The sequence below is a fragment of the Bufo bufo genome, chromosome 2 (assembly GCF_905171765.1).
Source record: "Bufo bufo chromosome 2, aBufBuf1.1, whole genome shotgun sequence".
Taxonomy (NCBI): domain Eukaryota; kingdom Metazoa; phylum Chordata; class Amphibia; order Anura; family Bufonidae; genus Bufo; species Bufo bufo.
Genome location: NC_053390.1, coordinates 438,930,052 through 439,067,526, shown reverse-complemented (window position 1 = coordinate 439,067,526; position 137,475 = coordinate 438,930,052). Strand labels below are relative to the sequence as shown.

At 47.3% G+C, this 137,475-nt stretch overlaps 1 protein-coding gene across 1 annotated transcript; it reads right to left on the bottom strand.

Moving 5' to 3' along the window:
* Positions 1-53,407: 53,407 nt before the first annotated feature.
* On the bottom strand, positions 53,408-117,300 carry LOC120990911 (sodium/iodide cotransporter-like). Its single transcript, XM_040419797.1, has 10 exons — positions 117,240-117,300; positions 116,643-117,010; positions 116,207-116,272; positions 116,078-116,129; positions 115,926-115,993; positions 112,150-112,304; positions 80,230-80,370; positions 57,071-57,200; positions 53,617-53,705; positions 53,408-53,531 (listed from the first exon to the last, which is right to left on the bottom strand). Exons 2-10 carry the CDS (start codon positions 117,003-117,005, stop codon positions 53,408-53,410), a joined length of 1,188 nt encoding a protein of 395 aa, XP_040275731.1. The 5' UTR covers positions 117,006-117,010; positions 117,240-117,300.
* Between the last annotated feature and the right edge of the window lie 20,175 nt (positions 117,301-137,475).

The window sequence follows — 137,475 nt, the reverse complement described above, 5'->3', positions numbered from 1 at the left end:
CTTTAAGTACCAGCACTCTCTTCAGATAGGGCAACATAAATCTGGTGACAAATTTCCATTATTCAATCAGAAAGCTGCGTAAAGGGGTTGTCTACCTTTTATTAAGTGATGGCCTATCCCCAGGATCGGGTATTTGGTAAGAGCACCAGTGCTGGAAGCAGACAGCTCTGTCTACTTCCTAGTGGCCTGAGCTCATCACTGTAGCGCTGCCCCCATTGACTTCAAATGTGCAGGTATATAACCATACCAATTTTGGATTTGCTCACCTAGTGGGCAAGATGTTTTTTTTGTGAATCTACCTAAGGGCTCTTTCACACTTGCGTTATTGTCTTCCGGCATAGAGTTCCGTCGTCGGGGCTCTATGCCGGAAGAATCCTGATCAGGATTATCCTAATGCATTCTGAATGGAGAGTAATCCGTTCAGGATGCATCAGGATGTCTTCAGTTCCGGTACGGAACGTTTGTTGGCCGGAGAAAATACCGCAGCATGCTGCGCTTTTTGCTCCGGCCAAAAATCCGGAACACTTGCCACAAGGCCGGATCCGGAATTAATGCCCATTGGAAGGCATTGATCCGGATCCGGCCTTAAGCTAAACGTCGTTTCGGCGCATTGCCGGAGCCTACATTTAGCTTTTTCTGAATGGTTACCATGGCTGCCGGGACGCTAAAGTCCTGGCAGCCATGGTAAAGTGTAGCGGGGAGCGGGGGAGCAGCATACTTACCGTCCGTGCGGCTCCCCGGGCGCTCCAGAGTGACGTCAGGGCGCCCCAATCGCATGGATCACGTCATCCATGCGCATGGGGCGCTCTGACGTCAGAGCGCCCCGGGAGCTGCACGGACTGTAAGTATACCGCTCCCCCGCTCCTACTATGGCAACCAGGACATTAATAGCGTCCTGGGTGCCATAGTAACACTGAAAGCATTTGGAAGACGGTTCCGTCTTCAAATGCTTTCAGTACACTTGCATTTTTCCGGATCCGGCAGGCACCTCCGGCAACGGAAGTGCATGCCGGATCCCAACAACGCAAGTGTGAAAGAGGCCTTATTTGTATGGCAAATATTTTTTGTTAAATACAGATAAAATGTTCACAATGTTAAGAGGATTGCATTTAGAAGCTCCTTATGTAGCAAAATAATACATAATTACGGTAGATTACTTAATAAGATTAGAACTTTCATTGATAAACATCCAAACTGAACAAAGATGGACTATAAACCCTTCTCCCCTATGCCTGATAACCAGCAATTACCCTAGGCACACACACGATTATACTGGACAACCAGAGATTAAAGCCTGCCACCACACATAATAGATTAAAGGGACACTGACAGGCCCTATAAACATATTTAGATATTCATATGCTGTCATAGGTCTTATAATGTGTATGCCAATCATATAAGTGTACCCCCTGTCCGCATTTGAAACACTGTAAAATCAACTTTATATTCATATGTGAATCACTTGCCTTTGTGGCCAAGGGGCGGTCTTTCTCCTGCATTTGTGCCCAGCCGCGCCCCAACTGCCGTTTCCTAGCGCCGCCCAGCTCATTATTATTCACTGCTCAGGAGACGCTAAAGCCGCCGCATTGAAGGTTATGGGATGCAGGCGCACTACGATTCCGGTGAGTGAGGGTGCCGGGTAAGGTATCTGGCGCACGCGCAGAAGCTCCAAGTGAGGCCGATGCCCATACGTTTTTATTCGGCATGTGTGGGATCTCGCAGCATCGGTGACTGGAAAAGCCGCCGAGCGCAGTGAATAATAATGACCTGGGCGGCGCTAGGAAACGGTAGTTGGGGCGCAGCTGGGCACAAATGCAGGAGTAAGACCGCCCCTTGGGCACAAAGGCAAGTGATTCACATATGAATATAAAGTTGATTTTACAGTGTTTGAAATGCGGACAGGGGGTACACTTATATGATTGGCATACACATTATAAGACCTTTGACAGCATATGAATATCTAAATATGTTTATAGGGCCTGTCAGTGTCCCTTTAAGCTAGGTACACTTTGATATTTAAATTGCATCTGTCAGCAGATTTGTACCTATAAAACTGGCTGACCTGTTACATGTGCGCTTGGAAGCTGAAGGCATCTGTGTTGGTCCTATGTTCATATGTGCCCGCATTGCTGGGGCGTTGCTGTTACTCCTAGATGCTCAGCTCTCTCTGCAATTGCTGCGCCCTCTCCACTTTAATTGACAATGCCAGGCAGTGTAAACATCATAGGTGTAACGGCAATGCCCCCATTTCATAGGTACAAATCTGCCGACACATGCCCTTGAAATTAAGGTATTATGTTCTGGGGTGGAAAGAGAATACCAGGATAGCTGGATCTGGAAAATTCCGGATACCTCCAGCATCCGATGCATCCCATTCACTGTTACAGGGTCCACCCTTAGGGTCCATTCACGTGTCCGTAAGTGCGGATTCGCAAAACACGGACACCTGCAATGTGTGATCCGCAATTTGCGGACCGCACATCACAGACACTATAATAGAAAATGCCTTTTCTGATCCGCAATTGCGGACAAGAATAGGACATGTTCTATTTTTTTCATTAATGGAATTGCGGATCCCAAAAAAACGGATCCCAAAAAAACGAATGTGGATCACGAAAATGCGGTTGCGGATCCCGAAAATGCAGATTCCCATCCGTTCCACACCCATTGAAAGTAAATGGGTCCGCAAATTGCGTAACGAATGTGGACCCAAATTACGAACGTGTGAATGGACCCATATAGTGAGTAGATTTCAGCCAGACAAAATACCTCTGCAGTGGCACCTCTACCACAGATGTGAACCACCTAGGCTTTGTAGGGATCAACTTGACAGTACGATGCAGACTATAAAAGTAACAGCTACGGGAAAGATATTAAATGTTCAATGTGCCCTTTTAGCACTGCAAGCTCTTTAAATTTTATATATGTGTATATACACTGAACAAAAATATAAACGCAACACTTTCGGTTTTGCTCCCATTTTGCACGAGCTGAACTCAAAGATCTGAAACATTTTTTACATACACAAAAGACCCATTACTCTCAAATATTGTTCACAAATCTGTGTTAGTTAGCACTTCTCCTTTGCTGAGATATGTCACACCTATAAGGTAGGATGGATTATCTAGGTGCTGATTAGACAGCATGAATATTGCACAGTTGTGCCTTAGACTTCCCACAATAAAATGCCACTCTGAAATGTGCAGTTTGATCACACAGCACATTGCCACAGATGTCACAAAATTTGAGGGAGCGTGCAATTGGCATGCTGACTGCAGAAATGTCTACCAGAGCTGTTGCCCGTGCAATAAAGGTTCATTTCTCTACCATAAGCCGTCTCCAAAGGTGTTTCAGAGAATTTGGCAGTACATCCAACCGGCCTCACAACCACAGATCATGTGTAACCACACCAGCCCAGGACCTCCACATCCAGCATGTTCACCTCCATTATAAAAGGAACTGCACAAACCAGGTAGAATTTGAGGAAGAGGCTATCAACATGAAAGAAAAAGGACTATCCAGAGACAGTGGTCGAAAATGCTCTAAAAAAAGTTAGAATGATGGATAGGAAAAAGTTCTTTGAAACCAACCATGAGAGGGCTGACAAGCCCAAGGAAGATAATAAATTCTGCATTATACTGCCTTATAATGCACAGCATAAGAAAATTGAGCAAAGCACTAAAAACCATTGGCACCTAATCCAAAAGGATAAAATTATAGGCCCCTTGATCCCACCAATACCGGAGATAGTCTATACGAAGGCCCCTAACCTGGGTCTGAAAATAGCACCATCTATTAAACAGCAGACAAGAAAAACCGGTTCCATTAACAAATGGTTAAATAGGAGTGGGTTCTATAGATGCGGGTGCTGCGTGAACTGTAGGAATACGTCTTTTGCAAAAAAGACTACACGAGTAAGCTCAACACAAAACACCTTTTCAGTTGAAATAAAGAATCTCCTTACATGCAACAGCCCAAATGTCATCTATATTATTGAATGCTCATGTGCTAAACAATACATAGGCAGGACTAAAAGACCTCTAAAAATCAGGATAGCGGAACATATAAATAATATTAAAAAGGGCTATGAAAAACATGTACTATCCAAACATTTTAAAACGACACATAATCAAGATCCGAAGACTCTAACATTCGCAGCTTTCGAACAGATAGAGCGCAATTGGAGGGGAGGTAACCACATTGCCCGAATGTCTAGGGCTGAGTCTAGAAGGATTTTCGAATTCGGCAGTTTGGCTCCAGCAGAGCTAAATGCCGAATTGGAAATATTTGGGTTCCTGTGACGGGCTGGACGCCTTCGGCCCACAAGGGGTACTAGTCGGGCTGTTTAGCAGCACTATGACCCCTCCTGAGCTGTAGGTCTCCACCCCTATTCCATCTATTCCATCCATCAACCTATACCCTCTACTTACCCGAACCATTTTAGGCAATGACCCCCACTGGTGCTAGGATACTGTCTATTAAGGGAGCCAGGTACTTGATTTCCAGTTCTCCCCTGTCCGAAACTATCTCTGCGCCATTCTCTAATTGTACTATATTTTATATGTAGGCATATATCCTGCACTAGACGTTACACTAAATTACAGAATATTTTATACTTTTAGATCTATAACAGATGCCCATTATATATAATCTATTTAATATATTTTTAAATAAACTATTAAATATTTTTTAATAAATAAAAAATTTTAACAAATAATTTTTTAATAAACTAATGTTCAACATACAAATTTTATATTCAATATCGCCACCTAACTGAAGGATATATATAGACTAATAATTATACAGGGAGTGCAGAATTATTAGGCAAGTTGTATTTTTGAGGATTCATTTTATTATTGAACAACAACCATGTTCTCAATGAACCCAAAAAACTCATTAATATCAAAGCTGAATATTTTTGGAAGTAGTTTTTAGTTTGTTTTTAGTTTTAGCTATTTTAGGGGGATATCTGTGTGTGCAGGTGACTATTACTGTGCATAATTATTAGGCAACTTAACAAAAAACAAATATATACCCATTTCAATTATTTATTTTTACCAGTGAAACCAATATAACATCTCAACATTCACAAATATACATTTCTGACATTCAAAAACAAAACAAAAACAAATCAGTGACCAATATAGCCACCTTTCTTTGCAAGGACACTCAAAAGCCTGCCATCCGTGGATTCTGTCAGTGTTTTGATCTGTTCACCATCAACATTGCGTGCAGCAGCAACCACAGCCTCCCAGACACTGTTCAGAGAGGTGTACTGTTTTCCCTCCTTGTAAATCTCACATTTGATGATGGACCACAGGTTCTCAATGGGGTTCAGATCAGGTGAACAAGGAGGCCATGTCATTAGATTTTCTTCTTTTATACCCTTTCTTGCCAGCCACGCTGTGGAGTACTTGGACGCGTGTGATGGAGCATTGTCCTGCATGAAAATCATGTTTTTCTTGAAGGATGCAGACTTCTTCCTGTACCACTGCTTGAAGAAGGTGTCTTCCAGAAACTGGCAGTAGGACTGGGAGTTGAGCTTGACTCCATCCTCAACCCGAAAAGGCCCCACAAGCTCATCTTTGATGATACCAGCCCAAACCAGTACTCCACCTCCACCTTGCTGGCGTCTGAGTCGGACTGGAGCTCTCTGCCCTTTACCAATCCAGCCACGGGCCCATCCATCTGGCCCATCAAGACTCACTCTCATTTCATCAGTCCATAAAACCTTAGAAAAATCAGTCTTGAGATATTTCTTGGCCCAGTCTTGACGTTTCAGCTTGTGTGTCTTGTTCACTGGTGGTCGTCTTTCAGCCTTTCTTACCTTGGCCATGTCTCTGAGTATTGCACACCTTGTGCTTTTGGGCACTCCAGTGATGTTGCAGCTCTGAAATATGGCCAAACTGGTGGCAAGTGGCATCTTGGCAGCTGCACGCTTGACTTTTCTCAGTTCATGGGCAGTTATTTTGCGCCTTGGTTTTTCCACACGCTTCTTGCGACCCTGTTGACTATTTTGAATGAAACGCTTGAATGTTCGATGATCACGCTTCAGAAGCTTTGCAATTTTAAGAGTGCTGCATCCCTCTGCAAGATATCTCACTATTTTTGACTTTTCTGAGCCTGTCAAGTCCTTCTTTTGACCCATTTTGCCAAAGGAAAGGAAGTTGCCTAATAATTATGCACACCTGATATAGGGCGTTGATGTCATTAGACCACACCCCTTCTCATTATAGAGATGCACATCACCTAATATGCTTAATTGGTAGTAGGCTTTCGAGCCTATACAGCTTGGAGTAAGACAACATGCATAAAGAGGATGATGTGGTCAAAATACTCATTTGCCTAATAATTCTGCACGCAGTGTATAATAATTATATAACACTTATGATAGTAGGAATAAGTTGCCATAGGACTTTATCTATATTTTACTTTTTATTGACTTTTTATATCTATCCTATAGACTGCAGTAGACCCTATATATCTTACCTTACATGCAGTTATGTGCTCTTGGAAATGTACAACATTGAAGGAGACATTATGCCATTTTATTCCTATAAGATGATAATGCAACAGTCTACAACAAAACTAAGTATGACCAACGTCTCTGATGAACTCAAGATTACATAAAACAAAAAAACGCATGGTTGCACAAAAAACCGCAGATAAATCGCAGGAATACCGCAACATATGGTAAATTGTATCTGTGAAATCCAGATCTTCCCGATCCATCTCGGGTTTACTATAGAACCCCTTTGGAAGCCAAAATGAATAAAAAGCCGGCAAACTAGTCAGATCCAACAGAGCCACTGAGTAAGAAGGTGGATAACCTTCGAAACGCGTCTGGCGTGGAGGAATTGGACCTGACAATAAACCGGCTAATCTTTAACTGCAACAGTTTGCCACTTTATGTTGGATTAAAGAAAGCGCTTTCTAGGACAAAGGAATTACGGCCTTCTGGCAGCCATCTACGGGTGAGATTGCACCAAAGACAGGTGGAATACCTATTCTAATTAAGGAAATCCAAGGTGAACCTGCAGTGGGATAGAGCAAGCATTTCAAAGCACCTCTACTCACAGCCGGACCTGAAAAATCATAAGACTACACCTCACAGGACTTTCACCTAGCAGCCAGGCAGCTTCTCCGCTTGCTGCCCAGGGGTAAAACCTACCCTGAACCTATACCACGTGGGACGCCACGGTGAGGATAGCAGAAAGTCTGTACGTGAGTAATAAATCAATTTTACTATATATGCATATACTGCTGCTTAACTGCTTCACTCCATATATATAACGAATAGAGTTGAGCGAACACCTGGATGTTCGGGTTCGAGAAGTTCGGCCGAACTTCCCGGAAATGTTCGGGTTCGGGATCCGAACCCGACCCGAACTTCGTCCCGAACCCGAACCCCATTGAAGTCAATGGGGACCCGAACTTTTCGGCACTAAAAAGGCTGTAAAACAGCCCAGGAAAGGGCTAGAGGGCTGCAAAAGGCAGAAAAATGTAGTTAAATCCCCTGCAAACAAATGTGGATAGGGAAATGAATAAAAATAAAAATAAAATAAATAAAAATTAACCAAATATCAATTGGAGAGAGGTCCCATAGAAGAGAATCTGGCTTCATGTCAGCAGAGAATCAGTCTTCATGTCATAGCAGAGAATCAGGCTTCACGTCACCCACCACTGGAACAGTCCATTGTCAGATATTTAGGCACCGGCACCCAGGCAGAGGAGAGAGGTCCCATAGCAGAGAATCTGGCTTCATGTCATAGCAGAGAATCATGCTTCACGTCACCCAACATTGGAACAGTCCATTGTCATATAATTTAGGCCCCGGCACCCAGACAGAGGAGAGAGGTCCCATAACAGAGATTCAGGCTTCATGTCAGCGACTCAGCAGAGAATCAGTCTTCATGTCATAGCACCCACCACTGGAACAGGCCACTGTCAGATATTTTTAGGCCCCGGCACCCAGACAGAGGAGAGGTTCATTCAACTTTGGGTTGCCCCGCAATATAATGGTAAAATGAAAATAAAAATAGGATTGAATGAGGAAGTGCCCTGGAGTACAATAATATATGGTTAAGGGGAGGTAGTTAATGTCTAATCTGCACAAGGGATGGACAGGTCCTGTGGGATCCATGCCTGGTTCATTTTTATGGACGTCAGCTTGTCCACATTGGCTGTAGACAGGCGGCTGCGTTTGTCTGTAATGACGCCCCCTGCCGTGCTGAATACACGTTCAGACAAAACGCTGGCCGCCGGGCAGGCCAGCACCTCCAAGGCATAAAAGGCTAGCTCTGGCCACGTGGACAATTTGGAGACCCAGAAGTTGAATGGGGCCGAACCATCAGTCAGTACATGGAGGGGTGTGCACAGGTACTGTTCCACCATGTTAGTGAAATGTTGCCTCCTGCTAACACGTTCCGTATCAGGTGGTGGTGCAGTTAGCTGTGGCGTGGTGACAAAACTTTTCCACATCTCTGCCATGCTAACCCTGCCCTCAGAGGAGCTGGCCGTGACACAGCTGCGTTGGCGACCTCTTGCTCCTCCTCTGCCTTCGCCTTGGGCTTCCACTTGTTCCCCTGTGACATTTGGGAATGCTCTCAGTAGCGCGTCTACCAACGTGCGCTTGTACTCGCGCATCTTCCTATCACGCTCCAGTGCAGAAAGTAAGGTGGGCACATTGTCTTTGTACCGTGGATCCAGCAGGGTGGCAACCCAGTAGTCCGCACACGTTAAAATGTGGGCAACTCTGCTGTCATTGCGCAGGCACTGCAGCATGTAGTCGCTCATGTGTGCCAGGCTGCCCAGAGGTAAGGACAAGCTGTCCTCTGTGGGAGGCGTATCGTCATCGTCCTGCGTTTCCCCCCAGCCACGCACCAGTGATGGGCCCGAGCTGCGTTGGGTGCCACCCCGCTGTGAACATGCTTCATCCTCATCCTCCTCCACCTCCTCCTCATCCTCGTCCTCCTAGTCCTCCAGTAGTGGGCCCTGTCTGGCCACATTTGTACCTGGCCTCTGCTGTTGCAAAAAACCTCCCTCTGAGTCACTTCGAAGAGACTGGCCTGAAAGTGCTGAAAATGACCCCTCTTCCTCCTCCTCCTCCTCCTCCTGGGCCACCTCCTCTTCCATCATCGCCCTAAGTGTTTTCTCAAGGAGACATAGAAGTGGTATTGTAACGCTGATAACGGCGTCATCGCCACTGGCCATGTTGGTGGAGTACTCGAAACAGCGCAACAGGGCACACAGGTCTCGCATGGAGGCCCAGTCATTGGTGGTGAAGTGGTGCTGTTCCGCAGTGCGACTGACCCGTGTGTGCTGCAGCTGAAACTCTACTATGGCCTGCTGCTGCTCGCACAGTCTGTCCAGCATGTGCAAGGTGGAGTTCCACCTGGTGGGCACTTCACATATGAGGCGGTGAGCGGCAAGGCCGAAGTTACGCTGTAGCGCAGACAGGCGAGCAGCGGCAGGATGTGAACGCCGGAAGCGCGAACAGACGGCCCGCACTTTATGCAGCAGCTCTGACATGTCGGGGTAGTTGCGAATGAACTTCTGCACCACCAAATTCAGCACATGCGCCAGGCAAGGGATGTGCGTCAAACCGGCTAGTCCCAGAGCTGCAACGAGATTTCGCCCATTATCGCACACCACCAGGCCGGGCTTGAGGCTCACCGGCAGCAACCACTCGTCGGTCTGTTGTTCTATACCCCGCCACAACTCCTGTGCGGTGTGGGGCCTGTCCCCCAAACATATGAGTTTCAGAATGGCCTGCTGACGTTGGTGGTGAAGGTGTGTGGCTGACTGGATGAGCAGGTGGAAGAAGAGGAGGAGGAAGCTGAGTAGGAGGAGGAGGAGACAGGAGGCAAAGAATGTTGCCCTGCGATCCTTGGCGGCAAAAGGACGTGCGCCAAACAGCTCTTCGCCTGGGGCCCAGCCGCCACTACATTTACTTAGTGTGCAGTTAGGGAGATATAGCGTCCCTGGCCGTGCTTACTGGTCCACGTATCTGTGGTTAGGTGGACCTTGCCACAGATGGCGTTGCGCAGTGCACACTTGATTTTATCGGATACTTGGTTGTGCAGGGAAGGCACGGCTCTCTTGGAGAAGTAGTGCCGGCTGGGAACAACATACTGTGGGACAGCAAGCGACATCAGCTGTTTGAAGCTGTCTGTGTCCACCAGCCTGAATGACAGCATTTCATTGGCCAGTAGTTTAGAAATGCTGGCATTCAGGTCCAGGGATCGAAGGTGGCTAGGTGGGAATTTACGCTTTCTCTCAAATGTTTGTGAGATGGAGAGCTGAACGCTGCCGTGTGACATGGTTGAGATGCTTGGTGACGCAGGTGGTGGTGTTGGTGGTACATCCCATGTTTGCTGGGCGGCAGGTGCCAACGTTCCTCCAGAGGCGGAGGAAGAGGCCGAGGCGGCAGCAGCAGAAGAGGCCGAGGCGGCAGCAGCAGAAGAGGTAGCAGGGGGAGCCTGAGTGACTTCCTTGTTTTTAAGGTGTTTACTCCACTGCAGTTCATGCTTTGCATGCAGGTGCCTGGTCATGCAGGTTGTGCTAAGGTTCAGAACGTTAATGCCTCGCTTCAGGCTCTGATGGCACAGCGTGCAAACCACTCGGGTCTTGTCGTCAGCACATTGTTTGAAGAAGTGCCATGCCAGGGAACTCCTTGAAGCTGCCTTTGGGGTGCTCGGTCCCAGATGGCGGCGGTCAGTAGCAGGCGGAGTCTCTTGGCGGCGGGTGTTCTGCTTTTGCCCACTGCTCCCTCTTTTGCTACGCTGTTGGCTCGGTCTCACCACTGCCTCTTCCTCCGAACTGTGAAAGTCAGTGGCACAACCTTCATTCCATGTGGGGTCTAGGACCTCATCGTCCCCTGCATCGTCTTCATCCCTGACCTCCTGTTCAGTCTGCACACTGCAGAAAGACGCAGCAGTTGGCACCTGTGTTTCGTCATCATCATCAGAGACGTGCTGAGGTGGTATTCCCATGTCCTCATCATCAGGAAACATAAGTGGTTGTGCGTTAGTGCATTCTATCTCTTCCACCGCTGGGGAAGGGCTAGGTGGATGCCCTTGGGAAACCCTGCCAGCAGAGTCTTCAAACAGCATAAGAGACTGCTGCTTAACTTGAGGCTCAGACAGTTTCCCTGATATGCATGGGGGTGATGTGACAGACTGATGGGCTTGCAGAAGACTGGGTGGGAGATAATGTGAACGTGCTGGATCCACTGTCGGCCACCCAATTGACTAATGCCTGTATCTGCTCAGGCCTTACCATCCTTAGAACGGCATTGGGCCCCACCAAATATGGCTGTAAATTCTGGCGGCTACTGGGACCTGAGGTAGTTGGTACACTAGTACGTGTGGCTGTGGCAGAACGGCCACGTCCTCTCCTAGCACCAGAGGGTCCACTAACACCACCACGACCGTGTCCACGTCCCTTACTAGATGTTTTCCTCATTGTTACCGTTCACCACAATAAGAAAAATATTATTTGGCCCAATGTATTGAATTCAAATTCAGGCCTTTTTTTACAGACACCTAACACTATCTGGCTATCTATTTAGGTACCGTATTACACTAATACAGGCACAGCAGTAATGACAGATTTAGCTGAATATAAATTTAAGGCCTATTATTTAGGCGCTGGGTGACAGGTATACGATTACGGACAGAATTAGACTTGGATATGCACAGTAGCGTGTGTGTGAGGTTATTGAGAATGACCCTATCAGCACCTTGAATCTAATATACCCTTTTAGGGATATATATAGAGTAGGCCTGATACAGCAGAAACCACTAATTTAGAAAATTGCTAGGTTGAGAATTGTATTTCAACCCAGAACAAAAACTGTGCTTTGACGGACACAAAATAACTTGAGCAGCTACAGCAATAGCCACAGATTTAGCTGAATATAAATTTGAGGCCTATTATTTAGGCGCTGGGTGACAGGTATACGTTTACGGACAGAATTAGACTTGGATATGCACAGTAGCGTGTGTGTGAAGTTATTGAGAATGACCCTATCAGCACCTTGAATCTAAAATACCCTTTTAGGGATAGATATAAAGTAGGCCTGATACAGCAGAAACCACTAATTTAGAAAATTGCTAGGTTGGGAATTGTATTTCAACCCAGAACAAAAACTGTGCTTTGACGGACACAAAATAACTTGAGCAGCTACAGCAATAGCCACAGATTTAGCTGAATATAAATTTTAGGCCTATTATTTAGGCGCTGTGTGACAGGTATACGTTTACGGACAGAATTAGACTTGGATATGCACAGTAGCGTGTTTGTGAAGTTATTGAGAATGACCCTATCAGCACCTTGAATCTAATATACCCTTTTAGGGATAGATTTAAATAACCACACTATTGATGGTTAAATGGACTTGGTGGCAGCTTGTGCTGGCGCACCACAAGCCACAAAATGGCCACTGATCACCCCAGAAAAAAAGTGACTGAAAAACGCTCTGGGCAGCCTAAAAACAGTGAGCAATTGAATAGCAGCAGTTCAATGATCCACAGCTGTAGATCGATCACTGTCTTAAGTGTTTTGGAGGAGTTAATCACTGCCTAATCTCGCCCTAACGTCGCAGCTGCAACCTCTCCCTACACTTGTAACAGCAGAGTGACGTGCAGCGCTACGTGACCCAAGCTTATATAGAGGCTGGGTCACATGCTGCACTGGCCAATCACAGCCATGCCAATAGTAGGCATGGCTGTGATGGCCTCTTGGGGCAAGTAGTGTGACGCTTGTTGATTGGCTGCTTTGCAGCCTTTCAAAAAGCGCCAAGAAAGCGCCGAACACCGAACCCGAACCCAGACTTTTTACGAAAATGTTCGGGTTCGGGTCCGTGTCACGGACACCCCAAAATTCGGTACGAACCCGAACTATACAGTTCGGGTTCGCTCATCCCTAGTCTTTACCCTTTCACGCTATTCTGGAGTGCTGCCTCGTTTTTTTGGGATATATATATATATATATATACAGTGGAGGAAAAGCCTGCCTTCCTAGAGGAATTGCACCCAGTGCACACCATCTGACTGTGCTGCTGCGGTATTTGCAAGTGTATATGTATAAAAAAAAAAATATATATATATATATATATATATATATGTGTAGTTAAGGCTGACATGTCGGCCTGTGTTTGTGGGAGGGGCGGAGGTGCCTTTAAAAGTCAAGGTGCGCTATCCTCCGTTGCCCGTGAGCTCTCTGTGTGGGGGGCGTGTACATCCTGCAGTCTCGCCAAGCTCACGTCGCCAAGCACACTCGCTGAATCGCACGTTCATTTGTAAGTATGCAGGGGCCGCTGCGCCCTACAACCTACTATAGCTCCGCTTATAACGCTGCCACAGCCCTGTCCCTGCTTCCAGCATTCCCTCCTCGTCTGCAACACCCATTTACCTCGGCCGTTGTCCGCTCCCTCACATGCGCTGCACGCCCGGGCTCATAGATGGAGATCCTGGTGCGTCTGGCCCCGATGCATGCGGACGCCTCCCCCATCACCGCGCTTCTTTTTCTCTATTGCCGTTGCCGCCAAATCTCGCAGTCTCATGGCATCACCTCCTCGCTTCTCCCCCATCCAGGTTCCGGCCTCCAACGTCCCCCACACAATCTTTTGCATAGCACCCTGATTCAGTCGCCATTCTTCCAGGTGTTTTTCAAAGAAAAAAAAAAAAGGGGACAAATAAAGTTATGAAAAAAAAGGGAACAAATAAAGTTATGAGAAAATAAAAAAATAAATAAAGGGATTTAAAAAAAAACAACACAGCCATTCGACCCACACTCATATTTCACGCACTCAGGTCTCCTAGTCCAATTCCAGCTGCATAACCTTCAGTTGGAGATCCGGGTGCGTCTGGCCCGTCTCAACCCAAACCAGTCAGGTCTGGATTTTCATTCCTCCCAACCCTTCATTGTCCATGGCCTGTCGCATCTCCCAGGCTCTCTTATATCTTATGGGGCCTGTGCCTATTTTATCTTTGCCTGTTCATGCTCTTCAGTCATCATTCAGGGGCCTCCACGTAGTTATACGCATTTTCAGTTTCAACTATGCCTGGTGCCTCCTTCATCATTCAGGCCTACGCATTATTCTTTAAGGTCTGCGGCCGGCTATGTCAATCAGGTTTACGCTTTAATCTTCAAATGTCAAAGCCGTAACGTTCTGGCTTACGTTTTTATTCTTCAATGTTTGTTGCCGGCCATGTTTAAGCAAGCTTACGTTCCAATTAATTTCATGTTTGTGGCCTGGTAGGTTATTATGGCTTACGTTTTTAAATAATTCATGTCCGTTGCCCGGTACGTTATCCAGGCTTACGTTTTTAACTCATAAATGCATAAATTCTGTTGCCTGGTACTTCATTCAGGCTTACGTTTTTAATTCATTAATTCTGTTGCCTGGTACGTTATTCAGGCTTACGTTTTTAAATAATTAATGTCCATTGCCCGGTACGTTATCCAGGCTTACATTTTAAACTCATAAATCCATAAATTCTGTTGCCTGGTACGTCATTCGAGCTTACGTTTTTAAATCTTAAATGTATGTTGCCTGTCACGTTTGTTCAGGCTTACGTTTTTAACTCACTGATTTATACATTTTGTTGCCTGGTATGTTATGCAGGCTTACGTTTTTAATTCATTAATTTCTGTTGCCTGGTACATTTTCAGGCTTACGTTTTTAATTTGTTATTTTCTATTGCCTATCACGTTTATTCTGGCTCACGTTTAAGTTCATTAATATCCATGGCCTGGTACAGTGCTCAGGATTACATCTATACAATGTTTCGTCACAACATCCAGGTCACGAAAAAAAAAAAAAAAAAAAAAAACATTTTTATCAAACATTAATTTTCATATATATACTCACCTTCCATGATCTCTCGGTCCGCCACTCTCAGGCTTATGAGAACTAACCTCATCGTCCTGTACAATTCAGGTCCGGGGCCAGTTATTTTTGCATCTTTGTTTGTTTCTGGTTCATTCTTCAGGTACCGTCCAGTCATTATGACTTTGGTGCGCACCTTTTTTCACAGTCCATCCCCTTCTTCGTTCAAGTCACGTCTTTGCCAGTTGTAACTTTCTTTCAGGTTCCGCACAGGTAAGCGCCCACACTCCGTTTTTCACTAGAGATGTCCCAAACTATTCGCCGGCGAACAGTTCCCGCCGAACATCGCTTGTTCGCGTTCACTGCGGCGGGCGAACATATGCGATGTTCGGTCCGCCCCCTATTTGTCATCATTGAGCAAACTTTGACCCTGTACCTCACAGTCAGCAGACACATTCCAGCCAATCAGCAGCATACCCTCTCTCCCAGACCCTCCCACCTCCTAGCAAAAAGCAAAGACAGCATCCATCTTAGATTCATTCGGAAGCTGCAATGTTAGTGAGAGGAGGGACAGTGCAGCTGCTGCTGATTTGATAGGGAAATCGATAGCTAGGCCAGTGTATTCAGCGTCCACTCCAGTCCTGAAAGACTCATCTGATCTGCTGTAAGGACAGCGTCCTGACAGCACCCCAAAAAGCCCTTTTTAGGGGTAGTACATCAGTCTGCTTTTTTTTTCTTTTCTTCTCTGTAATCTAAATGCAGTTGCCTGCCAGCGTGTGTATCAGGCCCACAGCGTATACTGTGCCCACTACTGCCAGTGCCACCACTCATATCTGGTGTCACAGTAGCTTGCATTTAAATTTTTTCTTTTTTTTTCTTCACTGTAATATAATTGCAGTTGCCTGCAAGGGTGTGTGTCAGACCTACAGCGTGTACTGTGCCCACTACTGCCAGTGCCCAGTGCCACCACTCATATCTGGTGTCACAGTAGCTTATATTTAATACAAAAAAAACCTTTTTTGACTGTAATATAATTGCAGTTGCCTGCAAGTGTGTGTGTCAGGCCTACAGCGTGTACTGTGCCCACTACTGCCAGTGTCCAGTGCCACCACTCATATCTGGTGTCACAGTAGCTTGCATTTAATAAAAAAATTAAAATTTCACTGTAATATAATTGCAGTTGCCTGCAAGCGTGTGTGTCAGGCCTACAGCGTGTACTGTGCCCACTACTGCCAGTGCCCAGTGCCACCACTCATATCTGGTGTCACAGTAGATTACATTTAAAAAATATATATATCATTTTGACTGTAATATAATTGCAGTTGCCTGCAAGCGTGTGTGTCAGGCCTACAGCGTGTACTGTGCCCACTACTGCCAGTGCCCAGTGCCACCACTCATATCTGGTGTCACAGTAGCTTGCACGCATAGTACAACTAATTGGAAAAAAAATGACAGGCAGAGGCAGGCCACCCCGCAGAGGCCGTCGTGGTCGTAGTGCTGTGATTTCCTTTGGCCCTAGAATAATGCCCAGTGTTCAGAGGCCACGTACCCTGAACTCGAAAAGTTCATTGGACATAGTTGACTGGCTAACACAGGACACCCAATCTTCTACAGCTTCCGCTCGGAACCTTGACGCACCATCCTCCTACAGCTCAGCTTCGGGCACCTCTCAAGTTACCACTCGCCCGCCTGCCGCCACCACCAACACTAGCACCACAGCTGCTTCACTTGATCTGTCAGAGGAGTTATTTACACATCAGTTGGAAGAAATGAGTGATGCGCAACCATTATTGCCAGAGGATGTAGATAATAGGGATATGTCTTAGTCAGGCAGCATTACACACATGGACGTACGATGTGATGATGATGATGTTGTACCCGCTGCTGCTTCCTTTGCTAAATTGTCAGATACAAGTGAAGCGGTTAATGATGACGGTGTCCGTGGATGTCACGTGGGTGCCCGCTCAAAGAGAAGAACAGGGGGAAAGTTCAGATGGGGAGACAGAGAGGAGGAGGAGACGAGTTGGAAGCAGGGAGAGGTCGTCGCAAGGAGCTAGTGGCACAGTCAGACAGCATGTATCGGCACCCGGGGTCAGCCAGACAGCACGCCAATCAACGCATGCTGTTGCCACCACCAGAATGCCGTCTTTGCTAAGCTCAGCGGTGTGGCATTTTCTTTGTGTGTCTGCCTCTGATAACAGCGATGCCATTTGCAACCTGTGCCAAAAGAAACTGAGTCGTGGGAAGTCCAACACCCACCTAGGTACAACTGCTTTGCGAAGGCACATGATCTCACATCACAAACGCCTATGGGATCAACACATGATGACGAGTACAAGAAGCACACAAACTCAAAACCACCATCCTCCTCCTGGTCCAGCATCTTCAGCCACGTCAACCACTGCTGTCCTCCTTGCCCCCTCTCAACCATCCGCCACTCCGCCTCTCGCCTTCAGCAGTTCCTGCTCATCTGCCCACAGTCAGGTGTCTGTCAAGGAAATGTTTGAGCATAAGAAGCCAATGTCACAGAGTCACCCCCTTGCCCGGAGTCTGACAGCTGGCTTGTCGGAACTCTTAGCCCGCCAGCTTTTACCATACAAGCTGGTGGAGTCTGAGGCCTTCAAAAAATTTGTAGCTATTGGGACACCGCAGTGGAAGGTTCCCGGACGAAATTTCTTTTCACAAAAGGCAATCCCCAACCTGTACTCTATTGTGGAAAAGGAAGTCATGGCATGTCTGGCACACAGTGTTGGGGCAAGGGTCCATCTGACCACTGATACCTGTTTTGCAAAGCATGGTCAGGGCAGGTATATCACGTACACTGCGCATTGGGTAAACCTGCTGACGGCTGCCAAGCATGGAATGCATGGCTCTGCAGAGGAGTTGGTGACACCGCCACGACTTGCAGGCAGGCCTGCTGCCACCTCCTCTACTCCTCCTACTCTATCCTCTTCGCTAACCTTCTCGGCTGAGTCCTCTTCTGCTGCTGCGTCTTGCTCCACATCAACTGCACCCCCCCCAGCTCTCCAGGGGCTATTCCACATCCCGGATACGACAGTGTCACGCCATCTTGGGGTTGACTTGCCTGAAAGCAGAGAGTCACACCGGACCAGCACTTCTGTCTGCCCTGAACGCACAGGTGGATCAGTGGCTGACTCCGCACCAACTGGAGATCGGCAAAGTGGTGTGTGACAACGGAAGCAATTTGTTGGCGGCATTGAATTTGGGCAAGTTGATACATGTGCCGTGTATGGCACATGTGTTGAATCTGATCGTACAATGCTTTGTGCATAAGTACCCAGGCTTACAGGACGTCCTCAAGCAGGCCAGGAAGGTGTGTGGCCATTTCAGGCGTTCCTACACGGCCATGGCGCACTTTTCCGATATTCAGCGGCGAAACAACATGCTAGTGAGGCGCTTGATTTGCGACAGCCCGACATGTTGAAATTCAACACTCCTAATGTTCCACCGCCTGCTCCAACAAGAAAAAGCCGTCAACGAGTATTTGTATGACCGGGGTGCTAGGACAGCCTCTGCGGAGCTGGGTATTTTTTTGCCACGTTACTGGACGCTCATGCACAATGCCTGTAGGCTCATGCGTCCTTTTGAAGAGGTGACAAACCTAGTCAGTCACACCGAAGGCACCATAAGCGACATCATCCCATTTGTTTTCTTCCTGGAGCGTGCCCTGCGAAGAGTGCTGGATCAGGCCGTAGATGAGCGTGAAGAGGAAGAGTTGTGGTCACCATCAGCACCAGAAACAGCCTTATCAGCATCGCTTGCTGGACCTGCGGCAACGCTGGAAGAGGAGTCTGAGGAAGAGGAGTCAGAGGAGGAATGTGGCTTTGAGGAGGAGGAAGACCAACCACAGCAGGCATCCCAGGGTGCTCGTTGTCACCTATCTGGTACCCGTGGTGTTGTACGTGGCTGGGGGGGAAGAACAGACCTTCAGTGAGATCAGTGAGGACGAGGAAGGGGACATGAGTAGCTCGGCATCCAACCTTGTGCAAATGGGGTCTTGCATGCTGTCATGCCTGTTGAGGGACCCTCGTATAAAAAGGCTGAAGGAGAACGACCTGTACTGGGTGGCCACGCTACTAGACCCCCGGTATACGCAGAAAGTGCCTGAATAATTATGGAATTACCGGAAGTCGGAAAGGATGCAGCAGTTCCAAAACAAGTTAAAAAGTATGCTTTACACAGCGTATAAGGGTGATGTCACAGCACAACGGGAATCTAACAGGGGAAGAGGAGAAAGTAATCCTCCTCCTACCACGACCACGCCGGCAAGGACAGGACGCTTTACAGACGTGTTGTTGACGGAGGACATGCAGAGCTTTTTAAGTCCTACGCATCGCCACAGCCCTTCGGGGTCCACCCTCAGAGAACGACTCGACCGACAGGTAGCAGACTACCTCGCCTTAACTGCAGATATCGACACTCTGAGGAGCGATGAACCCCTTGACTACTGGGTGTGCAGGCTTGACCTGTGGCCTGAGCTATCTAAATTTGCGATAGAACTTATGGCCTGCCCCGCTTCAAGTGTCCTGTCAGAGAGGACCTTCAGTGCAGCAGGAGGTATTGTCACTGAGAAGAGAAGTCGCCTATGTCAAAAAAGTCTAGATTACCTCACCTTTATTAAGATGAATGAGGCATGGATCCCGAAGGGACTGACAGTGGGCGATACATTTGACTAAAAAAGGCCTGATGAGATGAGCTGCCTTGGGCTAAAAATGGTCCACACGCTGCTGTATTTTATCTCTGCATGCCGGATGACTTGCGTGACTTCTCCGCCACCAACTAGGGTTCAAGCCGCAATGTTTTAGTGTACTTTCTGACTGCAAAACATCAATTTTTCCGGCCGCTGCAACAATACCTAATTTTTCAGGCATGTGTACATGCCTAATTTTTCTGGCCTCTGGTGCTGCACTGTGGCTGCAAAAACAAAACAAAAAAAAGGCACATACATGTGTCAATTCCCCTTCGTGATCGTTACCTTGTTGTGGTGAAGGGGCTTGCGTATCACAATGAAGCGATTACCTCTATGAGTGTGTTGGCAATGGCAATGTTGGCACACCCCAGATGATAAGGTCATTGTTTCATTGTGAACAGACCAAAAGCGATCGGCTGGATAATTTTGCATAGAAAAAACATTAATTTTCTTTGTGATCATCTAAGGTGATTATTAAAGCCTACTAGGCCAACAATGGGCCCACACTGCAGAATCATTGTTTTCTGGGTCACTTAACTGTCACTGAACTACCTCAGCATGACCATAGGCTTTGAAATACCCCCATCGCCTGCAATCTCCCAAACGTGCGCACGAGCACAGTCATCACTACACCAAGATTGACGCATAGAGGTATAAAATTTATGTCATGAGTGTGTCAACTATATTGACAACTCTTTGCGGTTGGCTAAAATCTATTCCATACATGTCCCCTGATAGGGGATGTAACAGGGATTAAACTGATAGGAATAGTACTACTTAACACACCACTCATATAGGGTGGCACAGTACATTGCACGGCGCTCGCGCAGTGCCCCAAATTGGAAGTAGGAGGACCAACCAAGCATCTTTTTCCATCTCCCGGTTCCTAAAATCTATTCCATAGACCGGCCACTGATAGGGGACGTAACAGGGATTAAACTGATAGGAATAGTACTACTTAACATACCACTCATATCTGGTAGCACAGTACATTGCAAGGCGTACGCGCAATTCCCCAAAATAAAAGTAAGAGGACCGACCAAGCATCTTTTTCCATCTCCCGGTTCCTAAAATCTATTCTATACACCGGCCCTTGATAGGGGACAAAACAAAGATTAAACTGGTAAGAACAGATTTTTTTTTATTTAAAAAAAAAAGAGGACAGCCTCTGCGGAGCTTGGTATTTTTTGGGCGCGTTACTGAACGCTCATGCACAATGGCTGTAGGCTCATGCGTCCTTTTGCGGAGGTGACAAACCTGGTCAGTCAAACCCAAGGCAACATCATCGACCTCATCCCATATGCGTTTTTTCTGGAGCGTGCACTGCGAAGAGTGCTGGATCAGGCCGTAGATGAGCATGAAGAGGAAGAGTTGTGGTCACCATCACCTCCAGAAGCAGCCTTGTCGTCGTCGATTGTTGGACCTGCAGCAACGCAGAGAGAGAAGTCTGAAGAAGAGGAGTCAGAGGAGGAAGGTGGCTTTGAGGAGGTGGAAGACCAACCACAGCAGGCGTCCCAGGGGGCTTGTTGTCACCTTTCAGGGACCCTTGGTGTTGTAAGTGGCTGGGTGGAGGAAGAGACCTTCAATGACGTCAGTGAGGACAAGGAACGGGACATGGATAGCTTGGTATCCAACCTTGTGCAAATGGGGAGTTTGCGGTTGTGCAAATGGACTGTTTGCGGTTGTTTGCGGTGCGTTAAACACAGAGTTTGGTCTGTCACTGTGAAGCGGGCATAACCCTTACACTACCTGATCGATACAACATCATACCTGATGTTTTAAAGCACGGTATTCCAAAAAATTTAGGAATGTTAGGTGATTTATGCCCTTTATGGATTAAAACCCGACTCTGTGTCAACTACGTAATTTTCCATGGGAGTTTTATCATGGATCCCCCTCCGGCATGCCACAGTCCAGGTGTTAGTCCCCTTGAAACAACTTTTCCATCACTATTGTGGCCAGAAAGAGTCCCTGTGGGTTTTAAAATTCGCCTGCCTATTGAAGTCAATGGCGATTCCCCCGGTTCGGCCGTTCCCGAACATTTGCGGAAATTTGCGTTCGTCGTTCGTGAACTGAAAATTTTATGTTCACGACATCTCTATTCTTCACCAGCACCACCACTTCTTAAGTTTTCACTTCACGGTCTCGGGTCTCACTCTTCACACCAGGGCCGTCCGACCGTTAATTCTGTCATTATTATCTCACACTCGCAGCATGTCTCCCTTGTAAGACGTTGAGGAATCCCTATCAATCCCAGAGTCTTCCGCTTCCGGCCATGGCAGCACCATGTCGCTCAGAAGTTGGACAGTACCCAAACTGATTAAGGAACTCAACAGGCGAGGGATTCGTTATCCAGCGTCGGCCCAGAAGGCAGAGCTATACAGACTCTTGATGTCTGAGCTAACGGCTCCACCGGCAGAATAAGTCCCCATGTCGACCATCCAATTGTCATTGGCACTGTTGCATTCTACGATCAACAACATCGCCACCTCTGTGTCAGACATGCAGGCTAGGTTGATCGCCGTAGAGTCCAGGGGACTGAGACCTAGTCCCTCTGCCCCTCCTGTTCCAGTGCCCTCTGCTTCCTGTTCTCATTCCCCAAGTAGGACCTCATACACGCCTGAGGTAGCTCCTGCACATTTTGTCCCGGACAACTTCAGGAAGGATATCCTAGAGGAAAAAGACATTAATCTAGTTTCCATCCTCATAGCTACCCATGACAACGTAGACAACAGGACCATCGCTTGCGGCGACGTTTCCATCATTCTAAAGGCCAGGGACGTCCGCCTCAACAAAAATTGTCCATCCCTGAATTTGTCCTGGCCTTCAGTTCTGCCCACCCTGGGAGACGAGAGGAACTGGACACCTATCTGTACAGGGTCACTGATCTAGGCCACAAGTATGGCGGCCACGCCTTTTACGACTACCACCGCTCGTTTTCCGCCAAGGCGGCTGCCACTCTTGCCCAATTTCAGCACACCACCAACTGGGCGTCCATGGATATGGAGCTCTTTTGTCGCCATTTTGCTGGCCTCAAGGCTCCAGCATGTGCTTCTTGCAACTCCATCCTCCACTCTTCAGATTGGTGCCCTAACGCAGTTCCTCCCGTCTCAGGTCAGATTCCTTCCCAGCACCTCTGGTTTCCCGCAGAGACCTTCCCCATCCACCGATAAATTAGGCTGCCCCATAGTTTTCCTGGGCAATAGTCAAGGAGGGGTTCCATACGGGTCTAGTCGCTGTTCCCCAGTCCACTTGGGAGGGTCCTAATCTCCTTTCAGCTGCCAGGGATCCCAACTCGTAGGAGTCTTAATACAGTCTGAGTTAGAGAAAGGGTTCCTTATTGGGCCATTTTCCACAGTCCCCTTTGATTCTTGGAGGGTCAGCCCTATTGGCATTGTGGCAAAAAAATTTGCCAATAAAAAACGTCTTATTTATGATCTCTCTGCGCCTCATGGTTCCGGCATTCCGAGCCTCAACTCTCTAATTCCCTCTGAGGAATTCTCCATGCGGTACTCCTCAGTCGATGATGCTATCCATCTCATCCTCCAGGTAGGCAGAGGGGCTTGGCTATCCAAAGCAGACATTGCGGATGCTTTCAAACTGCTCCCTATCCACCCGCAGCTCTGGAGGTTTTATGGCATCAAATGGCAAAATCTGTACTATTTTGCTTGCCGTTTGACCTTCGGGTCCAAGAGCAGTCCCTGGCTGTTCGATCAATTTGTGCAGGCCCTGCATTGGATTTTAGTCAACTGCTGCTGTCACGGCGGACAGGATACAAGATACACAGGATATAAACAAACAAGTGTCTAGGCAAGAAGCTGGGAATAGAGGTCACCTCCTGACAAATCCCTACCAGCTCTCCCTAGACTTCTATGCCCACGTTCAGACCCTGAAGGTGGGAATGAATGTGTCCCCGTGCCTGGGATGAAGATTCCCTAGAATCCCTAAGATGGTGAAAGGGGGAAAGAGGCAGCCTGCTCCCTCAGTACCTGGAGGGGGCAGGCGTCTCTCTAACAGCCTAGACAGACAACCACAAGAAAAACAAAACCAACTTATCTTTTACTGAGCAGGAACAGCAAATCCTTCCTTCCTCTAAGCCAGACAGAAGCTATAACCCGCACAGGACACTGGGAGTGGGCGTAATTTAAACTCAAACCAACGACCCCACCCAGTGCACCTGAAGGGAGGCGGATATAGCTCAACTCTAAAACAAAAAACAAAAGTCTACACACGTGCTGCTAACCTGGCAGACCTCCGCACATAGCCTGAGCAGGGCATGACAGTACCCCCCCTTCTACGGGTGACCTCCGGACACCCCGGACCAACTTTATCCGGGTGGGATCTGTAAAAAGCCCTCACCAGTCGGCTGGCACTAACATCCACAGCAGGAACCCACATCCTCTCCTCAGGGCCGTATCCCCTCCAGTGTACCAGATACTGAAGGGAACTCCGAAGAACTCTTGAGTCGAGAACCCTGGAGATCTCGAACTCTAAATTTCCATCAACCAGAACAGGGGGAGGAGGCAATGGCGATGGTTCCACCGGTTTCACATATTTCTTCAGTAAAGACTTGTGGAACACATCATGGATCCTCCAAGTATGCGGAAGATCCAGACGAAACGCTACTGGATTGACCACCGCAGATATTTTGTAAGGTACAATAAATCTTGGACCCAGTTTCCAAGATGGTACTCTCAGTTTAATATTTTTAGTAGATAACCACACCAGATCACCCACACACAGGATCGGACCAGTCATTATACCTCTCACCCATCTTCTCCAAATTCACCTGGATCCTCCGCCAGATAGAAAACAAGGCAGAAGAAAATCTCTCCTCCTCTGGCATCCCAGAGGAACTAGTGCCAGAAAAGGTACCAAACTGAGGATGAAAACCGTATGCGCCAAAAAATGGCGACTTACCCGTGGACTCCTGCCTACGGTTATTCAAAGCAAACTCTGCTAAGGACAAGAATGAGGACCAGTCCTCCTGATTCTCAGCCACAAAGCACCTCAAGTAGGTCTCCAGGTTTGGTTTAGTACGCCCTGTCTGCCCATTCGACTGCGGATGAAAAGCCAAACAGAACGAAAGTTGAATGCCAAGCCGAGAGCAGAACGCCCTCCAAAACCTGGAGACAATCTGCGTGCCCCTATCAGAGACCACATCCGAGGGAATACCATGCAATTTCACGATCTTATCAACAAAAATCTGAGCAAGAGTTTTGGCATTGGGCAGACTGGCTAACGATACAAAGTGAGCTATTTTACTAAAACGGTCAACAACCACCAAAATTACTGTTTTCCCGGAGGAACTCGGCAGATCCGTAATAAAGTCCATAGACAAGTGCGTCCAAGGACGAGACGGAATAGACAAAGGAAGAAGTGAACCAGCAGGTCGAGTATGAGCAACCTTTGACCGTGCACAGGTTTCACAAGCTGCTACGTAATCCTTAACACTCTTACGTAACCCGGGCCACCAGAACCTCCGGGACACAAGATCAAAGGTGGACTTGCCACCAGGATGTCCAGCAAGGACAGTATCGTGATGTTCATTGAATACCTTGTATCACAGTCCATCAGGAACAAACAACCTCCCTGGGGGACAAGAACCAGGAGCCCCCTCCTGGGCTCCCAACACCTCCATCTCCAATTCAGGATACAGAGCGGAGACCACCACCCCATCAGCCAAAATCGGAGCAGGATCCTCTGAATCACATCCCCCAGGAAAACTGCGAGACAACGCATCAGCCTTGTTTTTAACCCCTGGGCGAAAAGTAACCACAAAATTGAACCTGGTAAAGAACAGTGACCATCTGGCCTGTCTAGGATTCAGACGCTTGGCAGATTGCAAGTAAGCCAAATTCTTACGATCTGTATATACTGTAGCGGGATGAGACGCCCCCTCCAACCAGTGACGCCATTCCTCAAAGGCCAATTTGATGGCCAGCAATTCTCTATCTCCTACATCATAATTCCTCTCGGCAACCGAGAGCTTCTTGGAAAAAAAAGCACACGGAACCCATTTGCCAGGAGATGAACCCTGCGACAGCACTGCTCCAACCCCCACTTCTGATGCATCAACCTCCACCACGAATGGCTGAGACACATCGGGCTGCACCAGAATGGGAGCAGACGCAAAACATTCCTTAATAGCCGAAAAGGCCTGCAATGCCTCATCCGACCAGACAGAGACATCGGCGCCCTTCTTAGTCATATCGGTCAGAGGTTTCACAATGGTAGAATAGTTCAAGATAAATTTTCTATAATAATTAGTAAACCCCAAAAACCGCATCAAAGCTTTCTGATTCTCCGGTCGGTCCCATTTCAGAACTGCCCGGACCTTTTCGGGATCCATACGAAAACCAGAGTCAGAAAGCAGATATCCCAGAAACGGAAGCTCATGCACAGAAAACACACATTTCTCCAATTTGGCATATAATTTATTCTCCCGAAGGATCGTCAAACCCTGTCTCACGTGATCCTGATGGGTCTTCAGATCATGAGAGTAAATTAGAATGTCATCCAAGTAAACTACCACGAACCTCCCCACAAAATGATGGAAAATGTCATTGACGAATCGCTGAAATACCGCTGGCGCGTTAGTTAACCCAAAAGGCATAACCAGATTCTCAAAAAAAGACCCTCGTGCGTGTTGAAGGCCGTTTTCCACTCATCCCCTTCCTTGATTCAGATCAGATTGTAGGCCCCTCTTAAATCCAACTTGGAGAACACCTTGGCTCCAATAATCTGATCAAAAAGATCGGAGATCAAAGGAAGGGGATACGGATCACGGACCGTAATACGGTTCAATTCCCGGAAATCCAAACAAGGCCTCAGTGATCCATCCTTTTTCTTTACAAAGAATAAACCCACTGCCACCGGAGACTTAGATGGCCTAATATGACCTTTTGCCAAACTCTCGGCAATATACTTCCGCATGACCTCTCTTTCAGGTTGAGAAAGATTGTAAAGCCGAGACTTTGGCAACTTAGCCCCTGGGATGAGATTAACTGGACAATCATAGTCACGATGAGGGGCAATTCCTGAGCCCCACCCTCCGAAAAAACATCCGCAAAATCTGAGAGATGCAAACAAGGTATCTGTTGGATCACTACAGCTGGGTAATTTGGATCAGGTGCTCTTGGTCTTCGTGACCCACCCAGTCACAATAGAAGAAACAAGTAATAAAACAGTGAGACCAGGCACTCAAATATGTAGTCAAAATAAAGAAATATTTAATTAACCTCCTTAAAATTGCATTAATTCATGAGTATAGTAGCATAAAAACACATATGAGAAGGTCACATAAGTGGCAACATTAATTCATAAATGTGCAATGAGTGAATGTCACAAGTCTTAAAGAACCGGCATGCTGGAACAGAAGTTTTCCAGAATTTTAAAGTAAAGACGGCTGTCATAGACCAGCAACTACTGGAGAAGGCTCTAATGATACGAAGCTGCAACACGCGTACAATCAGCTGGTGATATGAAGCTCCAACAGCTGGTGATACGAAGCTCCAACTAAGCACGTAGTCAGTTGATATCCGGCCTATTGCGAACTTCCAAGTTCACACAAAGACAAGAGGACATCGACTAGATTGCGGTAACACTAACACAGTTCCGACAAGAGGTGGGACGCCACCTCGGTACGTTACCGCACTGTGCCTCTTGACCTCCTCTGTCTTCTTTAAGACTTGTGACATTCACTCATTGCGCTGCTGAAAGTCAGTAGCTACACCATACGGAACATGATTATCTGAGAATCCGTTCAGTTAAGAGTTTTATTCGGGCATACAAGAGGATTAACACATGGATTGCGGTTGTCCACAGTTGGACTTTGATTATCATTGTTGCTAATACATACACTCCTGCACTTTGATGAGCACCCTTGCTGCTATTGTTACTATATTTATGAATTAATGTTGCCACTTATGTGATCGATGCGATTTATTTTTATGTGATTTTTATGCTGCCACATTTATGAATTAATGTTGCCACTTATGTGACCTTCTCATATGTGTTTTTATGCTACTATACTCATGAATTAATGCCATTTTTAGGAGTTTAATTAAATATTTCTTTATTTTGACTACATATTTGAGTGCCTGGTCTAACTGTTTTATTAATAAAATCTGAGAGATACAGAGGTAAAGCCGTAGTAGACACACCAGAGATAGATGTGCCAAGACAATTGTCCGAACAAAATTCACTCCAACCAATGATCTGTCTTGCTTGCCAATCTATAATTGGGTTATGTTTTGTCAACCACGGTAACCCTAAGACAATAGGAGCGGGCAAGTCCTTCATGACAAAACAAGACATGATCTCAACATGTGAATCACCCATCCTTAACAGAATACCATGAGCAATATGAGTGAGACTCCTTTGAGAAAGAGGGGAAGAATCAATTGCGAAAACCGGAATCTCTCATTCTAAAGTGCAAGTACTTAGACCCAGATTTTGAAGAAAAAGAAAATCAATAAGGTTTACCCCAGCACCACAGTCAATGAATACTTCAACAAAAAAAAATCTTGAGTCTAGCGCCACCATAGCTGGAAGGAGAAAATGAGTATTACAGGGAGCTTGCATACCTGCTTGCTCCACCACCCCATTCACACTACCAAGAGTCAGGGATGTTTCTTTTTTCTCTTTAAGTAAACCTCTTTGTGATTCTTTCTCATCAACATGCGGTTTAACAAAAGGACAAGCAAAAATAAAATGACCACCTTTTCCACAGTAATAACATAGTTTATGCAACCTCCTAAAGTTCCTACTATCAGAACGGATAGACACCTGACTCAGCTGCATGGGTTCCTCCCCTACCCCAGAGTTACATGTCATATCACCCTGGAGAGCAGGTGTCGGGATTCGAACCCGTGACCAGCCACATCCCAGGCGGTAGCCCTGCTTACTAGGCTACCGTCCTCTCTGGACATTCCTCCCTGAAGCCTATTAGTTAACCTCAGTCTTGCCAAGCCTTGCTCATTACCCTTGATTCCCCACACCTGGTACTTCCCTATTTAAGTCCAGCCCCTTGCACTCCAGTTTGCTGATTATTGAGCTCCTGAGCCTTGATCAAGCTTCTCCTCATCCGCTGCTCCTGCTACAACTGGAAGTCCACTGCTGACCAGGAATTGCCTACCGACTACTCTTCTGCTTGACCCTACCTACTGAACTGCTACCACCGTTGCCATCCGGATTGTCTGACTACGCTTACTGCCGCCTGCCCTGACCCACCGCCTGCCTACCGACTACTCTTCTGCTTGACCCTACCTACTGAACTGCTACCACCGTTGCCATCCGGATTGTCTGACTACGCTTACTGCCGCCTGCCCTGACCCACTGCCTGCCTACCGACTACGCCTCTGCCAGACTTCCTGCACCTACTACCTGCCTGCGGTCCTTGCCACTGGGCTCCACTCCTACCTCCAGCCAACGGTCCTCTGACTCAGGTGAGCCTCAGTACAGGACTGTTACAGAATAATCAGCCGCACCATGGAGTCCGCAATGGCCACTCTGCGTAAGCAGGTCTCCGAACTTCAAGATTTTGGTACTACTTTTCAGGAGAAATTTGCCCAGCTCCAAGGCGTAGTCCAAAGCCAACAGAGGGAGATTATTGAACTACAGAGGCAACTCCTGGACGTTCGCGGCGCGCCCGCAGACACCCGCATGCCACTCCCATCAAGATTCAGCGGCGACAGACGCCAGTATCGGGGGTTTCTAAACCAATGCCGCATCTATTTTCAGATGTACCCGGCCCCCTTCACCACTGAGAAAAAGAAGGTGCTATTCGTGGTCAATCTCCTGACGGATGAAGCATTAGCATGGGCATCACCATACGTGGAGACTAACAGTCAGCTCCTGGACAACCTAAACAACTTTATCACCGCCATGAGCCAAGTCTTCGATGACCCCAACCGCTGTGCGACAGCCGAGGCGCGACTACATGGTCTGCGGCAAGGGAGACGCTCCGTCGCCGAATACACCGCCGAGTTTCGCCGTTGGGTCACGGACACCACCTGGAACCCAGCGGCACAGAGAAGCCAATTCCGGCGAGGCCTGTCAGAATTAATAAAGGACGAACTCGCCAGAGTTGAGGCCCCGGACGATCTGGATGACTTCATTCAGTTATGCATCTGGATAGATCAAAGACTCTCCGAGAGGAAGAAAGAAAGACTCTGGTCCTCGGACCACAGACCCACTTACTCCTTCTCTTCCACCGCCCAGCGCGACCCCCAGTCAGTAACTGAACCTATGCAGGTTGACGCTCTACGTAGGTCTCTATCCACAGCTGAGAAGGAGAGAAGGCTGGCCGAAAACCTCTGCCTCTACTGTGGGGAGCCGGGTCATTTTGCCATCAAATGTCCTCATAAGATCCGAAAGACTATTGCCGTCACGGAGCTAAAGGAGCAACCACAGACTCCAACCCCGCCAGCAGCCCCGGAAAATAACAACACGGCGGCTCATGGATCCCACTTCATCGTCCCCATCCTCATCGACATTGAGGGGCGACAACTCCCCTGTTCAGCGATGTTAGACTCCGGGGCGGGAGGCAACTTCATGGACCTAACCTTCGCCCGCGAAAAGAACATTCCACTGACAATCAAGGCAGCCCCCGTTGACCTGGAAACCGTCGACGGATCCCCACTCTCCTCGGGGCCGGCCCCTCACGAGACCACCGAACTACAACTCCTCATTGAACCTGATCACCGTGAAAAGATCCACTTCTCTCTGATCGCCTCCCCGAAGTTCCCAGTGATCTTGGGCATCCCATGGTTGACCACCCACAACCCCTCGGTGGACTGGGAAACCCGCTGCATACGATTCCCATCCGAGTTCTGCACGCTAAATTGCTCCCACAAACCCGTCCTTCCACCCGAAGACACCACCATCTCAAAACTATCCGTCAAGGATCTGCTACCCCCTCAATACCGTGAGTTCCAGGATGTCTGCGACAAGAAAAACGCAGACAAGCTGCCACCACACCGACCCTATGACTGCCCTATAGAACTGTTGCCCGGGGCCGAAATACCCTTTGGCAGTATCTACTCCCTCTCAGAGCCTGAACTCAAGGCCCTGAAAGAGTACCTGGACGAGGACCTGAGGAAGGGGTTCATCCGGCCCTCCACCTCCCCCGCGGGAGCCCCCTTTTTCTTCGTAGAGAAAAAAGACTCCTCCCTGCGTCCCTGCATAGACTACAGAAAGCTTAATGACATAACCGTAAAAAACCGGTACCCACTCCCACTGATTTCCGAACTCCTTGAGAGACTCCGGGAAGCGAAGATCTTCACCAAACTCGACCTTCGAGGGGCCTACAACCTCGTCCGAATCCGCCCTGGGGACGAATGGAAGACCGCCTTCCGGACACGTTATGGTCATTTCGAGTACCTGGTCATGCCTTTCGGACTCTGCAATGCTCCCGCCACCTTCCAGCACTTCATTAACGACGTCCTCAGGGACATGCTGGATCTGTTTGTAGTCGTTTACCTGGACGACATCTTGATCTTCTCTGAAGACCTCGAGCAGCACCGCGAACACGTCCGCAGGGTACTGCAGAGACTCAGACAGAACTCTCTCTATATCAAGCTAGAGAAATGCGAGTTTGAGCGAACCACCACTCAGTTCCTCGGATACATCATCTCCCCAGAGGGCCTAAGTATGGACCCGGGGAAGGTCCAAGCTGTGATGAACTGGCCCATTCCGAAAAACGAGAAGGAGATACAAAGATTCATTGGCTTCGCCAACTTCTATCGGAAGTTTATCCGGAACTTCTCCAAGGTCATATCACCAATCACCCAACTCACCAAGAAGGCAGTCCCCTTCTCCTGGACACCCGAGGCCCAGGAGGCCTTCACCAAGTTGAAACTCCTCTTCACTTCTGCCCCAATCCTAATCCACCCGAACCCCGAGCTCCCATTTACAGTTGAAGTGGATGCATCAGACTCTGCGGTGGGGGCAGTTTTGTCACAACGGACAGGGGAGAGGATGCTATTACACCCGTGCGCATATTTCTCCCGCCAGATGTCCCCCTCCGAGAAGAACTATGACATCGGGAACAAAGAACTGCTGGCGATCAAGGATGCCTTCTCCGAGTGGAGACACCTGCTGGAGGGAGCCACCAACCCCATAATTGTACTAACTGACCACAAGAACCTCGAGTTCATCCGCAGCGCTAAGAGACTCTCAGCCAGACAGGCCAGATGGAGCCTATTCTTTTCCCGCTTCAACTATCTCATCACCTATCGCCCTGGATCAAAAAACGGCAAGGCTGACGCCCTCTCCAGAATGTTTTCCGAGCCCTCACAGAGTAACAAGGGCCAAAATAACATCTTACCCGAGAGAAGGGTCGTAGGGGCCACCTACTCTAAAGAACTCCTGGGCACAATCAAAGAAGGATACGAAAATGACCCCTTCCTCGCCCACCCCACAAGGAATATCAGCCTTACGTTTAAGAACGGTCATTGGTTTCATCAGGACCTACAACTATATGTACCAGAAATCGCACGGCTCGAAGTGCTCAAATTCAACCATGACTCCAAGCTGGCCGGCCATTTTGGCATAAAAAAGACCCAGGAGCTTCTCTCCCGCTCCTTCTGGTGGCCAACATACAAGGAGGACATCAAGAGGTACATCTCCTCATGCGCGGTCTGTGCCCGCAATAAGACTCTTCGTTCCTCCCCTGTGGGTCTGTTACAACCCCTCCCTATTCCCTCCCGCCCCTGGGGCTCGATCTCCATGGACTTTGTGGTAGACCTTCCTCCTTCAAAAGGGATGAACACTATCCTGGTCGTGGTCGACCGTCTCACCAAGATGGCCCATTTCATCCCCTACAAAGGCCTACCCACAGCCAAACAGACGGCCGATCTTATTCTCAGAGAGATCTTCAGGCTGCATGGGATCCCGGACGACGTGGTCTCCGACCGAGGCGTACAATTTGCCTCAAAGTTCTGGAAGAACTTCTGCCTGGCGCTCGGGGTTAAAGTGAACCTGTCCTCTGCTTTCCACCCTCAGTCAAACGGGCAGACGGAGAGAACTAATCAGACCCTAGAGCAATACCTACGCTGTTTCAGCTCCCACCTCCAGGATGACTGGCTGGATCATCTCCCCACGGCCGAGTTCGCCTACAACAATGCTGAGCACAGCTCAACCAAGCACAGCCCCTTCTTTGCTAACACAGGCTCGCACCCGGTGTTCATTCCCCACCTACCCGTCGCCTCCACCCTCCCAGCTGTGGCCGAACGCCTAACAACCCTACAGGAGGCACAAAAGAACATTATTGACAACCTCCAGCTTGCCCAGAGGCGCTTTAAACAGGGAGCAGACAGACGTCGCAAACCCACCCCGGGCTTCCATGTGGGAGACAAGGTGTGGCTGTCCACCAGGAACCTCAGATTGAAGGTCCCCTCCAAAAAATTTGCCCAAAGATACATGGGTCCGTTCCGGATCACTGCACAAATCAACGAGGTCACTTTCCGTCTCGACCTTCCGGACTCCATTAGGGTGCACCCTGTCTTCCATTGCTCTCTCCTCAAGCCATACGTGGAGAACACCTTCACAGGCCGCCACTCTCCCCCTCCACCACCCGTGAGGGTACAGGGTGAAGAAGAATATGTTGTCGCAAAGATTCTCGACTCCAGGATCCACCGGGGAAGACTACAATACCTAATTGGGTGGAAGGGTTACCCTCCTGAGGATAACTCCTGGGAGCGAGAAGAAAATGTCCACGCCCCCAGACTGGTAAAAGAGTTCCACCAACGGCACCCCGGTAAGCCTGCCCCTGCGGTGCCCGGAGGTCACCTTGGAAGGGGGGGAGTACTGTCGGGCTTCGAACCCGTGACCAGCCACATCCCAGGCGGTAGCCCTGCTTACTAGGCTACCGTCCTCTCTGGACATTCCTCCCTGAAGCCTATTAGTTAACCTCAGTCTTGCCAAGCCTTGCTCATTACCCTTGATTCCCCACACCTGGTACTTCCCTATTTAAGTCCAGCCCCTTGCACTCCAGTTTGCTGATTATTGAGCTCCTGAGCCTTGATCAAGCTTCTCCTCATCCGCTGCTCCTGCTACAACTGGAAGTCCACTGCTGACCAGGAATTGCCTACCGACTACTCTTCTGCTTGACCCTACCTACTGAACTGCTACCACCGTTGCCATCCGGATTGTCTGACTACGCTTACTGCCGCCTGCCCTGACCCACCGCCTGCCTACCGACTACTCTTCTGCTTGACCCTACCTACTGAACTGCTACCACCGTTGCCATCCGGATTGTCTGACTACGCTTACTGCCGCCTGCCCTGACCCACTGCCTGCCTACCGACTACGCCTCTGCCAGACTTCCTGCACCTACTACCTGCCTGCGGTCCTTGCCACTGGGCTCCACTCCTACCTCCAGCCAACGGTCCTCTGACTCAGGTGAGCCTCAGTACAGGACTGTTACAGCAGGTGAGACAAAACCACTCACAGAAGGGATCCCTTGCGCTGAGGGAACCTTACACCTCTCTCTAATACGTCTATCTAACCGTACTGCCAAAGACATAGCATTCTCCAATGTATCCGGGTACTCATGAAAAGCTAGGACATCTTTCAATCTCTCAGATAACCCCTGACAAAACTGACTAGGGTCAGTTTGCACCACTCTGACTCGGTAGCCCATCTCCTAAACTCAACGCAGTAAGTCTCTGTAGTATGTTCACCTTGTAATAAATTACGCAATTTAGATTCCGCCATCGAGACTCGATCTGGAACATCATAAATTAACCGCAAGGCTTTAAAAAATTCTTCCACCGACCGGAGGGCCAGAGAACCGGGCGGCAGAGAAAAGGCCCAGGATTGCGCGTCCCCTTTAAGCAGGGAAAAGATTATCCCTACCCTCTGACTCTCATTACCAGACGAAGATGGACGCAGCCGAAAATACAACTTTCATGACTCTTTGAAGCGGATAAAGTCATCCACACCCCCTGCAAATCTATCAGGGAGAGCGACTTTAGGCTCCCCATAAATTTGACTTCCTCCTATTGCACCTGATGCCAGAGCATTCTGACACCGTGTGACCGAATTACGCAGATCCGCAACCTCTAGAGATAATCCCTGCATGCGATCAACTAGCGCATCAATTGACTCCATCTCAAAACAGCTGAGAAATGGCAGTCAAAGTATTGGCGGGTAATAATGTCACGGCGGACAGGATACAAGATACACAGGATATAAACAAACAAGTGTCTAGGCAAGAAGCTGGGGATAGAGGTCTCCTCCTGACAAATCCCTACCAGCTCTCCCTAGACTTCTATGCCCACGTTCAGACCCTGAAGGTGGGAATGAACGTGTCCCCGTGCCTGGGCTGAAGATTCCCTAGAATCCCTAAGATGGTGAAAGGGGGAAAGAGGCAGCCTGCTACCTCAGGACCTGGAGGGGGCAGGCGTCTGTCTAACAGCCTAGACAGACAACCACAAGAAAAACAAAACCAACTTATCTTTTACTGAGCAGGAACAGCAAATCCTTCCTTCCTTCCTCTAAGCCAGACAGAAGCTATAACCCGCATAGGACACTGGGAGTGGGCGTAATTTAAACTCAAACCAACGACCCACCCAGTGCACCTGAAGGGAGGCGGATATAGCTCAACTCCAAAACAAAAATCAAAAGTCTACACACGTGCTACTAACCTGGCAGACCTCCGCACATAGCCTGAGCAGGGCATGACAGCTGCGATTGCCCGCTGGTCATTCATTACCTGGATGATTTCCTGTTGGTTGAACCACCAGACTGCAGACCCAGCAAACTCAGGTCCCTTCTCCAGATCTTCTCCGAACTTAACATCCCTGTCGCATCTTTAAAGGTAGAAGGCCCTTCGACGGTAATCACCTTCCTAGGTATAGTTCTAGATACCATCAAAATGGAAACTAGGCTACTGGAGGAGAAGCTCGCAAAAGTCAGGGAAGAGATATCCAAGGCAGTGGGTTCCAGAAGTTTCACTAAAGTAGAATTGCCATCTTTGCTGGGCATGTTGAACTTTGCTACCAGAATCATGCCACAAGGCAGGGCCTTCACCTCCCGGTTGTTGCAGTTACTTCCCTCAGCCCCCGAGCAGGATAGCCCCATCTGCTTAGACAGCCAAGCGTTCTCTGATTTGGCAATGTGGAATACATTCCTCTCCAATTAGAACGGGCCAACTCTTCAGTAGTTTTTGTCACCGACAATCAGGCGGTAGTAGACATCATCGCCAAAGGCAGATCCAAGTCACCTTTTATCATGTCTTTCGTCCGCAGGTTGGTCTGGCTTTTCCTGTGCCACAATTTTCACATAACATGCAAGCACATCCAGGGCACACAAAATGTCGCCGCAGAAGCCTTGTCACGATTAAATTTTCGCTATTTTTTCCAGGCAATGCCGGACGCGGAACGAGTGGGTTTATCTCCTTCCAGCTTTCCAAACATTAGTCATAGATTAAAATCTTACATTGATTCAGCAAAAAATCTGGTGCAAAAGTCTTTGTCTGTCAACACGTCTAGAAATTATAAAACCGGCTGGAATGTGTTCAACAGATTCACACTCCTTCACCCAAGACATGATACCGGCAAGACCGCATACAGATATAGCATCGCTAGCGCTCCCTTCAGAATCGCGGCAGCGCAAAGCGATTTCCAATTAAATTAGCAAGCCCGAATCGCGTAAATAGACATTGAGAAAATTCAGGGTGCAATGTTGGTTTGTGAACACCAGATGGCGCATGGAACTACAGTCAGTAGTGCAGGTAAAGGAGGAAATAATCAAAAGGCTTTGCTAAATACAAATGTATCCATACTGTACATGTTGTTTTTCGATACTGTATTAACATTCATGTACTGTATTAACATTCATACTGTATTAACACTATAGGAACATAGCTAATAAATACACTCTGTATCTACTATATTATATATCTGTATACTCTACACTGCTCCATTAGATATCTGTATACAACACTTTATTATATATCTGTATACACTGCTCCATTATATATCTGTATGCAGTAGACCGCAAAAAATCCGGTACAATGTATCACCAGGTGTTATCCAAAACTAATCCACTTGTATCACAGATGTAAAGACATAATGGAGCGGTGTATACAGATATATTATAGAGCTACATATGCAAATATATAGTCTAATATTCTAGATGTACTGAATCATAATTGTGATCGATACATAAATATATGAATGTACAGTTAGTCCATTGTACATCAGTTAGTCCTGTAACTGTGCTTAGCATGAGCACAGCTACAGCTCCTAACAAAAAGAAAGAGTGCTTCAAACCATTGGACTCACAACTGCTGTGACTAATCCCAACCCCCACAATTATCATCTATTGTTCTGAAAGAAAAAAAAAACTAGTGCATATAGTACTTTCTTTAGCTGGGGGAGGGGGGGGGGGGGGGGAGGGTAACACACCGAATGTGTAACACTAAACCAAAAATAGAGGTGGGAAGTGGAAACTCTGTTTTATTATTTTTATTTCATTTATCCATGGTATCTTTCTGAGTGTATATTCTGTATACTAACCTAACCCCGCACCCTCAGAAATGATGAAGTGCCTGCCCTTCAAGTACAAGTGACACTGGAGCGCTGCACTTTTATTAATGATGTATGCTGGCACTTGTAGTTCCACCACAATAGATCACTCCCTCATAGTGATAACAGACAACCTGTAGCTTTGGATATGCTAAATACATATTGATGTATACAGAGAAAAACAAATAATAAATAAAAATTGCTTGCTAGAATTAACTAAGATAGAGAATATAGCGCTATATTTTCTATCTTCGTTAATAAGAAGATATAATGTATATTATTTGTTTTTCTCTATATACATAAACGGAGAGCTCAGTGACATAATCTGTACCCAGTATGAATGACTATTTATTTAAATACTGTAGTAAGGTAGAAGGTAAAAATAAAAAATAAATACAGTAATAAGGAGTACTAGAACTCCCCCTCATGTCCTTGCCACCAGAGCATGACTCTTTTTAGTACAATAAGTTCAACCTGTATCACTGTTCATCCTGCACCCCCTGGTTCATGAATAGAATGCCAGGTCTCTTGAGCTCTGCTAATCCTGATCTGCCTGTTTCATTAACCAGTATGATAACCACTGCAGGATGTTCTCTCAGTGAAGACTGGGATTTATTTGCATAATAAATCAGTATAATATATCTGTATACACCGCTCTATTATATACAGTACTGTATCTGTATCCACCATTCTATTGTAGATCTGTATACACCGCTCAATTAGTGTACAGTATGTCTTTAGATCTGTGACTGTACAAGTGGATTGGATTTTGATAACACCAGGTGTTATCTCGGGATTGCGGACTCACTGAAAGTAAAGTGTCCATCTTTTATTGTAATGTTGGCACTATCACTATGGACAAAACAGATTAAATAAGAAAGTACTGTGCCTCCCCTTTTGCATATATTTAAATATAGGATCGATGGTCGGCTCTGTATATATAAAATATTAATCTATTTATTTTTTAAATAATTTACTGTGCATAAAATCACAAAAATCCCTGTATCCTTATTTAAAAAAAAACATAGAAAAAGATAACAAAAAAATTGAAAAATACAATTGCACATTTTATTACTACCATATAATAGTACTGTAATGAGCAGATAACCACTATACAAGATCCATAATTGCCAGAAATATATATATATATATTTATACATAAATACAGTAGATACACTGTACAGTATATATACTTTGAACCTAAGCCATTCCAATATTTATATGTGGACATTACATTAAGGCTGAGTTCACACGGGCGAGTATTCCGCGCGGGTGCAATGCGTGAGGTGAACGCATTGCACCCGCACTGAATCCTGACCCATTCATTTCTATGGGGCTGTGCACACGAGCAGTGATTTTCACGCATCACTTGTGCGTTGTGTGAAAATCACAGCATGCTCTATATTGTGCGTTTTCAACGCAACGCAGGCCCCATAGAAGTGAATGGGGCTGCATGAAAATCGCAATCATCCGCAAGCAAGTGCGGATGCGGTGCGATTTTTACGCAAGGTTGCTAGGAGATGATCGGGATGGAGACCCAATCATTATTATTTTCCCTTATAACATGGTTATAAGGAAAAATAATAGCATTCTTAATACAGAATGCATAGTACAATAGCGCTGAAGGGGTTAAAAAAATATAAAAAATTATTTAACTCAGATCCGATAGTATATTCTAACACAGAGGCGTTCCCATAGTGATGGTAACGCTTCAAGTTAGAATACACTAAGAACTAAGGCCCCCCCCTCCCTCCCCAGTATTAAAAGCATTGGTGGCAGTGTGCCCCCCTCTCTCCCTCCCCAGTATTAAAAGCATTGGTAACCAGTGCGGCCCCCCCCTCCCTCCCTCCGCAGTATTAAAAGCATTGGTGGCAATGCGGCCCCCCCTCCCTCCCTAGTATTAAAAGCATTGGTGGCCAGTGAAGCCCCCCCCCCTCCCTCCCTCCCCAGTATTAAAAGCACTCTGGTGAACAGCTAGCAGGGTTAAAAATAGGGCTGGAGGGGTTAAAAATTAATAAAAAATAATTTAACTCACCTTAACCACCTCAGCCCCCCTAGCTTAAACACCCTTAATGACCAGGCCACTTTTTACACTTCTGACATACAGTACTTTCACCGTTTATTGCTCGGTCATGCAACTTACCACCCAAATGAATTTTACCTCATTTTCTTCTCACTAATAGAGCTTTCATTTGGTGGTATTTCATTGCTGCTGACATTTTTACTTTTTTTGTTATTAATCGAAATTTAACGATTTTTTTGCAAAAAAATGACATTTTTCACTTTCAGTTGTAAAATTTTGCAAAAAAACGACATCCATATATAAATTTTTCTCTAAATTTATTGTTCTACATGTCTTTAATAAAAAAAAAATGTTTGGATAAAAAAAAAATGGTTATAGCGTATAAAAGTTATAGCGTTTACAAACTATGGTACAAAAATGTGAATTTCCGCTTTTTAAAGCAGCTCTGACTTTCTGAGCACCTGTCATGTTTCCTGAGGTTCTACAATGGCCAGACAGTACAAACACCCCACAAATGACCCCATTTCGGGGGTTATTTTTTTTAATTTTTTTTTTTCCTTACAAAGTCTCATATTCCACTAACTTGTGACAAAAAATAAAAATTTCTATGAATTCACTATGCCCATCAGCGAATACCTTGGGGTGTCTTCTTTCCAAAATGGGGTCACTTGTGGGGTAGTTATACTGCCCTGGCATTCTAGGGGCCCTAATGTGTGGTAGGTAGTTTGAAATCAAAATCTGTAAAAAAATGGCCGGTGAAATCTGAAAGGTGCTCTTTGGAATGTGGGCCCCTTTGCCCACCTAGGCTGCAAAAAAGTGTCACACATGTGGTATTTCCGTACTCAGGAGAAGTTGGGCAATGTGTTTTGGGGTGTCATTTTACATATACCCATGCTGGGTGAGATAAATATCTTGGTCAAATGCCAACTTTGTATAAAAAAATGGGAAAAGTTGTCTTTTGCCAAGATATTTCTCTCACCCAGCATGGGTATATGTAAAATGACACCCCAATACACATTTCCCAACTTCTACTGAGTACGGAGATACCACATGTGTGACATTTTTTTGCAGCCTAGGTGGGCAAAGGGGACCACATTCCAAAGAGCACCTTTCGGATTTCACCGGCCATTTTTTACAGATTTTGATTTCAAACTACTTACCACACATTAGGCCCTTAGAATCCCAGGGCAGTATAACTACCCCACAAGTGACCCCATTTTGGAAAGAAGACACCCCAAGGTATTCGCTGATGGGCATAGTGAGTTCATGGAAGTTTTTATTTTTTGTCACAAGTTAGTGGAATATGAGACTTTGTAAGAAAAAAAAAATAATTTAAAAAAATTATAATTTTCCGCTAACTTGTGACAAAAAATAAAAAAATCTAGGAACTCGCCATGCCCATCACGGAATACCTTGGGGTGTCTTCTTTCCAAAATGGGGTCACTTGTGGGGTAGTTATACTGCCCTTGCATTCTAGGGGCCCTAATGTGTGGTAAGTAGGTAAATGACCTGTGAAATCCGAAAGGTGCTCTTTGGAATGTGGGCCCCTTTACCCACCTAGGCTGCAAAAAAGTGTCACACATGTGGTATCGCCATATTCAGGAGAAGTTGGGCAATGTGTTTTGGGGTGTCTTTTTACATATACTCATGCTGGGTGAGAGAAATATCTCGGCAAAAGACAACTTTTCCCATTTTTTATACAAAGTTGGCATTTGACCAAGATATTTATCTCACCCAGCATGGGTATATGTAAAATGACACCCCAAAACACATTGCCCAACTTCTCCTGAGTACGGCGATACCAGATGTGTGACACTTTTGCAGCCTAGATGCGCAAAGGGGCCCACATTCCTTTTATGAGGGCATTTTTAGACATTTGGATCCCAGACTTCTTCTCACGCTTTAGGGCCCCTAAAAAGCCAGGGCAGTATAAATACCCCACATGTGACCCCATTTTGGAAAGAAGACACCCCAAGGTATTCAATGAGGCGCATGGCGAGTTCATAGAAATTTTTTTTTTTTGGCACAAGTTAGCGGAAATTGATTTTTTATTTTTTTTTCTCACAAAGTCTCCCTTTCCGCTAACTTGGGACAAAAATTTCAATCTTTCATGGACTCAATATGACCCTCAGCAAATACCTTGGGGTGTCTTCTTTCCGAAATGGGGTCACATGTGGGGTATTTATACTGCCCTGGCATTCTAGGGGCCCTAAAGCGTGAGAAGAAGTCTGGAATATAAATGTCTAAAAATCTTTACGCATTTGGATTCCGTGAGGGGTATGGTGAGTTCATGTGAGATTTTATTTTTTGACACAAGTTAGTGGAATATGAGACTTTGTAAGAAAAAAAAAAAAATTTCCGCTAACTTGGGCCAAAAAAATGTCTGAATGGAGCCTTACAGGGGGGTGATCAATGACAGGGGGGTGATCAATGACAGGGGGGTGTCATTGATCACCCCCCCGTAAGGCTCCATTCAGACGTCCGTATGTGTTTTGTGGATACGATCCATGTATCAGTGGATCCGTAAAAATCATATGGACATGTGAATGGAGCCTTACAAGGGGGTGATCAATGACAGGGGGGTGATCAGGGAGTCTATATGGGGTGATCACCCCCTTGTAAGGCTCCATTCAGACGTCTGTATGTGTTTTGCGGATCCGATCCATGTATCAGTGGATCCGTAAAAAACATACGGACATCTGAATGCAGCCTTACGGGGGGTGATCAATGACAGGGGGGTGATCAGGGAGTCTATATGGGGTGATCACCCCCGTCATTGATCACCCCCCTGTAAGGCTCCATTCAGACGTCCGTATGCGTTTGGCGGATCCGATCCATCTATGAGTGGGACTCCTGACTTTACATTGAAAGTCAATGGGGGACGGATCCGTTTACAATTGCACCAATATTGTGTCAATGTAAACGGATCCGTCCCCATTGACTTAACACTATATACAGTTGAGGTGCCATCGCCCGACTCCTGTATAGTGTCGGGATGACTACGGGCTGTATCAGGAGCCGGATAGCGATATTAACCGCCTCCGGACCGTCGAACGCAGCGACGCGTCCTGGAGGCGGTCGATTCATTCCTCCTGGACGCATATACGCGTCCTCTCGCGAGAGGCGAGATTTCCTGTGAACGCGCGCACAAAGGCGCGCGCGTTCACAGGATCGGAGGGTAAGAGAGTAGATCTCCAGCCTGCCAGCGGCGATCGTTCGCTGGCAGGCTGGAGATGCGATTTTTTTAACCCCTAACAGGTATATTAGACGCTGTTTTGATAACAGCGTCTAATATACCTGCTACCTGGTCCTCTGGTGGTCCCTTTTGCTTGGATCGACCACCAGAGGACACAGGCAGCTCAGTAATAAGTAGCACCAAACACCACTACACTACACCCCCCCCTGTCACTTATTAACCCCTTATTAACCCCTGATACCCCATATAGACTCCTTGATCACCCCCCTGTCATTGATCACCCCCTGTCTTTGATCACCCCCTTGTAAGGCTCCATTCAGACGTCCGTATGTTTTTTACGGATCCACTGATACATGGATCGGATCCGCAAAACACATACGGACGTCTGAATGGAGCCTTACAGGGGGGTGATCAATGGCGGGGGTGATCACCCCATATAGACTCCCTGATCACCCCCCTGTCATTGATCACCCCCCTGTAAGGCTCCATTCAGACCTCCGTATGTTTTTTACGGATCCATGGATACATGGATCGGATCCGCAAAACACATACAGACGTCTGACTGGAGCCTTACAAGGGGGTGATCACCCGATATAGACTCCCTGATAACCCCCCTGTCATTGATCACCCCCCTGTAAGGCTCCATTCAGACGTCCGTATGTTTTTTACGGATCCACGGATACATGGATCGGATCCGCAAAACACATACGGACATCGGAATGGAGCCTTACAGGGGGGTGATCAATGACAGGGGGGTGATCACCCCATATAGACTCCCTGATCACCCCCCGTCATTGATCACCCCCCTGTCATTGATCACCCCCCTGTAAGGCTCCATTCAGACGTCCGTATGTTTTTTACAGATCCACGGATACATGGATCGGATCCGCAAAACACATACGGACATCTGAATGGAGCCTTACAGGGGGGTGATCAATGACAGGGGGTGATCACCCCATATAGACTCCCTGATCACCCCCCTGTCATTGATCACCCCCCTGTAAGGCTCCATTCAGACATTTTTTTGGCCCAAGTTAGCGGAAATTATTAACTTGTGGCAACAAAAAAAAATTCTATGAACTCGCCATGCCCCTCATTGAATACCTTGGGGTGTCTTCTTTCCAAAATGGGGTCACATGTGGGGTATTTATACTGCCCTGGCATTTTAGGGGCCGTAAAGCGTGAGAAGAAGTCTGGGATCCAAATGTGTAAAAATGCCCTCATAAAAGGAATGTGGGCCCCTTTGCGCATCTAGGCTGCAAAAAAGTGTCACACATGTGGTATCGCCGTACTCAGGAGAAGTTGGGGAATGTGTTTTGGGGTGTCATTTTACATATACCCATGCTGGGTGAGAGAAATATCTCGGTCAAATGCCAACTTTGTATAAAAAAATGGGAAAAGTTGTCTTTTGCCGAGATATTTATCTCACCCAGCATGGGTAAATGTAAAATGACACCCCAAAACACATTGCCCAACTTCTCCTGAGTACGGCAATACCACATGTGTGACACTTTTTTGCAGCCTAGGTGGGCAAAGGGGCCCACATTCCAAAGAGCACCTTTAGGATTTCACAGGTCATTTTTTACACATTTTGATTTCAAACTACTTACCACACATTAGGGCCCCTAGAATGCCAGGGCAGTATAACTACCCCACAAGTGACCCATTTTGGAAAGAAGACACCCCAAGGTATTCCGTGATGGGCATAGTGAGTTCATGGAAGTTGGAATATGAGACTTTGTAAGAAAAAAAAAAAAATCATCATTTTCCGCTAACTTGTGACAAAAAAATAAAAAGTTCTATGAACTCACTATGCACATCAGCGAATACCTTAGGGTGTCTACTTTCCGAAATGGGGTCATTTGTGGGGTGTTTGTACTGTCTGGCCATTGTAGAACCTCAGGAAACATGACAGGTGCTCAAAGTCAGAGCTGCTTCAAAAAGCGGAAATTCACATTTTTGTACCATAGTTGGTAAACGCTATAACTTTTACCCAAACCATTTTTTTTTTTACCCAAACATTTTTTCTTTTTTATGAAAGACATGTAGAACAATAAATTTTGAGAAAAATTTATATATGGATGTTGTTTTTTTTACAAAAAGTGAAAAATGTCTTTTTTTTGCAAAAAAATCGTTAAATTTCGATTAATAACAAAAAAAGTAAAAATGTCAGCAGCAATGAAATACCACCAAATTAAAGCTCTATTAGTGAGAAGAAAAGGAGGTAAAATTCATTTGGGTGGTAAGTTGCATGACCGAGCAATAAACTGTAAAAGTAGTGTAGTGCAGAAGTGTAAAAAGTGGCTTGGTCATTAAGGGTGTTTAAGCTAGGGGGGCTGAAGTGGTTAACTTTAACTCAACACCGCCATCTACTGGCATTGGTGTGTATTGATAGACTGGAGGAGATAAAATCGTGTTTAGTTAGTAACGAATTGAGAAATAAGGGAGCGGTAGCGATGACACATCTGTACATCATGGCTTTCTTGGCGTACTGCCATTTGGAACTCAAACTTTCCTACAACTCCATAAAGTTATACCTGGCCGGGGTACAGCATTTCCTCACGTTGGAAGATCCAGACTGTAGGTCGGTTTTCTTGTCACAGGCGATAAAAGCTACCCTCAGGGGCATACAAAAGAGCAGCGGGGGGACGGGCACTCGCAGACAGCCGGTATCAGGAGAGCTCTTTAGGAAGTTATCCACCTCCCTAGATGGCAATCCTTTTGGGCTCCTTTCTAGTACCGTCATCAAAATCGGCTATGTGCTTCAACTTTTACGGTTTCTTAAGGCCGGGGGAGTTTACCAGCACCTCTGCCAGAGTCAAGGGTTTAACCAGGGGTCAACTGGTCCGGTGCAACGATAAGTTCATCCTGTACCTCGCTTCTTCCAAAACGTCCCAAGTCGGGCCACCGGTAGAAATCAGGTACTTCCCGACTTTCAATGAATGGTGCCCGGTTCAGGTTTTCCATAAGTTACTGGCGGCTTTGGGCGACTCGGCCCAAGACAGCCCTTTGCTCCCTTTCAAGGTTAGGTCCATCACTTCATCCCAGTTCATTTCGCACATCCGCTTACTAGCGGCCGGTTTAGGGTATGACCCGAAAACCTTTTCGGGGCATTCCTTACGAATTGGGGCTGTATCCGCAGCTTCAATGCACAATGTTCCAGCTCACATCATTCAAAAAATGGGTCGCTGGCACTCTTCATGCTACGGTCGGTACATTCCGAACCCTCACATGGAGATATCTGAGGCTTTCTGTAGTTTGGTTTTATGACTTGCTGCGTTTCTAATAAACTCCTTTCTACGCTACCTGGCTTGCTTGCTCTGTGGGGAAGGTAACATAGACTTCTGTGCATGTTATCAATCCCCCTCCCCATCACTCAGATAGTATACTTGCTTTCTTAGTGTCACATATGGGGGGAAAGCCTGTTTTTCTAGAAGGAGGTGAGAAGACGAGCCCTTGTTTATCTAATCTCTTCTCTACACCTAATTAGGTAATTTATTGACACCACAATTCAGACATTTACCAGCATCCTGATCATGTTGTCAAGTCATACAAAAAACACTTGTATCCCACACATAACACTGACTGTCAATCTAAATAATCATTTCGTTTTCAATTAATAAAAATACTTCCCAAGTATGCAGTGTGCTCTCCCATAACTTATATGGGAGAACTCCACTATATTTGGAACTCCCACAGCGCTATGGAGGGTGGCTGTGCCTGCATGGTGCTCTCTCCTTCAATTCAGGGGGCCCATTCTGGAGATAGGAGCAGGTCTCAGTGATAGGACCCGCACCTATCTGACACTGATGGCATATCCTAGAGATAAGCGATCAAGGTCTGAGATGAGCATAACACTTTTATTTTCTTTGGAAAAAGATAAGTTTAACAATCTTTGGGTCCTCCCAGTACATATTACAGAATAAAATAAGAATGTCGTATTGTAGCTTAAGAGCTACTGTACTTCTACACAATGGCTAATTACCACCACACTATAGTTTCCAAAAATGTAGGCAGGCCTTGTAGTTTTGGGCAGTACTTGCACAGTGTGCTGTGAGATCTTTGATACTCTGCCTACATATGCATGACCTATAGCCTGTTAGCCCAAGTGGTGCTCTACATGTAATCACTTAAGTAGCATCTTGTAGACAGCTTATCTGTGTGCATCCAAAATACAAAACATCAGCTCTCTAATAGATGGAAGGTGTGTGTTACAAAGTGGATGTGGATACACTGTGCCATTAATACAGATTTGGCTTAAAGCTACTCCTAAGAATGTTATCTAAGTGGGCCCCTGTGGTCTTCACCCTTTAACCTCTGTACAGTGATCTGGACTTCGGTGTAGGGGAACCACCAGGCCGCTACTTTTTGGAGTAGTCTCTGTTAAAGTGACAGCCGACCCATGAGGTCAACAGACATCGGAGCGGAACAAAGACACATTAGGCAAAACCGTAGTCAGGGAAAGGCTGAGTTCATGGGAGGCAGAGTTTGTGTGATCTGATAAACAGTCCAAGGGCAGGGTGGGCAGCTCAGTGTCAGAATGGTATCAGGCAGAGGTCAGGTCAGGCAGTGGAGGGATCAAAACTGTGAAGCAGCCAGAAGTTGATACATGAGTAGAACAGCACACCTTTTCAGGACACTAGTGGACAAGAACCTATTGCTCAGGTACCTTCCTATAGGGGAAAGAGCCTTAAGTACAGGATAGACAGCCATTTAATGGCCCTTTAAGAGCCAGAGGTAGGGCATGAGTGCCCTATAGGCAGAGAGAGCCCTAGCCAGCAAGAAGCTCGCTGCAGCCTGCGTAGAGGGACAGAGCTAGTCCAGCAGCCAGGCCCTACAGGAGCAAGGATAGAGTGGCCGCAGGGTCCAATGCACCATAAAATGAAGGCACTGGAGAAGGTGGGCAGTGCAGCAGTGGTCATGGACTGCTGCAATAACAGTGTATGAGTGGATGTTCATCAGTGCTTTGACATATAGCACTGGGGCCTGGTTTCATCCTAGAGTTAAATTGTGTTTTTAACTATGTGTCAGAAAGTATGGTCTTTTTAAGTGATATGAAGTAACTGTATGACATTTTCACTAAATTGCTTTTCCAGAAAATACCAGCAGGCAGAGCAGGCAGCTAATGTTATCAAACACATCAAAATGTGGTATATTGTATCATCAACATAAATTCCTTAAATTCTAAAACAACTGTCTGAAATTATGACATAAACACATTATGACATAAACACAATTTTTGCCTCAGTTGTATATACAGTTCTGTGGAAAGGTTTTAGACCGGTATGTAAAAAATGCCTGTTGCCTTGTTTCTACAAAAAAGCTTGATACAGGCAGATACTTAGTCATCATGCAATACCATCAGAGAGGCATCTGATTGGCTTCAAAAAGTCCAAATGTATTATGCAGCAGGACAATGGCCCCAAATATACAGCCAATGTCATCAAGAACTTTCTTCAGTGTAAAGAAGAACCATGAGTCCTTGAAGTGATGATATGGCCCCCACAGAGCCCTGATCTCAACATCATGAAGTCTGTTTGGGATTACATAAAGAGACTCGTTAATTTCTAACGATAATTTGTTTTCCCTTAGTCCTAACAGCAGCACAGATGGGGTTAACTGCCCCTGTGGACTGGTAGCACCGGCGGAATTTTTAATGAGCCCAAGAACCAATAAATGATCTTCAGCTCCCTGAAAGGGAGGAGATCACCCCCCAGCCCACCGTGTTTTTAACAAGCATAATGTATTTAGGGTGGGATATTTGTGTGCTGCTGTTAGGACTAAGGGAAAACAAATTATCGTTAGAAATTAACGATTCCCTTACGTCCTACCAGCAGCACAGATGGGGAGATAGCAAGAAGAATCCCCTAGGGAGGGTCCTCATGCCTGGCAGAACTAAGAACTGTCTGCCCAAAAGCCGAAAACTCTGCCATCCTAGCATCTATCCTATAATGGGAGATGAAGGTTGACTCAGAGCTCCAGGAGGCCGCCTTACAGATCAACTCTAAGGGGAGAAGTCTTCTCTCCGCAACAGAGGTGGAGACAGCCCTAGTAGAATGGGCTCTCACAAACTCCGGAGGATCTAGAGATTGGGAGACGAAAGCCTCCCTAATAGCCTCCTTGATCCAGCGACTAATGGTAGCTTTAGACGCTTTACGGCCTTTAGACTTACCGGCAAACAGGATAAGGAGATTCTCATCTATCCTGAACTCTCTGGATCTATCCACATAGACCTGGAGGCATCTTGAAATATCCAGCGGGTCTCTTGCTGGAGTATCAGAGGAGGAGGCTGAAAACAAAACAGGTAAAGAGATTACCTGGTTGATATTTTGGAAGGTAGGCACCTTAGGCCTGAAGTATGGTAAAAACTTCAGGAGTACTCTGTCCTGTAAGAAGATAATATACGGGTGAATTGCAGAGAAAGCCTGCAATTCAGAGATCCTTTTGGCTGAAGCTACAGCCAGAAGAAAAACCATCTTTAAAGTAAAAAATTTGAATTCCACCTCCTCCAAAGGCTCGAAGGGGGGAGATGCTAGGCCCCTGAGCACTACTGAAAGATCCCACTGGGGGATAGGTTTCAGTATAGTAGGCTTTAGTCTTTCAGCTCCCTTCAGGAAGCGTTTGATGAGTGGGTCCCGAGAATGTGGCCTGTTGAGACAGGCCGAGATGGCACAAATCTGTACCTTCAAGGTAGCTGGAGAAAGACCTCTATCTAATCCATCTTGAAGGAATTGTAGTATCACAGGAAGGGGCGGATCTGCGGACGCCACCTGTTTGGAATCACACCATGCCACGAAGATTCTCATGATCCTGGAGTAGGCCTTCTTTGTAGACTCTGCTCTGGAATGCGACAAAGTTCTCAGGACCGACTCGGAAAGCCCTTCTATGTTGGGAAGGGACTGATCAACCTCCAGGCTGTCAGGTTGAACCTGTGCAGATCTGGGCAGAGGTGAGTGTCCCACGACACCAGGGTCTGCTCCGGAGGGAGTCTCCAGTATTGTCCCCGACTCATCTGAATGAGCTGGGTAAACCAGGATCTCCTGGGCCAGAACGGTATGATGGCTATTACCGAGGCCTGATCCTGACGTATTTTCATCAATACCCTCGGTATCATTGAAAACGGAGGGAAGATGTAAGCCAGCCTGAACCTCCACGGTATCGACAGAACATCTATCGCTAGGGGGTTGTCTTCCCTGTACAGGGAACAGAACCTCAGCACCTTGGCGTTGAACCTGGTTGCCATGAGATCCACCTCTGGCATACCCCATCTGTGAACTAACTGCCTGAAGATCTCCGGATGCAGAGACCACTCCATGGTCGGTAATCCTCGACTTAAGCGGTCCGCTATCATATTGAGGGAGCCTCGAATATGAGTGGCAGATAGATGGGAAAGGTTCGTCTCTGCCCACCGAAGAATTACCCCGATCTCTGACAGAAGGGGCAATGATCTTGTGCCTCCCTGCTTGTTTATATAGAGAACCGCAGTCATATTGTCTGACTGGACTTTCACTGCTTTGCCTCGGATCTGAGGGGCGAAGTGAAGGAGGGCTAGCCGGATAGCTCGCATCTTGCAAAGATTGGAAGAAAGACGCCGCTCCAGAGGAGACCAAGATCCCTGTACTGGGGATCCGTCCAGGTGAGCGCCCCAGCCTACAAGGGACGCGTCTGTAGTCAATATGACCCAAGCTGGTTGGGTCATAGACTTCCCTGCTGGTAGCTGAAACCACCATCTGAGGGAATTCCGGGTTTGACTGGACAGGGAGCACAGGGAATCTAGCCCCGCAGGGCTGCCGTTCCATAAGTGTAAGACCTCCGACTGAAGAGGACGGAGATGCCATAACGCCCAAGGGACTGCGTCCGCAGCCGCTGACACGAGCCCCAGCATCTTCATGAGAGTCCGGATAGAGACTCGACGAGGGACAAAAAGGACTCTTGCTAGGTCCTGAATCCGCACTCTCCTTTCTAGAGTCAACCGGAGGGACATCTCCACAGAGTCAACCACGAATCCTAAATAATGGATTGAAGTTGATGGGCTCACATTCGACTTCTGCCAGTTGATAATCCAGCCCAGGCGGAGGAGAAAAGAGATTGCGATCTGAAGATGGTGGGTAAGAACCGGAACTGAAGAGGCTATGAAGAGCCAATCATCCAGATAAGGGATAATAGTCAGTCCTTGAAGTCTCAAAGCTGCCACCACCAACACCACCACTTTGGTGAAGATAAGGGGGGCGGAAGAGATTCCAAAGGGAAGCGCGGTGAACTGAAAGTGCCTGCGAACCCCTAACATCTGGACCTCGATCCTGAGGAATTTCCGGGAGGCGGAATGTATCGGGATGTGAAGATACGCATCCTTGAGGTCCAGAGTGGCCTTGACGTCCCCAGGGTTGAGGATATGGCTGACTGACCTTATGGTTTCCATCCGAAACCTGGTTTTCCTTATAAATCGATTGAGAAATCTCAAGTCGATGATCATCCGGAGATCTCCCGTCTTCTTGGGAACCAGGAACACTGGAGAATAAATCCCTAGGGCTCTCTCCCCTGCCGGCACCTCCTCTAGGGCTCCCTTGGAGATATAGTCCTGAATATAAGATTCTAGGATCCTTTGTTTGGCAGACCCGAAGTTTCGCGTGGCGATGAATCTCTCTAGGGGGAGGGAGATAAGATCTACCTAGTACCGGGCAGAAATTATGTCCTGAACCCAGGGGTCTGCGATTAACTGGGCCCAAGGGTCTTTGAAATGGGAGAGACGGCCCCCCACGGGAATCTGGGGGAGGGGTACGGGAAAGTCTAGAGGAGATACTGCAGGGGCAGCAGGGCTTATCCAAGAGCCTCGAGGAGGCCCATAGTCAGGAGGGTTTTGCCTCCCTGGTGGGTTTGCGGAAGCGTCTCGAAAACTTACGAGACGGCCCCCCCCCAATCTCTGCGCCTAGCCTGCTGCCCTGAACGGCCTCCGCCTTTCTTATCCTGTCTGGGGCGTCCCCGAAAGAGCTGCTGGGGGAGACTCTTCCCTTTCTTGTCGGAGAGTCCCTCCATGATCCTGTCCAATTCGGACCCGAACAGCCTATCCGGCTTGAAGGGGAGCCCACAAAGATTGAATTTGGACGCGTTGTCCGCGATCCATGGCTTCAGCCAAAGTGGTCTGTGGGCAGCTGAAACTAGAGCCATTGTTTTGGCGGCCAGTTTCAGCTGCATCTGGGTGGAATCGACCAAGAAATCCATAGCCAGATTGGCTGATTTAAAGGCTGCCAAGATGTCGTCTCTAGAAACGCTCAATAGTATGTATGGAAGTTCAAAGAGTAAGCTGTATTGAGGGGGAAGTTCAACCTCTCAGCAGCATGCAGGAGAGGACGCATGCAGAAAACACTTACAGTAGCAGGCTTTAGAAATAAGAGAGCACTTAAATGAACACTAAACCTAGGCCTCTTTCACACTTGCGTTGTCCGGATCCGTCGTATACTCCATTTGCCGGAGGTGCCCGCCGGATCCGTAACACCGCAAGTGAACTGAAAGCATTTGAAGACTGATCCGTCTTCAAAATGCGTTCAGTGTTACTATGGCAGCCAGGACGCTATTAAAGTCCTGGTTGCCATAGTAGTAGTGGGGAGCGGGGGAGCAGTATACTTACCATCCATGCGGCTCCCGGGGCGCTCCAGAATGACGTCAGAGCGCCCCATGCGCATGGATGACGTGATCCATGCGATCACGTCATCCATGACCGTGGGGCGCCCTGACGTCACTCTGAAGTGCCCCGGGAGCCGCACGGATGGTAAGTATACTGTTCCCCCGCTCCCCACTACACTTTACCATGGCAAACAGGACTTTAGCGTCCTGGCAGCAATGGTAACCATTCAGAAAATGCTAAACGTCGGATCCGGTAATGCGCAGAAACGACGTTTAGCTTAAGGCCGGATCCGGATTAATGCCTTTCAATGGGCATTAATTCCGGATCCGGCCTTGCGGCAAGTGTTCAGGATTTTTGACTGGAGCAAAAAGCGCAGCATGCTGCAGTATTTTTTCCGGCCAAAAAACGTTCCGGAACTGAAGAGCGTCGGGCGCTCCAGAGTGACGTCAGGGCGCCCCACGCGCATGGATGACGTGATCACATGAACACGTCATCCATGCGCATGGGGCGCCCTGACGTCATTCTGGATCCGTCTTCAAATGCTTTCAGTTCACTTGCGCTTTTCCGGATCCGGCGGGCACCTCCGGCAAATGGAGTACACGCCGGATCCGGACAACGCAAGTGTGAAAGAGCCCTTACTGATAATACAACCATCTGCATCGGTTATGAACGGATCCAGTTGTATTATCTATAACATATCAATGACGGATCCGTCATGAACAGAATTGAAAGTCAATGAAGGACGGATCCGCTTTCTATTTTGTCCAAGGAAACGGATCCAGCACCATTGACTTGCATTGTGCGTCATGCCGGATCCGTTTTGCTCCGTATCCCATGACGAAAAAGCAAACTGCAGCTTGCTGCGGTTTGCTCTCCGGTATAGGAACACAACCAATTGGAATGGAATGCATTTTGGAGCATTGCATTCTGCTCAGTTCCGTTTTGTCCTCATTGACAATGAATGGGGACAAAACGGAAGCGTTTTTTTCCGGTATTAAGATCCTCTGCCGGATCTCAATACTGGAAAAGTTCAACACGATAGTAAAAGTAGCCTAAGGCGCTCTCTCCTAAAGGAGAGATAGTAGCCCCCAAAATCGAAACCTAGAAATGAATGCTAAAAGTAAACAAGAAGTATGTAGTCTCTCAGTCTGCATCATTTTCTGCATGATCCTGATGCAGTGTTGTAGAAATCATGTATGTTAACCCCTCCTGACAATCTCTTCCATCTTTGGCTAGAGTCCGACTTAGGGGCTGGGGCTTAACCTGTTTTTAGCTAATGACTCTGCTACTGATGTTTCTACTGCAGATTTTGCCATGTGAACCTAGCCTGACTGTTAACTTCTGTTATAAATGTATAATACCAACAGAAGACTTCCCATACTCATAATCACCTACCTTCATGGGGATGCTCATTAAACAGGACCTGTTGGCAAGCACTGCAGTAAGCTCTTCTGGTATTTTCCAAAATCTCTTATACAATTTTTAATACTCACACAGTCCCTTTGAAATGATTATTATTTTCTTCATAGAAATATGTGGCATTTTTGGCTTAATGAGGTCTTCAACTGTCACTGCAGCCATGGCGTTTATGCTTGTAGATGCAGTGCTGTAGGAACAGAAAAAGCATGAAGAAGGAGAAGACTACACTGCAGAAAAGCCTATTAATTGTATAGATCCATGAATCACTGTACCTGAGTGTCCCACTGTATGCACAGGCAAGGAAAAGACCTGGGACACCTGGATATTGTTCAAATATCTCCAACACCAGGTATGGAATGTACTAGAAGAAAACAGTAATTAGTTGGCTAGTCTTTCCCAGATATAAATCCCTGTTATTACCATGGTGCCACCTTGGCTTAACAATGTCACTTGACTGTGTTTGTTAGAGATTTGTTCTTTGAGAGAAAAAAACAACATTTGTGTTCCCTCTTAATGCATCTCCATGCTGTGCTCTTGGTTTAGTCAGTGTTAATGAAGAACTTTGGCTTTCTTTTTTTTTTGGGACAAATAATGCAAACTCACCAGCAATATCTACTGATGTAATTTGTTTTATCCCAGCTCAGTCACAGTCATACATTTGAAACTTCCATTATGGGCATCTGGGTCATGTGATCTCCAATCTGATCACCAGTCCCGAGCTTGCTTGCCTGTGATTTACAGGATTACATCATCATCTCTCCTGACACCTCTCACACACCTCTCCACCCAGATGTTCCCTCCTTGTTTCTCTTTGTGTCCCTCCATGCATAGAATGATGCAGAAGATTTATTTTCTCTATGAACAGTGATATAGAAGCGGAGTCAGTCAGTGGTTAGGTCCAGTTATTAAACTCCCCTGACTCATGTTTTTTTTTTTTTTTTTTTTTATCTGTAAGTACTATGTGCAGAATCTCTAGTGTATTCTATGAGATGCAACTTCACACTGCTCTCACTTGCCTCCTGCTTGTAATAGCAGACAGGGAGAAACCTATCACAAGTGGGAGATAGATTGAAGCTGCATCACATAGCAATACATTGGGACTTTGCAGACATTCTATGTCACTGATTTCTCACTCACTGCACTTAGATAGGACTCAGAACAAAGCAACTATGCTAACTATGTGTCTGCAAAGCCAGAGGCATCATGGGAAGTGCAGTCTGCATCAGGGGAACCACATCAGAGGGGAATAAGGAATCAAGATGGCATACAATGTATAAATGTCACATCAACCTAAACAGGCATACACAAGACCTTCTACATCAGGGGTACTCAACTGGCGGACCGCGGTCCAAATACGGACCGCGGCCGCCAGTTGTCCGGACCCCGGCCATCCTTCAGAGCGCTGCTCCTCTCCTGCACACTGTGCCGTGCAGGAGGAGGAGCTTACCGGCGCACTTCCACCTGTCCCACAGCGCAGAGAGACAGGGCTTCCTCCACATGTAGCGCTCCTCCTCCTGCACACTCTGGCAGCTCTGCTCAATACAGCGGCGGGGCACAGGAGCTGATAGTTCTCAGCAGCGCAGGAGGAGTCGCTCCCTCCCCCCTGTGCTGCTGCTGTCCCCGCCGCTGCCAATAAGAAGAGGCAGGAGGAGGAGGGGAGGGGCTGTGGCCACTGCGCCACCAATGAAGAAAACTGACCTGTAATACAAATACAGGAGGCGGGTGCTGGAATCAAATAGCGGCACCCGACCTCTGTGACAGGGAGCTGCGATCCGCTGCAGTTGAGTTAACCCTTCAGGTGCGGTACCTGAGGGGTTAATTGTAGCTGATCGCAGCCCCCTGTCACAAAGGTCGGGTGCCGGCTATTTGATTCCGGCACCCGCCTCCTGTATTTGTATAAGAAACGTTGGTGGCACAGTGCGCCCCCCCCCCCTTCCCCATTATAATAAACATTGGTGGCTCAGTGGGAAGTGCCAATGAGGGTTAAAAATAATAAAAGAAAATTAACTCACCTCCTCCAGTTCATCGCGTAACTGCCAGTCTCCAGTTCTTACTTCTTTCTTCAGGACCTGTGGTGACGTCACTGAGCTCATCACATGGCCCATTACCATGGTGATATATATACGCCAGTGTTTCCCAACCAGTGTGCCTCCAGCTGTTGCAAAACTACAACTCCCAGAATGCCTGGACAGCCTTTGGCTGTGCGGGCATGCTGGGAGTTGTAGTTTTGCAACAGCTGGAGGCACACTGGTTGGGAAACACTGTATTACGGTACCTCCACCTCCATTTGCTCACGCTGTGGAGAACACTCCCTGCTGACTAGAAGCTCAGGACAGGACCTACAAGATGTCATCACGTTAGAGCACCGGTCCTGAGCTTGCAGTCAGCAGCGAATGTTCACCGCAGCCAGGTGAATGCTAATTATTTTATTTTTTTTGCAAAAGCAGAGAAGGGGGGCAATACTCTTACTGGGGGCACTAATGGGGACATTATTCTTACTGGGGCACTAATGTGGCCATTACTAATTCTGGGACTTACCCGGGGAGCTCCACTATAACGTCAGAGCGCCCCACGCGCATGTTTCACATGATCGCATGGCATCTTTACTGTTGGCGTTCAGCTCGGACCTTCACCTGACTGCAGACCCTGGTATGTGGACCTTTAATAAAACTAGTTGAGTACCCCTGTTCTACATTATTCTTTAATAATAGCCTATACTGAACTATATAGACAAATTGATGGAGCGCTTTTTTTAGGGTTATATATTATTAATAGCAGAACTTAGTGCAGAATAAGAGTAGCATTTTAGACGCCGGTCTTAATAAAGGCCCATAGCTGGCGGTGGTTTCACCGAAGTTCTGAAAAGGCGCAGGCCTCTCCATAACTTCGGCGCAACCAGCGCCAGTTCTAAATGTAAGACAGCTTTCTTGCTGTCTTACATTTAGAACAATTTCTACACCTAAAACAGGCATAGAAAATGATGAATGAGCAGTGCCTGCCGGCCCGTCCTCTTCCCCACCCACAATTGTAAACCTGGCGTCAGCAGGGAGAAGTCGCAGACAGCGGCGCAACGGTTAAAAAATACGCCTAATTTAGGCGTATTTCAGAATAGTAAATGACCCCCTTTGTGTAGAATAATGATGACAGAAAAAATTAATTAGCTGTTGAGATGGAAATGGCTCAAACGGATGCCAAACTGATGCACAGGATCCAAATTTTTGCAGACTCTCTTATTTTTCTTTATAACTCTGTTCTTATGACGGATCAAAAGAACGGAACTATAACTGTGATGTGAGCTCTCCCTTGGGGCTCATGCACATGAACGCATTTTCTTTCCGTGTCCATTCTGTTTTTTTTAAAAGGACCGTATGCGGAACCATTCATTTCAATTGGTCCGCAAAAAAATTGAAGTTACTCCGTGTGCATTCCGTTTCTGTATGTCCATATGTCCGTTCCGCAAAAAATAGAACATGTCCTATTATTGTCTGCATTACAGACAAGCATAGTATTGTTCTATTAAGGGCCAGATGTTCTGTTCTGCAAAATACGGAATGTACACAGACGTCATCCGTATTTTTTGTGGACCGCAAAATACATACGGTCGTGTGCATGAGTCCTTACTCTGTTCTTGAGAATTCCTTTTGCAATAAAGACATAATGGCAGGTTATATTTTTATAACAGGTCACAATACTTTAAACTCCTTGAATAAGTGACTATATAACTACCTGGTCAGGAGCAGAGACATATCCAGCAAGAAGTGGGTCACAGTTCACGTAGAATGTGAACATTATAATTCCACAGGTGACCGCGCTTGACACGATGATGCAAATGGCCACTTGATTCACCAAGATTGCTCTGTGGGAAACAAGACTCTCAGACTCTAATCCATCCAAAACCAACACAACTAGGAGAGGGGAAGTTAAAAGAGTAGGGAATCTAAACTTCTTCTGTTCTATTCTACTGATATCTGTACAGGTGAAACGCGAAAAATTAGAATATTGTGCAAAAGTCCATTTATTTCAGTAATGCAAAATTAAAGGAATTGCATTGATGCAGCTTAAAATTTGAATTTTGTAAAAAGATTCAATATTCTAGGCTCAAAGTGTCACACTCTAGTCAGCTAATTAATCCATACCCCCTAAGCAAAGGGTACCTCAAAATTGTGACTTTGGGGTTTCATAAGCTGTAAGCCATAATAATCCAAATTATAACAAATAAAGGCTTGAAATATCTCGCTTTGCATGTAATGAGTCTATCTCATACAGTCCTGATCAAAAGTTTAAGACCACTTGAAAAATGGCAAAAAATCATATTTAGCATGGCTGGATCTTAACAAGCCTTGTTAAGATCCAGCCATGCTAAATATGATTTTTTGCCATTTTTCAAGTGGTCTTAAACTTTTGATCAGGACTGTACATTAAATGGCCACTTTATTAGAGACATCCTCTTTTAGCCTTCAGAACTGCAGAAATTCCTCGTGGAATTGATTCCAGCAGGTGTTGATATCATTCTGCAGAAATATTGGTCCGTGCAGACAAGATGGCTTCTCACAGCTGTCAAAAGTTAGATGGAGGTACTGACGTTCTCTGAAAAGCCGGTTCTAGCTTGTCCCAGAGCTGCTCTATGGTAGTGATGGCTAGCCTCTGGCACTCCAGCTGGGGTGAAAATATGACTCCCAGCATGCTTTATTCATTTCTATTGAGCTTTGAGATCTGCTAAGCAAGGGGGCATCTTGGGAGTCATAGTTTTACCACAGCTGGAGTGCCGGAGGTTAGCCATCACAGCTTTATGGGATTAAAATTTGAGGACTGTGAAGTCCAGGGAAGCAAGAAGAACTCATGTTCCTGGAACCAATCTGACCCTTGTGGCAGCTACTATAAAAGGATAAACTTGGTTAGCCACAATGCTCAGGTAAGCATGTGCAAGGTGGAGACTCCTGAAATATTGCGGCAGGGTGTGGAGGCCAAAATTTGAAAGACCCAGTGATCCTTATGGCTACTATGTAAAGAATGTTGGATGTTGTGACGAACACCGCACCTCGCTGCCGCCTGACGTCAACTACGTTGAGCTCATGAGATATGGTATAGTCACCCTGTTACATGACGTTACGGCCTCCAGGAGGAGCGGGTAAGGTCAGTCTTGGTACAGTTTATACAGCTGCCTCCTGTCCACGTGGGCCCAGAGAGGTAGAGTGTTGTAGACGCTCACTCGCTCACAACCCTGACAAGCGGAGAGAGCCTTTTCACTGCCCCAGTGAAACAGCGCGTTCTCAGCCCGGGTATGTTTGATATAAGCCTGGTCCGCTAACGGGATTATTTAGGGTAAGAAACCAACGCGCGGTAGCGTATTACTAGTCCAAAACACAGACGTGGGGATTCGTGATCGAGATACAAGGCAGCACAAGATTAAATTATATATTTAATCGCCTTAAGGGCTCACTAGAAATAACACTATGCACACAAAGAATATATACAGTGGTCTAAGGGTACAAATAGGGTTAAGCAGAACAAAAAAGTCAGTTTACCAGGTAGATGAGTCCTTTGGGTTGTGATGAGTTCTTAGCTGTAGTCACATGGGAGGCAGTGATGTCAGCAGTTTGCAGGTCCCTCTAAACACATGGCATGATGTGACCCCCCTTCAGAGAGAAGACGCTGGACTCTGCTTGCCTGGCCATTTTCAACTGTAGTCGGCCCCTCCCCTCACTGCCTTTGGGAGGGGTCCCCCCTCCCTGTTGGTCTGGGCAGACCAACGACCCACAAAACCCATTAGGGCTCATAACTCCAGACCAGAAGGTCACAGGGAGAAGGTTCTGGGACGAACAGACCCGCCTGGGTTCAGGCTACAAGTAGAGTCCAAACCTGGTACTGTTATTTGGTTTCTGTGGGGAGATATGTATATCTCCCTTCCCTGCCATCCTATTACCAAACTGTAACGGGGCGCCGAAGCCGCACTCGGTCTCCCATCAGCCGCAGACCTGCTGCTTAGCTTCGGGAGCGAGGATCTGTGTTCGGCCTCGTTCCCAGGGAGGCTTTTGCTAGCTGGGAGGCTCCCTGCTCCTTGGTCTGCCTTGAGCGCAGAGCTGATTACTCGGTGCTCGACTTGTCTGTCTGTCGGTCATGTGACGCTGGCCACGTCACATGACCCTCACTCCCTACTATAAATACAGGCAACCTGCTGGCTACAGGTTGCCTATGATTTTGGTCCCTTAGGCTGTGTATTATTATTGTTATTAAGCTTACCTTTGGATTTGACCCTTGATCTGCTTCCTGACACCTCTTCTGCCTGCTCCCTGAACCTTGACGCTACCTCTCGGATTTTGACCTCGGCTTGGTTTTGGATTTTATCTTTGCCTCTTCTCTTGTACTGACGTGATCTCCCGGATTTTGACCTCGGCCCGCTCTTGGATCTGTCTCTGTCTCCTCCCTCAGACTGACGTGACCTCCTGGACTGACCCCGGATAGTTGACTTACCTCGCTCTTCCGTTTTTGGTGGTACCTTGCTTGTTCCACCTTTCTGTCCGCTTGAGTGCTACCTCTCATTGGCTGTCCGCTTCCCTTCTGTCTCTATCTCTCTGCTTGCACTTACTCAGGTCAGGGACTGTCGTCCAGTTGCGCCCCGTCACCTAGAGCGGGTGGTGCAAGTAGGCAGGGACAGGGGATCGGGTGGCAGCTCAGGGGGTGCACCTCCGCTCTATCTTTATACCCGTGATGCTACCCCGTGACACCAAACTATGACCACGGGCCTGTTCATCGTGGCCGCAGGGACACAAATATGTATCTGGTTTATGTCTGTGATGGTAGGGCGATTCACAATTCCTTAATTCCAATATGTCTCATAACTGCCTTTGTTCCAAGGACTGACTTAGACCCCCTGCAAGGAAGTTTTCCTGCAGGATCTGGGCTGTCTGAATGGAGGTGTAAGATATAAACAAAGGTGGCCTGCTAGAAGTTCTCTGCCATTTGGCTGGGCTTTAAAGCAGGGCCCCCCTGTGGAGTTTGATTTCCTCTCTCAGCTATCTGACAGCAGATGGCTGGTGTGGGAACATGGCTGACATTAACTAATAATCCATATTCCTCACACGTCCCCCTTTTAGAGGGCGCCAGGGGGCAGCACCTTCCTGTGTTCCTCCGTGCGCCCATCCGCACCCTCTACTTGCCAGGATAGCCCATCGACGTTCCCATGATCATCGCCCTACTTGTGGCGAATGGTCAAGTGATACTGTAGCAGCCTTCTATTCGTCCCTGACACGAAGGGGGTTGTGGTCCGTCTTCACAGTGAAGCGGCGCCCGTATAAGTACAGCTGCAACCATTGCCCAGACAATGGCCAGGCACTCCTTCTCCATTGTGGAGTACGCCACCTCCTTCGGCAGGAGCTTCCGACTCAGGTACAAAACGCGGTGTTCCTGGCCCGTAATGTCGACCTGGCTGAGTACAACACCAAGGCCAACATTACTGGCGTCGGTCTGTACTATAAACGGCCGCGTGAAGCTGGCTGCTTGTAGTACAGGGATGCTCGAGAGGGCACCCTTCAGGCCGTCTCGCATTAGTTTGTCCAATCGACTGCGGAGGGCAGCGTCTTCTTGGTGAGGTCTGTCAGGGGCTTTGCCAGGCTATTATTGTGGGGAACGAACCTCCTATAGTACCCTGCGGTGCCCAGGAAGGACATCACCTGTTTTTTGGTCCTGGGGATGGGCCAGGATGCGATAGCATCCACTTTCCCGGGCTCTGGCTTCAGGGCCCCCCTACCTACCCGATGCCCCAGGTAGTGTACCTCGCTCATGCCCAGCTGGCACTTTTCCGGCTTTATGGTCAAACCTGACTGGCGGATCCGCCCGAGCACTTGCGTCAGGTGCTCTAGGTGATCCTCCCATGTGGGACTAAAGATGGCAATGTCATCCAGGTACGCAGCTGCATACCCTTCAAGTCCTTTAAGCAGTATGTTGCTCATCCGCTGAAAGGTGGCAGGGGCATTCGTTATGCCGAACGGCATCACCGTGGACTCGTACAATCCGAAGGGGGTAATAAAGGTAGAGTGTTCCCGTACCTCAGGGGACAGGAGAATCTGCCATTACTCCCGGCTCAGATCCATAATGGTCAGGTACTGGGCCCCGGCCAACTGATCAAGCAGGTCATCGATGCTTGGCATTGGGTACGCGTAGGTGCAGCGTTGAGTCCCCTGTAGTCTACGCAGAACCGGGTGGTCCGGTCCTTTTTTGGGACGAGGACCACCGGCGAGGCCCAATCGCTGTTGGATGCCTGGATGACCCCCAGCTTCAGCATCTTGTCAATCTCCTGGCACATGTGCTGCTGCACCTCCAAGGAAATCCAATATGCGGAACGCCGGATTAGGGGTGATGACCGGTGTCCACGTGATGGACAGCCAATTCCGTCCTTCCAGGCTTGTTGTTGAACAACTCCCGGAAGAGGTGAAGGGTGGCCCACAGCTGGGACCTTTGGCCCTTCAAGAGCTGTTGGCCCACTGCCAGATCCTTGATGGAACCACCCACCTTCAACTGAGCGAGCATGTCCAGGAGGGTCTCCTCCTCCCCCTCTCTGGAAGGTTGCATGCAGTAAGGGCACATGCCTCCTTCATCATGTTCACGTGGAAGGCCTTCCGCGCTGGTGAACCAGGAACGGCCCCTCCCAGGCCGCCTGAAGCTTGTCCTGAGGTACGGGGATCAGTACCCATACTTTTTGACCCACCTGATAGGTCCTCTCACAAGCGTTCTGGTTGTACCATCGCTTCTGGTCGGCCTGGGCTCGCTCCATATTGTCGTGCACCAACTGCGACAAGGCCTGCATCTTGTCCCGGAAGTGCATGACATACTCGACGGCCGACACTCCAGGGTTGGCTACATCTCCCTCCCAGGCCTCTTTCACCAGAGCCAGAGCCCCCTGCACACGTCGCTTGTACAGGAGCTCGAAGGGGGAGAACCATGTGGAGACCTGTGGGACCTCCCAGTAGACAAACAGCAGATGTGGGAGGTACCGCTCCTAGTCACACCCGTGGGAGTCGACCAACATCTTAAGCATCTGCTTTAAGGTGCCATTAAACCGTTAGCACAGGCCGTTGGTCTGTGGGTGGTACGGACTGGTCACCAGATGTTGCACCTGTGTTTGCCTACAGAGGGACTCCATCAATTGCAACATGAACTGGCACCCCCGGTCGGTGAGCATTTCCAGGGGACAGCCCACTCTGGAGAAAATCTCCAGCAAGGCGGATGCCTCCTTGTCGGCTTGATTGGATGACAAGGCTACCGCTTCTGGGTACCGGGTGGCATAATCTACTACCATCAATATGAAGCATTTCCCAGACCTGCTGGGAATGGATAGCGGTCCAATCAGATCCACAACCACCCTCCTGAAAGGCTCTTCAATTATGGGCAGCGTTACCAGTGGGGCTTTGAGGCATGGCCCCGCCTTCCCCACCCGCTGGCAGCTTTTCACGGCTGTACTGGAGCAGTTTTGGAATCCGGATCTCTGTAAACTCACATCGGGCTGGGGAGGGCTGCTGCAGTTGGAGCTGGAGCATTTGCAGTTGGTGCTCACGCTCGGCTTCCTCGAAACGCTTTGCTGCTTGTTCACGACGTTCTGCAGCTGCCATGAGGGTCTCATAGGCAGTCTTGTCTCCAGCCTGGAGACAGTCCACGGCAGCTTTTAGGAGATCAGCTGAGCCTGCCTGGCTGGGGGAATGGGCAGGTGGAGGGCGGCCCACCGCCGCCAACTGGCTCCTTGGGGAGCTATGGCTGCTAGGGATGAGCGAACCCGAACTGTATAATTTTGGGGTGTCCGTGACACGGACCCGAACCCGAACATTTTCGTAAAAGTCCGGGTTCGGGTTTGGTGTTCGACGCTTTATTGGCGCTTTTTGAAAGGCTGCAAAGCAGCCAATCAACAAGCGTCATACTACTTGCCCCAAGAGGCCATCACAGCAATGCCTACTATTGGCATGGCTGTGATTGGCCAGTGCAGCATGTGACCCAGCCTCTATATAAGCTTGGGTCACGTAGCGCTGCACGTCACTCTGCTGATACAAGCGTAGGGAGAGGTTGCAGCTGCGACATTAGGGCGAGATTAGGCAGATTAACTCCTCCAAAAGACTTCATTCAGTGATCGATCTACAGCTGTGGATCATTGAACTGCTTCTATTCAATTGCTCAGTGTTTTTAGGCTGCCCAGAGCGTTTTTCAGTCACTTTTTTCTGGGGTGATCAGCGGCCATTTTGTGGCTTGAGGTGCGCCAGCACAAGCTACCACCAAGTGCATTTAACCATCAATAGTGTGGTTATTTTTTGCTATATCCTACATCAGGGTCAAGCTTTCATCAAGTGCATTTAACCATCAATAGTGTGGTTATTTTTTGGCCATATACTACATCAGGTGCAGGCTGAGCCTATGTCACCCAAGTGCATTTAACCATCAATAGTGTGGTTATTTTTTGGCCATATACTACATCAGGGGCAAGTTGAGCCTGTCACCCAGCGCCTAAAAAATAGGCCTGACATTTATATTCATCCAAATCTGTACTGTTTTAGCTGGTCCAGTTATTTTTAGTGACCGTCAAAGCACAGTTTTTGTTCTGGGTTGAAAAACAATTCCCAAATTTGCAATTCTCAAAATTAGTGGTTTCTGCTGTATCAGGCCTACTTTAAATCTATCCCTAAAAGGGTATATTAGATTCAAGGTGCTGATAGGGTCATTCTGAAAAACTTAACACACACGCTACAGTGCAGATCCAAGTCTAATTCTGTGATTAAACGTATACCTGTCACACAGCGCCTAAAAAATAGGCCTCACATTTATATTCAGCTAAATCTGTCATTACTGGTGTGGCCGACAGTGCATCCAGCACGTTCACATTATCTCCCACCCAGTCTTCTGCAGAAAGCGCACAGATGGCGCATGAAAACCAAGCCCATCAGTCTGTCACATCACCCCCATGCATATCAGGGAAACTGTCTGAGCCTCAAGTTATGCAGCAGTCTCTTATGCTGTTTGAAGACTCTGCTGCCAGGTTTTCTCAAGGGCATCCACCTAGCCCTTCCCCAGGGGTGGAAGAGATAGAATGCACTAACGCACAACCACTTATGTTTCCTGATGATGAGGACATGGGAATACCACCTCAGCACGTCTCTGATGATGACGAAACACAGGTGCCAACTGCTGCGTCTTTCTGCAGTGTGCAGACTGAACAGGAGGTCAGGGATGAAGACTATGCAGGGGACGATGAGGTCCTAGACCCCACATGGAATGAAGGTCGTGCCACTGACTTTCACAGTTCGGAGGAAGAGGCAGTGATGAGACCGAGCCAACAGCGTAGCAAAAGAGGGAGCAGTGGGCAAAATCAGAACACCCGCCGCCAAGAGACTACGCCTGCTACTGACCGCCTCCATCTGGGACCGAGCACCCCAAAGGCAGCTTCAAGGAGTTCCCTGGCATGGCACTTCTTCAAACAATGTGCTGATGACAAGACCCGAGTGGTTTGCACGCTGTGCCATCAGAGCCTGAAGCGAGGCATTAACGTTCTGAACCTTAGCACAACCTGCATGACCAGGCACCTGCATGCAAAGCATGAACTGCAGTGGAGTAAACACCTTAAAAACAAAGAAGTCACTCAGGCTCCCCCTGCTACCTCTCCTGCTGCTCCAGCCTCGGCCTCTTCTGCTGCTGCCGCCGCCTCGGCCTCTTCCTCCGCCTCTGGAGGGACGTTGGCACTTGCCGCCCAGCAAACATGAGATGTACCACCAACACCACCACCTGCGTCACCAAGCATCTCAACCATGTCACACGGCAGCGTTCAGCTCTCCATCTCACAAACATTTGAGAGAAAGCGTAAATTCCCACCTAGCCACCCTCGATCCCTGGTCCTGAATGCCAGCATTTCTAAACTACTGGTCTATGAAATGCTGTCATTTAGGCTGGTGGACACACAGAGCTTTAAACAGCTCATGTCGCTTGCTGTCCCACAGTATGTGTAGTGTACGGGGACTGTAATGCCCGTCACTACAAAAGTGTCACTTGGTGTGCTGTCGTCCCTCCTTAATCATGGGAAGTTGGTATATGTCAGTTTTCTAAAATGTCATGTAATGCAATGCTATGTAATTCCCTGTTACTGTGAAACTTGCATGTACAGGCCTGCTAGGGGTGTCATTCCAGCTCTTGGTCAGTAGGGGGAGCTAGGGAGCCCTAGTTTATATAAGGCCCAGTCAGGGAAGTGAAAGGCAGACGGAGTCTAGTGTCTGTAATCTACAGTTGGAGATTAGACAATGTCAGAGACAAGTCCAGGCCTGAAGCCTGCGGTCCAGGAGAAGATTTCCTCCTGAATTCCCATATGCAGAAACAGGAATATCTTAGCTAAAGAGCCGGAGGAAGCAGAGAGAGAGACAGAGGCAAAAACTCAAGAAAGCAAGAGGTACTCAAGATAACAGAGGAGGTACTTTATGAAGCTAGAACCAAGGATATATGCCAGAGCTATTGGGCCTTGGGGAAGATATGCTAGATTCCAGGATCAGTCAGAAATAGAGTGCAAGCTCCTGTACTGCAAGTCCTGTGTTTAACACTCTGTAATCACCTTGCTCAATCTGTATTGCCTGCATCAACCGTATTGCAAAATCGACTGTATGCCAAGGAACTGCGATTCCATTATTGTCTCTGCATGAAAACTACTAAAGTTGGAGTTCTGTTTTAATACCACGTGTTCCTCAAGTTATTCCTGCTATCAGCAAACGGCGTGCCACCGTTTAACTGGCACTGGCGTCACGAACAATTTGCTACCATCACCTGCCATTGCAGAGAGTCAGCCGTCTCAGGTTAGTGTCATTGCACTACTACACCCAGAAACACTATTAAACACAACTTGAGTACGCTGCATATGTTGTTCCCAGCCGGCACTACTTCTCCAAGAGAGCCGTGCCTTCCCTGCACAACCAAGTATCCGATAAAATCAAGTGTGCACTGCGCAACGCCATCTGTGGCAAGGTCCACCTAACCACAGATACATGGACCAGTAAGCACAGCCAGGGACGCTATATCTCCCTAACTGCACACTGGGTAAATGTAGTGGCGGCTGGGCCCCAGGCGGAGAGCTGTTTGGTGCACGTCCTTCTGCCGCCAAGGATCGCAGGGCAACATTCTTTGCCTCCTGTCTCCTCCTCCTCCTACTCAGCTTCCTCCTCCTCTTCTTCCACCTGCTCATCCAGTCAGCCACACACCTTCACCACCAACTTCAGCACAGCCCGGGGTAAAAGTCAGCAGGCCATTCTGAAACTCATATGTTTGGGGGACAGGCCGCACCGCACAGGAGTTGTGGCGGGGTATAGAACAACAGACCAACGAGTGGTTGCTGCCGGTGAGCCTCAAGCCTGGCCTAGTGGTGTGCGATAATGGGCGAAATCTCGTTGCAGCTCTGGGACTAGCCGGTTTGATGCACATCCCTTGCCTGGCGCATGTGCTGAATTTGGTGGTGCAGAAGTTCATTCGCAACTACCCCGACATGTCAGAGCTGCTGCATAAAGTGCGGGCCGTCTGTTCGCGCTTCCGGCGTTCACACCCTGCCGCTGCTCGCCTGTCTGTGCTACAGCGTAACTTCGGCCTTCCCGCTCACCGCCTCATATGCGACGTGCCCACCAGGTGGAACTCCACCTTGCACATGCTGGACAGACTGTGCGAGCAGCAGCAGGCCATAGTGGAGTTTCAGCTGCAGCAAGCATGGGTCAGTCGCACTGCGGATCAGCCCCACTTCACCACCAATGACTGGGCCTCCATGCGAGACCTGTGTGCCCTGTTGCGCTGTTTCGAGTACTCCACCAACATGGCCAGTGGCGATGACGCCGTTATCAGCGTTACAATGCCACTTCTATGTCTCCTTGAGAAAACACTTAGGGCGATGATGGAAGAGGAGGTGGCCCAGGAGGAAGAGGAGGAAGAGGGGACATTTTTAGCACTTTCAGGCCAGTCTCTTCGAAGTGACTCAGAGGGAGGTTTTTTGCAACAGCAGAGGCCAGGTACAAATGTGGCCAGACAGGGCCCACTACTGGAGGACGAGGATGAGGAAGAGGTGGAGGTGGAGGAGGATGAGGATGAAGCAGGTTCACAGCGGGCTGGCACCCAACACAGCTCGGGCCCATCACTGGTCCGTGGCTGGGGGGAAACACAGGACGATGACGATACGCCTCCCACAGAGGACAGCTTGTCCTTACCTCTGGGCAGCCTGGCACACATGAGCGACTACATGCTGCAGTGCCTGCGCAACGACAGCAGAGTTGCCCACATTTTAACGTGTGCGGACTACTGGGTTGCCACCCTGCTGGATCCAAGGTACAAAGACAATGTGCCCACCTTACTTCCTACACTGGAGCGTGATAGGAAGATGTGCGAGTACAAGCGCACGTTGGTAGACGCACTACTGAGAGCATTCCCAAATGTCACAGGGGAACCAGTGGAAGCCCAAGGCGAAGGCAGAGGAGGAGCAAGAGGTCGCCAACGCAGCTGTGTCATGGCCAGCTCCTCTGAGGGCAGGGTTAGCATGGCAGAGATGTGGAAAAGTTTTGTCACCACGCCACAGCTAACTGCACCACCACCTGATACGGAACGTGTTAGCAGGAGGCAACATTTCAATAACATGGTGGAACAGTACCTGTGCACACCCCTCCACGTACTGACTGATGGTTCGGCCCCATTCAACTTCTGGGTCTCCAAATTGTCCACGTGGCCAGAGCTAGCCTTTTATGCCTTGGAGGTGCTGGCCTGCCCGGCGGCCAGCGTTTTGTCTGAACGTGTATTCAGCACGGCAGGGGGCGTCATTACAGACAAACGCAGCCGCCTGTCTACAGCCAATGTGGACAAGCTGACGTTCATAAAAATGAACCAGGCATGGATCCCACAGGACCTGTCCATCCCTTGTGCAGATTAGACATTAACTACCTCCCCTTAACAATATATTATTGTACTCCAGGGCACTTCCTCATTCAATCCTATTTTTATTTTCATTTTACCATTATATTGCGGGGCAACCCAAAGTTGAATGAACCTCTCCTCTGTCTGGGTGCCGGGGCCTAAATATGTGACAGTGACCTGTTCCAGTGGTGGGTGACGTGAAGCCTGATTCTCTGCTATAACATGAAGACTGATTCTGTGCTGACATGAAGCCAGATTCTCTGTTACGGGACCTCTCTCCTCTGCCTGGGTGCCTGGGCCTAAATATGTGACAGTGGCCTGTTCCAGTGGTGGGTGACGTGAAGCCTGATTCTCTGCTATGACATGAAGACTGATTCTCTGGTGACATGAAGCCAGATTCTCTGTTACGGGACCTCTCTCCTCTGCCTGGGTGCCTGGGCCTAAATATGTGACAGTGGCCTGTTCCAGTGGTGGGTGACATGAAGCCTGATTCTCTGCTATGACATGAAGACTGATTCTGTGCTGACATGAACCCAGATTCTCTGTTACGGGACCTCTCTCCTCTGTCTGGGTGCCGGGGCCTAAATATGTGACAGTGGCCTGTTCCAGTGGTGGGTGACGTGAAGCCTGATTCTCTGCTATGACATGAAGACTGATTCTCTGCTGACATGAAGCCATATTCTCTGTTACGGGACCTCTCTCCTCTGCCTGGGTGCCTGGGCCTAAATATGTGACAGTGGTGGGTGACGTGAAGCCTGATTCTCTGCTATGACATGAAGACTGATTCTCTGCTGACATGAAGCCAGATTCTCTGTTACGGGACCTCTCTCCTCTGTCTGGGTGCCGGGGCCTAAATATGTGACAGTGGCCTGTTCCAGTGGTGAGTGACGTGAAGCCTGATTCTCTGCTATGACATGAAGACTGATTCTCTGCTGACATGAAGCCAGATTCTCTGCTATGGCATGAAGAGACTGATTCTCTGCTGACATGAAGCCAGATTCTCTGCTATGGCATGAAGAGACTGATTCTCTGCTGATGTGAAGCCAGATTCTCTGCTATGGGACCTCTGTCCAATTGATATTGGTTAATTTTTTTTAATTTTATTTTTTTTAATTCATTTCCCTATCCACATTTGTTTGCAGGGGATTTACCTACATGTTGCTGCCTTTTGCAGCCCTCTAGCTCTTTCCTGGGCTGTTTTACAGCCTTTTTAGTGCCGAAAAGTTCGGGTCCCCATTGACTTCGATGGGGTTCGGGACGAAGTTCGGGTCGGGTTCGGATCCCGAACCCGAACATTTCCGGGAAGTTCGCTCAACTCTAATGGCTGCGCTTCCCCTCGCCTTGAAGAAAGTTGCCTTCCACCTCCTCTTGGACCATTATCTGAAATGCGTTCTCCCCACCACCGCTCAAAGCCTCGGCCATCTCTTTTGCTTTGCTTCTTGTGAAACTGGCCATCATTGCCACAGATGATCACTGACACAGACCTAATACACACACTCACCTTATTGTATTTGCACTCAGACTGTCTAGTGTTGAGCTGATCTTAAGACTCCAGCGGCAAAAGCTACTGCTGGTAGTCTTTAGTGTCTGGGAGTATGGGTCCCCCCCACACACACGCACACACTAGTATATCGATCCCACTTTGCTGCCACCAAAATGTTACGAATACCGCACCTCGCTGCCGCCTGACGTCAAATGGTTACCAAGGCATGAAGTTATGTCCTCCTGGAGGAGCGGGTAAGGTCAGTCTTGGTACAGTTTACACAGCTGCCTCCTGTCCACGTGGGCCCAGATGGGTAGAGGGTTGGAGATGCTCGCTCGTTCACAACTCTGACGAGCTGAGAGAGCCTTTTCACTGCCCCAGTGAAACAGCGTGTTCTCAGCCCGGGTATACTGCCACCAGTTTCTTGATTGATATAAGCCCGGTCCGCTAAAGGGATTATATAGAGTAAGTGTCACGGATGTAGTAGGGGAGAACACCAAAAGACAATCAAGAAGGAAGGGGAAAGACCGCTAGGGAAGGAAAAGGGTCACCACCTATAAAACCCTGCTCCTGGCCCTAACTCCTATCCATATGGGCACCTCTCGATGGTAGAGATACCCATACACGGGAACCTAGAAAACCCTGGTGACACTCAGATACCCTAAAGATAATGACAGGGCAGAGACCACCTGTTCCTTCCCTGGTGAAGGAACTAGCGTCTCACTGAGGCCTAGTAAACAATCGGGGAAGGGGGGGGGAATACAAAACACGACAAGCGGAACACTTAACTTTAGAGGATGAAGGATGAACAGGACTTCAACACAAACCACACTCCAGCTCTTCCAAGACCAAATGAAGCTATCCCAAGCAAGGAGTGATGGGAAAAGTCAGACTAAATAGGGTGTGGTAGAGGTCACATGGAGGTGTGGACATACCAGCAACACACAGACAAAGTGAAACCAAAAGAGGCTGTCAGATCACTAATGCATAGATAATCTTTCAGACCTTCTGGGACCTGTCACAGATGTGACAGTAAGAAACTAACCCGCGGTAGCGTATAACTAGGCCGAAACAAGGACGTGGGGATTCGTGATCGAGATACAACACAACACAAGATTAAATTATATATTTAATCGCCTTAAGGGCTCACTAGAAATAACACTACACACACAAAGAATATATACAGTGGTCTGAGGTTACAAAACAGATGATAGGGTGCAACCAGGGTTAAGCAGAACAAAAGTCAGTTTACCAGGTAGATGAGTCCTTTGGGTTGTAATGAGTTCTTAGCTGTAGTCACATGGGTGGCAGTGATGTCAGCAGTTTGCAGGTCCCTCTAAACACATGGCACGATGTGACCCCCCTTCAGAGAGAAGACGCTGGACTCTGCTTGTCTGGCCATTTTCAACTGTAGTCGGCCCCTCCCCCCCCCTGCTGGTCCGGGCAGCCCAACGACCCACAAAACCCATTAGGGCTCATAGCTCCAGACCAGAAGGTCACAGGGAAATGGTTCTGGGACCAACAACCTGCCTGGATACCGAGTCCAAACCTGGTACCGTTATTTGGTTTCTGTGGTAGATATGTGTATCTCCACAGTTCTCTGCCATTTGGCTGGGCTTTGAAGCAGGGCCCCCCTGTGGAGTTTAATTTCCTCTCTCGGCAATCTGACAGCAGATGGCTGGTGTGGGAACATGGCTGACATTAATAATCCATATTCCTCAATCCTCACACATGTAAAAAGAAAATAAAAGGTTACAATACCCACAAGTGTATGAGTATATATTGATTGCTAACTTATCCAAATATATGTGAATCCTGTTATGTCCGGGTCACTTAGACTGTGTGCTATTTTGTTCAGTATTTTTTGGCAGAGTTTGGCTCTTGTGGAATGTGAACAAAGGCTTTGGTGGAGACCAGGTTAGAAAAAACAGATGGTGCAGCTGGTAGTTAGGATTTTACACCACTATAAGGCCTCTTTCACACTACTGTATGGCTATTTCAGTGTTTTGCAGTCCGTTTTTCACGGATCCGTTGTTCCGTTTTTTTTGTTTCCGTGTGGCATATACAGTATACAGTAATTACATAGAAAAAATTGGGCTGGGCATAACATTTTCAATAGATGGTTCCGCAAAAAATGGAACGGATACGGAAGACATACGGATGCATTTCTGTATGCATTGTTTTTTTTGCGGACCCATTGACTTTAATGGAGCCACGGAACGTGATTTGCGGCCAAATATAGGACATGTTCTATCTTTGCACGGAACGGAGATACGGAAACACGGAAACGGAATGCATACGGAGTACATTCAGTTTTTTTTGCGGACCCATTGAAATTAATAGTTCCGTATCCGGACCGTATACAGAACCCAAAAAACGGCCCGCAAAACGGAAAAAAAAAACGGTAGTGTGAAAGAGGCCTAAGAATTAGTTATATCTGCTAGAGTAGCTGCAATGCCTGTAGGTACAGACAGACACGAACTGTGAGCCCTGACCTAGAACCTGGCCTGTTTTCCCTACTAACTTGCAGTAAAAGCCCTAGGTAACAAGTCCGCAACTGGTCCCTATATATCTAAGGTGCAGAGACACACAAACACCAAGAGACAAAATAACACAAAAACAGGGTCATACATAAATGGGTCAGAACCAGACAGGCTATGCAGTACCAAACGAGAGATAGAGAGTGGTCAGAAGACAAGCCGAGATCAGAACCAGACGGACAACGCAGTCCTAAATGGGAGACAGAGAGTCGTCAGAAGACAAGCCGGGGTTACAGGAATGAGCAATCCAAAAAGCACAGGAACCAGGAACACAGCTAGTGAGTCAGAGACTCTCACTGGCACTGGTGTATGACCAGGAAGGGCTTTAAATAGAGCACCAAGTTCCAGGATTAGAACCTGATAGGTCATGACTCCGTACTCCATTAGTCAGAACACTAGCACACAGGAATAAAGCAGCTGAGCAATTTGACCACTGCTAGTCTCCTCCAGCACACACCCACTGTGGAGAGAAACAGAGCATTGCATCCTGTTGCTAAGGATGCTGTCACATCATCAGGGGGCGTGGTTTCGCAGCACGTCTCTCCCTGCTTGGCCGCACCAAAGCCAGAAATTGTGCCGCTGGAGGTGAGTTTTTGACAGTAGCTGGACAACTTATTCTTATCTTACAAGAAACATTATATTTATTTTCTTCAACACCTACTATATACAGTAGATATAAAAAGTCTACACACCCCTGTTAAAATGTCAGGTTTCTGTGATGTAAAAAACTGAGACAAAGATAAATAATTTCAGAACTTTTTCGGTACCACTCAATTGAAAAACAAACTGAAATCTTTTAGGTGAAGGGAAGAAAACAAAACAAAAAAAAAATAATGTGGTTGCTTATAACTGGGGATGTAGCTGTGTTCAGAATTAAGCAATGACATTCAACATCGTGTTAAATAGGAGTCAGCATACACCTGCCATCATTTAAAGTGCCTCTGATTAACCCCAAATAAAGTTCAGCTGCTCTAGTTGGTCTTTCCTGAAATTTTCTTAGTCGCATCCCACAGCAAAAGCCATGGTCCACAGAGAGCTTCCAAACTATCAGAGGGATCTCATCGTTAAAAGGTATCAGTCAGGAGAAGGGTACAAAAGAATTTCCAAGGCATTAGATATACCATGGAACACAGTGAAGACAGTCATCATCAAGTGGAGAAAACATGGCACAACAGTGACATTACCAAGAACTGGACATCCCTCCAAAATTGATGAAAAGACAAGAAGAAAACTGTTCTGGGAGGCTACCAAGAGGCCTACAGCAACATTAAAGGAGCTGCAGGAATATCTGGCAAGTACTGGCTGTGTAAAACATGTGACAACAATCTCCCATATTCTTCATATGTCTGGGTTATGGGGTAGAGTGGCAAGACGAAAGCTCTTTCTTACGAAGAAAAACATCCAAACCAGGCTTCATTTTGCAGAAACACATCGGAAGTCTCCCAAAAGCATGTGGGAAAAGGTGTTATGGTCTAATGAACCCAAGGTTGAACTTTTTGGCCATAATTCCAAAAGATATGTTTGGCGCAAAAACAACACTGCACATCACCAAAAGAACACCATACCCACAGTGAAGCATGGTGGTGGCAGCATCATGCTTTGGGGCTGTTTTTCTTCAGCTGGAACTAGGGCCTTAGTTAAGCTAGAGGGAATTATGAACAGTTACAAATACTAGTCAATATTAGCACAAAACCTTCAGGCTTCTGTAGAAAGCTGAACATGAAGAGGAACTTCATCTTTCAGCATGACAACGACCCAAAGCATACATCCAAATCAACAAATGAATGGCTTTACCAGAAGAAGATTAAAGTTTTGGAATGGCCCAGCCAGAGCCCAGACCTGAATCCGATTGAAAATCTGTGGAGTGATCTGAAGAGGGCTGTGCACAGGAGATGCCCTTGCAATCTGACAGATTTGGAGTGTTTTTGCAAAGAAGAGTGATCTTGCCAAGTCAAAATGTGCCATGCTGATAGACTCATACCCAAAAAGACTGAGTGCTTTAATAAAATCAAAAGGTGCTTCAACAAAGTATTAGTTTAAGGGTGTGCACACTTATGCAGTAGGACCGCTACCTCCGCCTTTGTGCAAGGAGGAACAGGAGGAGCACTGCCAGAGCCCTGCAAAATGACCTCCAGCAAGCCACAAATGTGCATGTGTCTGCTCAAACGGTCAGAAACAGACTCCATGAGGGTGATATGAGGGCCCGACGTCCACAGGTGGGGGTTGTGCTTACAGCCCAACACCGTGCAGGACGTTTGGCATTTGCCAGACAACACCAAGATTGGCAACTTCGCCACTGGCGCCCTGTGCTCTTCACAAATGAAAGCAGGTTCACACTGAGCACATGTGACAGACGTGACAGAGTCTGGAGATGCCGTGGAGAACGTTCTGCTGCCTGCAACATCCTCCAGCATGACCGGTTTGGCATTGGGTCAGTAATGGTGTGGGGTGGCATTTCTTTGGAGGGCCGCACAGCCCTCCATGTGCTCGCCAGAGGAAGCCTGACTGCCATTAGGTACCGAGATGAGATCCTCAGACCCCTTGTGAGACCATATGCTGGTGCGGTTGGCCCTGGGTTCCTCCTAATGCAAGACAATGCTAGGCCTCATGTGGCTGGAGTGCGTCAGCAGTTCCTGCAAGACGAAGGCATTGATGCTATGGACTGGCCCGCCCGTTCCCCAGACCTGAATCCAATTGAGCACATCTGGGACATCATGTCTCGCTCTATCCACCAACGTCACGTTGCACCACAGACTGTCCAGGAGTTGGCAGATGCTTTAGTCCAGGTCTGGGAGGAGATCCCTCAGGAGACCGTCCGCCACCTCATCAGGAGCATGCACAGGCGTTGTAGGGAGGTCATACAGGCACGTGGAGGCCACACACACTACTGAGCCTCATTTTGACTTGTTTTAAGGACATTACATCAAAGTTGGATCAGCCTGTAGTGTGTTTTTTCACTTTAATTTTGAGTGTGACTCCAAATCCAGACCTACATGGGTTAAAAAAATTAGATTTCCATTTTTTTATTTTTGTGTGATTTTGTTGTCAGCACATTCAACTATGTAAAGAACAAAGTATTTCAGAAAAATATTTAATACTTCAGATCTAGGATGTTATTTTTGTGTTCCCTTTATTTTTTTGAGCAGTGTATATATATATATATATATATATATATATATATATATATATATATACAGTTGTGTTCAAAATAATAGCAGTCAGACATCACTAACCTGATCAATCACTGTTTTTGGTTGAAATTATATTTCTACATGGCAAATAATTTACTAGCAGGTGTAGTAGAGTAATAGAAATCCAACAGACCCAACAGTCATTACATGCATGCTGCTGATTCTGTGTAATTAAATCACTAATTGAAAGGGGCATGTTCAAAATAATAGCAGTGTGGAGTTCGATTAGTGAGGTCATTCATTCTTTGAAAAACAGGTGGCAATTATTGCCCTTATTTAAGAAAGGAAGGCAGCAAATGTACATGCTGGTTACAGTGCATTTCTCTCTGAAATTCTGAAGAAAATGGGTAGTTCCAGACATTGTTCAGAAGAACAGCGTACCTTGATTACAAAGTTGATTGGAGAGGGGAAAACATATAAAGAAGTACAGAAAATTATAAGCTGCTCAGCTAAAATGATCGCAAATGCTTTAAAATGGCAACCAAAACCTGAAAGACGTGGAAGAAAGCGAAAAACTACCATTCGAATGGATAGAAGAATAGCCAAAACGGCAAGGACTTAGCCAACAATCAGCTCTAGGAAGATCAAAGAAGGTCTAAAGTTACCTGTGAGTACTGTTACAATTAGAAGACACCTACAGTATGTGAAGCCAAGCTATCTGCAAGAAGCCCCCCACAAAGTCCCACTGTTGAAAAAAAGACGTGCTGAAGAGGTTACAATTTGCCAAAGAGCACATTGACTGGCCTAAAGAGACATTTTGTGGACTGATGAAAGTAAGATTGTTCTTTTTGGGTCCAGTGGCCGGAGACAGTTTGTCAGACGACCCCCAAACACTGAATTCAAGCCACAGTACACTGTGAAGACAGTGAAGCATGGTGGTGCAAGCATCATGATATGGGGATGTTTCTCATACTACAGTGTTGGGCCTATTTATCGCATACCAGGGATCATGGATCAGTTTTAATACATCAGAATACTTGAAGAGGTCATGCTGGCTTATGATGAAAAGGAAATGCCCTTGAAATGGGTGTTCCAACAAGACAACAACCCCAAACACACCAGCAAACGTGCAACATCTTGGTTCCAGACCAACAAAATTTACGTTATGGAGTGGCCAGCCCAATCTCCGGATCTTAATCCAATAGAAAACTTGTGGGGTGACATCAAAAATGCAGTTTCTGAGGCAAAACTAAGAAATAGATAAGAACTGTGGAATGTAGTCCAATCATCCTGGGCTAGAATACCTGTTCACAGGTGCCAAAAGTTAGTTGACTCCATGCAACACAGATATTGAGCAGTTCTCAGAAACTGTGGTTATACATCTAAATATTAGTTAAGTGATTCAAAGGAAAGCAAAATCTTCAAACATTTTTCAGTTTATATAGTGAATGTTTGAGTTTGTAAAGAAGAATACAAACACTGCTATTTTTTTGAACAGTCTAATATTCACTTTTCTTCAATTTTTTTTTTAGAGGAACAACACAAATTTGATATACTGTATTTTTCTTCATGTTTTGATTTGGAATAGAATGTGTAGTGTTCCCAATGCATTTGTGTGTATGGAAATAAAAGCTATAAGAAGGATTTTGAGCTTTGTAAATAACAACTGTGTATATATAATATATATATATATATATATATATATACATACCAGATGCATGTCTGACTCTTTGGCTGTGGTTCCCTTCTGGTCATGGGCCCTTAGATACTGTCCTAATGTCCCCATGTTCAGTCCACCCCTGCATTATCATACTTTGTTAATAATACAAATGAATTTGTGAAGCAGATCATCTGTATTATGTGTCATAGTTAATAGCCTGCTGCAGTGGTTAGAGGGGTATTCCCACCTTAAGGCCTCATGCACACGAGTGTGCATCCGTGGCCGTTGTTCAGTTTTCCGTGATTTTCTGCGGACCCATTGACTTTCAATGGGCCCGTTGAAAACTCGGAAAATGCACCGTTGTTCATCCGCAGCCGTGATCCGTGTCTCGTGTCCGTCAAAAAAATATGACCTGTCCTATTTTTTTGACGGACAACGGTTCACGGACCCATTCAAGTCAATGGGTCAGTGAAAAAACACGGATGCACACAAGATTGGCATCCGCGTCCGTGATCCGTGGCCATTGGCAACTTTCACACAGACGGATTGCAGATCCGTCTGCATAAAAGCTTTTTCAGATATGAGTTTTCACTTCGACAGTATATTCTAACACAGAGGCGTTCCCATAGTGATGGGGACGCTTCAAGTTAGAATATACTGAGAACTGTGTACATGACTGCCCCCTCCTGCCTGGCAGCACCCGATCTTTTACAGGTGGCTGTGATCCGCACAATTAACCCCTCAGGTGCCGCACCTAAAAGGGTTAATTGTGCGTATCATAGCCCCCTGTAAGAGATCAGGTGCTGCCAGGCAGGAGGGGGCAGACCCCCTCCCCAATATTATATTCATTGGTGGAAAGTGCGGCCCCCCTCTCCCCCCCTTGTTAAAATCACGTTCCGAATCCCCCATCATTGGTGGCCAGTGCGGCCTCACCTCTCCCCCCTAGTTAAAATCACGTTCCCCCATCATTGGTGGCAGTGGAGAGTTCCGATCGGAGTCCCAGTTTAATCGCTGGGGCTCCGATCGGTAACCATGGCAACCAGGACGCTACTGCAGTCCTGGTTGCCATGGTTACTTAGCAATTTTTAGAAGCATTATACTTACCTGCGAGCTGCGATGTCTGTGACTGGCCGGGCGCTCCTCCTACTGGTAAGTGAAAGGTCTGTGCGGCGCATTGCCTATAGCACAGACCTGTCACTTACCAGTAGGAGGAGCACCCGGCCGGTCACAGACATCGCAGGTAAGTATAATGCTTCTAAAAATTGCTAAGTAACCATGGCAACCAGGACTGCAGTAGCGTCCTCGATGCCATGGTTACCGATCGGAGCCCCAGCGATTAAACTGGGACTCTGATCGGAACTCTCCACTGCCACCAATGATGGGGGAACGTGATTTTAACTAGGGGGGGGGGAGATGTGAGGCCGCACTGGCCACCAATGATGGGGGATTCGGAACGTGATTTTAACTAGGGGGGGGGAGATGTGAGGCCGCACTGGCCACCAATGATGGGGGAACGTGATTTTAATTAGGGGAGGGGAGAGGGGAGGCCGCACTGACCACCAATGATGGGGGAACGTGATTTTAATTAGGGGGGGGGGAAGGGAGGCCGCACTGGCCACCAATGAATGTAATACAGGGGAGGGAGGGGGGTCTGCCCCCTCCTGCATGGCAGCACCTGATCTCTTACAGGGGGCTATGATACGCACAATTAACCCCTCAGGTGCGGCACCTGGGCGGTTAATTGTGCGGATCACAGCCCCCTGTAAGAGATCGGGTGCTGCCAGGCAGCAGGGGGCAGTAATGTACACAGTTCGTAGGATATTCTAACTTGAAGCGTCCCCATCACTATGGGAACGCCTCTGTGTTAGAATATACTGTCGGATATGAGTTTCACGATCTAACTCAAATCCGATGGTATATTCTAACATAGAGGTGTTCCCATGGATATGGGGACGCTTCAAGTTAAAATATACCATCGGATTGGAGAAAACTCCGATCCTATGGTATATTAACTCCTGACTTTACATTAAAAGTCAATGGGGGACGGATCCGTTTGCAATTGCACCATATTGTGTCAACGTCAAACGGATCCGTCCACATTGACTTGCATTGTAAGTCAGGACGGATCCGTTTGGCTCTGCACGGCCAAAAATCAAGGAAGACCCACGGACGAAAAAACGGTCACGGATCACGGACCAACGGAACCCCGTTTTGCGGACCGTGAAAAAATACTGTCGTGTGCATGAGGCCTAAGGTGGATTTAGACAAAACCATTCTGCAGCCAATTGTCAGGAAGGAAGCGTTCTTTCCTGAGAGTCAGCTGCTGCTTCAGTGAAGGACACAGCTGCATTTACATGCAATGTTCTACTTCACTATATGAGGCATGGTGAGACACGTTTCTGCATCAAAATCCACCTATTACTTGCGAATTTCGATGCACATTTGCTCCGATTTCAAAATATGAACAGCAGGTCAGTTTCCGCACAGAAAAAATATGCAAAGTGTACATGAGATAGATTTGTTAAATCACATTCTCTTTTCTGATACTATAATATGCTGTGGTTTTTCCACACAAAAATCTGCGCCGAAAAAAGTGTGTAATCCGCAACGTCTGCAGGTAGCCTAAGAAGGCCTAATAAATGTCTGAGGTAACAGGGACTGGTCCTTGGATAACCTCTAATAAAATATCTATTTGCCTACCAAATTACTGTAGATATAAGTTATTAGCACCATCCGCATAGCACCTATGGCACTGTGATGTCAGGCATTGATGGTTTATCCCTTTTAAGTTACTTTTCACACAAACAACTGTAGGAAATTAAAACATCTACAATAATTTATAATTACAGAGGATGTGTCAGCTCTCCTGACATGTGACACAACAATTCTTTAGCATCTTTTCTCATAAGTCAGCACTGTGCCGTTCCTTCTGAATATACATTAATAGATAGACAACTGGGTGTTATCATTCATCTTGTCAAAAGGGTGTATCTCATCATAATCTGTAAGTACACATCCCCAGTTGATACCATCCAGTGCATTACTCACTTACAATGCACAGTTCTAAGAAAAAAGGCGCCAGGATTGTTATTTCAGGAATAATACAAGCATTTATTAAAATAAGACATGTCTGGAGAACTAACAGGCCCACTTTAATTTGAGAATGGATTACTCACAGTTTAGCTGTATTTTCCGTTTTACAGGATATGTAGCGCTGAACCTGTGCTTGATGGACCCCATACATGGATAGCCACAGGAACGTGCTGCCACAGACAAATGTCCAGAAGGTGTATCGCCTGCGAGGGTCTGGGTCAAAGCTGTTACAAATACAGAGTATCACTGTCATGTACACACCTGTGAGAAGCCTTATAATACTATATCATTAAGGGCTCATGCCAGGGATGGACTGGGACAATAAAGTGGCCCTGGACTTCAGCCAGACCGGCCCACTTTATTTTTCCCAAACACACTCAAAAAAAAACATAAGTAAAAACATTCCACTGTAAGTATAAACAGGTTTTTTATTTTTACTCTTAATTTAGAAAAAAAAAAATGCATGCCAACATTACAGATGCCTTTAGAATGACATGTGTAAGTTACACTCCATTCAATGGCGGGTGTAATAAATAAGGAAAACAGTTATAAATAACATCTTATTTTTAAATATAACAACAAGAAACAGTTCAACCAATAACTTGTGGGAATCACAAACATAAAAAGACAGCGAAAAATCCACGCCAACATACAATTAACAAGGCAGTATAAACGGCTAACCACCCAAAAATGTTCAAAATCACTGGTAGGGCCTATAGCAGAAGCTTAGAAAATAATTCACTTTTCTCTGCAACTTTGTCAATGATCACATCAGAGTCAAGAGAACAGAGGATGTCCTTTTCTGTGGACATCAACATAAAAGCTTCCAGATGCTCTTGTGACAGCTTGGATCTGAGTCTGGTTTTGATGAACTTGAGTGTTGAAAATGTACGTTCACAAGCAACCTGAGTGATGGACAGGGTGAGTAGGAACTGGTATGCAAGACCTAGGAGGTGGTAGGCATTTGACATTATATTGAACCTCCTGAGAATCTGGTAGCAACACAGTGGGCATTCTTTACAGGAGGAACACTTCTTACATTGGACTTCGACCTGCTCATCTTCACTTTCATTCTCCAATGTTTTCACCTTGTATTCATCTAGTGGAGACATTTTTAATCTTTCCCACTGAAGAGCAAAACTGCTTAATTCACACTGTAGATTCTCAGCACTTGCTTCGCTGTCAAACTTTGACAGACATTTGCTAAGTTCTTGGAACATCAGTGGTGAAATAGACGAGGACTTTAACTGAGTGAAGTTTCTTGGGTCCAGAAATGCAAGGTCAGCATAGAGTGTTCCATGACTCAGAAACCTTCTGTGCAATGTCTCTGTAGCTGTGTCCATTATTTGATTGTGTACGGTCACTTCATAAGCCTTTTCTGGACTTGTGATCGTTTCAGCATGAGCAATCTCTCCAGGCATGGTTTTCTTCTTCCTTTTTCTCTGTGATGGCAATGTAGACTGAACTTCCAGTTCTATCTCTTTGTCCTGCTCCTGCAATTTTTCATTTGCCCAAAGAACAAATTTCTTTGCAGCTGCACTAACTGAGGCAAAATCTCTTGACATTTTTTTAAGACTTTCATGTGTTGCCATTACCATTCTATGAGCAGACAGTATATCCATCCCCTGTGTCTGAAGATATTTGGACAGTGGTGAAGTCTTCTCGAATATCCTGAGGAAGGTTTGTGCCGTAAGTATCATCTCATACTTGAGCAGAGCTTCTACAAATCCTCGTGCTTGAATGCGAGCAGTTGTTTTTATGGTAATGTCTTCCTGTATTGCTGTCAATGCAAGAATGACATCTACATAGAGACAATTGTCTGGATTTGCAAATGATCCAAATACTTTCCTGAGAGCGTTATCCTTGGCCCACCACCGTGTCTCTCCAATTAGTGAGAGTCGTCTCTGGTGCTTGTCTTGGCTCTTACTTTCCCACACATTCATCCTTTTATACGACTCTCGAAAGAACACTGCAATGTCATTAAGCACTGTAAAAAGTGATCCACATTGAATTACTGTTTGGGTTGTGTCAGCCAGAACTAGGTTAAGCACATGGGCATAGCACCAAACATGCACTTGATTTGGTGAAAATTTGGACATATGAGCAGAAAAGCCTTTGTAGCGGCCTTGCATGTTAGAGGCACCATCTGTAGCATGTCCGATGCACTTGCTCAAGTCCAAATTGATCTTATCCGCAAGCTCTGCAACAATATCCACAAAATGTTGTCCAGTGGATTCCTTACACTTGACAATGCTGATAAGCCTTTCATGAATGGTGTCCGTTACATATCGCAACACAATAGAACACTGGTCTTGTGAGGTTATGTCTTGTGTGGTGTCAATCTGCACAGAGAACATTACGGCATTTTTTATGTCTCTCACAATGGTCTCCTGAATAAGGTGCTGAATAGTGTCAATAACAGAATTAATGGTTCTTTTAGACAGTAACGTAACCAGGGAACCTCTGCCTGTTGCCCCAGTCTGATGTAGCTTCTTTGATTTTTCTGTGCATTCTTTTAAATGCTCTTTCAGACAGACATCATACTTACTTAATAGGAGTATCATTTCTAAGAAGTTGCCGTGATCAATATTGCTGTCATCAAGCATGTATGCAGCCTCATTCCCTGACCTATAGCTAAGACCTCTTTTGCCGATCAATTTTACTACATCAACCACACGCTCCAAGATTTGTCGTCTCTTTCTCATTTGTTCTCTGTGTGAGGACAGCTGACTTCCACTAAGTAAATGTTTAACGTCACATTTAGAGGCATTTAAGAAGTATGCTTCTGCGCAGGTTTTGTGTGCCATGCTCTTTTCATGTTCCACTATGCGCTGATGCACATGTTTCCAGTCTGTCATACCAGTTATGAACGGAGATCTGTCATATAACTTGGCAAATGCTATGCAGACAGAGCAATGTAGTGCATGGCGTTCTTGGCAGTAAGTAAGCCACCCTCTATTAGTTCCATCCTTGCAACAGAACACTTTCTGTACCAATGGATTACTTGTGGTTTGTTGTGGATGATAATTAAAAAATATCTTTAAATTTTCCTGGTGGGGACGAATGTAATAATTTATGTTTTCCTCAGTGACTTCACTTTCATCTGTGTATGCTGCCATTACACTCTCTCCTTTGTTTCCATCTCCTCTGTCATCTACTATCTCATGCGTTATGTCTTCTCCTCTCTCTAATCCTCTGTCTTTTTTCAGAACTTCTCTCTCTTGTCTACACTCATGTTCCTGCTCATCTCCTCTATCGTCTTCACATTCATCGTCTGCCTCATGCTCCCTCTCCTCTCCACTCTCCTCTCCACTCTCCTCTATTGTGGACCCAGCCTGAGAATAGACATATAGTAAGTCACAACTGTAGGCTAAATATGTTCCATAAAGTCCACAAATCTGTATGTGGTTTAAGAAGGAATAAATAATAATGTCTGACTTACCATAGCAGTCAGGCCCGCACTGCTCTCAGCTTTTGCGGACGTTCCAGCAAATAATGCATCTAATTTTAGACATTTAGTGGCATCTGCCTCAAGTGCTTGCCTTTTTTTGTCTCTTAACTTCTCGGCTCCTCCCTTACGTTTAGTCTTGTGTTTTAACATGTTTGTTGTTGCAAGTCACACCTAATGGCAATAGGTAACACTTGTTGTTATGTTCACAATAATAAAGTAAAGAAGTTTTACGTCCAGTAATACATAAAATTATCTGCCTGAATAGACGTATGAGGGGAAAAAAATAATAAAGAATTTATTAATATAAATTAGGGGAACTGAATATCACGTCTGTGACTAATCAGGCTTCCAGACTCCAAGAAAGTGGTGTAGGAGAGGGATAAATCCACACCACTGTAATAGAGTCTAGACAAGGATCCTGTACAGCTAGCACAGCGGTGCTAATATGAGCTGATCAGGAAACAAAACACGGCTCAAAGGGTTAAACCAAGCACAGCACAGGTGTACAGGGTGTGGATCAACCTGGCTGGGCTGTATGAGCTTGCTGACAAGTGAATAAGGCCCCCTTGAGGGTCATACATCCGCCAAGAGCCACAGGTAGTAGTGGTCACTCAGCCCTATCAATCAGCCCATCCGCCAGGAAAACTGATAGTCATAAACCCTGAGTATACAGGTCAGCTATTGTATGTGCTGCCTGAATATACCAAACACCCTGCCTAGAGAGCCGTGAAATAGACACACAATCACCGGCTCATATGGGCCACAATTCATCAGGAGCGAAGCGGAGTGTTATAACATTAATTGCCTGTAGAGCAGAGCCGCCGGCCTCAAACTGTTGTGTGTAAAGGCATTCGGCGCTATGATGGCCGTTAACCTTACTTGCTGTTGCTGACGCTGTGGTGGTGGCCAGGGCTGCCATCAGAAATTTAGGGGCCCCTTACACAGCTCAAGGCCTGGGCCCCCCAACCCCCCCCTAAGCGAAAGCTAATTTTGCCGCCCCCCTTGACTCAGCCCATTGACCACACCCTTTAACCCGCCGCTTTTTGTCGGCCACCTATTTAATAATTGTTTCATGCAACATTTTACTTGACCAGCTAATTTTAGATATTCTAGATATTCTTGGTGGTCATCTGTGCCATTTAGGCCTCAAGACATTACATGGCCCACTACACCACATTACATTATTGACAACTGTAAGTTTTACCTTGACTGGTGGTGGCCTAGGTGTGTTTATCAGCAGGTCTGCTCCAGTCACTGTTATAGGGGATCTGTGGATGACACTTATGTGGGGGGATCTGTGGATGACACTTATGGGGGGGGGGGATCTGTGGATGACACTTATGGGGGGGATCTGTGGATGACACTTATGGGGGGATCTGTGGATGACACTTATGGGGGGGGGTCTGTGGATGACACTTATGGGGGGGGGTCTGTGGATGACACTTATGGGGGGGGGTCTGTGGATGACACTTATGGGGGGGGGGGTCTGTGGATGACACTTATGGGGGGGGTCTGTGGATGACACTTATGGCGGGTCGTCTGTGAATGGCGCTGTTATGGAGGGGATCTGTGAATGGCACTGTTATGGAGGGGATCTGTGAATGGCACTTTTATGGAGGGGATCTGTGGATAGCACTGTTATGGAGGGGATCTGTGGATGGCACTGTTATGGAGGGGATCTGTGGATGGCACTGTTATGGAGGGGATCTGTGGATGGCACTGTTATGGAGGGGATCTGTGGATGGCACTGTTATGGAGGGGATCTGTGGATGACACATACCGTATATAGCATCTTATGCTATGTGTCATCCACAGATACCCCTCCATAACAGTGCCATTCACAGTCAGATACCCTCCATAACAGTGCCATCCACAGATCCCCCCCATAAGTGTCATCCACAGACCCCCCCCCCATAAGTGTCATCCACATGACAGACCCCCCCCCCCATAACAGTGCCATCCACGGATCCCCCTCCATAACAGTGCCGGCCCGTCATCCATAGATCCCCCTCCCCGCCACTCACATCACAGTAGTATTATAACATTAATAAATCGGTATCCGATCCGGCTGCAGTCAGTAACTTTAATTTTAACACAGGCAGCGGCGCAGCGCTCATCTCATCTCTTTAGTCTTTACTACAGACAGTACCTTACAGGCTCTTACATTCATTCAGCTCCCGCCTCCAGCCTGAGCCTCTCCAGTAACAAGTGCGGGCGGCAGCGCTCACTCACTGACGTCACGCGCCTGCGCCGCCTAGTGGGAGGAGCAGGCGTGTGACGTCAGTGAGTGAGCGCCGCCGCCCCCACACTGCCCTGCTGTTACTGGAGCTTTACCCCCCTGCCCCTGATGGCCGGCCCGGCGCAGGGCTGGTGCAAGGATTTTTGCCACCCTAGGCAAGAGGTAATTTTGCCGCCCCTTGACTCCGCCCACTGACCACACCCCTTTACCCGCCCCCTTTTTCGGCCTCCATTATGTAATTTGCCCCCACATACAGTAATACTGCCCCCACATACAGTGCCCTCCTTTATGTAATACTGCCCCCACATACAGTAATACTGCCCCCACATACAAACAGTGCCCTCCATTATGTAATTTGCCCCTCCAGTGCCCCCACATACAGTAATATTGCCCCCAGAGACAGTGCACAGTCAGACTCCATTATGTAATTTGAAATTGCCGCCAAAAGTCCCCCCCCCCCCGTACATACTTGTGTCGCTCGCTGACGCTGATGATCCTGTTCCTGTGGGGTGTCTTCTTTGTCTAGTGCTCTTTCCCTACCCCCGTAATATTTGTATACCTTCAGTCGTCACTTCCGGTTGTGACGTCCCCCCGGATATGACGATAGGATGGATCATGTGTATTGGTGCGAGATCCCGCGAGACCCGTGACCTCCTCCGGCCTCGCGGGATCTCGCGCTGAATCGACTTAACAGGGGCAGGCTGCAGCAGCACATCCACTATGAAGATCCGGCGGCAACTAGGAACACCCGAACAGCAGGAGGAGTCAGATCATTAATGCAGAGGAGGCGCAGCAGTCATGATGTCAGACATGGATCACAGGTAGGGGCGTGACGCGGGCGGCGGCTAGTAGGAAATTAGATGGATGGATCTCACAAGTAGGGGGCGTGGCACGGCGGCGGCTAATAGTACTCGGAATTCGGACTCCAGAGCGCCGGCGCCCCCAGGCAGAGTGCGCTCTACGCGGTGGCCTACTCTGCTTATGGGTGGCGCCGGCCCTGGCCCGGCGGCCCATAATTCGATCGGCCCACCGGGATTCTCCCGGTACTCCCGATGGCCAGTCCATCGCTGGCTCATGCACTTGAATGAGTCCACAATCTGGAAGGTCTGGTGCAGAATGGAGGCATGGAACCACACGAAGCCCTGCGGAGTGCTTATGTGGGGTTTCTCTCCATGCCTCCGCACCGCAAAAAAATAGAACATGTTCTATTTTTTTGTGTTGTGGAAGGATCACGGACCCATTCAAGTTAAATGGGTCTGGATCTGTCTGCGGCAGCCACAATGATGTTGCCCATGCATTGGGGAACGCAAATTGTGGTCCCCAAAGCACGGAACGGCCGGGCAACAGTGGTGTACATGAGCCCTAAAGGGGTTTTCCATGATTTTAATATTAATGACCTATCCTCAATATCAGATTGGCAATGTCAAGCTGTCCCATTGGGACGGCTCTGTAGTATACACTTGAATAGGAACGAGTCGCCTCATAAAAGTGAAGGGGACAGTTTGTAATTACACCTGCTCTTCGCTGCGCTGTCGATGGCATACAAGTAACAATGAAGGGAAGGCTGCACTCGCACGCAACGCAGCCTTCTCTTCAACCAGCTGATAAGGTGTCGGACCCCCGCCCATCTGATATTGATGACCTATCCTGGGGATAGGTCATCAATATTAAAATCCCAGAAAACCCGTTTAATTGTGCTTGTGTCTTTTCCACAATTTATAATGTAATAATATAAATTATCTTTCAAATTTTATCTGCAGGGAGAATAAGGAGGATTTATCATTGACTGACAACAGGCTCATTTCTTGCGCATTTTGCCCAAAACTTTCACCTTTTGTCATTTTTTTAGCTCCAAAAAGTATGATTTAGTGGATGATGTGCACTTTCCAGTGGCCTGACACATTTACTATAATTTATGAAAGAAGCTGCCATAAATGAAAGCGTAAATCTGTGCTCATTGCTGGCATAGATTTACTGTTCTGTCACACAGCCAGCCAGAAGATGAGCCAAATTTATTTAGATGCCTGCGCCTCTTGATACGTTTGTTGCGTCTTGCTCCATTGCACTTCTAATTAAAATTGTGGTCCTGGCTACGGTGGGAGACCGTGAAGAAGAACCGAGGGGAAAGGGATGACATGACTGTCAACTATAGATGGCTGGGGTGTGCGGGAAGCCATGGCCGGGTGCGAGCTAAATGAGGGGCATGCCTGATGGTGAGAGAGGTGAAGAAGGGGACGGGTGGGAGGGGTGAGAGCGCGGCGTCCGTGATGGGAGCGTGAGGCGGTGCTAAATAGGCCTCCTTCGCCCCTCCCACAAACGCAGGCTGAGCTTCAGCCTTGACTACTTGTGGTCCTGGCTACGGTGGGAGACCGTGAAGAAGAACCGAGGGGAAAGGGATGACATGACTGTCAACTATAGATGGCTGGGGTGTGCGGGAAGCCATGGCCGGGTGCGAGCTAAATGAGGGGCAAAAGTCAATGGGTAGGAAATATAAAAGGTGGAACTCATAGAGCTAAGCTGGTGAAGGCTTTGGCAATCTCGGCCCGCGGATTAGGGATGTAATGCGTGAAGCAGGAGGATTGCCATCTGCCCATTTTCTGGATGACGTGTGCTGGGACCCCGTGACTTGACGCTGCGGAAGCCGCGCCTATGCGAAATGAATGTCCCGAGATGGCCTTGGCATCGAACCCTAGTCCGGAAGCTAAAGTTCTGATATGATGGATGAACTGTGAAGCCGTGAGATATTTGGAGTTGAAGGGAAAGAGAGGGCTGCCTGGCGTGGAAACCTTTGAGATGGCGAGAAGCTTTTTGAACACGGCAACCGGGCACCATTCATTGAAGGTCTGGAAGTAGATCATTTTGACTGGTGGTCCCACTTGAGAAGTTTTGGTGGAAGGGAGAGAAAGGGTGCAATGCTTCTGCTGCCAGACCAGCTGGTCTGAAGTGGGGCCTGCGTGTCCGGGAGAGCTGGTGAATTCCCCGGGCCGTAAGAACCCGTAGAAACAGAGATACATGGCTGCTTTGATCACTATGCTTTTGTATGGCCCGAAAGGATCGTTGTCTAGGGAGGTGGAAAAAGCCCTGAACATTGCCCCGGTGACTGGTTTCCTGCGGGACTCCGGCTTGTTGCTGCTCTTTTGGATCCCTCTGAGGGTGGATTTAATGGCCTGAGAAGAAAATATGGATTGGCTGCCTGGGAAATCTAAGGTGAGGAAATGTTGAACCCCTGCAAAGTATAATTTGATGGTGCTGAAAGATAGGTGAAGGTCTGTGTGACAATAAGCCAGGAATGCCATGACATAAGTTGTTTGGTCCAGATGTCCTTGTGGGTGTCTGAGGGAGAATTGTGTGAAGGCTGTATTGATGGATAAGGAGTTATGGATGAGTGACTTGGCAGTTCTGACATGCTTGCTCAATCCATCATCAGTGTCTCGACGGCGGGTGGAGGGACCCCTGATAGATCTGCGTCTGGCATCACTTGAAAGAAAACCGAGAAGTTGAAACGGTAGAGGGCATCAGCTGCTGTGTTTGCTGAACCCTGTATGAACCTGCATGAAAAATGAAAATTGTATTTTAAGGCAAGGCATACTAATCTGCGGACAAAGGGCATGATTTGTGGGGAAGAGGAGCGACCTTTGCTGAGGATTTCTACCACTGCCTGATTGTCCGTGACGAAGACGACAGGCTTGTTCCTCCAGATCTCCCCCCAGGTCTGGGCAGCTGCCACGATGGGATAGATTTCTAACAGTGGAGAGGATATGATGGAACTCTGGATGGAAGAAATCTGAGGCGGCCAGGGACCCGCGAACCAGTGGTTGTTGAAAATGGCTGCAAACCCTTTTGAACCTGCTGCGTCGGAAAACACGGTGGGAGAATTATCATCCCAGGAAGGGACGAAGAGGGAGATGCCATTCCAGCTGGTCAGGAAATGGTGCCACATGTGGAGATCGGCCGTTGCGGCGGCGTCGAGGTGGATCAGGGAGTCCTGATCCGAGGCAGCAGGTAAAAGTTGCAGCAATCTGGAGATGAATGCCCGCCCCTGGGGCATGATCTTGGAGGCAAAATTTAACATTCCCAGACTCGACTGGAGTTCGACCTTGGTGAGGGTACTGGCCGCGACAGACCTCCTGATGAAATCTTGGATTTTTAGGAGTTTTTCGTCGAGCAATCTGGCTTCCATCTTACCAGTATCCAAGATGATCCCCAGGAATGTTATAACTTAAGATGGACCTTCAACTTTTGCTGGATGATCCCCAGGAATGTTATAACTGAAGATGGACCTTCAACTTTTGCTGGGGCAATCGGGACGTTCAGTTTTGAGAACAAGTCGAGAAGTACCTGGAGCTGATTGGGTGCTTGATCTGCGGTCTCGATCAACAGGAAGTCATCAAGATAATGGATGACCCTGGAGCATCCGCCGTGGTTGACCAAGACCCAGTGGAGAGCTGTGGCCAATTGATCAAAGAGCCAGGGACTGCTCTTTGATCCAAACGTCAGTCTGTCTGAGAAATAGTACCGTTCCCTCCACTTGATGCCGTAGAATTTCCATAAATGGGGTGAAACTGGAAGAAGTTTGAAGGCATCGGCAATGTCCGCCTTGGAAAGCCACGCGCCTGACCCCAGCTGGAGGATCAACCGAATGGCTTCGTCCAAGGAGGAGTACCGCATAGAGAAGTCTTCTGAAGGGATGAGTGAATTTAAACTAGGTGTGCTGGAAGCATGAGGAGCAGAAAGGTCGAATATCAGTCTTTTTTTATTTGAATTTTTTTTTGTGACCAGGCCAATGGGGTTGACCCTCCAGATGTCAAAGGGGGGGACTACGAATGGACCCAGGAGGAAACCCTTACTGATCTCAGACTGGATGAGGGAGTCCACTGATTCAGGATCTGCCAAGGCGGAACGGAGATTGGAACCCTCCCAAGTTGTTTGCGGGGAGGAAACTAGCCCTGTATGGAACCCCTGTGAAAAACCGGAGACCAAAAACTGCACGAAAGCGGGATCGTGGTGATGCAGCAGGAGGGCGGCTAGTAGATCAACGTTGACTCCAGCTAGTCATAGCTGTTTTGATGACCTTTGCGGACAGGACGACTGGGGATGGGCCCTGAAACAAATGGTGCAAACATGCAAAGCCTTGCATTTTGCGAAATAGCAATCAGACCAGTTGAAGTTGTTACAAACCTGACTTCTGCCCAAAAACACTATGGGCCTGCCCCATTTGTCTGTGTTCTGCCCTGAACTCGAAGACCCGGAAGGGAAGGCCGAGGGTCTGCCTTGGGCCAGGGCCCCTGAATTGGGACACCAGTCGGAGGAATGCAAGATGGACTGGCAATTGGCACAAGTGGGAGCTTTGAGGCCCGCAAAGTGCCTGCAGAAGAGCTCCATGTCTAGTGTGGACCAATCCGTGATGTGCCGGAACTGGGACAGAGCAGCAGCGGCTTTGGCGGAGAACGAACGATGATAATCGTAAAATGCGTGACCTCCATACTTGTGTCCCAAATCAGTGACCCTGTAGAGGTAGGTGTCGAGTTCCTCTCTGCGGTGCGGTTGGGCAGAGCATAGAATGTCTCGGAAAAGGCTGAAGGCCAGCACGAACTCTGGAATGGAGAGCTTTTTATGCAACCGGGCGTCTTTGGACTTGAGAACCACTGATACGTCTCCACATGCAATGGTCCTGTTCTCGTCAGAGTCGTGGGTAGAAATAAGTATGGAAGCCAAGTTAATGTCTTTACCTGCCAAAATGTCCTTCCGGATATTATCGGGAACGAAGTGTGATGGGGAAATGGTGAAGGAGCTGGGGGCCTGACTTGGGGTTGGGGCATGAATGGCGGACGGGCCTGGAACCGGAGAGGTGGGGGTGCTCGAAATTGATGGTCTGGTTTCCACCACCAGCAACCTGGTCTGCATGTCGGACACTGAACTGGTAAGAGTGTTGATAGCGGAATGAAGCTGGGCCAGCGCTGTCTGGACCGTGGACTGGGACACCTGATCTTCTGCCGCTGAGATAGGCCCCGCCATCAGTAGCCTGTACAACTCAGCTTTGCGGGCTGAGGCAGGATAGCGGATGCCTCTCCTGGTTAGTTCGGTCATAAGTTTCGGAATGGTCCATTGCCTAAATGAAAGAGTGCTTCCATGGGCCGAGCCAGGCGATTCCGGAATGGAGCGGGTCTCGGCGATATCAGATGCGTGGGACATCGTGCTGTGGAATGAAGAATGGAAGGTAAGAAGGGTGATAGAGCCACCTGACACCAGCGAGTGAATCCGTGAAACCCTCTGAATGACACCGAAGAGTGACTGAAATCCGTTACCAGGAAGAGGTTAAGAGGCCTGACCTACCTGACGAGCTGGCCTAGACTACCTGAAGGAAAGGTGACCTGCGGATGCCGGCCTGATCCTAAGGGATGAAGTAGTGGAACTAAACTTACCTGGACTTGGCGGATGAAATCGTAAACTGAAGTGACCTGGATGAAAAAGATGGCCTAGTATTGGTACCTTGAGGAATTCGCCTAGCGAACTTTGAACCAGACAGACCTCCTGGGTGACCCTAGAAACATGGGGTGAGGTTTGAGATAAGCAGAAGAAAGTAGAACCTGACGTGAATCAGGGAGCGGAAGCTGGGTCAAGCTTGACCGTGCCTGACACCTGTGAGGCGCCCCTGAATGACCTAATGCCTTGCGTGCGGCCGGAACCCGTGAACTAGCTACGTGGCTAGAGGCGAAGCCCCTGAGGCGCATCAGGGGCAACTAGGTTAGGACGGGCCGAGCGAGTAGAGCGACCGATGCACCTGCTGCGTGGCAGGACCGCGACAGCACCTGATGCGTGTCAGGAAGTGCAAATGAGACGTGAGAACCTGTCCCTGATGCGTGTCAGGGCGGTGGATGAACCTGATGCGTGTCAGGAAAACTAACATGGACTGCTACGTGGCAGACCACAACTGAAACCTGATACGTGTCAGGGAAAGAAACGAGACGGAAAGGGCATCTGCTGCGTGGCAGATGATTACGTGAATAAAACATTAAATGAGATAGAAAAATTGACATAAATCTGCTGCGTGGCAGATAATAGCGTGAATGAACCCAGAGCAAGACAAAAATTGACATGAATCTGCTGCGTGGCAGACAATAGCGTGAATGAACCTAAAGAAAAGACAAAAAATTGACATGAATCTGCTGCGTGGCAGACAATAGCGTGAATGAACCTAAGGAAAATTGACATGAATCTGCTGCGTGGCAGACAATAGCGTGAATGAACCTAAAGAAAAGACAAAAAATTGACATGAATCTGCTGCGTAGCAGACAATAGCGTGAATGAACCTAAGGAAAATTGACATGAATCTGCTGCGTGGCAGCCAATAGCGTGAATGAACCTAAAGAAAATTGACATGAATCTGCTGCGTGGCAGACAATAGCGTGAATGAACCTAAGAAAAGACAGAAAATTGACATGAATCTGCTGCGTGGCAGACAATAGCGTGAATGAACCTAAAGAAAGACAGAAAGTTGACATGAATCTGCTGCGTGGCAGACAATAGCGTGAATGAACCTAAAGAAAATTGACATGAATCTGCTGCGTGGCAGACAATAGCGTGAATGAACCTAAAGAAAAGACAGAAAATTGACATGAATCTGCTGCGTGGCAGACAATAGCGTGAATAAACCTAAAGAAAGATAAAAAATTGACATGAATCTGCTGCGTGGATTGCTGGGTATGGATTGGCTGAATGAAGTGTGCCCAGACTGAGAGTATGGTATGTGAAGAGTTTTGGTCATGTGACCTCAAGAGGGGTGACCAGGGTTGGTTGGATGCAGGTGCTATGGCAGAGCCTAAAATGTGCTGGATAATAAATCATGCTGGCTGTCGGGTTTCCCAGTGATGGGGATCTGAGCGTCGGCGTTTCCTGGAGACCAGTGTGGGAGCTGGGGCCAGCATGCAGACACGTGGAACGTTGAAGAGCGCGGCGCCGAGGCTCCCAGGATAGGGAGCAGCTCAAGGTGCCGCTTAGCTTACCAGGGGAGCGCGGTTCGGGAGGGTAGAGAAATTCAGACCGGAGGCAGGAACGAGCAGCAGCGAAGGTAGAGCGGCAGCGTCGGCACTGAACCCGGAAGTGAAGAGACGTCACGTGAGAGCGCGGCGTCCGTGATGGGAGCGTGAGGCGGCGCTAAATAGGCCTCCTTCGCCCCTCCCACAAACGCAGGCTGAGCTTCAGCCTTGACTACCTGTCATATGAACTACATATATTTTATTATAATATAATAATATAATTTATTAATAATATAATGTATACCCTACAGGTATATTATTGTAATATTTTAGTAAATGAACATGAACTTTATTACTAGCTACCACTATCCTAATTCTGTTAAAATAATACTATTAAACACAATTAAAGGTGTTGTCCGGGTTCAGAGCTGAATCCGGACATACCCTTATTTTCACCCAGGCAGCCCCCCTGAGGCTAGCATAGGAGCATCTCATGCTCCGATGCGCTCCCTTGCCCTGCGCTAGATGGCGCAGGGCACAGGCTCTTTTGTTTATCATAACACACTGCTGGGCGGAAGCTTTTCTCCCGGCAGTGTGTACGGTGATGTCACCGGCTTTGATGGGCGGGCTTTAGCGCTGCCCTAGCCGTTTTACTGGCTAGGGCAGCGCTAAAGCCCACCCATCAGTGCCGGTGACGTCACCGGACTTCCTGGCAGCCCCATGGAAAGCCCCGATACGTCACCGGAACTCCTAAAAATGCCTTTGCCCTGCACGATTTAGCGCAGGGCAAAGGAGAGCATTGGAGCATGAACTGCTCCGATTCTCAAGTCAGGGGGGCTGCCTGTGTGAAAATGGAGGTATGTCCGGGTTCAGCTAGCAAAACTGTAAAGTAAGCGAGCACTCAGTCTATGGCATCAATTTACATATTTAATGAAGCAATATATTAAAAATAAGCTAAAATTCTAAAGTATTAGCAGCATATATTAGAAAGCAGCAATAAGATATCACAATGGTAGCAGCATAGAAGATAATATAAATAAGATGTCACAATGGTAGCAGCATAGAAGATAATATAAATAAGATGTTATAAATAGGATGTCAAATAGGCCGCGTATATAGGGGAAGCCTCTATTGAGATAATTAGCAGCAACAAGAAAGAAGCAATAGGATATCACATTGGTAACAGCATAGAAAATAATGTGAATAGAATATCAAATAAATAAATACATTTAAGAATAGTGAATTTGTGGGAAGTGATATAGAAACAAATTAAATTCAAAGTGTTAAACACAAGTCCATACAATAAGTGGCTCTCCTAATCCTTAATATCCACGGAAAAAATGGTAATGGGCAATAGATGAAGCAATACAATTGATATGAAAAAAATATGTGAAACTTGTACTTTTTAATTGGTAGCAGATAGATACTTATGTTGCTTCTTTTTATGTAATTCGGATACAACCGCTGGTGGCAAAGTCGTCCCTGATTTCCTGCCACTGATTTTGCCGTGTGAACTTAGCCTGACAGGTTTTGCAAGACTGTTCTTGAGTTATTAACCCCTTCCCCAAGTACATTTATGTCATGGACAGGAGGATCTGAATAAAAATTACCATGACTGTAGGGTGCAATCACACATGGTGGAATTTTCCTCCAGAAAATGCAAAGGTGCAGATTTTTGGGTGTGAATTATGGTGCAGACTTTGTTGTGGATTTCTCTCTATTCAATTCAATGAGAAACTGATTCTGCAGTAGATAACACTGTGGAAAAATCCACAACAAAATCCACATGTTTCTGTTGCGGATATATCCTCATTGTTTTCTACTGCAGAATCAAATCCAATTGAATTGAATGGAGAGCTTCTCATACAGAAAATCTGTAACACAACAATATTTACGTTGGGGAATGGATAGACAATTTTCAGCACATAGGACAACATATGGAAAGTCTTGATGTTGCAGATTTTTTTTATTTATTTAAATAATTTTTATTTAAGAAACAACAAAATTATAACAAATACATAATTAAACAATGAAATCATCCATTCCCTTACGTCCTACCAGCAGCACAGATGGGGTTAACTTCCCCTGTGGACTGGTAGGACCGGCAGAATTTTTAATGAGCCCAAGAACCATAAACGATCTTAAGCTCCCTGAAAGGGAGGAGATCACCCCCCAGCCCACCGTGTTTTTTTCTGTCCTCTGGACAGGTGGACTGGCGGCGCTCCCCCTCAGGGAGCTGAAGAGTGCTAGGGGCTCTATTTTTCTTAAATCTAAAGTTTGCCCTCTATGGCCTCTTATTGCCTTTATTATAGGCTAGTCGGCGTTCTATTTGGGGTACCGTCAGGGTGAGGGGTGTCCCCTCCCCTCTTCTTGTATCCAGCTTGGTATCCCGTCCTCCCTCGCCGCATGTGAGCGGCGTTATGGCCGTCGGGTGCCGCTGGGGTACTGTCGGGGAGGGGGGTTTCCCTCCCCTCTTCTTCCATCGAGTGCTGTGGTATCTCGTCCGTTCTCTCGCCGCATGTGGCGGCGCTATGGGCGCCGCCATCTCCGGAAGTGACGCGCACTAGGTGCGCTACGTCACTTCCGGTTTTTTCATAGCGATGCCGTGAGGGTAAACCTCACTGCTTCTATTAAAAGCTTTCTCCCTTTTTCACCCTGGGATCCAGGATTAGGTGGGGGAGACATTTAGGGTCGGGGGACCATGATGTTGACATGGGGGAGTCCTCCAATCCCGCCGGACGGACACAGCGTGTCTTTAGAGCGGATGAGACCCTTCTCTCCGTGATGCGCACGGAATGGAGAAAGCCTGAGAAGGGTCCAGTTCTCACTAGAAAATTCAAACTGATGTACCCGATGGCTAAACCCTTGGTGGAATCGTGGGGTTCCGTTCCCAAGGTGGACATGGCTATTGCCAAGTTGTCCCGGCGCACTCTAGTTCCTGCAGACGATGGGTCTAGTCTGCAGGAACCTCTAGACCGGAGGGTAGAGTGCACCCTTAGGAGGAATTACGTGGCGGCTGCTGCCTCCTCATCAACTTCTATTGCGGCCACGGAGGTAGCCGCCTATTTACGCTCTAAGCTTAACAGTATCCAGACGGACGTTGATCAGAGTGTATCAAGGGATGATATCCTGGCAGCCTTCAAGTCGGCCAATCTGGCCATGGACTTCCTGGTCGATTCTACCCAGATGCAGCTGAAGCTGGCCGCCAAAACTATGGCCCTAGTTTCGGCTGCCCGCAGACCACTCTGGCTGAAACCTTGGATCGCTGATAACGCGTCCAAGTTCAATCTTTGTGGGCTCCCCTTCGAGCCGGATAGGCTATTCGGGTCCGAATTGGACAAGATAATGGAGGGGCCCCAGGCAGGAGAAGAAAGGCGGAGGTCGTCCAGGGCAGCAGTCTAGGCGCAGAGATTGGGGGGGACCATCTCGTAAATATTCGAGACGCTCCCGTAACCCACCAGGGAGGCAAAGCCCTCCTGACTATGGCCCTCTTCGAGGCTCTTGGATAAGCCCTGCTGCCCCTGCAGCATCTCCCCTAGATTTTCCCGTACCCCTCCCCCAGATTCCCGTGGGGGGTCGTCTTACCCATTTCAAAGACTCTTGGAGCCGGTTGATTGCAGACCCCTGGGTCCAGGACATAGTTTCCCTCGGGTACCGGGTAGATCTTATCTCTCTCCCCCCAGAGAGATTCATCGCCACACGAAACTTCGGGTCTGCCAAACAAGTGGTCCTAGAAGCTTACATTCAGGACTATATTTCCAAGGGAGCCCTAGAGGATGTGCCGGCAGGGGAGAGGGGCCTAGGGATTTATTAACCGGTGTTCCTGGTTCCCAAAAAGACGGGAGATCTCCGGATGATCATCGACTTGAGATTTCTCAATCGATTTATAAGGAAAACAAGGTTTCGCATGGAAACCATAAGGTCAGTCAGCCATATCCTCAACCCGGGGGATGTCATGGCTACTCTGGACCTCAAAGATGCGTATCTTCACATTCCGATCCATTCCGCGTCCCGGAATCTCCTCAGGATCGCGGTCCAGATATCAGGGGTTCGCAGGCACTTTCAGTTCGCCGCGCTTCCCTTCGGAATCTCTTCACCAAGGTGAATCCCCTTATCTTCACCAAGGTGGTGGTGTCGGTGGTGGCAGCTTTGAGACTTCAAGGACTGACTATTATTCCTTATCTGGACGATTGGCTTTTCATAGCCTCTTCAGTTCCGATCCTTACCCACCATCTTCAGGTCGCAATCTCTTTTCTCTTCCGCCTAGGCTGGATTATCAACTGGCAGAAGTCGAATGTGAGCCCATCGACTTCAATCCATTACTTAGGATTCGTGGTCGACTCTGTGGAGATGTCCCTCCGGTTGACTCCAGAAAGGAGAGCGCGGATTCAGGACCTAGCAAAGGTCCTTTATGTCCCTCGTCGAGTCTCTATCCGGACTCTCATGAAGATGCTGGGACTCATGTCAGCGGCTGCGGATGCAGTCCCTTGGGCGCTATGGCACCTCCGTCCTCTTCAGTCGGAGGTCTTACACCTATGGAACGGCAACCCTGCGGGGCTAGATTCCCTGTGCTCCCTGTCCGGTCAAACCCGGAATTCCCTCAGATGGTGGTTTCAGCTACCACCAGGGAAGTCTATGACCCAACCAGTTTGGGTCATATTGACTACAGACGCGTCCCTTGTAGGCTGGGGCGCTCACCTGGACGGATCCCCAATACAGGGATCTTGGTCTCCTCTGGAGCGGCGTCTTTCTTCCAATCTTCGCGGGATGCGAGCTATCCGGCTAGCCCTCCTTCACTTTGCCCCTCAGATCCGGGGCAAAGCAGTGAAAGTCCAGTCAGACAATATGACTGCAGTTCTCTATATAAACAAACAGGGAGGCACAAGATCATTGCCCATTCTGTCAGAGATCGGGGTGATTCTTCGGTGGGCAGAGACGAACCTTTCCCATCTATCTGCCGTTCATATTCGAGGCTCCCTCAATATGATAGCGGACCGCTTAAGTCGAGGATTACCGACCATGGAGTGGTCTCTGCATCCGGAGATCTTCAGGCAGCTAGTTCACAGATGGGGTATGCCAGAAGTGGATCTCATGGCAACCAGGTTCAACGCCAAGGTGCTGAGGTTCTGTTCCCTCTACAGGGAAGACAACCCCCTGGCGATAGATGCTCTGTCAATACCGTGGAGGTTCAGGCTGGCTTACATCTTCCCTCCGTTTTCCATGATACCGAGGGTATTGATGAAAATCCGTCAGGATCAGGCCTCGGTAATAGCCATCATACCGTTTTGGCCCAGAAGATCCTGGTTTACCCAACTCATTCAGATGAGTCGGAACAATACTGGAGACTCCCCCCGGAGCAGACCCTGGTGTCGTGGGACACTCACCTCTGCCCAGATCTGCACAGGTTCAACCTGACAGCCTGGAGGTTGATCAGTCCCTTCCCAATATAGAAGGGCTTTCCGAGTCGGTCCTGAGAACTTTGTCGCATTCCCGAGCAGAGTCTACAAAGAAGGCCTACTCCAGGATCATGAGAATCTTCGTGGCATGGTGTGATTCCAGACAGGTGGCGTCCGCAGATCCGCCCCTTCCTGCGATACTTCAATTTCTTCAAGATGGATTAGATAGAGGCCTATCTCCAGCTATCTTCTAATGGTGGTCCAAGACATTGTCCGATTTAATTAATCACCCAGATTCCAACAGAGTAAAATACACTGCTCAAAAAAATAAAGGGAACACTTAAACAACACAATGTAACTCCAAGTCAATCACACTTCTGTGAAATCAAACTGTCCACTTAGGAAGCAACACTGAGTGACAATCAATTTCACATGCTGTTGTGCAAATGGGATAGACAACAGGTGGAAATTATAGGCAATTAGCAAGACACCCCCAATAAAGGAGTGGTTCTGCAGGTGGTGACCACAGACCACTTCTCAGTTCCTATGCTTCCTGGCTGATGTTTTGGTCACTTTTGAATGCTGGCGGTGCTTTTACTCTAGTGGTAGCATGAGTCTACAACCCACACAAGTGGCTCAGGTAGTGCAGCTTATCCAGGATGGCACATCAATGCGAGCTGTGGCAAGAAGGTTTGCTGTGTCTGTCAGCGTAGTGTCCAGAGCATGGAGGCGCTACCAGGAGACAGGCCAGTACTTAAGGAGACGTGGAGGAGGCCGTAGGAGGGCAACAACCCAGCAGCAGGACCGCTACCTCCGCCTTTGTGCAAGGAGGAACAGGAGGAGCACTGCCAGAGCCCTGCAAAATGACCGCCAGCAGGCCACAAATGTGCATGTGTCTGCTCAAACGGTCAGAAACAGACTCCATGAGGGTGATATGAGGGCCCGACGTCCACAGGTGGGGGTTGTGCTTACAGCCCAACACCGTGCAGGACGTTTGGCATTTGCCAGAGAACACCAAGATTGGCAAATTCGCCACTGGCGCCCTGTGCTCTTCACAGATGAAAGCAGGTTCGCACTGAGCACATGTGACAGACGTGACAGAGTCTGGTGACGCCGTGGAGAACGTTCTGCTGCCTGCAACATCCTCCAGCATGACCGGTTTGGCATTGGGTCAGTAATGGTGTGGGGTGGCATTTCTTTGGAGGGCCGCACAGCCCTCCATGTGCTTGCCAGAGGTAGCCTGACTGCCATTAGGTACCGAGATGAGATCCTCAGACCCCTTGTGAGACCATATGCTGGTGCGGTTGGCCCTGGGTTCCTCCTAATGCAAGACAATGCTAGACCTCATGTGGCTGAAGTGTGTCAGCAGTTCCTGCAAGACGAAGGCATTGATGCTATGGACTGGCCCGTCCGTTCCCCAGACCTGAATCCAATTGAGCACATCTGGGACATCATGTCTCGCTCTATCCACCAACGTCACGTTGCACCACAAACTGTCCAGGAGTTGGCAGATGCTTTAGTCCAGGTCTGGGAGGAGATTCCTCAGGAGACCGTCCGCCACCTCATAGGAGCATGCACAGGCGTTGTAGGGAGGTCATACAGGCACGTGGAGGCCACACACACTACTGAGCCTCATTTTGACTTGTTTTAAGGACATTACATCAAAGTTGGATCAGCCTGTAGTGTGTTTTTCCACTTTAATTTTGAGTGTGACTCCAAATCCAGACCTCCATGGGTTGAAAAATTAGATTTCCATTTTTTTTATTTTTGTGTGATTTTGTTGTCAGCACATTCAACTATGTAAAGAACAAAGTATTTCAGAATAATATTTAATTAATTCAGATCTAGGATGTGTTATTTTTGTGTTCCCTTTATTTTTTTGAGCAGTGTATATTATCATATGGAGATCTTTTCACCAGCATCTTACACAGAGCACTTTTCTCCCATTGAGAGAATAACCATAGCTGTCCAGCTATAAAATAGCCCTTAAAGTAGGGGACATTAAAACCAGTTACAGAATACCATTGAGAGATACCAGTATCACCTCAAAGAACGAAAGCACAGACAGTTCGCTAGGGACTCTCAGGACTTTAAGGAAGACAAAGCTTATCTGTTCCTAACCAATCCTGACAATTCCCAAAGAACTGACGTGTCCTCTTCTGAAACAGAAGTTTCAGATAACGAGAGGGACAGATACCCTAAGACTAGGGAACGAGGTCGTGGTAACTTTAGATCTAGGCGCCGGGGCGGCCGCTATAACACGAACCAGCCAAGCAACCAGGCACAATGTGCATCCCCTGCCCCACAGTCATCTTCATCTGCCTCTTTTTTAGATCAAACAATGCACTATCCATTACGGAGTCGAAACACCCTACCTCCCCCCAACCAATAGGGCCTACTTAGGACAAACTGGTAATTAACTTGTCATCACGTCCTTTAATCGAAGTAGAGACTAAGGTATTGAGACGAGGCTTATCCTTTGTCCCTACCACTAAATTTTATCTTTTTCGCTGGACTAAGGATCTCCACCGGTTCGCCCGCAATCTGAAGTGGCACAAACACTTCAAGCTTAGAGACAAAAAAGAGAGCGGTGAGCTGGGCGGTAGAAATCCTGGATGATGTACACCTCTTGTATAACCTTGATACCATGCCTAATAATCCTGAAGGCACAGGTCCTTTCACAGACCTTAAAAACAGAAGTACTAAAATGCCTCCAGTGGGAGATATCTCATGCATTGACGTTTTTTTTAAAACAAACCATCACCGAATTAACTGGGATAATCTCAAATCCCACAAAGTTTAACTGTAGTACGAATAAGAGGCAGGTGATAAAGGAGCTATCGAAAGACACTGATATCATTAATAAACCCTCTGATAAAGGGGGTAATGTGGTAATCTTAGACACCCCAGCCTATCGTGATATGTGTCTCACAATACTCAGCGACAGACAAGGTTACGAGGTATTACCATCTGACCCTACCCCAAGATTCCAGCTGGAACTGAGACAGATTCTGACAAAAGCCAAGATGGACAAGCTCATTAGCAGCGATGAGTTTGAGTTCCTCTACCCATTACACCCGACAATGGCAACTTTCTACTGCCTACCCAAGGTCCATAAGGGCACATTGCCCCTTAAGGGTCGGCCAATTGTCTCAGGGGTAGGTAGTCTGCCTCAGAACAGCGGAATCTATGTGGATCGGATATTGGGTCCGTTTGTACAATCACTTCCCTCCAATGTGAGAGAAACGGGTGATCTACTCTCTAAGCTAGAGAACCTTTGCCTAGAACCTAGTTGGTTCCTTGCATCAATTGATGTTGAGGCCCTGTACTCTTCCATCCCCCAAAATAAGGGTCTCCTAGCTACAGCACATTTCTTGAGAGCCAGGGGACGACAGTTCTCCGCACATAACGAGCTGGTTCTCCATCTTATGAACTTTGTGCTATCTAGCAATTGCTTTCTCTTTGACGGTCGGATATACCACCAGCTCAGAGGCACCGCGATGGGCAGCTCATGCGCGCCATCTTACGTGAATTTGCTCCTGGGCTGGTGGGAAGAGACCATCGTATTTGGTGATGCACCCAGCTGGTACACTGAATACATCATCCTCTGGGCCCGCTACATAGATGACATTTTCATTCTGTGGAGCGGGTCAGAGGATGACTTTAAGAGGCTGGTGGAGGAGCTCAATCATAATACCATCAACCTCAGGTTTATCTCGCTTATTGTACGTAATAATCTCCCATTCCTGGACATATGTATATCCAGGGACATCAAGGGGGGTTTGCAGACTACGAAAGAGACATCTACGAACTCACTACTTCGATGGGACAGCTGTCATCCTATCCCACTGAAACGGGGGATCCCCGTGGGTCAATACTTAAGGCTGAAACCTAATTGCTCGGAACAACGGGAGTTCAAACGTCAGGCAAACGAGCTAAGAAAACGTTTCCGGGCACGAGGCTACCCTGACAACACATTGAGAAAGGCCTATCAGAGAGGTCGACAGGAGACACGCACTACACTTTTGCATCCTACTGGGGCCCCAAAAAAAGACTACGAGTCATTGGCACATTTGACTCAGCGGCCACTCAAATTAAAGAGATCCTGGGACGCAATTGGGATACCCTCCTGATGGATACGGATCTGGCCGATGTAATCAGTCCTCATCCATCAGTGACCTTAGGAGAGGGACCAATCTCAAAGACCAATTTGTCCATAGCCATTATAGTCCCCCCAAAAAAAGGACATGGCTGGACAAACCGGTCATTGGATGCTTTAAGTGTGGTCGCTGTAGCTTCTATAAGTTTGTCACCCAGGGCAAATCACTGGTATTGGACTCCACAGGCTTTACCCACTACATACGCGATTTTATTAACTGTCGCACCGCAGGAGTTATTTACCTCCTTACCTGCGAGTGCGGAATAAGATATGTAGGTAAAACCTGCAGGGAATTACGGGTACGTATGGGCGAGCACACTGGCGACATACGTAGAAACAGGGATACCCCAGTGGCGAGACACGTTCACTCTGCCCACGGTGGGCTGGCGTCAGCAATCACATTTCTAGGCATAGAACTGATCAGGAAGCCACCACGAGGGGGGGATTGGGATAAACAGATCCTCCAGAGAGAGTGCTGGTGGATATTCAAACTTAAAACCACCAACCCCCACGGTTTGAATGATCAGCTACAATTTAGCTGTTTCCTGTGACCCGGATTGATGCCCTTCACCCAACAGTACTCTCTGCCCACGTACAAGATGGGGTGATTAATCGAGTGGATTAAGGGGCAATCATATCATCATATCATCTCTATATGCACCCCTTCCACTATTCATTCACCCTTTCCTTTTTGAGCTCTTCCCCCTCTTTTCTCCTATTTGTTATAATTTTTTATCAATGTTCACTTACCCTATCTAGATTCATAGGTCTGACTGCCAATAATGTCCCCCTCTGGGTCCCATGCAGGAGGTGATGCTTATTATCCCCTCAAGCCCTAGCATGAGTGTAGTTGTAGGAGCTGATTTGTTTTAACCAATGGCCCCTCCCACTCTAGCTACCCTCTATGGACAGCCGGCGCTGCGCTCTGTCCCGATGACGCCCTCATGCCGTGACGTCGATGAGGGCGCCGTGACGTTGGTGAGGCTGCGCCGCGAATGGTCTGCCCTACAAGCAGGTGCGCATGCGCCAGTGGGTACGGAGCGTGCCGCGTCACGTGACATATGCATAATCATGTGGGTGGCGGCTACGCCTATCACGCATGCGCACAGCCATCCCTCCCCTTCCATTTAAACCCTACAGCGCGCTTAGTTGTGCTGTCAGATGCCGGCAGACTGGCAGCACGCTCCCCTGCCCTGCCTCACTTCCTGGTAAAGGCCACACGCGCTCCAAGGAAAACAGTGAGTAACCATCCCGACATGCTACTAGATTGAGCCGCAGATAGTCCCTCACCCTGATTGGATTCCTCTTGATGTTTTCCATTTTTCAGGTGCCTAGGTTGAATAGGACTAAAAACGTCCTTCTAAGTCTGCGCCACTACAATTCCATTCCCCCCCCCCTTCTGTTTTAACCACACAGTTGCTTTGGGAGTGGGGGTTCTTCCTCTACCCAAGACCCTTGTCCCCTGATGAGTTAAGAGGTCTTTTACACTTAGAGGTCTTTTTCCTTTAGATACAGATATATTCCCATATGAAATGCGTAGGGACGTCGAGTATATCTCCATATAAGTTCTTTACTACCTCTACCTTTCTGATACACCCTGGGTTTACTTTCCTTGCCCCTAATAGGGCCACTCTCCCTGTCCCTGACAGGGTGACCTAGGGTAATTTATTTAGGGTTAGGTTCCGGGCGGGGCCACCCCTTGCGGGGATAGGACCCCGTGTTAGGAGGTTTACTTTAGGGCATAATAGGCCAAGTAGGGCATAAACAGGGACAGACTCTCCCTGTGGCCCTCCAGCACAAAGTAACCACCCACTGGAGGACGTATTCAAGCTTGAGAACCACTTCTGCTTGTGTACCGCACGAGAAGGTCCAGACCGTCCACCACCGGTAAGACCCACCCTTTTCTTTTGCCTATTGGCATGTCTATAGACCTCTAGGCACACCGCCGTGGTCTTAACTTCATTTATGTTCATTGTCTATCAGTCCTACTTCTGCCCTGTCTAGAGGCGGTATTGCGGATTTGACCAAAAGGTGACCTGGTACACCAGGTTCCTTGCCGTTGTCTGTATTGTTTGTCTGTAGGGGGTCCTCTTTCCCATTTCAGGGATCTTAATTTTTGATAATAAAAGTTAGGTTTTAAAACGTTGCTGCCCCCTTTGTTTCATATAGTCCTAATTACCGAGCAGCATTGGGGGTGGGTGCCACTGCACCTTTCTCCCCTGAGGGACCACCCTCTATATTTCGACATTAAACCCTCCCTGCTCCAAAGGCTTATAAAAATAGCTCAACTTTAACCTCAATCGCTTTCTTCCCCTAAGAAGATCAATAATCATCCTCTCAATGAGTTTGAAAAACTTCTCGTCGATCCTCGATTTACTTATGAACGGAGTCAAGTTAAGGTGAATAAAGTCATCGATCCTGGGCAATATCCTCATGCTCAGATATTCGAATGAGTCAACAACTTTTAAGATCCCCAGGATCCCCTCGCTTATATATTCAAATCTATCTAATAACATAAGGGTTGTTTCTGACCAATTAATATCTAGTCCAGAGACTTCCCCAAAGGAGTTAACTGTACGAATAAGGCCTCTTGGACATGAAAGTTTTTTTTTACTGTTTACGTTCCGTTTTTTGCGTTTCATATGCGGTCCATATACGGAACCATTCATTTCAATGGGTCCGCAAAAAAAAAAGGAATTTACTCCTTATGCATTCCGTTTCCGTATTTCCGTTTTTCCGTTCCGTTCAAAGATAGAACATGTCCTATTATTGCCCGCAAATCACGTTCTGTGGCTCTATTCATGTCAATGGGGTTGTAAAAAAAATGAACAGATACGGAATGCACCTGTATGCCTTCCGTATCCGTTCCATTTTTGCGGAACCATCTATTGAAAATGGTATGCCCAGCCCAATATTTCTATGTAATTACTGTATACTGTATATGCCATGCTTCCGTTTCCGTTTGCGATCCGCAAAAAACGGAAACCAAACAGAAAAACGGAACGGAAGCAGAACGGAAACACTACTAATACAAAAAACAAAAAAACGTATCCATTTAAAACGGACCACAAAACACTTAAAAAGCCATACGGTCATGTGCAAGAGGCCTAATTCTTAGGATAGTTCTATTAGTGTGATTTATAAAAAAAATAACACATCATCCGCATATAAAGAAATCCGATCCTCCAGACCCAGTACTCCAAACCCCTCAATTATTGTATCTTGCCTAACCCTAAGAGCCAAGGGCTCCATATAAATATTGAACAGTAATGGAGAAAGCAGACAGCCTTGACGAGAAGCTCTAGTCAACATAAAGCTGCGGGTCAAACTACCATTTAAATTCTTGCAATAGGGGAATTATACAAAAGCTTAACCATGTTTATAAAATTCATACCAAATCCCATCCTTCCTAACACCTTCCATAATAACCCCCACTCCACCCTATCAAATGCCTTGGAGGCATCTAATGACAGAATGGAGCTGGAATCCCCCCGGAAGACTGTAAATTTGCAAAAAGTTTATGAAGGTTAAGATGTCTACCTGTCACGTTCGAGGAGGGAAAGGGGTAAGGGTAAAAAAGTCCTCGTAAAACCCTGACTAACTACCAGTATGAACAGACCCCAGTGGTAGGCGTGTTCATACACAGGAATACCTAATGTCCTAACTCACCCTATAGGACCCTGGTACTAATGTCAGGACTGAGACAACCTGTTCCTCCAAAAGGAAGGACGTACAGGAGGCTCCCTCAGGCCTAATACAAATGACAGGGAAATGCAATACAAAGAACTCAAACAAAATACAAACAGAGAAAGGAAAGACGTAACTTCAAAGGAGCAATGGAAGCACCAGGAACTCCGCCAAAATCCACACACCAACAATCCACAACTCAAACTGAAGCTATAAACCGCACAGCATAGTGGGAGAAGCAACTATAAATAAGGAACGTTAAATGACCACATTACCAACACCTGAGGCAAGGAGCGTGGCCATTACCAGAAACACAGATGCCTATTGATCCACAAGAAAAACCTGTCAGATCATACCATGTGTTGCCAATCTCACCAATCTCCTGCCACCTGTCACGGGAACGTCTGTGACAGTACCTTTATCAGGGATAAACCCGTTCTGATCTGGATGTATAATCACGGAAATAACCCTAGAGAGTCTTGTTGCCAGCATCCTTAATAGGAGCTTAACATCTGTATTAAAGAGCTATCGGTCTGTATGATCCCATATCTAAGGGGTCCTTTCCTTTTTTCGTAATTAATATAATTACCACTTCTGTCATTGACTCGGGTAGGAAACCATCCTCCAATGACTTATCCATTACCCTCAAAAGGCGTGGAAAAATAACCTCACCGTACTTGCGATAAAACTCATATGGGAAACCATCCGATCCAGGAGCGGAATTTCCCGAACATGCCTTTATTGCTGCCTCTAACTCCTGAAGGGAGAATTCTACTTCAAGGGATTCCCTCTTTGTTTCAGTGAGAACCGGAAAAATTATGGAGTCCAAATAGGCATCCATCTTTTCATCCGAGATATTATTAGTGGAGCTATATAATTCCGAAAACAGTTTTAGGAATGCCCCCTTTATTTTATCCGTCTCTTCAGTAATTATGCCCTCGGGTAAACGAATACTGAGTATTTCTTATTTTTGGTCCTGATTAGATATCACTTTAGCCAACAATTTTCCTGGACGGCTGGATTCACTAAATAGTTTTTGTCCCCTGAAAAAAGCCTCTGCTAGGCCTTTTCCAGGAGAAAATCTGAATACTCCTGGCTTGCATTCTGCATTGCCCTTCTATTCTCCTCTGTTTTATTTCTGGAGAACTGATTCATCCCACATAGCGCAGCTGCCTTCAAAGCACTCTCTTTCTTCCCATAGCCCCTACTTAAATTGGTGATATTGCTGACAAGTAAACTCCTCACAAAAACACATCTCACACCAGTTGGATTTTAGCAGATATATAATTATCATCCCAGAAGTACACATATCCTGTTTCATCCAGTCATGATTATCTATTAGGGACAGCCAGTAAGGATTTAATATAAAGGGGGTACTACCCCTTCCCTATCACCAGTCATACAAAGCTCAAGGTATACTGGCACATGGTCCGAGAGTGACCTGGCTTCATATTTCATATGTTTCAAATATTTTTCATTAAAGGGCTTCTGTCACCCCCAAAACACAATATTTTTTTTTTGGGCTTGTTAAAATCCTTATTTAACGACTATTCCCTATATAGGGCTCTTACCTTTGTCTGTGACTTCGTTTCCATAAAAATCTCCTCCTCCTGTTGATTGACAGGGCAGCATTTCAAATCCCGCGCCTGTCTTTATTCGGCGCAGGTGCTCTGAGAGAAGAAGGCTCGCCTCCTCAGCACTCCCTCAGTGCTCCTGCGCCGATGACGTCACCGAAAGAGAACACGTCATCGGCGCAGGCGCACTGAGGGAGTGCTGAGGAGGCGAGCCTCCTTCTCTCAGAGCGCCTGCGCGGAATGAAGACAGGCGTGGGATTTGAAATGCTGACAGGGCCAGCCGGAGGAGGAGAGCGCTCTCTGGTCCTGTCAATCAACAGGAGGAGGCGGCGTTTTTTTGCGGTGGCTACCAGCAAGTAGACACCCTACTTGCTGGTAGTGAAGTGATTTGCATATTTCAAAAGATCGATTTTTATGGAAACGAAGCCACAGACAAAGGTAAGAGCCCTATATAGGGAATAGTCGTTAAATAAGGATTTTAACAAGCCCAAAAAAAAATATTGTGTTTTGGGGGTGACAGAAGCCCTTTAATTAATGCCAGGTCAATCCTGGACATACAGTTCACAGATTTGGATACACAAGAATAAGCTCTCCTCCCCCGTCCATGAAAACCCCAGGCATCAACAAAACCCGACTTCTGACAGAATTGTGCCAACGGGGATCCCTGATTAGATACAACAATATGACTATCTCCACCCATAGAAGTCCGGTCTAACTTGAGATTAATAACACAATTAAAATCCCCATTCACTAAAGTAAGACAGTCTGGACGTGGCTCCATAAATGTTAGTAAGTACGTATAAAGAAAAAGGAGGCGGAATATAAATAAAAGGTAGAATACATAGTCTTCCAGCAAGTTTCCCATAAAGGAAAACATTTCTCCCATACTTATCAATAGAGGATGCCTCGCAGACAAAATCAATCTTTTTATGTATAAACGCCATCACTCCTCTAGAGTAACTGGTAAAAGTTAATGAAATGACTGCGATACCCATCCTCTACTAATCTGCGCGTTGTTTCTTCAGTAAAATGGGTTTCTAATAGACAGACAACTGCTGGTAGATGTCTCTGAACTAGGTCAAACACTGCCTGTCTTTTTAGCTTATCCCCAAGTCCCCGTACATTCCAGGTCAAAATTCTTACAGACACACAGTATAGTCAACTAGGCGAATTCAAAAGTAAAAAGCCCCCTTAAAACCCAACCCCTCCTATTATCCATCCTAAGAGACGCATCGCTACCCACCCACAAAACCTCTATCCTCCCCCCAGAACCCCATGATCCGCCACTATCAAGAAGCAGACCTATCTACTCAGATCATCCCTCCCCACTAATCCTGCCTCCACCAAGAAAAACAATCACAAAGGGATAGGAAAACAAGAAAAATACAGCACTAGTCAAACATTGCTCCGATCTAGCCAATCAGTAACACGGGCCGGACTTTAAAAAAAGTTAGTTGCTCCATTAAATATTATCCGAAGTTTGGCTGGATACAAAAAAGAGTACTTATAGTCTTTGGCCTGTAGACGTTTTCTAACAGCCAAAAAACTGCGTCTCTTTTCTTGAATCTCTTTCCAGAAGTCCGGAAAAGAGGACAGGTTACTACCATTATATATAATGGGGGGACACTACCTGGCCCTCTTTAAAATCCTGTCTCTATCCTGGGAAACAAGGATCTTTGCCAGGAGTACCCGAGGCTGCATTCCAGGAGTTGGCTTACCCCCGGGGATCCAATGGGCCCTCTCTACTAAGAATAAGGACGAGAAGTGTTCCTTTCCAAAATTTTCCAGGATCAGAGACTGTCATTCCAATAGGATTTTTTTCCCCTGCACCCTCAGGAAGCCACAGAATTCTCACATTGGATCATCTCGAACTGTATTCAAGAGCCACGACTTTTTTTTTGTAGATTATTATATTCCGTTCTTAACATGGCAATTTCAGATTTTAATATTTTCATACTTCATACTCCAGGGAGTATGGCTCTGTCTCATATCTTTGTTACATCGTCTCTAATTATAGACACGTCCGACTGGACTGCCTCCAGCAGCATTGCAATATCTTGTATCACCTTTCCATTATTTTTGACTGTGGCTATAATCTCCTCCCATAGGAGTGTCCATTTCCTCTGCCCTCTCCCCAACTCCATTCTGGAAATAATTATCCACTGCCTCCTCCGATCTTGATCCAGCAATGTTTTTTTTTAACGTTAGATCCTGCTTCCCTTTTTGTCCAATTCTTGTATTTATATTTGGCGATTTTAAAAACTGGTCAATTTTTACAGCCTCTGCAGATCTCTGTCCTGTTTTAGACAACGACAAGTCTATTGACCCATGTTTTTTTTTCTTCTCTTTTTTTTTTTCTCTTCCTCCCCTCCTTTTTTTTCTCTTTTTTATTTCCTTCTCTTTCTCTTTTTTTTCCTTCTTTCCTTTTTTTTTTACTCTTTCCTTTCCTTTTTTTCATTTTCTTCTTTCTTTCCTTTCCTTTTCTTTTTTTTTTTTTAAGGGTAGAAAGTTTTTTTTTGTTTTTTTAACTCCTCCTAGATTTTTCTTTCCTCTTTTCTTCTTTTCCTCTCCAGAACTCCCCTCCCTTTTCTCCCACCTCTCCCTCCTGATTCTTATATCAATATCTCAAAATAAATTTAAAAAAAAAACACCAGGGGAAGAAAAGGGCAGGAGATGAAAGGAAAAAAAAGTCCAAAATAGGTAGATCTCACCATGATTCACTAACGAAGCAGAAGGGGCTTGAGGTCTATGCAAACTTTGTTTCAGAGCTGAGGAGTTAAGTACAGAGGGAGCTTGGGCTTATAAAAAGTTTCTTCTAGGGCTGAGAAGGAAGGAGGGGGGAAAACAAACAGGCAGTCAGCAAGGAGCTTAAACCGGAGCAACATGAACACTGGGTGCAGCAAGGAGTACAAACCAGGCTTCCTATCAGGCCCCACAGGACCCCAGCCCCACTCAACACGGAGCTGTCGTCCAACGGAGGAAGCCAAACAGCCGCGTCCGGGACACAAATCAGAGCACAGGTTGCTGCAGGAGCAGAAGCACTAGGAGACGGACCACAAACAGCGGGGGAGAGCAGAGTAAGGGGGAAAAAAAGCAGTCAGCGGTAGGTGGTGCTCGCTCCCTCTCACATCATAAGTTCCCCGGCAAGAGTCTCAACATCCAGACACATAGCAGTAGGCATGGGAGCGAAGTATGAGCGGCATCAGGATCACGGAGGCAGATCGGGAGGAGGAGGAGTGCGGGACGTCACGTCCCCCAACAATGATGTTGCAGACTTTCTGGTGGAATTTTCCACCACACGTGAGTGCACCTGTACAAGTATAATGCTGGTTCTCAGAATATGGTGACAAAAACAAATGATTAAAAAAAAATTATTATGGCTCTCAGAATGCAAAAAAAACCAAAAAAAAAACCACTGAGCTCAAATGGTTGAAATGAAAGAATGTGTCCTCAAGTGGTTAAAAGCTTCATCCTCAAGGGCTTAAAATTGATTCTATCATTTCTATACATTTTATACTTACTCGCCAAAATTAATTCTGGAGTGATTTCTTGCAATTTCAAGGACAGCAGTGGGTCCACCAACCAGCAAAGCACCACGAATTGCGATTGCCAGGAAACCAGAAATCATTACTAGTACTTGAAATACATCTGTCCAGATCACAGCTTTCATACCACCCTATGGGAGACATACACAAGGGGGCACATTTATCAAGCTCACCTTTTTTTAGGCGTACACTTAGACAAATATTTGCTTTGTCTGTCTTTCTTTTGCCGACTATTTTTCAAAAGTCTTACAGCACTTTATGAATTAGACTAAGGGCTCATGCACACGGCCGTTGCACGGAAGTGGCCGTATTGTGGCCGCATACGGCGGGTCCCCAATACACGGGCACTGGCCATGTGCACCCTGCATCACGGATGCGGACCCATTCACTTGAATTGGTCCGCAATCTGGGAGATGCGTTGCAGTGCTTAACGGAAGCACGGATCGGAACCCCACAGAAGCACTATCGAGTGCTTTCGTGGTGTTTCTGTCCGTGCCTCCACACCGCAAAAAAATAGAACATGTTCTATATTTTTTTCAGTGCGGACTGATCACAGACCCATTCAAGTTGAATGGGTCTCAATCCGTCCCGGCCGCCACAGGGATGTTGCCCGAGCATTGGGGACCTCAAATTGTGGTCCCTAATGCACAGAATGGCCGCACACAACGTCCGTGTGCATTAGCCCTAAGTCTATTGCTAGTAGTCTGACATCTGGTGGTTCTTTATCACTTTATCAGTACGACAGGTTCATATTCATTAAGACTGGTGTAATTAGTATGTGCATAAAAATATTGCGCAAGTTAGCTGAAAGTAGGCACTCAAAACAAACTTGGAGTAGAAATTAAACTGTTTTTACAACTAAATCAGGTGCAAAATAAGGCACACCTACATAAATAAGTCAGAAAATAGGCGCAAAAGTTTGAAAACTTCTGAATTACTCTAAAAAATCAACAGGCCAAACAGGCAAACAAGGCACAAATGCCTCCAAAACAGGCCATTTTCAGTAGTAACTGCGACTGAAAAAAATAAGACAGTCTAAAACAGCATTTTTATGCCTAAAAACAGGCGCAGACACTATAATAAATGTGCCCCAAGGTGATAACTTGAAAGCTTAAATTATTACATGTAGTTTCTGCTTTTTATATTGTGTTACTGTTGCATTACAATCCACCTGGATTGAAACAGACAATGGTCCAGTCTCTAGATAAAGGGGTTCATTTATCAAACTGGTGTAAAGTAGAACTGGCTTACTTGCCCATAGCATCCAATCAGATTCCACCTTTCATTTTCCAAAGGAGCTGTGCAAAATGAAAGGTGGCATCCTATTGGTTGCTATTGGCAACTAAGCCAGTTCTACTTTACACCAGTTTAAAGAATGTTCGTGTATGTGCCATAATCTTCTGACTGAACAGATTCAGACCACTAAGGCCTAGTTCACACTTCAGTGTTTAAATCAGTGATTTCCATCAGTGATTGTGAGCCAAAACCAGAAATGGGGCCTATACAGAGGAATGGTATAATGGAAAAATCTGTTCTCTGTTTTTGAGCTGCATCTGGTTTTGGCTCACAATCACTGATGGAACTCACTAACTAGACCTTGGTGTACTAAATCTGTTAAGTCAGAAGAGTATGGCACATACAGTTGCAAGAAAAAGTATGTGAACCCTTTGGAATGATATGGATTTCTGCACAAATTGGTCATAAAATGTGATCTGATCTTCATCTAAGTCACAACAATAGACAATCACAGTCTGCTTAAACTAATAACACACAAAGAATTAAATGTTACCATGTTTTTATTGAATACACCATGTAAACATTCACAGTGCAGGTGGAAAAAGTATGTGAACCCCTAGACTAATGACATCTCCAAGAGCTAATTGGATTGAGGTGTCAGCCAACTGGAGTCTAATCAATGAGATGAGATTGGAGGTGTTAGTTACAGCTGCCCTGCCTATAAAAAACACACACCAGTTCTGGGTTTGCTTTTCACAAGAAGCATTGCCTGATGTGAATGATGCCTCGGACAAAAGAGCTCTCTGTAACGGTCAAGTACACACACACACAGGGGGGAGGATAATGACCACGGCGCTCCACCCTCACCCCTGGCCCTGCCTACTTGCCTCACGAGTCCTGATGACAGGGGACCACTGGACGGCAGTCCCTAACTTAGGATACGTGCGGGAAGGACAGACAAGACAAATAACGGAAAGACAAATAACGTATAGTGAACGGACCGGGCCAAAACCAAGAGGACAACACAGTACAGAGGGATAAGTAAAAAAAGGTCAGGAGAAGCTGCCCTGGGAACGAGGTCAAACACAGATCCTCGCTCCCGAAGCTAAGCAGCAGGTCTGCGGCTGATGGGAGACCGAGTGCGCCTTCGGCACCCCGTTACACTCTCAGAAGACCTACGATTAAGAATTGTTGACTTGCATAAAGCTGGAAAGGGTTAAAAAAGTATCTCCAAAAGCCTTGCTGTTCATCAGTCCACGGTAAAACAAATTGTCTATAAATGGAGAAAGTTTAGCACCGCTGCTACTCTCCCTAGGAGTGGCCGTCCTGTAAAGATGACTGCAAGAGCATAGCACAGACTGCTCAATGAGGTGAAGAAGAATCCTAGAGTGTCAGCTAAAGACTTACAAAAGTCTCTGGCATATGCTAACATCCCTGTTAGCGAATCTACGATATGTAAAACACTAAACAAGAATGGATTTCATGGGAGGATACCACAGAGGAAGCCACTGCTGTCCAAAAAAAACATTGCTGCACGTTTACAGTTTGCACAAGAGCACCTGGATGTTCCACAGCAGTACTGGCAAAATATTCTGTGGACAGATAAAACCAAAGTTGAGCTGTTTAGAAGAAACACACAACACTATGTGTGGAGAAAAAGAGGCACAGCACACCAACATCAAAACCTCATCCCAACTGTGAAGTATGGTGATGGGGGCATCATGGTTTGGGGCTGCAACAGGACAACGACCCAAAGCATAGAAGTAAATCAACAACAGAATGGCTTAAACAGAAGAAAATACGCCTTCTGGAGTGGCCCAGTCAGAGTCCTGACCTCAACCCGATTGAGATGCTGTGGCATGATCTCAAGAAAACGATTCACACCAGACATCCCAAGAATATTGCTGAACTGAAACAGTTCTGTAAAGAGGAATGGTCAAGAATTACTCCTAACCGTTGTGCACGTCTGATCTGCAACTACAGGAAACGTTTGGTTGAAGTTATTGTTGCCAAAGGAGGTTCAACCAGTTATTAAATCCAAGGGTTCACATACTTTTTCCACCTGCACTGTGGATGTTTACATGGTGTGTTCAATAAAAACATGGTAACATTTAATTCTTTGTGTGTTATTAGTTTAAGCAGACTGTGATTGTCTATTGTTGTGACTTAGACGAAGATCAGATCACATTTTATGACCAATTTGTGCAGAAATCCATATCATTGCAAAGGGTTCACATACTTTTTCTTGAAACTGTACACAAATCCCACTGCACAGGTTAGTAACAGACAAACAGTCACTCACTCCACCTGCTGGTCCCCAAAATGACCTGGTAGTGACCTGGTAGGGACTGACTAGAAACTAGTAGATATGAGCACTATATATGTTCAGTAGTTTCACAGGTATTTACGTTATATGGTTCATTAAAATATAGCAGTCATTTTATTATTAACCTGTAAAACAGTTTCATATTTCAGTGATAAAAAAATATGTTGGATAATGTGTTTTTTCTACTTACTACTGATGTATAAAATGTGCATATTGCTCCAGTGGAAAACAGAGATGCCCAAATGTCCAATCCCGTGACTAATAATAATAATAAGAAGAAAAAAATTAATGAAAGAGCTTTAGTTAATATGCGAGCAATAAAAGTAGCAATAATATAAGAACCTTGGTTGAGTATTAGTGCAGGAGCATAGATGACAATGCCAGTGTATAACATCTGCAGAAAGAAGAAGATCACTTAATAACAGCACGTCTACTTTATTAATTGTCCTTTTATGACAAATGTATACTTACAGTTCCCAAAAGGAATTGGATAGTACCATAGAGGCGAACACTTCTCCCAAACCTCATTTCCAAATACTGCATTGAAGATGAAGACACATTATCAGGTTGTCCTGGGGGAAGTTACGTGATCAGCAGGGGTGCACCTAGCCTTTCCACTGCCTGAAGCGAAAACTGAAATGGCGCCCCTCCCTCCCCATTGCCAATTTCTTAACCTAAACCCTTCCTTTCAGCCCATTGCCCTTCAGCTGCCCCTCCCTTGCCTCTACCTGGTGCTGCCTGGTGCTCACCTAGCCTCATTGGTGGTGCACCCCTGGTGATCAGTAGGTAAAATACTGGCAAAATACACAAAAAAAGCCCTAAACAAACCACGCATAATGATTTATGCAGCAAAGCCTAAATCAGATTTTTGCACGACAGAAATAAGTGGATTATATAACTTCCTTACTTGATAAGTACTTGTGATACCAAGCCTGTAGAACATAGGCATGAATACGTAGGCAGTCAGGGCACTGTTTAATGCCTGACCTAGGCACATCTGAAGAAACTTGGCACCATAACGATAAGCTTCAGCTGGAACTCCAAGCACTTGTACAGCTGACATGAAGCTGGCAGATAAGGACAATCCTACTGGCACAGCTGACATGCTTCTACCCCCTGTAAAGAAGTCATCTGATGTCTTTTGCCCTCCACGTGCCAGAGCATAAAAAAGTCCAATTCCTGTGGATCCCAGGAGCATTGCAGCAAACACCCCATAGTCCCACAGAGAAAAAGTCAATTTGTCCCTCACATATGGTACATAATCTGCCATTGGACCTAAGATAAATGGACAAAAAGAAAATAAAAAGTCACTTTGTATCCTATCCTAGTATCCTATTCATCTGATATTCTAGATTCCATTGACAATGAAAATCAACTTAACCTATTGATGGGAGTTAAGACTCTGCAAACAATAAATCAAATTAAACATAATGCATAACTATATTTATGTTCATAACTCATTATAAATCTCAATGGATTACACAAATCAGAAGTCAGAACTCACCTATGGCTGAAATCAAAGACGCCTAGGTTTTGCTGGTTCAAGAAACTTAGGAGGCAGGGAGAAGGTGCTTTATAGTATGACGAAGGGTGGAAAGGAGGAGTTGTTAACATCTTACAGGAGAACCAGGTGATACAGCTATCTGTGCATACTGCAGCTATCTTCAGCTGAACGCCTATGCCGTACAATTAACAGTAGAATTCTTTATGTGCCTAATCCTATTCTGGACAATAATCTTTAACTGTAGTACTAATTAGTATCTGCCTATGTGACTCCGAGGTGAGGCTATCATGTTAATGATCCCTTGTGGAATGTATTAATGTATATCAACACATTTGCCTCTCGAGCAATCATTTCCTACTAAAATTAGGACTCAATTACCTCAAATGACAGCACACGTGCATGTGTCTCAGTGTAGAAACAAAATATATCTACAAGCCATACCCAAAAATAGTGCAGCAATATTTCAACAGGTATGCAGCAGGTCACAAATACAGCATAGATCGTTCTGCTTTATAGGGAATCTGACATAATATTGTATGACCCTGGACTAATATATTTCCTTGATTTGATTTTTAGAGTATGAACACAAATTAACAATAGAATGTTACATAGTTACAAAGTTGATACGGTTGAAAAAAGACATAAGTCCATCAAGTTCAACCAAGGGATAGGTGAGGACGCGAATCCCAGAAGGAAGTGAGACTCAGATTTCTACACGTTTTCATAAGCATTAAATGTTTACTTTTAACCAATTCAGCTCCCCTAGCTTAAACACCCTTAATGACCAGACCACTTTTTACAATTCTGCACTACACTACTTTCACAGTTTATTGCTCAGTCATACAACTTACCACTAGTGTTGAGCGAACAGTTCGAGCATAGTTCGGGTTTGGGTCCGTGTCACGAACACCCCAAAATTCGGTACGGACCCGAACCCGAACTTTTTCGTAAAAGTTCGGGTTCAGGTTCGTCGTTCGGCATGTATTTTGGCGCATTTTGAAAGGCTGCAAAGCAGCCAATCAACATGCATCATACTACTTGCTGTCACGGAACCATGAACCAGACGTACAACAAGAGATAAGTGAAAATAAGAAGGCTTTATTGAAAATAAAGCTGTAAAGCAAAAGTCCAAACGGATGGTGAAACCGAGCAGAGTCTTTGCGAAGCCAGAGGTCAGGAACCAGAAGGGTAGTCAGACGAAGCCAGGATCAGGAACCAGCAGGGTAGTCAGACGAAGCCAGGATCAGGAACCAGCAGGGTAGTCAGACGAAGCCAGGATCAGGAACCAGCAGGGTAGTCAGACGAAGCCAGGATCAGGAACCAGAAGCAGCAGCAGTCTTAGAAGCATGTGAACACAAGAGGACCAAGCAAGGAACTGAAGCCACAGACCTCCTATATATATGAGCTAGGCATCCAGCTCCTCCCAGGGGAAGGAGGAGCCGCAGGGTGGAAGGCTACAAGAAACCCACTAACCAAGATGGCTGCCAGCACATGTCAAACGAAGGAGAGCAGCAAGCAGGTAAGACCATGACAGTACCTCCCCCTCAAGGGCCCCTCCTCCGCGGAGCACAAAACGGTTTCTGAGGGAAGCGTGCATGGAAGGCTCGGAGCAAGGCAGGAGCATGGACATCTGCAGAGGGAACCCAGGAACGCTCCTCTGGACCATAACCACGCCAATGGACCAAAAACTGCAACCGACCGCGGACCAGGCGTGAGTCCAGGATATTGCTCACCTCATATTCCTCACGATTGCCCACTTGGACCGGACGAGGCCGAGGAACCGAGGAAGTGAAACGATTACACACCAGTGGCTTCAACAGGGAGACATGAAACACGTTGGAGATCCGCATGCCAGGAGGAAGCGCAAGGGCATAGGCTACCGGGTTTACCCTGCGAAGCACTCGGAAGGGACCAACAAAGCGAGGCGCCAGCTTGGGAGTGGGCACTCGAAGGTTGAGGTTGCGGGTGGACAACCATACACGGTCTCCAACCTGGTAGGAAGGAGCAGGCGCTCGTCTGCGATCAGCCTGGAGTCTCTGGCGCTGCGCAGAGACCTCAAGGGACTTCTGGATCTGTACCCAAGAAGCACGTAGGACGGAAAGGTGATCCTCCACAGCCGGAATATCCTGGGGAGAGAATACCTCCGGTAACACGGCAGGTTGGAACCCATAATTGGCCATGAAGGGAGACGTCCCAGAGGAAGAGTTCACCGCCGTGTTCCTGGCAAACTCAGCCCAAGGCAGGAGGTCAACCCAATTGTCTTGGTGATCGGAGACATAGCAACGAAGGAATTGCTCTAAGGCCTGATTGGATCGTTCTGCGGCCCCATTGGACTGAGGGTGGTAGGCCGAGGAGAAGGAAAGATGAATCCCCAACTGGGAGCAAAAGGCGCGCCAGAACCTGGACACAAACTGACTCCCCCGATCCGACACAATCTCCTTAGGCAAACCGTGCAACCGGAAGACCTCCCTGGCAAAAATCGTGGCCAACTCTTGTGCAGAGGGTAACTTCTTGAGGGGAACACAGTGGCACATTTTGGAAAACCGATCCACAATCATGAGAATGACCGTATGGCCTCGGGATGCAGGGAGGTCCACAATGAAATCCATCCCCAGGTGTGACCATGGGCGCTCCCCGGTGGCTATGGGTTGCAGAAGGCCCAACGGAAGGTGCCGAGGGGACTTACTCTGGGCACAAACGGAGCATGCCGCTACATATGCGGCGATGTCGGAACGTAGGGAAGGCCACCAGAACAGACGTGAAACAGCCCAGGACAGCTGATTCTTTCCAGGATGCCCCGCGGTCTTGGAGTTATGGTAGGTTCGCAACAACCGAGTGCGCAACTCCTCAGGCACAAAACATCTGCCGTTGGGTCTCCCAGAGGGAGCACCAGATTGAGCCGCCAAAATCTGCTCACCCAGGGGAGAGGTCAGGCTGGTGCGAATGGCGGCCAGGATCTGATTCGGAGGTATGACCGAAGTAGGAATCGACTCCTCCCTGGACAGCTCAGAGTACTGCCGTGATAAGGCATCCGCCCTGATGTTCTTGGAACCGGGTAGGTAGGAGACCACGTAATTAAAACGAGACAAGAACAGAGCCCATCTGGCCTGACGTGGTGTCAATCTCTTGGCCTCAGAAAGGTAGGTCAGATTCTTGTGGTCCGTCAGGATGAGAACCGGAACCACCGAACCCTCGAGCAAGTGCCTCCATTCTTTAAGGGCCTGCACGATGGCCAATAACTCCCTGTCACCAATCTGATAGTTGCACTCCGCGGAAGACAGTTTCCGGGAGTAAAACCCACAAGGAAGCAGAGGACCCTCTGGTGTTCTACGCTGAGACAGAAGGGCGCCTACTCCCGTCTCAGACGCGTCCACCTCGAGGACAAAGGGCAACCCAGGGTTGGGATGCGACAGAATCGGAGCCGACACAAAGGCGGACTTTAGGGCCTCAAAAGCTCGGATGGCCTCGAGCGGCCAGACCTGGGAATTACTGCCCTTCCTGGTCAGATCCGTGAGAGGCTTGGCCAGCATGGAAAAGTCCCTGATGAACTTCCGATAATAATTGGCGAAGCCCAAAAAGCGCTGCAGGGAACGAAGACCACTGGGCTGGGGCCACTGTAAGACAGCCGAAACCTTCTCAGGATCCATGGAGAACCCCTCAGCGGAAATGATGTAACCTAAGAAGGTTACCTGGGATCGGTGAAATTCGCATTTCTCAAGCTTACCGAACAGCTTGTTCTCTCGTAACCGTTGCAACACTCGTCTGACATCCAGAATGTGGGCCTCCATGGATTCAGAATATACCAAGATGTCATCCAAATAGACAACCACACACTGCTGCAACAGGTCACGGAAAACATCGTTGATGAATTCCTGAAAGACTGCGGGCGCATTGCACAACCCAAAGGGCATAACCAAGGATTCGTAATGACCGGTCCTGGTGTTAAACGCGGTCTTCCACTCATCGCCCGCCTTGATCCTTACCAGGTTATATGCCGCCCTCAGGTCGAGTTTGGTAAAGACCGTGGCCCCTTTAAGGCGATAGAACAGCTCGGAAATCAAGGGTATCGGGTAAGCGTTCTTGATCGTGATGCGATTGAGACCCCTGTAATCGATGCAAGGCCTCAACTCACCGCCCTTCTTTTTCACAAAGAAAAATCCAGCCCCTGCCGGGGACGAAGATTTGCGAATGTGTCCGCGTGAAAGCGCCTCCCTCACGTACTCCTCCATGGCCTCATTCTCCGCTACCGACAGTGGATAGACTTTGCCACGAGGAGGAACGGCACCAGATTGTAACTCTATGGCACAATCGTATGGGCGGTGCGGAGGTAGGGCAACCGCGCGCACCTTATCGAATACATCCCGGTACTCCTCGTATTCAGGAGGCAACAGAGAGTCCGAGGAAGTACACAGCAACTTGACAGACCCATGGATGCAACTAGCCCCACACTGCGGTGACCACGAGAGGATCTCGACCGATCTCCAATCGAAAGTCGGATTATGCTTCTGGAGCCAGGGGTACCCCAAGACCACCGAGTAGTGTGGAGACGAAATAACCTGGAGGCAGACCGACTCTCTGTGAACGGCACCAATGGCTATCCCCACTGGAAGGGTCTCATGAGTCACGTGTGGCGGCAGAAGGGGTCTGCCGTCTATCGCCACAAGAGCCAGTGGGGAACCTCGAGCCTGCAGAGGAATGGAATTGGCGGCAGCGAACACACTATCAATGAACAAACCACCAGCACCAGAGTCCACCAACGCCTGGGTCGTCACCGAGCCCCCGACCCAGGAGAGGACAACAGTGATCAGTGGTTTGTCAACACGGGAAACCGGGGACGAGGAGACTCCACCCAAGATCTGCCCCCGACAGGATCTCAGGGTACGAGCGTTTCCCGGACGGTTCGGACATGCCAACCGAAAATGCCCACCGAGACCACAGTACATGCATCGGCCCTCGCGTCTCCGGAGTGCCCTCTCCCCCTCGGACAGGCGAGCAAACCCCAGCTGCATGGGTTCACCCCCAGACAAGTCATCCCCAGGAGGCGTGGGAGGAGAGGGAGGCACGGGTGGGACAGCAAACGTAGGCACCAATCTGTTAGAAGACCTCCGCAGGTTCTCCTTAAAGGAAGGTCTCTCCCTGAGTCTGGTGTCAATCAAAATCAGGAAAGAAATAAGAGACTCGAGCTCAACTGGTAGGTCCTTAGCTGCAACCTCATCCTTCAAGGCATCCGAGAGACCATGAGAGAAAGCAGCGACCAGAGCCTCATTATTCCAGCCCACCTCTGCTGCCAGGGTACGAAACTCAATGGCGTATTCAGCTACGGATCGTGAACCCTGTCTGATGGACATAAGGAGCTTCGCAGCAGAGGCAGCACGAGCCGGCACATCGAATACCTTCCGAAGAGAAGCAACAAAACCGGAAAACTCGGCAACCACCGGTTTGTTGTTCTCCCATAAAGGGCTGGCCCAGGCCAAGGCCTTGTCCGAGAGCAGCGAGATCAAGAAGCCCACCTTTGATCTCTCAGTAGGAAAGGCATGTGGCAGCAACTCGAAATAAATGCCCACCTGGTTAAGGAAACCTCGGCACTGAGTTGGCTCTCCCCCAAAGCGCTGTGGAAGAGGGGCAGAACCGGTCATACCCCGAAACACCGCAGGCGCAACAACAGGAGCGGCAGTAGGAGCGAGCCCAGGAGCGACAACCGACCCATCGGCAATGGGAGCGAAATGAGCCGTGCGTTCAAGCAGGGTTTGCAACGCCACAGCGAACCGACCCAACAGGTGATCCTGCTAATCAAGTCTGGCAACCAGCGTGGGTAGCGAGGATGGCCCTGTACCGTCAGAATTCATGGCTTGGTCCTAATGTCACGGAACCATGAACCAGACGTACAACAAGAGATAAGTGAAAATAAGAAGGCTTTATTGAAAATAAAGCTGTAAAGCAAAAGTCCAAACGGATGGTGAAACCGAGCAGAGTCTTTGCGAAGCCAGAGGTCAGGAACCAGAAGGGTAGTCAGACGAAGCCAGGATCAGGAACCAGCAGGGTAGTCAGACGAAGCCAGGATCAGGAACCAGCAGGGTAGTCAGACGAAGCCAGGATCAGGAACCAGAAGCAGCAGCAGTCTTAGAAGCATGTGAACACAAGAGGACCAAGCAAGGAACTGAAGCCACAGACCTCCTATATATATGAGCTAGGCATCCAGCTCCTCCCAGGGGAAGGAGGAGCCGCAGGGTGGAAGGCTACAAGAAACCCACTAACCAAGATGGCCGCCAGCACATGTCAAACGAAGGAGAGCAGCAAGCAGGTAAGACCATGACACTTGCCCTAAGATGCCATCGCAGCCATGCCTACTATTGGCAAGGCTGTGATTGGCCAAGTGCAGCATGTGACTCAGCCTCTTTATAAGCTTGTGCGCACGTCGGGACGTGCTCACTCCCGATGTGAATAGAACAGGGATAGACGCAGCTGATGCTAGGGCGAGAATAGGCAGGGATAATTGAATAACTGGAAGCAAATTTCTCTCCTCCACCTGTGATTCATCTGAACAACTGCAGCTGAGCTGCTTTTTTGATAGGGATTGGCTATTTTTAGAGTGGCCAGAGTGATTTTTCCATCCACATGTACCTGGGCTGACCGCCGGCCGCCATTTTGCGACTTGTAGTGCTGCAGCAGAAGCTGCCACAGTGTGCATTCCAAAGTTCCAAACAAGTCAGACATCTACACCTGGGATTCAGACCAATAGCGATTTAGCAGCACAGTCCAAGGCTATTTTTTTTAAAGGTTGTGCAGACCATTTTGTGGCACATGTTACTGGGCTGATAGGCGGCGGCCATCTTGGGACTAGTGCTGCAGCACAATCTCTCCCAACGTCCATTAATCACTTGTAATAGTGGTCTGTGCCATAGAAATCCTACATCAGGGACTTGGGTGTGCCTGTGTCACCCCTACTAATACCAGTCCACCTGTAATCCATACAGTGAAAAGCCATAAAGTATTCCAGTGAGGGAATTTTTTTTTTATTTAAAAAAGGCCAAGTTAGTTTATCTGGCGTTCAATATACTAGATACAGTTAGGCCTGCGTTTCATACATCTGGAATTAGCAAACTAATGTGCTGGGGTTGGGAAAACATATATGTACCCATACTAGAATCTGTCAAAGAAAGCGGTACTCACATATAACAGTCATTCCATCTGTAATCCATACAGTCAAAAGACTGAAAGTATTCCAGTGAGGGAATTTTTTTTATTTAAAAAAGCCCAAGTTAGTTTATCTGGCGTTCAATATACTAGATACAGTTAGGCCTGCGTTTCATACATCTGGAATTAGCAAACTAATGTGCTGGGGTTGGGAAAACATATATGTACCCATACTAGAATCTGTCAAAGAAAGCGGTACTCACATATAACAGTCATTCCATCTGTAATCCATACAGTCAAAAGACTGAAAGTATTCCAGTGAGGGAATTTTTTTTATTTAAAAAAGGCCAAGTTAGTTTATCTGGCGTTCAATATACTAGATACAGTTAGGCCTGCGTTTCATACATCTGGAATTAGCAAACTAATGTGCTGGGGTTGGGAAAACATATATGTACCCATACTAGAATCTGTCAAAGAAAGCGGTACTCACATATAACAGTCATTCCATCTGTAATCCATACAGTCAAAAGACTGAAAGTATTCCAGTGAGGGAATTTTTTTTTTATTTAAAAAAGGCCAAGTTAGTTTATCTGGCGTTCAATATACTAGATACAGTTAGGCCTGCGTTTCATACATCTGGAATTAGCAAACTAATGTGCTGGGGTTGGGAAAACATATATGTACCCATACTAGAATCTGTCAAAGAAAGCGGTACTCACATATAACAGTCATTCCATCTGTAATCCATACAGTCAAAAGACTGAAAGTATTCCAGTGAGGGAATTTTTTTTATTTAAAAAAGGCCAAGTTAGTTTATCTGGCGTTCAATATACTAGATACAGTTAGGCCTGCGTTTCATACATCTGGAATTAGCAAACTAATGTGCTGGGGTTGGGAAAACATATATGTACCCATACTAGAATCTGTCAAAGAAAGCGGTACTCACATATAACAGTCATTCCATCTGTAATCCATACAGTCAAAAGACTGAAAGTATTCCAGTGAGGGAATTTTTTTTATTTAAAAAAGGCCAAGTTAGTTTATCTGGCGTTCAATATACTAGATACAGTTAGGCCTGCGTTTCATACATCTGGAATTAGCAAACTAATGTGCTGGGGTTGGGAAAACATATATGTACCCATACTAGAATCTGTCAAAGAAAGCGGTACTCACATATAACAGTCATTCCATCTGTAATCCATACAGTCAAAAGACTGAAAGTATTCCAGTGAGGGAATTTTTTTTTTATTTAAAAAAGGCCAAGTTTGTTTATCTGGCGTTCAATATACTAGATACAGTTAGGCCTGCGTTTCATACATCTGGAATTAGCAAACTAATGTGCTGGGGTTGGGAAAACATATATGTACCCATACTAGAATCTGTCAAAGAAAGCGGTACTCACATATAACAGTCATTCCATCTGTAATCCATACAGTCAAAAGACTGAAAGTATTCCAGTGAGGGAATTTTTTTTATTTAAAAAAGGCCAAGTTAGTTTATCTGGCGTTCAATATACTAGATACAGTTAGGCCTGCGTTTCATACATCTGGAATTAGCAAACTAATGTGCTGGGGTTGGGAAAACATATATGTACCCATACTAGAATCTGTCAAAGAAAGCGGTACTCACATATAACAGTCATTCCATCTGTAATCCATACAGTCAAAAGACTGAAAGTATTCCAGTGAGGGAATTTTTTTTTTATTTAAAAAAGGCCAAGTTAGTTTATCTGGCGTTCAATATACTAGATACAGTTAGGCCTGCGTTTCATACATCTGGAATTAGCAAACTAATGTGCTGGGGTTGGGAAAACATATATGTACCCATACTAGAATCTGTCAAAGAAAGCGGTACTCACATATAACAGTCATTCCATCTGTAATCCATACAGTCAAAAGACTGAAAGTATTCCAGTGAGGGAATTTTTTATTTATTTAAAAAAGGCCAAGTTAGTTTATCTGGCGTTCAATATACTAGATACAGTTAGGCCTGCGTTTCATACATCTGGAATTAGCAAACTAATGTGCTGGGGTTGGGAAAACATATATGTACCCATACTAGAATCTGTCAAAGAAAGCGGTACTCACATATAACAGTCATTCCATCTGTAATCCATACAGTCAAAAGACTGAAAGTATTCCAGTGAGGGGATTTTGCTTATAAAAAATAATATATTTCATTGTGGTGCGAGTTGAATCGCAACAATGAAGAAAAATACTATTAAGGGACGAGGACGCGGTCGTGGTGGTGTCCGTGGAGCCTCTGTTGCTGGTAGAGGACGTGGCCGTTCGGCCCCAGGCGCACACAGTAGGGAACGAACTCCCTCAACTAGCCGGCAGAATGTACCGCAATATCTCGTGGGGCCCAATGCCGCTCTTAGGATGGTAAGGCCTGAGCAGGTACAGGCATTAATCGATTGGGTGGCCGACAGTGCTTCCAGCACGTTCACCACATGGTCTTCCACCCAGTCTTCTGCGGAAAGCGCACAGGTGGCACCTGAAAACCAAGCCCATCAGTCTGTCACATCACCCCCAAGCATATCAGGGAAACGGTCTGAGCCACAAGTTATGCAGCAGTCTCTTCTTCTGTTTGAAGACTCTGCTTCCAGGGTTTCCCAGGGGCGTCCACCTAGCCCTTCCCCAGTGGAGGAAGACATACCATGCACTGACGCACAACCACTTATGTCTCCAGATGAAGAGGACATGGGAATACCACCACAGCAGAGTCACCGACTCTCTGATGATGACGAAACACAGGTGCCCACTGCCGCGTCTTTTTGCAGTGTGCAGACTGAACAGGAGGAGGTCAGGGAGGGAGACTGGGTGGAAGACGATGCAGAGGACGATGAGGTCTTAGACCCCACATGGACTGAAGGTCGTGGCGATGACTTTCACAGTTCAGAGGAAGAGGTAGTGGTGAGACCGAGACAACAGCGAAGCCAAAGAGGGAGCAGGGGGCCAAAGCAGACGAGCCGCCGCCCCCAGAGTTCGCCTGCTACTGGACATCGCCAACAGGGACCCAGCCCCACAAAGGCAGCTTCAAAGAGTTCCCTGGCATGGCACTTCTTTAAACAATGTCCTACCGACAAGACCCGAGTGACTTGCACGCTCTGCCATCAGAGCCTGAGGCGAGGCATTAACGTTCTGAACCTCAGCACAACCTGCATGACCAGGCATCTACATGCAAAGCATGAACTGCAGTGGGGTACACACCTTAAAAACCAGGCACTCGCTGAGGCTCCCCCTGCTCCCTCTACCGCTGCTGCCTCGGCTTCCGCCTCGAGAGGAATGTTGCCACCTGCCGAGCAGCAAACAGAGGATGTGCCACCGACACCACCACCACCGCCACCGTCAACTAGCGTCTCCACTATATCACACAGCAGCGTTCAGCTCTCAATATTTCAAACCTTAGAGAGGAAGCGCAAATTCCCCCCGAGTCACCCTCGAGCCCTTGGCCTGAACGCCAGCATTTCTAAACTGCTGGCCTTTGAAATGCTGTCATTCCGGCTGGTGGACACAGACAGCTTCAAACAGCTGATGGCCATGGCTGTCCCGCAGTATGTGGTTCCCAGCCGCCACTACTTCTCCAAGACAGCCGTGCCTTCCCTGCACATGCAAGTGTCCGATAAAATCAAGTGTGCACTGCGCAACACCATTTGTGGCAAGGTCCACCTAACCACAGATACGTGGACCAGTAAGCACGGCCAGGGACGCTATATCTCACTAACTGCACACTGGATGAATGTAGTGGCGGCTGGGCCCCCGGCGGACAGTTCCTTGGCGCACGTCCTTCCGCCCCCTAGGATCGCAGGGCATCATTCTCTGCCTCCTGTAGCCTCCTCCTCCTACTCGGCTTCCTCCTCCACTGCTTCCACCAGCTCATCCGGTCAGCCACACACCTTCACCACCAACTTCAGCACAGCCCGGGGTAAACGTCAGCAGGCCATTCTGAAACTCATATGTTTGGGGGACAGGCCCCACAGCGCAAAGGAGTTGTGGCGGGGTATTGAACAACAGACCGACGAGTGGTTTCTGCCGGTGGGCCTCAAGCCAGGCCTGGTGGTATGCGATAATGGGCGAAATCTCGTGGCAGCTCTGGGACTAGCCGGTTTGACGCACATCCCTTGCCTGGCGCATGTGCTGAACTTGGTGGTGCAGAGGTTCATTCACCACTACCCCAACATGTCAGAGCTGCTGCATAAAGTGCGGGCCGTCTGTGCGCGCTTCCGCCGTTCACATCCTGCCGCTGCTCGCCTGTCTGCGCTACAGCGGAACTTCGGCCTTCCCGCTCACCGCCTCATATGCGACGTGCCCACCCGGTGGAACTCCACCTTGCACATGCTGGAGAGACTGTGCGAGCAGCAGCAGGCCATAGTGGAGTTTCAGCTGCAGCACGCTCGCGTCAGTCGTACTGCCGAACAGCACCACTTCACCACCAATGATTGGGCCTCCATGCGAGACCTGTGTGCCCTGCTGCGCTGTTTCGAGTACTCCACCAACATGGCCAGTGGCGATGACACTGTTATCAGCGTTACAATACCACTTCTATGTCTCCTTGAGAAAACACTTAGGGCAATGATGTTAGAGGAGGTGGCCCAGGTGGAGGAGGAGGAGGAGGATGAGGGCTCGTTTCTAACACTTTCGGGCCAGTTTGTTCGAAGTGGCTCAGAGGGAGGTTTGTTTAAGCAGCAGAGGACAGGTTCACAAGTCGCCAGCCAAGGCACTGTACTGGAGGACGAGGAGGATGAGGAGGAGGAGGTGGAGGGGGACGAGGATGACGCAAGTTCACAGCGGGGTGGCAGCCCAGGCCCATCACTGGTGCGTGGCTGGGGGGATACGGTGGACGATGACGATACTCCTCCCACAGAGGACAGCTTGTCCTTACCCATGGGTAGCCTGGCCCACATGAGCGAATATATGCTCCAATGCCTGCGCAACGACAGCAGAGTTGCCCACGTTTTAACGTGTGCAGACTACTGGGTGGCCACCCTGCTGGATCCCCGGTATAAAGACAATGTGCCCACTTTAATTCCTGAACTGGAGCGCGACCGTAAGATGCGCGAGTACAAGCGCACGCTGATAGAGGCGCTCTTGAGAGCATTCCCACATGTCACAGGGGAACAGGTGGAAGGTGAAGGCAGAGGAGTGGCAAGAGGTCGCCAACGCAGCTGTGTCACGGCCAGCTCATCTGAGGGCAGGGTTAGCATGGCAGAAATGTGGAAAAGTTTTGTCTCCACGCCACAGCTATCTGCACCGACACCTGATACGGAACGTGTTAGCAGGAGGCAGCATTTCACTAACATGGTTGAACAGTATGTCTGCACACCCCTCCACATCCTGACGGATGGTTCGGCCCCATTCAACTACTGGGTTTCGAAATTGTCCACGTGGCCAGAGTTAGCATGTTATGCCTTGGAGGTGCTTTCCTGCCCGGCGGCCAGCGTTTTATCTGAACGCGTATTCAGCACGGCAGGGGGCGTCATTACTGACAAGCGCAGCCGCCTGTCCACAGCCAACGTGGACAAGCTGACCTTCATAAAGATGAACCAGGCATGGATCCCACAGGACCTGTCCCTCCCTTGTGCAGAGTAGTCCTTATTAACTGCCTAAAACATGTCTTGTTGTGCTACGGGCCACTTCTTTATTTGATACAAATTTTATGAAACCCACAGTTGAATGAAACTCTTCTCTGTCTGGGCGCCGGGGCCTAACCAGATGAAAGTGGCCGGTTAAACTAACGGGTGACATGAAGCCATAACCTCTGCCATGCTACCTCTGTCTTCTGTCTGGGTGCTGAGGCCTAAGTCAAATAAAGCGGTCTTCTGCTGTGCTGGGGGATATGAAGCTAATCTCTGACCTCTCTCCTCTGTCTGGGTCCAAAGGCCTAAATCACTGAAAGAGGCCTTCTCCTGTGGTGTGTGATATGATGCCAGAATATGTGCTGTGGGGCCTCTCTCCTCTTCCTGGGTGCAGGGGTCAAATAAACTAAATTGTGGCCTACTCCTGTGGTGGTTGATATGATGCCTGATTCTCTGATGTGGAACCTCTCTCCTCTGTTTGGGTGAAGGGGTCAAAGTAACTAAATGGTGGCTTCTCCTGTGGTGGCTGATATGATGCCAGAATATGTGCTGTGGTGCCTCTCTCCTCTTCCTGGGTGCAGGGGTCAAAGTAACTAAATGGTGGCTTCTCCTGTGGTGGCTGATATGATGCCAGAATATGTGCTGTGGGGCCTCTCTCCTCTTCCTGGGTGCAGGGGTCAAAGTAACTCAATGGTGGCTTCTCCTGTGGTGGCTGATATGATGCCAGAATATGTGCTGTGGTGCCTCTCTCCTCTGTCTGGGTCCAAAGGCCTAAATCACTGAAAGAGGCCTTCTCCTGTGGTGTGTGATATGATGCCAGAATATGTGCTGTGGGGCCTCTCTCCTCTTCCTGGGTGCAGGGGTCAAATAAACTAAATTGTGGCCTACTCCTGTGGTGGTTGATATGATGCCTGATTCTCTGATGTGGAACCTCTCTCCTCTGTTTGGGTGAAGGGGTCAAAGTAACTCAATGGTGGCTTCTCCTGTGGTGGTTAGTATGATGCCAGAATATGTGCTGTGGGGCCTCTCTCCTCTTCCTGGGTGCAGGGGTCAAAGTAACTCAATGGTGGCTTCTCCTGTGGTGGCTGATATGATGCCAGAATATGTGCTGTGGTGCCTCTCTCCTCTTCCTGGGTGCGGGGGTCAAAGTAACTCAATGGTGGCTTCTCCTGTGGTGGCTGATATGATGCCAGAATATGTGCTGTGGGGCCTCTCTCCTCTTCCTGGGTGCAGGGGTCAAAGTAACTCAATGGTGGCTTCTCCTGTGGTGGCTGATATGATGCCAGAATATGTGCTGTGGTGCCTCTCTCCTCTGTCTGGGTCCAAAGGCCTAAATCACTGAAAGAGGCCTTCTCCTGTGGTGTGTGATATGATGCCTGAATATGTGCTGTGGTGCCTCTCTCCTCTTCCTGGGTGCGGGGGTCAAAGTAACTCAATGGTGGCTTCTCCTGTGGTGGCTGATATGATGCCAGAATATGTGCTGTGGTGCCTCTCTCCTCTTCCTAGGTGCGGGGGTCAAAGTAACTCAATGGTGGCTTCTCCTGTGGTGGCTGATATGATGCCAGAATATGTGCTGTGGGGCCTCTCTCCTCTTCCTGGGTGCAGGGGTCAAAGTAACTCAATGGTGGCTTCTCCTGTGGTGGTTAGTATGATGCCAGAATATGTGCTGTGGGGCCTCTCTCCTCTTCCTGGGTGCAGGGGTCAAAGTAACTCAATGGTGGCTTCTCCTGTGGTGGCTGATATGATGCCAGAATATGTGCTGTGGTGCCTCTCTCCTCTTCCTGGGTGCGGGGGTCAAAGTAACTCAATGGTGGCTTCTCCTGTGGTGGCTGATATGATGCCAGAATATGTGCTGTGGGGCCTCTCTCCTCTTCCTGGGTGCAGGGGTCAAAGTAACTCAATGGTGGCTTCTCCTGTGGTGGTTAGTATGATGCCAGAATATGTGCTGTGGGGCCTCTCTCCTCTTCCTGGGTGCAGGGGTCAAAGTAACTCAATGGTGGCTTCTCCTGTGGTGGCTGATATGATGCCAGAATATGTGCTGTGGTGCCTCTCTCCTCTTCCTGGGTGCGGGGGTCAAAGTAACTCAATGGTGGCTTCTCCTGTGGTGGCTGATATGATGCCAGAATATGTGCTGTGGGGCCTCTCTCCTCTTCCTGGGTGCAGGGGTCAAAGTAACTCAATGGTGGCTTCTCCTGTGCTGATTGATATAAAGCTGATGGTTGTGCCATCTGACATGGTTGCCAGGGTCTGATTCAATGGGGGCCTACTCCTGTGGTGGGTGATCTAAATGCCTGATTCTCTGCTGTGAAACCTCTCTCCTCCGTCTGGGTGTAGGGGTCAAAGTCTTTCAAAGTCGCCTTCTCCTGTGGTGATTGATATGAAGCTGATGGTTGTGCCATCTGACATGGTTGCCGGGGTCCCATTAAATTGTGGCCTACTCCTGTGGTGGTTGATATGATGCCTGATTCTCTGATGTGGAACCTCTCTCCTCTGTTTGGGTGAAGGGGTCAAAGTAACTAAATGGTGGCTTCTCCTGTGGTGGCTGATATGATGCCAGAATATGTGCTGTGGGGCCTCTCTCCTCTTCCTGGGTGCAGGGGTCAAAGTAACTCAATGGTGGCTTCTCCTGTGGTGGCTGATATGATGCCAGAATATGTGCTGTGGTGCCTCTCTCCTCTTCCTGGGTGCGGGGGTCAAAGTAACTCAATGGTGGCTTCTCCTGTGGTGGCTGATATGATGCCAGAATATGTGCTGTGGTGCCTCTCTCCTCTTCCTGGGTGCGGGGGTCAAAGTAACTCAATGGTGGCTTCTCCTGTGGTGGCTGATATGATGCCAGAATATGTGCTGTGGTGCCTCTCTCCTCTTCCTGGGTGCAGGGGTCAAAGTAACTAAATGGTGGCTTCTCCTGTGGTGGTTGATATGATGCCTGATTCTCTGCTGTGAAACCTCTCTCCTCCATCTGGGTGTAGGGGTCAAAGTCTTTCAAAGTCGCCTTCTCCTGTGCTGATTGATATAAAGCTGATGGTTGTGCCATCTGACATGGTTGCCAGGGTCTGATTCAATGGGGGCCTACTCCTGTGGTGGGTGATCTAAATGCCTGATTCTCTGCTGTGAAACCTCTCTCCTCCGTCTGGGTGTAGGGGTCAAAGTCTTTCAAAGTCGCCTTCTCCTGTGCTGATTGATATGAAGCTGATGGTTGTGCCATCTGACATGGTTGCCGGGGTCCCATTAAATTGGGGCCTACTCCTGTGGTGGGTGATCTAAATGCCTGATTCTCTGCTTTGAAACCTCTCTCCTCCGTCCGGGTGTAGGGGTCAAAGTCTGTCAAAGTCGCCTTCTCCTGTGCTGATTGATATAAAGCTTATGCTTGTGCCATCTGACATGGTTGCCGGGGTCTGATTCAATGGTGGCCTACTCCTGTGGTGGGTGATCTAAATGCCTGATTCTCTGCTGTGTAACCTCTCTCCTCCGTCTGGGTGTAGGGGTCAAAGTAACTAAATGGTGGCCTACTCCTGTGGTGGGTGATATGATGCCTGGTTCTCTGCTGTGGGACCTCTCTCCTTTGTCTGGGTGCTGTGGTCAAAATAATAGTAAGTGACCTTCTCCATTGGTGGGTGACTTGAAGCCTGATTCTGTGCTATGGGACCTCACTCCAATTAATATTGTTTAATTTTTATTTATTTTATGTTAACTCATCATTTCCCTATCTACATTTGTTTGCAGGGGATTTAACTACATTTTGCTGCCTTTTGCAGCCCTCTAGCCCTTTCCGGGTGTGTTTTACAGCCTTTTTAGTGCCCAAAAGTTCGGGTCCCCATTGACTTCTATGGGGTTCGGGTTCGGGATGAAGTTCGGGTCGAGTTCGGATCCCGAACCCGAACATTTTTCGAAAGTTCGGCCGAACTCGTCGAACCCGAACATCCAGGTGTTCGCTCAACTCTACTTACCACCCAAATGAATTTTACCTCCTTTTCTTCTCACTAATAGAGCTTTCATTTGTTGGTATTTCATTGCTGCTGACATTTTTACTTTTTTTGTTATTAATCAAAATTGACCGAAGTTTTTGCAAGAAAATGCAATTTTTCACTTTCAGTTGTAAAATTTTTCAAATAAAACTACATTTCTATATAAATTTTTCTCAAAATTTATTGTTCTACATGTCTTTGATAAAAAAATGCAATAAGTGTATATTTATTGGTTTGCGCAAAAGTTATAGCGTTTACAAACTATGGTACAAAAATGTCAATTTACGCATTTTGAAGCAGCTCTGACTTTCTGAGCACCTGTCATGTTTCCTGAGGTTGTACAATGCCCAGACAGTAAAAACACCCCACAAATGACCCCATTTCGGAAAGTAAACACCCTAAGGTATTCGCTGATGGGCATAGTGAGTTCATAAAAGTTTTTATTTTTTGTCACAAGTTAGCGGAAAATGATGACTTTTTTTTTTTTCTTACAAAGTCTCATATTCCACTAACTTGTGACAAAAAATAAAAACTTCCATGAACTCACTATGCCCATCACGAAATACCTTGGGGTGTCTTCTTTCCAAAATGGGGTCACTTGTGGGGTATTTATACTGCCCTGGCATTTTAGGGGACCTAAAGCGTGAGAAGAAGTCTGGAATCCAAATGCCTAAAAAATGCCCTGTGAAATCCTAAAGGTGCTCTTTAGAATTTGGGCCCCTTTGGGCACCTAGGCTGAAAAAAAGTGCCACACATGTGGTATCGCCGTACTCAGAAGAAGTAGGGCAATGTGTTTTGGGGTGTATTTTTATATATACCCATGCTGGGTGAGAGAAATCTCTCTGTAAATGTCAACTTTTCCAATTTTTTTATACAAAGTTGTCATTTGAGAGAGATATTTCTCTCACCCAGCATGGGTATATGTAAAAATACACCCCAAAACACATTGCCCTACTTCTCCTGAGTACGGCGATACCACATGTGTGACACTTTTTTGCAGCCTAGGTGCGCAAAGGGGCCCAAATTCCAATGAGTACCTTTTAGGAGGGCATTTTTAGGCATTTGGATTCCAGACTTCTTCTCACGCTTTAGGGCCCCTAAAATGCCAGGGCAGTATAAATATCCCACAAGTGACCCCATTTTGGAAAGAAGACACCCCAAGGTATTCCGTGAGGGGCATGGCAAATTCATAGATGTTTTTTTTTTGGCACAAGTTAGCGGAGATTTTATTTTTTTTTTTCTCACAAAGTCTCCCTTTCCGCTAACTTGTGACAAAAATTTCAATCTTTCATGGACTCAATATGTCCCTCAGCGAATACCTTGGGGTGTCTACTTTCCGAAATGGGGTCATTTGTGTGGTGTGTTTACTGTTCTGGCATTTTGGGGGGGGGCTAAATTGTGAGCAACCCTGTAAAGACTAAAGGTACTCGTTGGACTTTCGGCCCCTTTACGCACCTAGGCTGCAAAAAAGTGTCACACATGTGGTATCGCCGTACTCAGGAGAAGTAGGGCAATTTCTCACACACAGTATGGGTATATGTAAAAATACACCCCAAAACACATTGCCCTACTTCTCCTGTGTACGGCGATACCACATGTGTGACACTTTTTTGCAGCCTAGGTGCGCAAAGGGGCCCAAATTCCAATGAGTATCTTTACGATTTCACAGGGCATTTTTTACGCATTTGGAGTCCAGACTTCTTCTCACGCTTTAGGTCCCCTAAAATGCCAGGGCAGTATAAATACCCCACAAGTGACCCCATTTTGGAAAGAAGACACCCCAAGGTATTCCATGAGGGGCATGGCGAGTTCCTAGAATATTTTTTTTTTTGGCACAAGTTAGCGGAAAATTCTTATTTTTTTTTTCTCTTACAAAGTCTCATATTCCACTAACTTGTGACAAAAAATAAAATTTTACATGAACTCGCCATGCCCCTCACGAAATACCTTGGGGTGTCTTATTTCCAAAATGGGGTCACATGTGGGGTATTTATACTGCCCTGGCATTTTAGGGGCCCTAAAGGGTGAGAAGAAGTCTGGAATATAAATGTCTAAAAAATTTTACGCATTTGGATTCCGTGAGGGGTATGGTGAGTTCATGTGAGATTTTATTTTTTGTCACAAGTTAGTGGAATATGAGACTTTGTAAGAAAAAAATAAAATAAAATAAAAAATCAATTTCCGCTAACTTGTGACCAAAAAAAAAAAAAATCTTCTATGAACTCGCCATGCCCCTCAAAAGTGATCTTTTTATAGCGCCGCAGCGATTTTACGGTGTTTTGCAGTGATCAGAAAAAAAAAAATTCTGTCACTGCGGTGGGGCAGACTGAACGCAAGTGTGTGCACAAGATCAGGCCTGATCGGGCGAACACTGCGTTTTTTGTAGAGCCTATAGAACATGTCCTATTCTTGTCCGCAATTTCGGACAAGAAAAGGCATTTTCCATATAGTTCTGGCAATGTGCGGATCCGCAAAATGCGGAAAGCACATTGCCGGTGTCCGTGTTTTGCGGATCCGTAAAGCACATACGGACGTCTGAATGGAGCCTTACAGGGGGGTGATCAATGACAGGGGGGTGATCAGGGAGTCTATATGGGGTGATCACCCCCCTGTAAGGCTCCATTCAGACATCCGTATGTGTTTTGAGGCTCCGCAGATCCGCAAAACACATACGGACATCTGAATGGAGCCTTACAGGGGGGTGATCAATAACAGGGTGGTGATCAGGGAGTCTATATGGGGTGATCAGGGGTTAATAAGGGGTTAATAAGTGACCGGGGGGTGTAGTGTAGTGGTGTTTGGTGCTACTTTACAGAGCTGCCTGTGTCCTCTGGTGGTCGATCCAAGCAAAAGGAACCACCAGAGGACCAGGTAGCAGGTATATTAGACGCTGTTATCAAAACAGCGTCTAATATACCTTTTTGGGGTTAAAAAAAAAATCGCATCTACAGCCTGCCAGCGAATGATCGCCGCTGGCAGGCTGTGGATATACTCGTTTACCTCCGGTTCCTGTTAACGCGCGCTGTGAACACGCCCTGAATAACAGGGCCGCCGCCAGGACGCAATCCTGCGTACGGCGGTCCTGAGCTGGTTAAGAATTCATCTAAACCCTTTTTAAAACTTTCCACTGTTTTTGCTGTGACCACATCCTGAGGAAGTCTATTCCACAGATTCACAGTTCTTACAGTAAAGAAGCTTTGATGCTTCTGGAGATTGAACTTTTTCCTCTGCAGTCGGAGGCAGTGCCCCCTTGTCTTTTAAGGGCATTTTACATGGAAGTTTACATGTTTACATGTTTTGTATGGACCATTTACAGTGGGGGAAATAATTATTTGACCCCTCACTGATTTTGTAAGTTTGTCCAATGACAAAGAAATGAAAAGTCTCAGAACAGTATCATTTCAATGGTAGGTTTATTGTAACAGTGGCAGATAGCACATCAAAAGGAAAATCGAAAAAATAACTTTAAATAAAAGATAGCAACTGATTTGCATTTCATTGAGTGAAATAAGTATTTGAACCCCTACCAACCATTAAGAGTTCTGGCTCCCACAGAGTG

Bases quoted from the DNA above. Each gene is read 5' to 3' on its own strand.
- LOC120990911 (XM_040419797.1), bottom strand. From the start codon at position 117,005: ATGGCAGATTATGTACCATATGTGAGGGACAAATTGACTTTTTCTCTG. The intron at 116,130-116,206 runs GTAAGTATACAT...TTCTTTCTGCAG, and splicing joins TCCAATTCCTTTTGGGAACT to ATGTTATACACTGGCATTGT. The intron at 112,305-115,925 runs GTAAGTAGAAAA...TGTCTCCCATAG, and splicing joins GCACATTTTATACATCAGTA to GGTGGTATGAAAGCTGTGAT.